The sequence below is a fragment of the Ursus arctos genome, unplaced genomic scaffold, assembly GCF_023065955.2.
Source record: "Ursus arctos isolate Adak ecotype North America unplaced genomic scaffold, UrsArc2.0 scaffold_10, whole genome shotgun sequence".
Taxonomy (NCBI): Eukaryota; Metazoa; Chordata; class Mammalia; order Carnivora; family Ursidae; genus Ursus; species Ursus arctos.
The window spans coordinates 205,137-345,795 of NW_026622764.1; the positions used below are offsets into that span (position 1 = coordinate 205,137).

General features: G+C 55.5%; 2 protein-coding genes across 4 annotated transcripts; both read left to right on the top strand.

Annotated features, from left to right (window-relative positions):
* The first annotated feature begins 12,085 nt into the window (after window positions 1-12,085).
* On the top strand, window positions 12,086-119,589 carry RASA3 (RAS p21 protein activator 3). 3 transcript variants are annotated; one of them, XM_026488713.4, is made up of 24 exons: window positions 12,086-12,270; window positions 54,918-55,035; window positions 67,396-67,499; window positions 74,442-74,536; window positions 81,244-81,320; window positions 89,097-89,177; window positions 89,548-89,620; window positions 92,108-92,184; window positions 93,958-94,062; window positions 95,622-95,778; window positions 96,576-96,724; window positions 97,504-97,618; window positions 98,416-98,490; window positions 99,276-99,399; window positions 100,467-100,573; window positions 101,333-101,410; window positions 103,180-103,257; window positions 104,230-104,303; window positions 105,075-105,181; window positions 105,697-105,779; window positions 111,627-111,835; window positions 113,090-113,193; window positions 117,442-117,625; window positions 118,134-119,589. In XM_026488713.4, the coding sequence occupies exons 1-24, from the start codon at window positions 12,216-12,218 to the stop codon at window positions 118,207-118,209; spliced, it is 2,505 nt and encodes an 834-aa protein (XP_026344498.1). In that variant the 5' UTR covers window positions 12,086-12,215; the 3' UTR covers window positions 118,210-119,589. The 3 variants fall into 3 exon arrangements, with proteins under 3 accessions (XP_026344498.1, XP_057162894.1, XP_044236126.1); XM_044380191.3 differs by lacking the exon at window positions 12,086-12,270 and adding an exon at window positions 52,787-53,292; XM_057306911.1 differs by lacking the exon at window positions 54,918-55,035.
* LOC130542692 (uncharacterized) lies at window positions 74,556-78,583 on the top strand. Its single transcript, XM_057306917.1, has 2 exons — window positions 74,556-78,184; window positions 78,372-78,583. The coding sequence occupies exon 1, from the start codon at window positions 76,224-76,226 to the stop codon at window positions 77,292-77,294; it is 1,071 nt and encodes a 356-aa protein (XP_057162900.1). The 5' UTR covers window positions 74,556-76,223; the 3' UTR covers window positions 77,295-78,184; window positions 78,372-78,583.
* Window positions 119,590-140,659: the final 21,070 nt, after the last annotated feature.

Consider the following 140,659-nt stretch of genomic DNA (forward strand, 5'->3'; position numbering starts at 1 on the left):
CAGCGTTATATTAATTTCAGGTGTACAATGCATTGATTTGACGATTGTCCCTTATGCAACGCTCACGTGGTAATTGTGGTCACCGTACAATCATTTAATATTAGCGACTGCTTTCCCGATGCTGTTTTTCCGTCTCCTTGGCTTATTTATTTTATACCCGCAAGTTTGTACCCCTAACGCCCTTCACCTGTTTCGCCCAAACCCCACCCCTCTCCTGGCGACCACAGGCCTGTTCTCTGTATTTATGAGTGTGTCTCTGTTTTGTTTGCTTGGTTTCTCAGATTCCACAAAGAGGTGAGATCATAGGACATTTGTCTCCATCTGACTTATTTCCCTTTGCCAACACTTGTTATTTCTTGTCTTTTTGATATTAGCCATTCCAACAGGTGAGCAGGTGTCAGGGGATACACCATTGTGGTTTTGATTTGTACCTCCCTTATGATGTTCTCAGTTCTTCTTATTTTTAAAGATTTTATTTATTTATTTGAGAGAGAGAGAGCACATGTGAGCACACAGGCAGGGGGAGCAGAGGCAGAGGCAGAAGCAGGTTCCTTGTCGAGCAGGGAGCCTGACGTGGGGCTCGATCCCAGGACCCTGAGATCATGACCTGAGCCAGAGTCAGATGCTTAACCAACTGAGCCACTCAGGCACCCTGATGTTTTTATTTCTTAAGGAGAAAATATGAGACAAAGTAAAGACAGTGGCCCTATAAATTTTGTTATATCTGCATTATTTCACAGTTATTGGTTACTTTCTGCTACCTGAGAAATTGCCCCATGTGATATCGACCTCCTGTGACCTCTGTGTGTGATCGTAGTCTTGGGTCTCAGTATCTTCTGCGAAGGGGTAGAGGACCATGATGACGGGGCCTCTGAGCATGACCCCAGCCTGTGGGCAGCAGAGCAGAGGACGTGGGCCCTCAGCCCCTGGCTCTGCCTCAGCCCGTGAAGAAAACTGGGTCGGTCACAGCAGCCTTCAGAGGCCACGGTGGAAACCGTGAGTCCTACCTCAGGACGATGTGGCTAAGAGACACAGTTGAGTAGGTGCACTGAGAATATTATGACAAAAACTAAGTAAGGTGAAGAGATGAGAATGCATGGGGCAGGGAGGCAGTTATTTGAGGTAAAGTAGAGAAGTCTCTCCAGGATCGCTTGAGCAAAATCTCAGAGGGAGAAGCAAGAGCAACATGCGGCTCTGGAGCAACACTCCAGCAGAGAGAACAGCAGGTGCAAAGGTCCTGAGGCAGGCAAGTCCTTGGGAGAAGGCACGGAGGCCATGGACCAGGAGCCCTGAGAAGTGGCAAACAGCATGGCAGGAAGTGAGGCCAGAGGACAGACAGAGCAGGGACACACAGGCCTTGTTTGCATGTAGGGTTTGAGATTTTGGACAGCAGGCCAGTCCAGGGTGAGAGCAGAGGAGTGACACAGCATGGATTGAGTTTCCAGAGGACTGCTCTCACTGTGAAGTGAGAAACAGATGTTTGTTCCTGCGCTGGGTGGGTTGTGGTGACCATGCTCTAATTCATCCCAAATTTCTAGCCTGGTGAACAAAAATGGAGTTTCAAAAACGCTACCTCAATGAGCCCAAGACCTCTCCTACGACTCCGCGTCCTCACTTCAAGGGTGACTGTAGACGGCAGCCGGGTCAGGTAGCACCCAGGAGTTAGTGAATTCATCACCATAGATGTATATTCTGCATCCCCTCAACTGGGGGGCCAGGATTTAGCAGAGCTTACGGGAGATAGTCCAGCTGGGAATCCTATGGCTTCCTGCCACCAAACGTGGCATTTCAGCCCAGGAGCCTGGTCTGTCCTGTCGGGCCCACCGGCTCCCTTTCCCCCTCGCTGCACAGGCTTCCAGAGGCTGCTGGCTCGAGCAATCAGGGGGGTGAGGGAGGCAAAACAGTGAAGGCCAGGAGGGGGGCTGCAGGCCAGTGGTCTCCCTTGAGGACACAGCACTTGGCAGTCCAGAGGCCCTGCTAATCGTGTCTGCTCTTAGTTAAACATGAGACGCGCAGGGAGAGCACGGTGCCGGGGGTGGAAAGGTGTCCTCACCGACCTTGCCCCTTCACGTGCGCAGAGGAGAGGGTCATGTCTCAGCGCCCACCCAGTTAGGAAATGCATGGGATACTCAGGAGCTTCCATGCGGATGGTGCAGAGCCCTCGCTGCTCTTGCTCTGACTGGGTGGAAATGCTCACTCAGCGACGTGAGTGTAGGAACATAAGGACGGTTTTCACGCAAGAGGAGTGGGATTGTGATTGCATTCCTTTAAATTTCCCTTAATTTTTTTTTTTAGCAATGAAAATTGGTGATGGGTGAAAAACACTTTGAAATAATGTAATTAAACATATTTTGTAAGGTAAGGACCCGTTGCGTCCAGCATCATATGCATGCATTTCCCATCAGATTTTCTCTTTCTTTAGGGGCAGCCTTGGAGGAATGACTGAAGGGCTGATGTCCCCCCGCCCCCTAAATAACACGTCTGGGATAAGTTCCTAAGTGCACGTGGAGAAGCACACCAAGGAGTCCACACCAGCAGGCCAGTCTGAAAGCAAAGACCCCCTCCTCCCCAGAGCTGGGTGCTGGGCCTCCACAGCTGCCCCCCTGGCCCAGCACCCCACCCCGTGCCAAGCACCAGCTGCCTGACCAAGAAGACCAGCATCCGGCTGGCCGCAGGTCCTGGGACCTGCTCCCCACCCACCACGTCCACATCTCAGAAAGAGGTGATCAGCCCTGGATGGGAGAGGGCTCTGCTTCCGGCCCCGGAGTCTCGCCGTCCAGCTGCATGCAGACAGCCCTGACCTGTGGTGTGGGGTGAGAGGCGGGACTTTGGGGTAACAGCACTGGACCTAGAATGGGAAGAGAGGGCACCCCTCCCACTCAGACGCTAGCTGGTCCCAGACCCTGGACTCTCCAGTGACCTCCTTCACTGTCCTCACAATCAAGCACAAAGGTGGGATGGGACAGCGGAGGGAACTGTCTCAAACTGAGTCTCACCGCCAGCCACTGCTGAGAAGCACCTGACGTCTGACTGGAAATGAAAGGGGGTAGTGTGTGGTGCCTGCCAATTTCCAAGTGTAAATTCTGCAAGGGGGGGGGGGGAAGAGCTGTAAATGGCACGTCATTAGGTGGCATTTCCACCATATAAGAGGCATCGGCAGCCTCAAGAGCACGGGTTTATGTAATTTCGTAAGCTGTGTAACCTTATATAATTTGATTTTTAATAATGGTTTTGTTCAATAGTCAGCTGGCAAAACTCCTGAAAATTTGTTGGTCGGATCTTGTGAGCTGGTACTTCCAGCACTCCAGCGGCTCAGTCTCTGAGAATCCGGAAATCAATTAGAAATTAAATAAACTGGATTGTCTAAGTGACTCTAGAATAGAAGATTTTAGAAGACCTTACATCTGGTCAGGATAGGTACTATCTCATAAAATTTGTGTGAGTACATCAGGTCATGACCTAACGTGTGTTTACTGATGTGGGTCTTTTACTAGAAGTTTGAGCAATTCTGGGAATCGGAAACTCCCGCTGCGTTTCTGCACAACGTTGGTTTGAGAGCGACGGGGGCTACCCCGCCCATCAGTACAGCGACAGTCTGACTTCGGAGAGCGCTGGGCGACGAGCTTCGAGCTTCGAGCTTCGGGGGACGTCTGCCTGCCCTGCAGGTGAGGGTCTGAGGGAAGAGGGAGGGGTCCCCCCCATGTGCGCTGGGTCACCTGAGGTCAAACCCGATGGCAGTGTTTTCACTCTTGACACCGAGGGCGAGGGCACCGTTTCCTCAGGTGCGGGGGGATAAACATGAGGTCACGCCCTTCCTGTGGGGAGCCCGAGATCCGCGCCCCACAGGAGAGGATGTTGGCCCACGTGGGGCTGTAGCAAGAGCAGGAGGGGACAGTCGACTTGGTTTCTGCTGCCACATTGTCCTTCCGTCAGTTTTTTCTTTTTATTTCGAGGTAACTGTAGATTCACATGCAGTCCAAGGAATAATTCCAAGATCCCGTGTGCTCTGCGCCGTTTCCTCCACGGGCAGCAGCTTGCAGGACTGTGGTCACTGCGTCCGAGATCCCTGCCGGAAGACTGCTTCGATCCGCTCCCCACTGCTCAGACGGCCTGTTCCGCGTGCACTGGTGTGTGTGCTCACATCGGTGCGACTCTGCCACGCGTGGACTCCTGGGGCCACGCATGCTGCCGAGACGCAGACCGTTTCCGGGCACGGGGTCCCTCTTGCCCTTCCCTGACCCCTGGCAGCCCCTACGGGCTCTCCCCTGCACCGTTCGTCACTCCACGATGCTGTGTAAACGGCGTCCTGGGGCCGTGACATAGACCGTCCTCCCTCACACCCGCAGTCCGTTCTCCTCTGCTGCTGAGTGGGGTTTGGACCACCACCCCCGCCCCTGGGGTGGAAGCACAGCTTGGGGGCTGTTTCTGGGCTGTGGCTGCAGTGAGCCCTGCTGGCTTTGTGTGCGTGATGTCTGGGAGGCTGCTTTCTCTCCACAGAGGAACATGGGCCGGCTGCCACCTTGGGTCACCAGAGGCCACCCTCAGCACTGGCTCCAAGCACAGCCCAGAGGAGGACAGAAGGGGTGGAGGCCCGCAGGGGCAGCTGACTTCCAGAGACCCCAGCGCAAGAGCAGTGCGGGGGCGGGGGTGGGTGGGTGACATCACCAGGTGCTCAGGGCATTTGCAGCATCAGCGGGCTGGAGAGGAAAGAGCCACACCCTTGCTCTGGGGTGGGGGTGACCACGAAAAAGCCACCAGGAAGCAGGGTGGGGATGGGGGGTGGCTGGCGGAGTCTGGTCTGATTGCTGTCCCATTCCCCACGTACCGCTGGTCCAGGGCCCTGGGGGCTGGGGCCGCCTGTCCCCACTTTACAAAGACACTCAGAAATAATCTGGGGGGAACAGTTAAGTTCACATCAAAGTGTTTGGAAGGAATTGAAAATAAGTGGTAGGTCACAGCCCATGCGTGTGGTCTAGTTGTGTCAGTCCCTCACTTTTCATGCTGGAGGGTAAGTGAAATGTGCCAACCCCCACAGATACTGTGTTCGCTCCCGAGCCCCCAGCTTTGTCTTTCTTCCTCTCTGTGGTCACTGGCCCCCGCGACACGCACTACGGCAGATTTCCTTCTCAGCAGCTGCCATCATCCACTCCCTCTGGTGCCACCCACACCCCGAGGCTGCGGAGGGGGGGCCATGCCTTGGGGGGGCCCTCTCGCAGGGGCTTTTCAGTGTCCCAGACCGCCACATCTTCCCAGGAGGCTCTCCATTCTCCCCGCGGTGCTGCTCTGCTGTCCATGCTTCGAGACGGCGCCTACTCCTAGGACTTCCTCTTGTTTCTCTCGTCTGCCCATCCACACTGAGCAGAGTGCCGGCAGAGGAAAGTTATTTGGGGTAGCTACACGGGTAGTTCGAGGGCCCTGAGGTGAGGGGTGTGTGTTGTGTTTTTCTGGTATTCCCACAGGGCCTAGCAGGTTCCAGATACATGCTGGGTGCTCACTAAAGTTTGCTAAATAAATGAATTGCTAAACAGAGTTCTGCATTCCGACGAATTATAGGGTCACTGAGTGAAATTGTATATAAATACTAATAAAACCTTGAAGGGAGCAAAGAGAAACAAAAATACTTTTGTTATAATCATGCGCACACAAATACATTTTTGCCCTTTTATTTTTTAAAAGATTTTATGTATGTATGTATGTTATTTATTTATTTTAGAGAGAATCTGAAGCAGACTCTGCAGTGAGCACCGAGCCCAATGCAGGGCTTGTTCTCACCACCGCAAGATCATAACCCAAGCCGAAACCAAGAGTCGGTTCCCCCCCGACTGAGACGCCCAGGTGCCCCCATTTTTGCCCTTTTAAAGTCTTTACTATTTGTTGGGACCGGCTCTTACCAGGCACTGACACAATCAGTTTGCCCGGCTGTGCTGGTGTTGGGGGTTAGGGTTGAGACTCGTGCTGGGTCTCCAGTGCCTGTTCCCTGGAGGATGCATCTGTGGGTTGGATGAAAGGTTTTCTAGAGCCCTGGGCTTTTTCCCCTTGGGAGTTTGTGCTGTGATTCTGCTGAGTACCTAGAGTCAGAGTAGTCTTGGCAGCAAACCCTCATCCCAAATGGTGTGAATCAGGTACCCTTTTCCTTTGAACTTTTTCTGGGATAGGGTTAGGTTAGGGTTAGGGTTTGGGATTGATGGAGATTTTTTTTTTCTTACAGAGGGAGGGAGAGAGAAAGAGAGGCAGAAGGAGAGGGAGAGAGAGAATCGTAAGCAGGTTCCACACCTAGCCCAACTCAGGGCTCAATCGCACAACCCGGGCCAAAATCAGGAGTCAGACGGATGCTTAACCCACTGCGCCACCCAGGCGCCCCTTGTTGGAGATTTTAAAAGGAAAAAATACATATACTCCTGCCATAGCTAAGAAGTTAAGATTTGGAGTCTAATTAATTGCTGATTTCAGGGCTGTCTTCAAAAAATACCTTGATATTTGGCTAATTCTGGTCAAAAATAGCAAGTTAGATTTTATTATGTTAAAAACAGTTATTTTGAGCAAATAGTCTTCATAATAAGCAATCAAGACATCACACAAATCTATTCAATGGGTAAATCCATTAGACATCCGAGGTTATATTTTACTATTACTCAAATTGACAGGTGGTCGATATTAACAATGATTAATATTACATTGATATTAATCAAATGGCATCCCATATAAACTTTATTTTTTAAGGTTTTATTTTAATTCCACTTAATTAACATACAGTGTTCTATTAGTTTCAGGTGTACAATGTAGTGATTCAATGCTTGCGTACATCACCTGGTGTTCTTCCCAACTAGTGCCCTCTTCCGTCCCCTCCCTCACCACCTCCCCTCTGGGACCTCAGTGCCTTCTCTGTAGATCGGAGTCCGTTTCTGGGTTTGTCTCTCTCTCTCTCTCTTTTTTTTTCCCTTTTCTCATTTGTTTTGTGTCTTATATTCCACACGTGAGTGAAATCATATGGTATTTATGTTTCTCTGATTGTCTTATTTTGCGAAGCATAAAATACTCTAGTTCCATCCCTGTTGTTGCAAATGGCATGATTTCATTATTTTTTATGGATGAATAACATTCCATTATATATGGACACCACTTCTTTATCCATTCATCTATTGATGGACACTTGGGCTGTTTCCACATCTTGGCTAAGTAAATAATGCTGCTACAAACACTGGGGTACATGTATGCCCTTGAAGTAGTAATTTGTATTCTGTGGGTAAATACCCAGTAGTGCAATTGTTGGACCCTAGGGTAGTTCTAATTTAACTTTTTGAGGAAGCTCCGCACTGTGTTCCACAGTGGCTACAGTAGCTTGCTTTCCCATTCCTTTCTCCACATCCTTGACAATGCCTGCTGTTTCTTGTGTTGTTGACTTAACCATACACACTTCGTTAAGGGTTTTACTGGTAAGGGTAGTGTAGGCTTGGACTATGGCGATTCCTCAATCCTATTGGCTTTACCCACTAAGAAGTGAGAAGTTCATTTCTCACTTTCGTATTTTTCACTTTCACGGCTGCAGATCCCAGCGGGCCTCCAGTAGTGACTCAGGGATCCGGGCTGCTGCTGTCTTATCTCTGAGTTCCAAAATGAGGCCTCTTCAATTGCCACAGATGGAGGAGAGACTGGAAAATATCCCAGCGTCTTTTCTCAGCTTCCAGGCAGATGTGATGTCCCTTCCTTCCATTTCCAGGCACACAGGTCCTCAACCTCTCGGAGCACTGGGCCTACTTTCTACCAGGCGCACAACATCCGGGCTTTAAGCATCCAGACAGAATCTTAGTGTAGGTGTGTTCACTGTCTGTGTGGCCCAACCAACTAACATTTGAGAAATAGTATTCAAAGGTGTATTACGACTTACTTCTCTAGATTCTCTAAGTGCCTTCTCTCATAGACACTCAGGCCACCGGGGAGCTGCACTCCATGAGTCCTGAGAGCCTGAGTAAATCTTATCAGAGAATTATGAATTCGCATTATGTGCCTAAGTTTTTCACGAGGCAATAGGAGAAACCAGTGTGTTTATTCGACAAATGTCAGTGGAGCTTTCACTGTGTACCAGCTGCTGCAGTGAGCATATCAGCGGAAGTTAGTCATTTGAGATTAAAAACATCCTTCCCTAACGTGCTGAGGATCCCTATGAAAAAAATTCCATGTTGCCTAGTTGGCCAAAATAGTTTTTTTTCTGAAAAACGAATATACTTCTGTTTATTAAATTATAGAACTTGCATAAAATCACATATTTCCATTTTCTTTTCACCTTGGCTACCAGAAAACTCGGAGCTGGGCTTCCCATTTGTCGTGTAGCTGCTCCCAGTGTAGACATCTGACACAACAGCTTCTCCCTTCAATACCTCTTTTGTACCCTTTAAAAATTGTTCTGTTGTATACTGGCCATTTATTTTATGCCATTTCAAATCCTTTGAAAGTATTTTGATCAAATGTGAATAATAAATTATTTAATTATGCTGTCTTAGCAATTCATAAATATCTACTTGTTGATAGTTTGATACTTTTTAAGAAGCATTTTTGGAGGGAGTGCAGAAGAGGGTTCTATCAAAGACAGAAAACGTAACTGTGAGTTATAAACAAAAGAGATTATACTTTCAACAAAGCCCTCATCTTTTCTTTTAATCCACCAACATTTTCCACTTTCTTTTTTTTTTTTTAAGTAGACTCCATACCCAATGTGGCGCCCGAACTCACGACCCCGAGATCAAGAGTCACACACTCCACCGACTAAGCCAGCCAGGTGCCCCTATTATCCTGATCCTTACCGTCAAAGCTCTAAGGGAACAGATTGTAATTTAGAAAACTAATGATCAATTCCTTTGTGCAGAACAGTTTTGAGGAGACACGGTATTGCACAGTTCTGTGCACAGTTCCGTGGAGGCTGAGTTCTGTTAAGGGAGGAATCCTAGAAGTATGCTGTGCCGGTCTCTGTGCTGATGCTGTGAGATGCTATGCATCTCAGAGGGAAACAAAGGTCCATACTCGTGGACATCTTGCCTCACTGATGTGAGGAACCTCTGAACCTTCACAGATTTATTTCCCATCCTCTGAGCACATGTGTCTTAGAGTGCGCATGTCTCACTAAAGCCTCCGATGAACTGCCAACTTCTTGCTCATCCAGTAGGACTAAAATGACATCAATGTAGTGAACCAAATTAACATTCTTTTTTTTTTAAGATTTTTTTATTGATTGATTTGACAGAGAGAGAGTGAGCACAAGCAGGCAGAATGGGAGCAGAGGGAGAGGGAGAAGCAGGTGCCCGCTAAGCAGACAGCCCAATGTGAGGCTCGATCCCAGGACCCTGAGATCACAACCTGAGCCAAAGGCAGATGCTTCACCGACGGAGCCACCCAGGCGTCCACCAAATTAACATTCTGAAGCCTGTCCAGATGGTCCAGGTCTGGACTGTATTATAACAGAGGGGCAGGTTGTAAGTGTGTTAGTCTACACCATGTGATGTAAATTACTCCTGATTCTCCTTCTTATTGCACGCGGCGAAGCGTGGACATGTTAGCTCCGTAGCCACACGCCATGGCCAGAGGCCAGGTGGCGGGCACAGCAGCTGTGGCTGGGCTTGTCCATGTCACCCTCTGGAACCTGTCTGGTGTCAGAGGGGGGACTGGCAAATTAAATGATCCATGAGGTCTTTAAGGGCGGTCTTGGTCTCTTTCCCCGGGATGTGTTATTGTTTTTATTTTCCATCCTGGCACCCCACTTGGGCTTCCCTGCTGGGATGACTCTTCACCCCACACCAAGGAACCAACTTGGGTTTTCTGACAACAGTCACACATGTCTATGCCAATTTTACCTTCAGTGCCAGAAGAAGTAAATGGTAACCAGGGGAGCCCACTGCGAGACCTGCAGGGACCTGGGCTCCACGTATTCCCTGGACCTCACAAATCCTATTCTACATGTTGGGTCCCTGGATACCACGTCGATTCAGACTTGAAGCCCGGTAGCGTATGAAATGTCTAGGTAAATGGCCATAGGTGCCTTTGGTGGGGGGGAGGTGTCCTAGGGGAAACCTGACCATACATATGTGTGGCCAAATCCTCTCCCCCACTCAGTGGGTTTGGGGGATGAGAACAGGCTCATATCTGGAAACTGGGCAAAGGATTGTGATGTTTTATTGGGGCAAATTTCTTCAGCCTCCTGATACCTATCTTTGCTTTCCTTTGGCTGTATGAATGGAGCAATACTCTTACTGGCTGGCTAACTGCCCCCTCTGGACAGCATGTTTGGCTGACTATCTTTGCAGCTCTCCACAGTTCAGAGTATCCAGGCTGTCACTCCAGTCTTGCTGCTTAATATAATAGCACCTGGCTTGCTGCTGATGCTTAAACATCACTGCTTGGCCTCTGTTATGTCACAATCTGATCATTGTCACTGCCATCAGCGAGCCCAGCGCTCTCGGTAACAGCATCTGTACCCTCAGCCCAGTCCTATGATGGCCAGCGACCAAGGAGACTCTGGCCTCTACATTCCTCAATACTTTTGTAAATCAAGTGTCCTCTGAGCTTTCTAGGAAACCTAGTCAGCAACTAGGTTTCCTGGTTGTGGGAGTGTATTTACTCTCCTGTGCCACTTCTCTGAATATTTTGATGCTTTTCTCTGCTGTCTGCCACAACTACTTGGCATTTCCACTTAGGGTGGGATATCACTTTTTATGAGCTTCCGAAGGCCATGCTAGTGGCATGGGGATACTTGCCAACACGCCAAATCCTGTATCCTGACTGAATGATCCCGTATCAGTAAACTCGAACCTGATCTACCTTTTGTTCTGCCTGCCCAAATACAACATCTGGTTCCGTGTTTATTCACCCAACCCTTTGGGCACATGTTCCCTTGGTTGTGAGGCTCCTTTGCAGAGAGGACCTTCTTCCTTTGTCTTATCTGGCACTTCTCCAGCGGGGTGATGGTGACATGGTGGAGGAGTGGAGCTAGAGGCTGACCACTGGCATACTGTTGTCTTGCAGAGGTCTCTGCAGTCATCATTAAACACAGAGAGAGCATTGTCTTTAACAGGGAGACATGAGACACCTCTTCAGGTCCAGAAGATTTAGGGAAATCTGGGATTCAAGATTTTGAGTGCATTAAACTAGATGACCCTTTCCCAAGCCTCAGGGTCTCTCTTCTTCCCCAGTGTCCCTGCCCTGCCCTACTCCATTCCCCTGCCCGGTGCCCCCCATACCTCCCATCTGGCTTCCTTCTATCCTGGGCCCCTCGCCCCACCAGGTCCCCTAACCCAGAACCCCACCGGGTTCCCCTCAATCCTCGCCCCCCCCTTTCTCCATTCCCCCTTCTGGTTCCCTGGCCTCCTCCACCTCCTCGCTCCTCACCTCCTCATGGCTCCCCGCCCATTTCCCCCCACCCCCACCACCCCGTCCGGTCTCCTCTATCGGTTCCCTCCTCCGCCCCGTTCCCCCATGCCCTACCCCGTTCTCCCCATCCCTCCCTCTCCCCGTCCGGTCTTCCCCATCCCAACACCCCCTCCCCCGGTTCCCCCATCCCTCGACCCCCCCCAGCCAGCTCCCCACCATCCCTTAGCCCTGTCCCTCCCATCCCTCGCACCGCCCCCCCCCGTCCGTTCCTCTCCATCCCCTCGCCTCCACCCCCCCCCCACCTGATTCCTCTCCATCCCCTCGCTCGGTTCCCCCATCTCTCGCCCCCTCCCACCGGTTCCCCCACCGTCCCTCCCGGCTCCCCATATCCCTCGCGCCCCCCAGCCGGTTCCCCATCCTCCCTCCGAGTCCCCCCTCCCCCCCCCCCCCCCGCGCCTCCCTGCGAGGTTGCCCCCCATTCCGCGCCGCCCCCACCGCCGGGTCCCTTCCGAGCCCTCCCCTGAGACCGATTCCGCCCTCTCCGAGCCTCGGCCAATGCGGAACTGGAGCTGTTTTGCGGGCGGAGCCGTCTCGCTCCCGCCTCCTAGACCTCAGCCAATGGGCAGTTGGGGTCGCGCTGCGGGCGGAACCGTCATGCCCCGCCTCTCTGCGGCCACGACCAATAGGGAGCTGGGCAGGCCCGTGGGCGGAGCCGGGCGGCGCTGGCGCCGCGGACCCGGCGCGCACGGAGTCTGGCGCAGAGCGCTGGGACTGCGCCGCCGCTCGGGCTCCGGCTGCTCCGCGGGGCTCGGCGCGCGAATTCTGGCGAGGCCCGCGGGCTCCCGGGCGGGCGACCCAGCATGGCGGTGGAGGAAGAGGGGCTCCGGGTCTTCCAGAGCGTGAAGATCAAGATCGGTGAGCGCCGTGCGTCCCCTCCCCCCGAGGACGGGCCGGGCTGCGGCGGGCGCGGCGACCCTGGGGGACGCAGCTCCCGGAGGCGCGGTCCGGGGGGTGGGGGCCCGTGCGGTGCAGGACGCGGGTCCCGTCCCCGCCGGGAGCGCGCGCCGGTGGGAGCCTGGGTGCGTGCATTCCCGGGGACGGATCCGCAGACCTCAGGTTCCGCATCTCCCCTCAGCTGCTGCGCCCAGAAACTTCCTTCCATCCGTTCGTTCCCCCGGGGCGTGGGCCCGGGTCTGGTTGCGGGCTGGTGAGGGTGCGCGCGTCCGTGTGGGCGGATGTGTGTGCGTGTGTTCGTGGGTGTGTGTGTGTGCGTGCACAGTCCGAGTGTGGATGTGTGGAGTGCGCCTGGCTCGGAGCTCGCTCGGGCTGGGAGACGGGGAGCCGCCCCCAGCCCCCCCTTCCATTGAGAACTGGCTGGAGGAGCTTTGGGCCACCAGCGCCTGCCATTCAGGCCGTGTCACCGGGGAGGATTCTGCCCTTCTCACTGGGTCCAAGAGCTGGGGGAGGGAAATGAAATACAGACTCTGGAGTGGGCTGGGAGGCTATATCTGGACTTCCTGGGGTTATCTGGAGAGATTTGCTTTTTCCCAGTGCGGTTTTGTCTCGGGAGGGTGATGTGCAAGTTTTTTTTTCCTTCCTAAACACAAGATCCTTGCCTGGAGTGACTGTTATGCATTCATGCCATAAATGTGCCAGATGAGAGGCCAGCTTAGGGTGGAGAGTGTTGCCTGTCCTCAGGGTCCTTCTTGCGTCCACATTCCCTTCTATTCCCATGTGAAAAGGGGCCACTGGGAACGGAGCCAGACACCCAGTGACTGACTGTCAGTTGTTGACATTTGATGCTGCCCAAGGAATTCCAGCTACCCCAAATCAGCGTGTTGTTTCCTGTCTGCTTTATTTTGGTTTGTGGATCATCTCTGAGACACTGTTGATATTTGGCTGAGGAGCATTGCAGATTGGATGGAGCAGCTCTTCAGGCTTGAGGAGTCTGCCTGCAGACGATTCCTCTTGTTTACTTGGTTGGAATCTGCTGTCACTCTCACACTGAGAGATTCAATACTGCATGCCTCTACTAGGGTCCTTCAGCCAAGAGCCCTCCCTCAGCACCTGGGTGTGGGATGCTTCTTTAATCAAGGGAGCAGGAGGGGGGCCTTGGGGCGGGGGTCTGGTTGTGCAGAAGTGTGTCCTCTTTCCAGGTACGGCCGGCAGGAATGGGTCTGAGGACCTTGTGGTCAGGCCAGTCACACCCAGTCTCATACTTGACTCCAGCAGTGTTCTGGAACAGTGGTAGGTTGAGCAGAGAGGGTTGATTTCTTTCTAGAATGGCGCAGTGCATGAAGCAGGGGAGTGAGGAGACCCCTGGAGATGCAGGAGAGCAACCCCGCTGGCCTGCCAATGCACATCTGTGGGTGGGTTCTGGATCCCAACAAGGAGGGGCCTGGTGTGGAAGGAAGAGGGTTTGAAGACATTGCTTGGTTAGGCCTTCTGTGTTTTGTGTTCCACTTTCAACAAGGGAGAGAAACACCCAGCTCAGTTTTGGAATAGTGCATCTGACACATCTGCCATCTCTAACCCCGTGTGGGAGTGGATACTGTTGGAAGCCTCGGAGCCCCTTCCCCATGTTTGAGGGATGTAGCAGTGAGGACAGCACCGCTGTCCAACTCCCTGGATGTTGTTCCAGCTCCAGGAAGCTCTTGTCTCTCTCTTCTCTCTGAGGGTCTTCATCCACAGCGCACAGTGCAGGTCTGCAAGAGAGGGATATCTGTCTCTCACCTTTGTAGCTGGGGGTGGTCAGGGAGCAAGGGCCTACACAGCACAGGCAGGGCACCCTTGTGCTTGAGTACAGGCTGTGCTTATGAGTTCGAGCCTGGGCTACAGGCCCTCAAGGTGAACTGGGTGGGCTGGTTTGGGGCTTAGTCTCACCTAACTTGAGGGACAGCCTGTTAATGGAATGGGAGCAGGATGGTTCTGAGCATGGAAGGTGCTGTGCTGAGGTCTTGATTTCTTTCCTTAGTTGTCTGTCGCGGCCAGTCTTGGCTCTGACTTGCCTGAATGCCCTGGTCGTAAAGGCACAAGATGATGAGGAACACCGTCGTTGACCTGGAAGGGGGCAGACACGCATGAATCATACACACACATGGTCACATGCACACTCGCCTCTCCTTGTTAGGGGACACACTGGCCAAGCCATCCATTCATCTCTGAGCCTTGTCTCCAGGCTAGCTGGCTGCATGCCCGTGTGCTCTTGGCTGGCTAGATGACCCAGAGCAAGTGTCCTCCCCTTCCATAGCCTCCTTTTTCCATTTGCAAAATGCAGGCAGTAATTGTCTACTGCATCCGGTGGGGGCTTACAAGACGGTATTGTTCCGGCTTTGCATTAATACCCACCCCCTCACTACCAGAAAAGGAGAGAGAAAAATTCTCCCTGAAGTTGTACCAGTAAGCACTATCACTACTCCTGTTGCTAAGAAAAAAGGCACAACATTTTTGGGGGTGAAGAGTCTTTTAGGTGTCGGGGCCTTGGCCTTTGGTTCTTAAATAGTTTTGGATTGTGTGGTGGTACTTGTCTCATTGACAGTGGGAAGAATCTCTTCCGTGTTTTCCTCTTCCCCTTTCTCTTGCCCTTCCACCTTTTGCAAAAGCCAAGTCAGAGTGAGGCATTTTTATTTTAACTGTTTTGAGTCCTTGTCTTGAACCTTTTGCTCCCCCCCCCGAAATCTTGCAGTTATTTTGGGTAGTTCTTCTGCAGACTTCAAAATCTTAAACATTGTCTACCTTTGGTAGCCATTGTTACTGTTTTTATGCTAGTATCTCTTGTTGTCTAAGGCCAAATGCACTTCCTATGAGATGGTAACTTTGAGGAAGCATGCTTCTCTGACTTTCCATGAGTCAGGGCCTTCGCGCTGGAAGGGAAGCCGCGTGAAGACCGTGGGTGAGGAGTGTGCGGAGGACCCACAGTGAGAGCAGCTCTGGCGGTGTTATTTTGGGCACAACGCTCGATCAGGCATTGTGGTATAGCGTTGTTCTCAGTAGTATGTTCCTTGTCCCTAATAGTTACCTCTGGTTTTCAAAAGTATCATCTTATCTTGATAAATGTGTTCAATTAAGAGCAATATACAAAGGTTTTTCTCTCGAGCTAAAAAAAAAAAAAAAAAAAAATTCTAGCCTTGCACTTCAGAGTGAGAAAAGCCCTCTTGTTCTGTAAATGGTTTTCATCATCAGGCTTGAGAGCCCAGTTTGGATCTGCTTGGTGCCTTGGCGTGTATGTCCCGTGTCAGGCCACGCTCTGCCTGGTTCCCTGCCACAGGCTTTCCTTTCTTCCCTGCTTCTCCCTTCCTTCTCCTTGGAACCTCTTGTGCTCCGCTGGGCTCGGAGCACACGCTCACGTTCCCTCTCTCTAGGATTACAGCTTGTCCCCCTGCAGGGTGCTGGTGCTGTGGGCCCAGGCAGGCCTGCCCCAGCCTCGTGCCCTCCCTCCAACCAGTCACAAACACAGTCCTGCCAGAAGCAGGAGGTCCCTCCGGCAGGGAACTCAGTGAGGCCAGAGCAGGAAATGGTGCCTGAGGGTCTCTGGCCTGGACCTCCCTTGGCCAAATGGCTGCTTTGGAGGGGTGTGGTGGAGAAGGCCCAGACAACAGGGGCTGGAAGCTGAGGGTTCTGGGTCTGCTCTGTTAAAAGTGGATCTTTCACCGAATTTCCTACATGGGAAACGATAGTGTGTTCATCACACACCCTGTAAGGGTCAGATGAGGTGGTGGCCTGCTTGATAAGTTAAAATAGTTACTGTTGATAGTAGGGTCTTCAGAGGACTAAGAAGATGTGGTTTTCCCCATGAGAGAAAACATTTTGTGAATATAGTGGAGTGATATCAGTGATGACTTTTTCACTGTGTGTGTGTGTGTGTGACAGTGGACGAAGGCCCAGCCACACATGGTTCTTGGCATGAGGGGTTTTATATTCTGTTGAGCTCTCTGATGCTAAAATTAACCTGGATATTCTATTAACCGAGCTCAGCTAGCTGCCTGTGCTATTTTTAACCCCTAAGGACTAGTGTACAGATCTGGGCTGTGCCTGGGGAGCAGCCCGGCTCCAGGGCCAAGGGTGATTTTAGTTTGTGGCTCCAGGTTTTACTTGGGAAGGGGTGGGTTTGCTGTGCACGTGTGTGGCATGGAGAGAGTTTCAGACTTTCAGGGTCTAGTTTGTGTGTATTATCTCATTTTATTTTTATTTATTTATTTTTTAAAATTTTATTTATTTATTTGACAGAGAGAGAGAGAGACAGCCAGTGAGAGAGGGAACACAAGCAGGGGGAGTGGGAGAGGAAGAAGCAGGCTCCCAGCGGAGCAGGGAGCCCGATGTGGGGCTCAATCCCAGGAGTCCGGGATCACTCCCCGAGCCGAAGGCAGACGCTTAACGACTGAGCCACCCAGGCGCCCCTATTATCTCATTTTAACTTACGTTCTCACAGGTCTGTGACATTGAAGTTGAGGAAGGGAGACCCGTATAACTTAATTTACCTGCCTAAAGTCACCTAGCCTGTAAGAGCAGAGCTGGGGTTTAAACCAATGCTGATGTTCTTGTTCTCGCCACTTATCGTGGTCTGTCTTTCTGTGTGATCTTGGATTTGAATGGTGGGGGTACAGGGAAGGGGTGGAGAAGACAGAAGTGGTGAGTTCTAGGGCCAAGAGGAGACAGGACCACTGTCTCTTGGCGACGGACAGCCGGGGGCACTGGCCTTGTTGTCCTGAGACTTGCAGTCTGACTGGGGGCTGCCGCGGTGGAAGTTGGAGGGGCAAGGAATTGTGAAGATGGGGTCCTGAACAGAATACAGAGTCCAGAGATGATTGGTTAAGCAGGGTCACTGGCAACACATATGTTTTGGGAAAAGGCATCGGGCAGGTGAGCAGAGCAGGGGTTCCTGTAGGTGTAATCACTTGGCTGGAACATAGCATTTGGTAGGAACATTGAGATTCGCTTCTCTGAAAGTTATGAGGCATCTGAGCATATAAACACTCACACCCTCCTGAAGCCTCGGGGGATCAGAACATCGGGATATCACGTGTTCATCATAGATGTGCACGTGTTTAGAAAGGAGATGGATGTATTTGCTGGAAACAAGCAGAAGTGGTAGCTGCGAATGCCCGAGAATTGAGGTTTGCAAGATGCCCTTGAAGGCGAGGCTGCGAGTGCACCTCCCACTTCCTAGTGACCTTGGAGGTGGGTTCAGGCTGTCGTAGGCACAGGCAGAGCGTTCCTGGCCGCAGGAGGGACAAGAGCCCCTGGGAGCCAGCCGAAGAGAGGAGGGCGTGACTGATGGCACCTGGGATCCCAGACCCAAGACTGAGTTTCTCACTAATTCTGCAACTTTAGACAAATCTGCCAAACCCTGTCTGCCTCAGTTTCTCTGTTTGTCAAAGTGGAGAGTAAGGCCCTTTTTTGTGGAGTTAATGAGCCTGTGTGAACGAAGGCACTTGTCCTGCTCCGTCTTTCTAGGCAGTAGGTGTTACTGCCCATACAGTTTGAAGCTGTTCTGTTAGGCGTGTGACAAAGGGGAGTTCCCGCTGTAGCTAGATGCATCAGTTGAGAGAGGACTGGACTTCACCTGTGTGTTTGCACGTGGGTGAGTTCAGGAAGGGCGTTGGGAAAAAGTGGCCCTGAACCTGCCATGAGGTTTTGAGGAGCGGGGAGCCAGTGCGTGACGTAGATCTGCATGGATGCCAGTGGGGGGGCAGCATGGTGGCTGGCGTGGCTGGCAGTCCTGCGGCCTCAGGGTGAGCCTTGTGGGGACTTGCTGTCGTCTGCGGTGGTGGTTTCCCTTTGGAAGGTCTGAGGCTTGAGAGCAGAGGGGAGAGCACGATGCTTGAGGAGGATGTCCTCACCGATTGGTCTTCTGCACCCTGATGTTGGAGTGGGGCTCTGTATCTGCACAGTGAAGGAGGGGCTGTAACTGTGAGGGACTGATGTGCTGCAGCCAGCAGGTGCTAATGACTAGGGTTGATCGACCACAGTCTGCTGTTAAGTGAACACTGGTGATTGAAAGGGTGATTATACTATGGGACTTCCACAGTGTGGAGTATTATGCAACTTTCAGAGGAATGAGTTAGAGTCAGGCCAGGCTGTGTGACATGCAGGAAGTTCCAAGGGGTATGACTAGAAAGAAAAGCAAAACGCAGAAAAATCTACCTAAGATCATCCCTTAAGGAATAGTAAAACACAGATACACACGTGCAGATGTGGACAGAAAGGCGCACCAAGCCTATCAGCTGGACTCGCTGTGGTGGGCAGCGTGGAAGAGGAAAGCCAGTGAGACGGAAAAGACCTGTTTCGGAAAATCAAGGATATTACTCTTAGGCACACATGTGGAATTATGTGTATAGATAGGCACATGAAGTGTTTAAAAATCACAACTTTAAAAATGGAAAGAATGACTTTTTGGAGAGGAAGGCCCCAGAAAGGTAAAATAATTTACCCAGAGTGCTGATAGGTATGGGAGAATTGGGAGAGAGGCTGCCGTTGGAGTCCAGAAACAGCGAGTCAGACGCTGGAGCAAAGGGAGGAGGAGCATAGGGCAGGGGCCGGCTTGTGAGTGGTCCTCGAGGCGGCTCCGATGTGTGGAGAAACCAACACGGATGAAAGGGAGTTTAAAGTCACGTCATCCACAGCAGATAGCCCAGGACTTGTCTTTAAGTGTGAGGAGTATTCGGAATTCACAGTAAACACATTCAAGCTTTGGTGTAAGTGCAGGTCCCATGACTATCCTTAGAAATCAGGAGATGGGTGTCCCTGATTCTTGGCTTCCCGGCCTGCTCTGCAGGCTGCAACGCCAGAAGTGGTTCTCACACAAGGTTTGTTGGTCAAACTCAAGGGCCACTGGGGCCTCTATCTGGAAGCTTTTGGTTTGAGTATCTGTTTTGTCTTTGCTGGAAGTGGTGGATCATCAAGCTGATTCTGGGATCAAAGAGAGTGATTCCTTGTCTGATGACTATCTGAAAGAGTGAGCTGTGTTCCTGCACACAGGGCTGGACTCCCTGGGGCTGCAGCTGTGTCTGTTCTGAAATTTAACATTGCTGGTTTCAGTTTTTTTTTTTTTTTTGAGAGAGAGAGAGAGAGAGCGAGCAAGCCTGAGTGCGCACACCAGCACTTGTGGGCAGGGAGGGGCAGAGCGAGAGGTAGGGAGAGAAACAGGCTCCATGCCCAGTGAGGAGCCTGACCTGGGACGTGATCTCACGACCCTGAGATCATGACCTAAGCTGAAATCAGGAGTCAGACGCTTAACTGACTGAGACACCAAGGTGCCCCTGGTTTCAGTTTTCCAGTAAGCTTAAACCCCTCTCTGGGGACAGTTGCTTCCTGATACAGCTGGTAAATTCTGCATCTCACATCTGAGCCACACGTGGTGCATCTCACACGTCAGAGCCACACGTGGTGCATCTCACACGTCGGAGCCACACGTGGTGCATCTCGCACGTCGGAGCCACACGTGGTGCATCTCGCACGTCGGAGCCACACGTGGTGCCTCTCGCTTCGGAGCCACACGTGGTACATCTCGCGTCTGAGCCACATTGTGAGGGGCACCACACTCCTCTGAGGGCTAGAAGGAGGCTGGAGGCTGTGCTCAAGTTACACAGTAAAACAGAACTTTTTCTGGAAACAGAACAGTACCCTTCACTCCTAAGTCTGTCGAGGAATGACTCTCATGGCTGTTTTTTCCTCTTCACATTGTTTCTGTTCCTCTTATCTGAATAATTTCCAAAATGTGAAGCATTATTCTGTCTTGGCCCTTAATTGCCAGTGGGATAAAACCCAAAGGTAAACAAAGTGGCCAAATCTTTCTTAGCCTCGGGGGTGACTCAGCCTGGAGACCTGTGGCCGGCGGTGCTTTCTTGTTGGGCTGGCCAGCCCCCAGCACACGCTCTGCAGCACGTTCTGCTCAGGTGCCTAGGGTGGCTCCTTCGCACCGCGAGCAGGACCCAGTCACAAGGCTTGTCCTCAGAGCCATCTTCCTCCTTTCTCAGTCTCCAGGGCTGGCAGGCTCCTGGATGGAGCTCTGGCTTCTGGATTCTTCAGGACATTTAACGGAGTTGAGATGCTAGTTATCTGTGTACTTCTTTCTGGAGCTTTGTTTTTGGACTGCACGGTTTTCTAAGTTACAACATGGGTCCAGTTGGTGCGATCTTCGTGTGGGCCAGTTGTCTCGTGCACTGACTCAGGGCTGGTTTCTCCTTTCTCATCGTGTGCATTCTAAGAGCCCACATGTGGTTGAGGACTGTTACATGTGCCTCTAGACCTCTGTGGCTTTGTTGTGTGTTTCTTTTCTTCTGAGGAAGAAGATTCGTTTTCTTTTTTTAGCTCTTGTGGTTTCTGTTTTTGGTCCTGAATCCACTTCTGGGAGGTACAAGAACAGAAGGTTTGTTTGATTTTGTCCATTTTCATTCCACCAGATCAGTCGCTGCTTAGGGAGCCATGAGCACGCTGAGCAAAGCAGTGTGCCTTCCTGTCCGATCTTCTCACGATTCTGTGCACAAGACAGACATTTAACTGGCCCCCACCTCTGAGGCTCAGAGAAGCTGGTGACTTTTCTAAAATCACACTAGCAAGAGAGCCTGTGGCTGCCCAAGTCGGCTTGTGATGGACACAGCGCTTTGTGGTCAGGGAGGAACTGCCTTCTCGGGTGTGTTATCAAATTACTTCCTCAGACAGGAGATAGCTGCCTTCCCACCCATGCCTTTTGCCTCCTTAGGGAACCCTTAAATGAGCATTTATGGGACTTACTCAGCAGGGTGACCCGTTTGGATGAATGTGTGGATAGCCAGGGGCTTAGAGCCTGCTGACCCACTTCCCAGCTGAGTAAGGTCTTAAGCTGCCTGGTGCAGCTAAGACCTGCTTCAAAAGGAGGGCTGTCCTGGTGGGGCAGCCCTGCTTCTCCCTGACTCCCACCCTCGGGCTTCTGTCCGATCATCCCCTTCTCCCGGTCGGCTGGACCCACTCTTCCCCACTCCCCACCCTCCCCGCCCCCGGTGCTGACCTTACCTTGTGCAGGGAAAGCTCTCCGGGCAAGACAGGCAGTGAAGGCGTGGCCTTGCGGCAGGTGGAAGATGGGTTGAGTAGGGCAGTTAAACTCGGACACTTTGGAGGGTAGATCAGCCTCAGGCCCCTGAGCCTCTGGGCACCTGCTTATTTTGGTCCAGCTAAACTGGGGCTTTCCAAGGCTGGGGTCAGACTGAGATCCAGGAACACAAGTTGGTTCCGGAAAACCCATCAGTGTGAAGATCCTAGGGGACCTGGCCAAGCCCATTACTTGTTTTGAGGTCTGGGGTGCGTGCTGTGACCTGGCTGGTTTTCCCATGGCCTTTGGGATGAGGGCCCAGCCGGGGAATTCCAGACCACTCGGGGCTGAGGCTGGCGATCTCTGCCTGCTCAGGAGGCCCTGCTGGCCTGTCCTGAGGCTGACTGCCATGAATAGTTTGTTTTTGTTTTTTTTAAGATTTTATTTATTTGACACAGAGAGAGAGAGAAAGAGCACGGGCAGGGGAAGTGGCAGGCAGAGGCAGAGGGAGAAGCAGACTCCCCGCTGAGCGGATAGCCCGATGCGGGGCTTGATGTCGGGACCCTGGGATCATGACCTGAGCCAAAGGCAGGCGTTTAACCAACTGAGCCACCCAGTCTCCCCCCATGAATAGTTTTTAACTTAGGATCAAATAATTGGATATTTTATTACTTTATGGGGTGAGTTTCAAGGGCAGTAAACTCTGCCTATACGATGTATACACAGAAAGTACTTAGCAGCACCACGCGGTATGTCCGGGAGTTGGTCAGGCTTGCAGAGGAGCCAGGTGTTCTTGAACTTTCCTCACAGCTGCATCCCACGAGGCAGAGGGTTTACTTGAGGGAGGCAGTCGTCCGTCTGTACTTTCTTACGAGGCCGCCTCTTGTTGGAACATGGTTTTGTGTGTGCACACACACGTGCACAGAATTCACACACACATACACACACACGGGCACACTAGGTACATGCATACACACAGACGCACACATGCACACACGTGGGCACACCACTAGACACGCACACATGCACAGAACACACACACGGGCACATTCCGCTCACACACGTGCATTCATGGGCCCTAGAGCCTGTCTCGGGGTAGAGGCACATGATGGTGTGTGCCAAGTGTGGGGGTAGGGTGGAGACATAAGGGAGGCTCGCACCCCTGGTGACAACTCTTTCCCGCCAGCTGAGATCCATGGCACCAGCGAACTGGCCACGCGTGGCGGAGTAGAGTGTGTGGCGTTCAAGAAGCGGTCCTGTTCCTCAAACAAATCCATCTTTGTTCTTCTGTTCACTGTGGTGGGGGCTGCAGATAGACTGCAGGGAGTCACATGGCCCCTGTGAGCTGATCCCCAGGGGGTCTGTGGGTGTGCTTTGGGGGCACCTGCAGTCTGAGAGCCTGCCCTGGGGTCTCAGTACTTGGACACCTACCTTTCTGCTTTCTATGACTTGAGAATTTTTTCTGCAGTTGTTTTTGAGTTTTTAATTTTTTGTATTTGAATCAGAAGCCTTTCACTTTTCAGGCCCACAACCTGGGCCCTGCAGCTTTTTCCCCGATTTGTTTCTGAACTGTTTGTCGGCCGGCTGCCCTTGGGTGGGAGTTCCCCGTCCTTGGGCAGCTCCGGGGCCTCTGGGCTGGGCTGTGCAGCGCAGGAGGGTACAGTGGAATGAGCATGAGGGATGTCACTTCGGGAAACGGGAGAAGGGGCCACTGCCAGCACTGGCACCTGAGGCGCAGCTGGTGAGCATCTGGTGGCGCCAAGAAGGCAGTCCTTGGGCAGCTCTGTAGGTTTTGACGAGAAGCTCCTTCCGCGTGTTAACTTGCGGCAGGCGCCTACACGGGCTCTTGTGTCCCTCCAGGTTCATGGGGGCAAACGCTGGAAATAAGCAGCTTGCTTGGGAGAGCCCCCCGAATGGCAGCCAGGGCACGCACCTTTCTGGAAGAGGCGAGGCCTCGCCTGGGGTGATGATTTCCCATTTCCCTCTGAGCTGGGTCCACTGCAGATGGTGACTCCTTGAGAAATCATGGGAGGCGATGGTCAGAAGACCTTGCTTGGCTTCCTGAGCCCCCAGCTGGCTCCGTCCATCTGGAATCCACGGCATTCCTTTCTCTGTTCATCATTTCCTGCTCTGCACAGCTTGCGACAAGTACTTGGAGAAAGAGTTTCTCAGCATTTGGACCCAAGAATGTGTTTATGCATGTCCTGACTGGAAATAAAGGGTCACATGAGAGAAAAAACCACTTGTCATTATGTTTTTGCTCAGTATCTTGATTTTCTCTTTGTTGTTGTTTCATAAAGTGTTTTCCAGTGATCCCTTCAGGGAACCCCTTTCCTGTCTTCCTGGACCAGCAGAGCCTTGAGTTAAGGCAGCGGAGGCGGGGGTCAGGAGGGAGCAGGAAGGGGCAGGCAGAGTGTCTGGTCCCGGGAGTTAGACTCTTACTTCTCGTTCACCCGGTCGGTCGTTATTCACTGTGATTAGTAACAATTTAATTTGGTGTCTCTCCTTTTGGAATGCGCCCCTGCCCTCCCTGCTCTTTCCCCAGCTTGTGTCAGCTTCCCTGTGGGCAGCTGTACGGGAATCGCTGGTTTTGTGAACGTAAGGGTGTTGACTTTCAAAAGTAGGATGTGTCTATTGGTTTTCAGCGGAGAGGGTCAGCGGACAGGCCAGCTTGAGCGCACGAGTTGTTGCGTCCCGCTTCAGAATTCTCCGTTGCCGTGGCCTCCACGGGCTGATGGCGTTGTTTTCAAATAAAATATTTCAGACCTGTTTGGGAGATGTCCCGTGCGTCGAATCCGGGAGGTACGCGGGTGTGGGAGTACGTGTCGAGTCTCCGTGTTGGGTTGGCGATAGGCCGGGAGGGGTGGCATCCACAGTAGGTGTAAGACAGATGACTTTTTGGGTCACCACAAGCAGTGGAAGAACTTTGAGTTTGACTTGATGTGTTAATCACAAATGCTAGTTGGGAAAAAGTGGGTTTTCAGAAGATTTCCTCCTGCTGTAAAGTGCTCGCAGGTTGCTTAGGCCGTGGTTCTGAGTCACGGGGTTGACGTGGACCGAAGTCAGCCCAAGGGGGGCCTGATGTGTCCGCTTGTTTCTCGCTAGCTGGGTGCCACCATCAGATGCTTCCCAGGGGGCTGTGGAGCCATAGAAGCTGAGTATTTCATGGCACAGAAAGAAAATACAGCCTTGCTTTCCAAGTTTTTACGACTGAACGGACTGAAGGATAAATAAGACAGTGTCTCGTATTTATGGGAATAATAATGGGAATTTTCAGGTCTTGGGGAAGCGAGCTCTCCTTTGTGCTGAGAAGACGGGGACGGGTCTGACCTGCTGCTCCTGCCCTCCCGGAAGCAGATGCCTCCGTGTGCACGCGCACTTCCCAAACCTGCAGAATTCAGTTTTAATTATGCAGAGTGGTCCCCATCATATAAGAAGAGCACTTACTTTTATCTTTAAAAATAAATCAAAAATCAACTCTGTGTTTTACCTGTTCTAAGGCCTTCTCTGTTCCAAAGTGCGATCTCCCCCACGTGTAACAGCTCTGGAGATTTCCTTCCCTTCCTTGGCAGCAGGTGACAGCGGTCTGTCTTACAACAGAGGCTTCTCTTAGGCTCTTGAGATTGGGGGGGAGGTGGGGTCTTGCTGGGACAGCAGGAGCAGGGAGAGCTAGGGACCGGGTCTAGAGATTGACTGGGTGGCCGGACAGGACACTGTTTTGTACATTTGTATTTACGTGTGAGCATTTTGGAGTTGCACACCTTCAGCTAAAAATCTTCCGCTAAAATGGGGCCAGCAGGACGGGGGAGGATGGTATGGTGCCTCTGAGGCCACAGGCAGCAGGCCGCGCACAAACACGGGGTTTGGTCCCGCGTGTCTTCTTCCTCTCCAGACCCGTCTGTAGTTCGCAGGGTCCTTAGTGGGAGGGCAAGAATGAGAGTAGGAAAGCAGTCATTCACAGAATGCTTCAGAAACGCAGCTCCCGACTGGGGACATGTGGGAGCAGCAAGGCTCGCCCCTTTCTGGGGGGTCCTCCTGATCCTGGCGTTTCCCAAGAGTCTCAGCCTCTTGGCCGTGAATGGCAGCACAGTGGGAAGGCCCCAGCGCTGTCTCTCTGGGACCCCAGCCCCCAGCTTCCTGGGTTTTTGCTCAGCCCTACTCAGAGTCCTCGATCCTGAAAGGAGTGGAAAGCCAGAAGAGAGAGGGGCCCTGTGAGTTTTTCTCAGACTGTTCTTGGGCCGCTCGGGAACCTTGCTCCTTCCTTGAGAGAGCAGGACCGGCCCTGCGGATGGATATGCACCACCGTCTTCACGCCCAGCTCTGTGAGACCCATCCTAGGCTCACGCACATCTGGTCCCAGCCCCTGCTGGTCTCCTGGGAGTGAGTGTGTCCAGATACTCAACTTTCCTTTAATGAATGCCGTGGTTTTAATCCAGGACAGTTTTGCGCCCCAGGGGACATTTGGCCATGTTTGGAGATGTTTTTGTTTGTCCCCACAGCTCAGCACCTGACAGCACAGGGCACTCACCTCGAGAATGCCCTACTGGGTGGGGAGAGGTTAGGGCGCCTTGAACACCATGGGTGTGTGACTGACTAGCTCTCTTGCTTCTCTCTAGGAATGTGGCCTTGAAGTGCGGTCAGTCACATTTGGGGGCAGGGAGTAGACATCTCATGTTTGCCTCATGGAAAGACCCCTGTAGTGTGGACCCAACTGATATGGGCTGAGGGTCTAGGGTGTGAAAAAGAAGGGCAGCACCCTGGGGCTGAGCTGGTGACATTCCTGGCTCTGCACCTTACCTGCTGTGTGAACTTTGGAAGTCGCTTAACCTCTCTGTGTCTGTACACTGAGGGTAACAGTAGGCTTCTTAGGGCTGTTAAGTGGGTTGACTGGCATGGTGACGATGTGCTGGGCCTGCCTGCGCCTCACCTAAGCGTGCCTGTCCCTATCTCCTCCGGCTCTGCCTCACTCTGAGGAGGAACTGGAGGCCTCACAGGGCTGGGATGGGCAACCACGGTATTTTCCTCACCTGTTGAAAGCAGGACGGCTGGCCAGACTCCTCGAGAAGACGTGGCTGTGTGGAAGGGCCGGGCTGGAAGGGCTGGAGTTGGTGGCGGGCACCTGGGGTCTGGCCCCCATGCTCCTGGCCGGGTGGGCTCACCTGCATTACCTGTCCCCCAGGCCTTGGGCCCCACTTGTCCCATCAGGCTGGGGGGGACCCAGGGACGTCTCCAGCTGCACCGCAGGCTGCTTCCGGGCCTGTCTGTTCCCTTCATGGAGCGTGTCCCTGTTTCTTCCTTCAGCATGCTGCCTCTGACTTACAGGTAAAATATTAACCCAGAAGCATAATCTCACGTTTAAATTAGTTTCGGAGGGACAGTTGCTCCCGTAGCAATGTGGTTAGGAGGCTGTGTTTTCCCTTGGGATGCAGCCGAAGGAGGAGACAGGAGGTGTTCCCGAGTTCTCGGCTGGTTGTGAAGCATTTAGTGCAAACAGTTCATCCAAGGCTGCGTGTGTTTTGGACGAAGCTGTAAAAACAGCAGGCCACGCCGTCCCACTAGGTGCTAGGGTGACAATTCAAGGTTTTTGGCATGTTGTTTTGAATTCTGTAGCTTTTTTGTGGATCATTTCATGGTTTTATCTCTGTGGCACAGACGCCGATGGTGGGAAGTGGTATTAATGAATCAGTTAGCTATTTTGGAAACTACAGGAAGTCATCTTGATATGAACCTGCACTTGGAGCGTGCAGCCCCCCTCCCCCGAGAAACAAGTGTTGTTTTGTGCGCTGAGCAGGCTCCCATGATCACGGTGGGGGTCTGACGGCTCCAGCCCCACTGTCATTCTCCTGACGTGGGTGCTCGTCACTGAGCCCTTACGCTCACATGCTGACCTTGCCCAGGAGGACACCCAGGAAAACTGTGACTTCTCTTGCCGTTAGACAAGAGGCAAATGCTGGGTTGCCAGACACAGTTGCAGGTTACCCACCAGCAAGGGAGGCCCTCATGGGCTGGAGGTGTTTTTAGGTGGTGAGGCCTTACTCTGAGCCTCCTGAGGCATGACCTCTGCGTGCTGACCCGCGCACTGCGGTGCTTCCTGCACACAGACACTGGCGGAGCGGGAGGAGCCCACCACTTGAGCTGACCGCTGCCCGCCCTGGGATTAACTGGGAGCTCTGGATCATTTCGTTGGCGGTTTGTAGAGCCTGCCTTCTCCTTGCATATGGAAATGGGCTGCCGAGGGGTCAACACCACACAAGTTTGGAGCGAGTGTTTACGTACTCCTGGGTTTATACTCAAAACCTGCCCACGTTTTATTAACGGAGAAGAGTAAACAAAGATTACTAAAGAATGAAGAAAAACAAGTTGCTTTTATAAGTAAAATTAAATGCATGATAATGTTCCACTCATTGTGGCTTGTGCAGTTGAAAGACCAGCCAAAAATAGGTGTTATTTTTTCAAAGGTAGAATGAGGGTCCTGGCCTGTTTTGCACCATGTGGCCCCCTGGGCCCTGTGTGATCAGCGGGTACCCTGCGTGGGCAAGGCGCAGACGACCCAGTGTCCTTCATAGGCTGGTTTGGACTTGATCTAAGAAAGGAAACCCAGGAAACCCGGCAGGGGGAGCTGGCACAGTGACGGGAGGAAGTCCATTTTCAGCTCCGCAGATGAGTTTGCGGTTTGGGTTTCTGATAGCGCCGCGCAGGCTCCCGCACACGTCTGCCTTGTACACGCTCGATAACGGTTTGTGGAGTGAATCGTGCAAATCTCTGATAGAAACTTGTTTCACAATCTTGACACACAGGTGACAAAGTTCAGCAGTCTGGTTTCCGCGTTAGTGTGCTTCTCTTCTTCAGCGGTCTGTCTGAAGCAGCTTGGCGCTCCGGGTGGGCCTAGCAGGGACCCCTTTCGATTCAGATGTTACCACTCTGCAGCCACAGGCCACACGCTGAGGGACCTCGTGATCTGCCCAGAGGGTGCATGGGGCTGTGGGGGGGCCTGGGCCGTACCTGTTGGGTTAGGGTGTCAGATGTGCCGGATAGGCCCCTGCCGAGAGGGGACCTCTGCACCCCAGGTGCCACACGTGAGCCCCTCCTTGAGCAAACTCTGCCCAGGACAGCAGAGCAGGAAAAGCAGCTGCCTTTGGGGCCAACTGCTCACCTGCTCATTTGGGCTGTCCCAGGACCACCCCAAGCCCCTGAGTCAGCAAAGGGCTCCCAGTGACCTTTTCCCTGTCCTCCCAGTCCCCCTGTCCTCCCGGTCCCCCTATTCCCTGTCCTCCCGGTCCCCCTGCCCCCTGTCCTCCCAGCCCCCTGTCTTCCTTGTCCCCCTGTCCTCCCGGCCCCCCTGCCCCCTGTCTTCCCAGCCCCCTGTCTTCCTTGTCCCCCTGTCCTCCTGGTCCCCCGCCCCCTGACCTTCCAGCCCCTCTATCCGCCCAGCCCCCCTGCCCCCTGTCCTCCCGGCCCCCTGTCTTCCTTGTCCCCCTGTCCTCCCGGCCCCCCTGCCCCCTGACCTTCCAGCCCTCCTGCCCTGGCCATGTGCATGTCCCATTGCCGCCCCCCCCCCCCCCCCAGGAGATGGTCTCCTTCCCTCTGAGGTTCCTTTCTGAAATACTTTGCAGTGACTGCTGAGGCTGTGGCTGAGCTGGTTCCGCTCGGCTGCCTTTCAGGAAGAGGAGGCTGCTGGGCCCCCCGGAGGTGGGAGAGGAGGGGGCATGCCTGTCACACCCTCCTCAAATTCTTCACCAGGACTCTCCAAGTGGGGTCCTCGTGCCAGCAGCATCACCCGGGGACTGGTTTGGGCCCTACCCCAGACTTACAGAACCAGGGACTCTGGGGCGGGGCCTGGAGACCCTTGTTTGCAGGGGTTCCCGTGCAGCCCGAAGCTGAGGGCCCCTGGTCCTTACAGCTGAGCTGAGAATCCAGCAGGGCCTCCACGCGGCCCTCTGTGGAAGGTGCTTGGGCTCTGGGGGCAGAGGCCCTGACTTTCCCTGGTGGAGGTCCTGCCAGGACCACGTTCCGACTACCCGGAGCCTCTGGGAACAGCAGCTCAGGGAAGGAGCTTCTCAGGAGCCCCTCCAGGTGCTGTGCTAACACCCATTCGCATAGACGGACTGTTTTGTTCCCCTTATTTGCTTTTGCTGTCACCAGATTGGTCTGATGACACAGCGGCATGTCCCACGCAGACTGCACGGTGTGCCCAGGCTGAGGTGCCCGTGGGGTGCGTGGGGCCAGAGTTGACAGAAGAGGACGGGGCGGTGCCACGGACCCAACCCCACGACGGGGCTTACTTGATTTTTGCTTTTGTTTCTTCCACGAACCCCCGCATCCCATTCTTTGGAATTAAAGGCCAGGGTGAAGTGTGCCTCCTCCCACAACAGTGGGAACAGAAGGTATTGGAAGTTGGTCATGTTCTATTTTGAATTACTGCTGCTGTACGTTGTTACTGCAGCCACAACTTGGGATCTGACGCGCCCCTGGAAGTGCTGGTCTTGTTCAAATTACAACCAGGGGGAGCCCTAATCACTGACCTTGGAGAGAGGTTTTACACACTCTGCTATTATATTGAGGTTTTTTTGAACAGCTTGTGTGGTTAGAGGCTATTTTGGAAAGAAAGCTTGTCACGAATGTCGTCGAAAATACCGAGCCTCTCCATGGGAGTTGTTGAGAGGCGGGCTTTTGTGCGGGGGCGGGACGTGATGCTTCCGTCCCGAAGTCACCGGCTCACTCGTGGCATCAACAGTTTGCCGATCTGCACCGCTGTTTTCTTTTTTCCCCGTGGCAGCCCTGAGCGGTGATGGTGCCCGCTCGGCATCTTTGCCAGGGCCTCACGGTGGACGCGTTGGCGCAGTGTGCATCCAGGGTCAGTCCCACTGGCCAATCAGGCTTTTAGGGTGATTCACTGTCCCCACGTAAGCATGAACCAGGGTTCAGCTTGTCCGTTTTCGGAGGAGTGTCCCTGTGCCGTGAGGCTCTCTTCAGGCTCCCTCAGAGGCCTGGGCTCCGTGGCCCGTGGTGGGTCACCGGCTGTTCTGAATGCGGCTGATACTGCCACCCTCGCTGTCTGGCACGCCGGCTCCTGGTGAGGACTCTAACTCAGCTGTGCAGGACGTACTGTGGTACCCGACACCAGAGGAGAGTGCCCCCCTTTCGTGTCTGCCGTTTCTGCTCCCAGGGTCTCTGGTCTCCTAGGGTTTCCAGCAGCTGTGTGCTTCTGTCTTTTGGATGCCATGTATGTGTTTACAAAAGTAAACATTTTCACTGGAGAAAATTTGGGGGATATAGAAAAGCAAAGTTAGGACATGAAAACTTGTAATTCTACGTCAGGTGCCTTTTTATGGATAACACCCCAGACACTTCCATTCTGGGGGCGAGACTGGACTGTCACTATTGTGCGTGAGTGGCTAAGACACAGGTATGTTTATGGGTACTGCCTGGGTGGTCCCGGTGCCGATATCCCATGTAGCCTACAGCAGGTGCGTGGGGCCCACCGCCGTCTCTGCTGTAGAAGCTAGAAAGAGATGGTCCACTGTGTTCACAGACTTGAGGGCCTGGCTTTAGTTTCCCAGGTAGGTGTACAAGACCTTGGTGCAGCGTTACGAGGACAAGTTGAAGTCAGATGTCCCGGGTTCAGTGTTAGCTTTGACGTTTCCTAGTTTTGTGTCTTGGGAGAAGGTTGACGGAAATGTCGGTTGGTTTTATCATTGTCGTCTTGGGCTGTCGTTGGTTTGGGATTATGTGAACATGAGTTCCCATGCAGGAGGCAAGAGGAGGCTGTGAACGGGCTCCTGGTGCTTGGGTGCGGTTCTGGTGTGGATGGGGAGGAACCAAGGGGAGCACTGGGATCGAGCTGGGGGCATGAAGTAAGGGAAGAAAAAGGTGCTCAGTGCCTTAGAGCACCTGCTGTTTACATAACGCCTTTCTCAAGATGACAGCATGGCGCCCGAGGTTTGGCTTGACGTGGAGCCAGCCTAGCGTCCTGTGACTGAGATGACGCTCTGAGAACCCGTTTGTCAGCCTGGCTCTGTGCTGCCTCTTGTCTGACCTGAGGAATCGATGGTTCTCAGAAGTTTCCCTTGGGAAACTTGCGTTTTGATCGCGTTGAAAGTTGTAAGCGGATTGAGGTGGACACGGCATCTGACTCCCGCGCTGCTCTCCCGTCTTCGTGCCGCCGCGCGCCCTTCGCAGCCCGGCGACCTCCCGTCCTCACTTCTGCTGGGAATGGGGGGTTCACTCTAAGTCCCTGGCTGCTGCTGATTCCATGATCCCGTGGTACTGCTCTGTGATAAACTGTATTCACTGCAGTGATTTCGTGGAACCAGATTGTCAGGGAAAGACCATGACTTACTGTGGGGACACTCGGGGATGGTAATAAAGGTCAAGAGCAGTGGCTGTTGTTGTGGTTGGGGAACTGACACCCCTCTGTGGATTGCAGCCCCCAGAGTGCAGTGACGTCCCGACAGACCAGCGTCTCAGGGGCTCCTATGACCGGTCCCTCTCGCTCCTGTGCTGTAGCAGCAAGAAGGCTCCACCGGGGGGACAGTGACCGGTCCCTGGTCCCATGTTAACTGCTGAAACTCTGTGCTGGCAGTGAGCAGGAGTGAAAGCTTCAGCGTGGTCAGCAGGGGCGCATAGTCTGTGGGCACGCCAGGAACCATGCTAGGCATGCTCAGGCACGGTTATCCCCCTGTTGTTGATGGGGAAATTGAGGCTTAGCAAGAGGCTCGTGTCCAGTCTGGGGTGACAGCGCAGGGGAGGTGGTTTGGCTGGGCACGGGGCCATCACTGTACCCGCTCAGCTCTATTCTGGGAAGAGCACTGGTAGCGTGAGACCCTCTGGAGGCACTGAGGTTCACGATCCCCTGCAGGGCCCTGCTCTCCTCTCATCCGGGCGGCTTGGAGCTTCTCGGGTGGGTTGGGATGGGGGGGGGGGGCAGGACGTACTGTCATGGGAGTGGAGTCCCCAAGGGGCAGTTGCTGCCACAGGAACCTCCTGGAGAGGCTCCGGGCCGCCTGCCCGGCCACAGTAGATGTCCAGGTCGGGGGTGGCCGGGCCCCGGCCCCGCGGGGAGACTTGTACACTTGGCCAGAATATGAGACGCAGCCATTCCTAGAGCAGTTGATGAGGGTAGAGAGTGAAACCCATGGAATTACAGCACCAAAAGGCAGAACACAAGATGTCACATCTGTGACCGCCAGCGTGAGAAAGACGGAAAGCACACAGGGCCCAGGCTTGTGTGGGACACTTCCTCCTTTCCCTGTGATTAGATGTTCCGGGCAGTCAGTTTACTATTTTAACACACAGCCTGTGGCCTGCTCTGTTTCTAATTCAGGCCGCTCTCTGCCCCTTGTGCCTCCACCTGCCCTGACTGGGCTTTCTGCCTTCTGACCTCATGGCCTTTGTCCTGTTCCCTCTTTGCTCTCCTCCCCACCACCCCGCCAAGTCTCCCCGACCCTGGGCCCTGGGGTCTGCCTCCTTCCTCAGTGTTCTGGTAGGGTCAGGCCTTCAGAAGGTCTTGGTGGCTCAAAGTACTTTTCATTTCTTAGACATAATGGGAGATATTAAGATTGGGGGGGTTTTCTAGGAATTAAACTTATTTGATTCATGGGAAATTGTGAATTGGCCCTTCGTTGAATAATAGGCAGACTGCCTAGGCCAGCCAAAGCCTCGGATTCTAGGAGCTAAAAATAGGAGTGGTGGGTAAAGGGCCGGCTGGCAGAGAGTAGAGGCTCAAGATGGGACTGGCGAGCTGGCGCTCACGGTGACCGCGGAGCCCTGCGCTGCAGGCAGCTGGCAGAGGAAGTGGGGCCAGCCCGGGTTTGGCTAGAGAGCTTTCTTTTTTTTTCTTTTTTTTTTTTAAAGATTTGATTTTATTTATTCGACAGAGATAGAGACAGCCAGTGAGAGAGGGAAACAAGCAGGGGGAGTGGAAGAGGAAGCAGCAGGCTCATAGTGGAGGAGCCTGATGTGGGGCTCAATCCCAGATCAAGGGGATCACGCCCTGAGCCAAAGGCAGACGCTTAACCGCTGTGCCACCCAGGCGCCCCGCTAGAGAGCTTTCTGTACAGTTTCACGTTTTAATCAAGCAACCACATGTGGTAAGAGGGATGGTTGGAGTTTAAATTATAATAAATTAAGGACTAAATGTGGACATTTCAGTATTGGTTTATTAGCTGAAGCCAGACTTCAAACCAGAAAAAATCATTCAAGTCAGAGGGCAAGATGCCTGCTTTGTATACAAGTCAGCATGGGGAAACCTGAGTATAACTTGGAGATTGGGGCACCAGGGTGGCTCAGGCGTTCGAGTCTGCCTCTTGGTTGTGGCTCAGGTCATGATCTCAGGGTGGTGAGATCGAGTCCCGCGTCAGGCTCCGTGCTCAGCAGGGAGTCTGCTGGAGATTCTCTCCCTCCACCCCTCTGTCTCCCTCTCTCTCTCTCTCAAAAAAAAATGTGTGTGTATGTGTATATATATATATATATATATGAACTCTTTAAAAGAACAACGTGGAGACTAGCAAAAGTGCTAGGGTTGGTAACTAAGGTGTTTACTGCATGTGTGTCATCTTCGTTTGTATAGCTGACTTTTTAAAATGTGAGGCAGGATATTCTTAGGTTTCTAATAGAAAGTATCACAGAGGTCACAGAAGGAGATCAGAACATGTCTAGGGGCCTAACTGATGACAGTGACGGCATTTTCGTTCCCCGAGGAAAGGTGGCATGTTCAGTAAGTAGAGTTGGCTTAATCGGCTGTCTTGAAAAAAGTGATGCCCTAACTCCCGCCGTACAAAATAGATTCCGAATGGATTGATGGTGACAACGTGTGAAAATAGAACAGAAATATCAGGGACGGTCTGCAGACTGTTGTGCATAACCTCTGGAATGTTCCTGAGTGATCAGTAAACTAAAGGCTGAAGAGGAAAAGACGGCGATTTGGTTATTTAAGAGAGCACGGTTTGAGTGTGGCAGGAGACACCAGGTCACAGCACACTGGGCTCACACTCATGACCTACCTGCTCGCAGCCCGCCCCGTGTGCTCCCACGGGACAAGCCAGCTGCCAGAGCGGTGGGACCTGTCCCTGGAAACCCCACGTGCACAGCTGCGTGTCGCGTGCTAGCGGTGCTTGGTGTGCACCTTCACCCCTGTGGGCAGCCCTGCTCTCATCCCCACCGGAGAGGCAGAGGCCATAGTGTGGGACGGTTGGGCACACGGGGCCACCCCGCGGAAGCGAGTTGTTTTCAGACAGCAGCTGGGGGGACCCGTCCCTCTTGGTGCCTCCTGTGGACGCTATGCCATTCCCGAAAAGGAAGGAGATAAACCCACAGGTAGTATCAAATTTATCATATGGCGAAGAGAAAAAGCTGGTTGCTTTCGTGAACAGTTCAGAACTACCCCCTCCCGTGCGTATACCCCTTATACAGTTGTGAGATCTCAGAGAAAGCTCTGGAAGCCTTTGAACCAAATGGTCAGCGTGTGAAGGGAAGGAAAGATGATTTACCGTTTCTGTGTATGCTTTCGTAGCACGGTGACAATGGACCTGCGTTTCCTTTGTAAGTAGAAATGTTTAAAGATAGATAAAGAATACAGTTTCCTTTTAAAACTCTTAACTTTAAGCCTAGAGCTTTACTAAAAGGAATTCTGCATATTATTCAGTTATTATGAATTAGGTGCCTGCTGTATACCCAGAAATGGGATAGATGATTTTGTAGCATGTGTGACCATTTGGACCCAGCTGGTTCAGAAGTTAAACAGAAAATAACTAACAGAATAATTAAAGTGATTAATCCAGCAGATGCCTACGGCAAATCCGCCAGTCCCCAGGGACTCAGACTGGGCAGTGGGAAGCAGCAGCCTACATGCGGTTTGTGAATGAGTTTCTAACGTAAGGTGAATAGAGTGGGCATTTAATCACAAAGCTCCGAATTATGTTTCATTTTACATTTAAACTTTATCAGAAATTGCCTTTGTTATTACACATAATAAATTGACTTGGTTACTGTTTAATATAAATTGAAGGAATTATTGGCTATTAAATTTATAAGCATTTCTATTTAACTATAAACATGCTCTATAGAAATTTTGAAAAACCTAGTTCTGAATTTTCAAGAATAAGAAAAAAGTGACTCATTCCCCCAGTGAGAGGCTTGGCACAGTCAACATTTGGGTAACATTCCGGTTCTTGTGTTCAGCCGTTTCTTCTCCGGTTTTATTTTCCATATGGAGATGTCGCGTGTGCACATATTTAAATACATATCTGTACACGTACATATTCCACATATCCTTTAAAAATTTCACTCCAAATATTTCTATGTGTTTCTGGAAGTTCCTCATAAAAATCACTGGTTGCTGCGCGGCCTTCTGCTCAGCCTTACCCACTCCTCCCCCCGGCCCTCTGCGCTGCTCAGGACACGTGTGGCTTCCTGCCTGCCTCCCCCATGCACAGGCGGTTCTGGGGGCGGTGATCTGACCTGCCCTCTGCAGCCTTGTGCCCTGGCCCAATGAGGTCGAAGGCACTTTATCTGTTGGCGTCTCCCGTGGTTGAATGTTAAGTGTTTCCTTGTTTTCTTGCCAACATAAATATTGTTATAATAAACACTGATCATTTATAAATCTTTGTTTTATGGATTATAGTTGACCCTTAAACAACATAGGTTTGAACTGCATGGGTCCGCTTACGTGTGGATTTTTTTCAATAAATATAGCGTATACTGTAGATGTATTTTCTCTCCCTTAGGATTCTTTTTTTCTCTTCCCTTATGACTCTTTTAATAACATTTTCTTTTCTCCAGCTTACTTTACTATAAGAACACAGTTTATAATATAAATATGTACACAATATGTATTAATCAACTGTCTGGGTTATTGGTAAGGCTGGTCAACAGTAGACTATTAGTCGTTTGTTTTTTTTTTTAAGTTGAAGTATAACTAACATATAATGCCGTCTTGGTTTCAGGTGTGCAGCACAGTGATTCGGTAATTCTGTACATCCCTCAGTGCTCAGTACCCTAAGTGTAGTCACCATCTGTCAGTGTACAAGGTGACTTCAGTATTATCGACTGCATTCCCTATGCTGTCGTTTTCGTCCCCTTGACTTATTTATTTTATACTTGGAAGTTTGTACCCCTTAATGCCCGTCACCTGTTTCACCCATCCCCCACCCCTCTCCCCTCTGGCAACCACCAGTCTGTTCTCTGCATTGACGAGTCTGTTTTTTGTTTGTTCGTTTTGCTTTTCAGATCCCACATATAAGTGAAATTGTATGCTATTTATCTTTCTCTGATGTGTTTCACTTAGCCCGGTACTGGTACCCTCTGGGTCCATCCATGTTGTCGCAAATGGCAAGATCTCTTTCTTTTTTTGTGGCTGAGTAATATATATGATAATAATATAAATAATGTGATATAATTATATAATATAAACATTATAATATGTAATTATAATGTAAAAATGATGAAAGTAATATAATGTCATAATAAACATAGGGGTGCATGTATCTTTTCAAGTTAGTGTTTTCATTTTCTTTGGATAAATACCCAGTAGTGGCATTATTGGATCTTACGGTAGTTCTATATTTGACTTTCTGAGGACCCTCCGTACTGTTTTCCACAGTGGCTGCAGCAGCTTGCATTCCCACCAACAGTGCATGAAGGCTCCCCTTTTTCTACACGCTCTCTAACACCTGTTGTTTCTCCTGGTTCTGATTCTAGCCATTCTGACAGGTGTGAGGTGATAGGTATCTCATTGTGGTTTTGATTTGCATTTCCCCGATGATGAGGAATGTTGAGCCTCTTTTCCTGTGTCTGTTGGCCATCTGGATGTCTTCTTTGGAGAAATGTCTGTTCAGGCCCTCTGCCCATTATTTAATTGGATTATTTGGGTTTTTTTGGTGTTGAGTTATACAAGTTTTTAAAATATATTTTGGATAGTAATCCTTCATCAGTTATGTCCTTTGCAAATATCTTCTCCCATTTAGTAGGTTGCCTTCTGATTTTGTTGGAGATTTTCCTTTGCTGTGCAGAAGATTTTTATTTTGGTACAGTGCCAGTCGTTTATTTTTGTTTTTGTTTCTCTTGCCCGAGGAGGCATATCCATAAATAATGTGGCTAAGGCTGAGGTCCATGATATTACTGCCTATGTTTTCTTTTAGGAATTTTATGGTTTCAGGTCTCACATTTAGGTCCTTAATCCATTTTGAGTTTATTTTTGTGTATGATGTAAGAAAGTGGTTTAGTTTCATTCTTCTGCATGGTGCTGTCCAGTTTTCTCAACACCATTAACTGAGGTGACTGTCTTTTCCCGTGGCATATTCTTGCCTCCTTTGTTCTAGATTAATTGAAAATATAAGTGTGGGTGTACTGCTGTGTTCTGTTGTGTTAGTCTGTGTGTCTGTTTTTGTGCTAGCCCTGTACTGTTTTACTATAGCTTTATCGTAGATCTTGAAATCTGGGATTGTGATACCTCTGGCTTTGTTCTTCTTTTTCAAGATTGCTTTGGCTATTTGGGGTCTTTTGTGAATACAAATTTTAGGATTATTTCTTCTAGTTCTTGAAAAATGCTGTTGGTATTTTGATAGTGATTGCATTAAAGCTGTAGATTGCTTTTGGTACTGTGGACATTTTTAACAGTATTGGTTCTTCCAATCCATGAGCATGAGATGTCTTCCCGTTTGTTTGTGTCATCTGCAATTTCTCTCACGAATGTTTCATAGTTTTGAAGTACAGGTCTTTCACCTCCTTGATTAAATTTATTTATAGGCATTTTATTATTTTTGGTGCAGTTGGAAATGGGATTGTTGTCTTCATCTCTCTTGCTGCTGCTCCGTTATTACTGGAAAATAATGCAGCAGATTTCTGCATATTAATTTTGTATCTTGCAACTTTACTGAATTCATTTATTAATTCTTTTTTTATTATGTTCATTATCATTTATTAGTTCTAATAGATTTTTGGTGGAGTCTCTGGGGTTTTCTATATATAGTATCATATAGAATCTGCAAATACTGAAAGTTTTACTTTTTTCTTACCAATTTGGATGCCTTTTATTTCTTTTTCTTGTCTGATTGCTGAGGCTGGGACTTCCAGTACTGTGATGAATAAACATGGTGAGAGTGGATATCCCTGTCTTGTTTCTGACCTTAGGAGAAAAGCTGTCAGTTTTTACCCATTGAGGATAATGTTAGCAGTGAGTTTGTCGTGTATGGCCTTCATTATGCTGAGGTATGTTCCCTCAAAACCTACTTTGTTGAGGGTTTTTTTTTTCTTCCGTGAATGGATGTTGTATTTTGTCAGATGCTTTTTCTGTATCTGTTGAGGTGATCAGATGGTTTTTATCCTTTCTCTTATTTTTTTTTTAAAGATTATTTCTTTATTTGAGAGAGAGACAGAGATAGCAAGAGAGAGTATAAGAAGGGAGGAGAGGGAGAAGCACACTCCCCACTTAGCAGGGAGCCTGAGGTGGGGCTCAATCCCAGGACCCTGAGATCATGACCTGAGCGGAAGGCAGAGGCTTCACGAACTGAGCCACCCAGGTGCCCCTATCCTTTCTCTTATTGATGTGATGTATCTCGTTGATTGATCTGCAAATGGGGAACCACCCTTGCATTCCTGGGATAGATCCCACTTAATCGCGGTGAATGATTCTTTTAATGTACTGTTGGATTCAGTTTGCTGGTATTTTGTAGAGGATTTTGCATCTATCTTCATGAAGGATATTGGCCTGTAGTTTCCTTTTTTGGTGGAGTCTTTATCTGGTTTTGGTATCAGGGTAATGCTGGCTTTATAGAATGAGTTTGGAAGTTTTCCTATGTTTTGGAATAGTTTGAGAAAAGTAGTGAAGTTTTGGGGGAATCAAAAATAATACGTGGATTTTTTTGACTGTGCAGGGTGTTCTCACTGTAACCACTGTGTTGTTGAAGGGTCAAGTGTATTTTTCTTAGGAGACCTAGATATTGATTTATTCATGGTTTTTCAAAAAAAAATTTTTTTTTTAGAGAGAAATTGTGTGCATGTGGGGGGTGGGGAGCAGAGGGAGAGGGAGAGAGAGAATCTTAAACAGGCACCGCACCTAGTGCAGAGCCCAACACGGGGCTCGATCTCACGTCCCTGAGATCATGACCTGAGCTGAAGTCATGAGTCTGATGGTTCGTCGACGGAGGCCCCAGGCGCCTTCAGCTGCTGTTGTAAATAAACCTGTCACTCGCTTGCTGTGCAGCCTCACTGCCCGGGGTGTCGGGACTCGGGCAGGAGGCACAGGTGCGTCAGATGGTTGGTGGCCCGCTGGGGACACGGCCAGGAACCCCTGGGGACAGGGGCTCAGGACCTTGAGTGGTGGCTGTTCTTGTACTCCCCCTCCCCACCCAGGCGAGGCTGGTCATCTTTCCCTTCCGAAAATTAGGGCCTCTTGTTCATCTGTGGGCTGGGAAGGCCTGCAGGGGGGCCACCTGCTGTTGGGGGGCCGGAAAGTTCTCTGCATGGGGTCCTTGGCTTTGGGCAGCAGGGAAGGACCAGAGCTTGCCCGTGCAGTGGCTCTGAGTGGGAGACGCTACCAGTGACCAGGATGTGTTTCTCTGTGAGCTCCCGGTTTGCTGATGTTTGGTGGTGTTAGGCCTGAAGAGGAAGGTACGTCATCTCTCCTGGGCAGTCTGCCACAGTGATAAATGAGGAAGGGAAAACCAAAGTCTTAAGTTCAAGTTTCTTCCTCTTCTAGAATGGCCATTAGGACTCAAGTCCAGTGGCCAGCGCACACGTTTGTTTTGTGGTTCTCCATGGCGGGCAGCGGAGTAGAGCTGTCTTTGTGGCTGGTGACTGACCAAGGCAGACGCTCGCACTGGTGGCGCTGGGGGCAGGGCCATTGGCTGAGACCCCAGGGACCAGGCTCAGGCACAGAGCCCGTTTCCGCTAGTTGGAGGTTCAGGTGATGACAGCCCAGCGGTGCTGCACTTTGATGCTGGCAGCGGCTCTGTCCGCGTGTGGTGGGTGACTGGTGGTGGGCCCTGGGGCCCTGCAGCTCCCTTTGGCGGACGGGCATCTCTGGAATAGATATAACGTGCTTCTGGGGTTCCCGGTGCATATGGCACATGTCCCGCGAAGAATCCCAAGGAACCCTGAAGTCTTAAGCTGGTGGACTGCCTCTCATTTTGCCAGATGCCCCCGTGATGTTGGCGGCAAGCGGACTCACTGATCGCTCCCTGTGCCAGGTGTGCTAGTCTAAGGAGGACAGGCCTTGCCCTTGCTCTGGTGATGAGGACACTGAGGAGCTGAGGAGCTGCAGGGTGGGCTCTGACTCTGGTCTTCTGCTCTGGGCTGGACTGGTGACTTCTTGAGGACCCAGAGCAACACAAACCTTCCATGTGAAGCCGGTCCACAGACTGCGCTTTTGCTGTTCGCTTCCTCCACCCTTCCCAGACCCTGAAAGGGGAGAGGGTCTGAGTTTCAAGCTCAGAACGGACAGAAGTCAGTGAACTGCTCGGTGCTCCGAGGGCAGCAGGTGTGAGGGCCACTGACCTGCCAGCTCATCGTGGTTGCTACGTGTGGGCTCAGTCACCTCCCAGACCAAGTGAGCCCTGGTCCCAGTAAGGCTCTGCCCCAAGAATGGTTTAGGTAAGAGCCCGACTCTGGGAGACCCACACCCAGGTGTGAAGGTCCCCCCACGTCTGCCCAGTCAGGGTGGTGGGGTGAGCCCAGTGCAGACCACTGTTGAGAAAACCCTGCAGTAAGACCCTACCCCGTGTGACTGGCGGGGATTCGCGCCCGGGGCCCTGGGGCTCTGCCTTGAGGGAGCAGAACTTGTGGGACAACGGACCTTTTCAGGCGAAGCCCCCGGAACAGAATCTCCGCCCGTGTGCCCACAGGCCGTGTCAGAGTGGGTCTGTGTGTCAGGAACACACACGGCTGGCTAAGATGCCGCCACAGCGTGGTGAGGAGCGGTTCGACTCCTGCTTCTGCCTCTCACACCCCATGACTCTGGGCCCCCGTTCCACTTGGAGACGCAGTCGTGCACCGAAAGTGGTGCCCGCGGCTGCTGAGGTCTGTGGGGGGCGTTGTGACCCATGCGGTCCCCCCCTCACTCCTGAACACAGCCCTTGGAGTTTGAGGGTGAGGTGGCCGGGCTGCATGGAAGTCCCACACCAGGGAGGGGGTTGGCTGATCTGAACGGGGAGATAAAGTCAGAGTTGAGTCTCCTACAAGTTCATTTATTCACTATTTCAGCAAAGTTTAAAAAACATCCTGTGTGTGTCAATATGGTCTCATTCCTCATGGCCCGTGGCTCGTCCAGGGCAGCCGGCTTGTAAACTGGGCAGTGTTTCCTGCCTAATTAGACCAATAGCAATATTAAAAATAACTTGGGAGTTTTGAACACGTCGAGCTCAGTAGAGATCTGTGGCTTCTCTGTGAGGTGCTGCAGCCCGCTGGGTTTGAAACAGCCTTGCTCAGGCCCCAGGGAGGGGGCACCACAGCCTGGGATGTGTCTAGGGAGTGACTCAGGCGGGGACAGCAGTCCAAATGTGCTGGGTGGGTCTGGGATCCAGTGGGCGTTTCTGTTTTCTTGCAGCTGGAGACATGGCAGAGCTTTTCCCCTCTCCTGTGCACGAATCAGCAAACAGAACAGCCCATGGCCCTTTAGAAATAATTTTAAAGCCTTTATTACGTCATTCTTTAAATCCCTGCATAGGTCCTGCTTCCCCATCCCGTGCACCTTCTAGCTGCCTCTCTCCTTGCCGGCCTGTCATGAAGAAGTCTGTCTTCCGGAAATTCCACGGGTGACACGTCTGAGGTCATCTTGGCGGGCCCAGGACTTTTGACCTCTGGGTGGTTCCCAGTTAGCCACGAGGATGTTCTTTTGTTCAGCACGGGAATGGCTTTGTGAAGCTAACAGGGAGTGAGTGACAGCGCCCGTGAGGCAGCCTAGGCTTTGCTTGCAGCAAGGAGAGGACCTGTGCACGAAAGCACAGCATGCACGTAGGGTAGGAAAGGGAGCGCCAGCCCCGACCGGGCGGTGGAGGAGTGCAGCCGTGCTGTCCGGCTCTGAGGGGTGGACAGGATGTGGATGCACCGGTGCGGAGGGTCCGCACGGCCCGCACGTGAGGAGACATGGGCACTGGCCAGCGCCAGCTTCGGCTCGGCCAAGTGCATCGTTGAAGGTCATCCTGCACATGCAAATCGGCATCGGCTTGTGGGGATCCCTGAATGCCCGGCTGAGCAGGAGTTCTCTTTTGGGTGGGTAATGGGGTGCTTCTGAGGGGCGAGGAGGGAGAGACAATCGTGGTCGTCAGCCACACGCTAGCTGTAGAGGATGAAAGTGCGTGGAAAGTTTCGGAAAGGGTAGTTCCTTCTGGAGAGCGTGCTGAGGCTTCTGGGTCAGGCCACCCCGCCACGGCAGGGGTGGCTGTGCCTGGAGGGGCCCGTGTGTAGGTCGCTGGTGCCGCGTCCGTTCGCAGAGGGTCTCCTGAGGCCACGGGGAGGCACCCCTGCCGTAGGCAGTCCAGAGCCAGAGTGTCGATGGCGGGCTGTCATCCCGTGCAGCCAGGCGGGCTTCGGACAGTGAGTGAAAGCCCGGAGTTGCCCCAGGGCTGGTTAGAACCCGGGTTCTGTGTTCAGGCGCCGGCAGGGGCGGCCCGGGGGTCTGCCATTCTGACACTGCTGCTGGTGTGGGGAGCACGTCTGAGAACCACTGGTGAGATGGGCACGGAGCTGCCGGTCCTGGTGACTGGCCACCCTGTTCACAGAGGGGGGACTGAGGCCCGAAGAGGGGGGCAGTGCTGTCCGTGCTGCTTCTCCTGATTCTCTGCGGTGCGGGAGCAGACGGGTGTGTGCGTGTGGGTCTCCGGATGACTGGGCACTAACTCGGTATTTGAAAATCTGGTAAATAAGCGGAATCATCAAGCATTTACCCTAACTTTCTGTGTGAACTTTACTAACAGGTCACCAAATGGTAGACAAAGGGCAAACTTCTCTTTATAAAATCACTTCAGTTTATAAATTAAAATGAAAGGTAAAATTAGGATCCATTTTGCAACCTCTCATGGGTTAAGGGATCTGGCTCCATTTTTATGAGCTACAGAAGAGGCAGGACTGAGCGACAGGATAAAATTTGGAAGAACGCTGAGCCCTGGTGGAGGGGTCATTGAGCTGGGACGACTGGAAGAACATTCTGGAGTGCTGGGACCGTTCCACGTGTTGGTCTGATTCCGCGCTGTGCACATACATGGAGTCCGCGGGGTTGTGTTCACCGAGTGTGTGTTACACCGCACCAAGAACATCTCTATTTATACCCTTTCTTGCTCCGTCTGGGAAAGGACATCGGGTGGACAGTATCCTCTGTGTGATAACCACAGTCGCATGGAGCAGCCGCTGCCTTGGTCACAACACTGGGAACCGTCTGGACTTTGCCTTTTAAAATTGTGATAAGATGGGCATAACACAGAACTCACCACTTAGCCATTTTTAAATGTACACGTCAGTGGCATTTACCACCACCTCTCTTTAGTTTCACCCTTCGTAATCCCGCGGAGGGACACCGCGTGATCTTCAGGTAAACCGCCTAGGGCAGCGATGGCACTGCGTCCTGCTGCCCCCGCCCCACCCACATGTAGGTGCACGACTGCGTTGTCTCCACCTGCTTGCTGCGTGGACATTCACATGTGCGTTTCTGTGTTCAGTTCTTGTGTGTGTGCGGCCCACAGTGGGGTTGCTGGGGCATGTCCTAGCTGTTTCCACGGTGGCTGCACCACTCCGCACTCCCCCAGCCGCGTACAAGTACCGCACTTTCTCCACATCCTCACCAACATTTGTTATTTCCTTTTTAAAAACAATTCTGGCTGTGTTCATGGCAGAGTGGTATCTAAGTACGGGTTTGACTTGCATTTCCGTAATGACATGTGACGTCCAGTGTCTTCTCACGTCCATGTGGACAGTTTGGATATCTTTGGAAAAATGCCTTTCAGGTTCTTTGCCCATTTTTAAAGGGGTCATTTGTCTTTAGTTGTTAAGTTGTAGGAGCTCTTTATATATTTTAGATCCCAGAATACTCATCGGATATGTGACTTGCAGGAATCTTCTCTTGCTCTGTTGATAACCGTCTCCCACAGTCTGCATTGCCACCGATCTTTGCTCTCAAGGCCTTGAGATGCATCACCTGTTTCCCTGTTTCTCTTTATGTCGCAGCTGGAGGAAAGGGGTCAGTCAGCCTGGTGGTCGTGGCACCTTGCTCAGGAGTTCTTCCAACCCAGAGCACCCCCCCACCACCACCTCTCACCCCTACCTGGGGTGTTGGCACTGTCCTGGTGACTGGCCCATCTTATCATCAGCTGCCTTCTGTTGCCACCATCTGTCTTCTCTGTGCCCTCGCTTCTGGCAGCTGAGCAAGGGAAAGAGGAAGGGATTTTATGGGTTTATTGGGGGGAGCAGCCCCTCTGCCTTCTGCACATGGAGGTTAGCCCTGCTGGCATTTCAGTAATGCTGCCTTCCTTACAAAGGAGCAGAAACAGATGTGTCACACACGTGCATCTCATAGGCGTGATACAGCACTGTTAACATTACACGCACTAACATGGATATTACCTGTGTGTGAGGTCAGCCCCGTGCTAAGCTGTCATAATTGCCTTCACTCCTGGGGAGACCGTCAGACCACAAAATGCAAAGTGCTTGAGAAACAGCCTGGGGTGTATTTAACCAACCGAAAAGATAGTAAGTTACATAGGAAAGGGTCAGGCTTTCATCAGAAAGGCCTCTCAGAGTCTCTTTACCCCAGAATAACATGAAGTTTCGCTTTCGCCATGGACCTGGGATTTCCACCATCTGTCTATTTCCCTTCGGGCCAGATGCAAGTGAACAAAGGAATACCTTCGTTTAAAAGTCTTTCCAGAACTTTGTGTTTTGCACTGGAGGTATGAATGCCAGGCTCTGATTTTATAAGGAAGAAAATGGTTTTTCTAATCTTTTGTTAATATCTAAGAAATTTTCTTTCTCAGGCTTAAGCCAGGACTCTTTCAGAGAATGGAGTGGGGAAAAGAAAGAAAAACAAAGATAGTACCAAAGTGTTCAGAGCAGAAACAGCAGCCTGAAATCCTATGTTGGTTGCTTCCGAAAAATAAACCTAGATCTTGCAGAAGACTCTCTTTCCAGTGCGGGCTGGGAGGGGCCGTCTTTGGCCAAGTCGGGGTCTTATTTTATGTATCAAGGCATTGCTGCCCCTGGAAGAGGTTGCAGGTTGGAATGGAAATTTGGGCTGTTTAATGTATTTAAAGAGCTCTAAGAAATGTAGCAGTGCCTTAAACAGGTCAAGCTGACCTGAATGCTTCTTTTGTGTTTTGTCAAATGATGAGGACCCTTGGGCAGGCAGAGATGTGTCCTCCTCGCAGCCCAGAGCAGTGCCTGGAGGAGGCGCTCAGGTCAAATGGGAAGGGACCAGGCGAAGGGCGATGTGGAGGGGGCCGCAGTGTCTGGTCACAGCACGTGGCTGCGTGACCGTGATGTAAATGACGGCTTGCGGAGTTAGCATATTTCGAATCAACTTATAGAGACAATAGGTAAGATATTTATAGGTACAGAACAGGGTGAAATGTTGAATACTTGACATTGTAAAAAAATCATCCTTCATAACAGGGATCAACAGCTGATTTCAAATTGATCAGCAGAGAAACATCAGTGATACGCTTATTTAAATTGATGATGCTTGCTTGGGAACTAAGAGACAGAAATTAGTGAATGTGACTGTTTCTGGAGAGAGGGTCTGTGGTTGGGCCTGGGGCTGCACGAAGACTGTCATGTTTGATCTTGGATTCCCACAGCTGCCTTGCAGGTACTTCTGAACGATAACAGCAAAAAAGCATATATATAAACAAAGTATTTTAATGGACACCTGTACACACAGAATGTTTCCACCTCTCTCCACTGCCACTGAGGCTGTGAGCTGGAGTAGACCAGCCTCTGGAACCTCACGCTGTCTCCAGGAAAGGAGCTGGTTTTTCTCTCGGGCCGGCTCGGCAGGCTGGAAGCACACAGATGGACTTGGTTTGTGCGTGGTTCCAGCTGACCGCAGAAGCGCCCATGCCGTCACACGCCTGCTCGTCACACGCCCATGCCGTCACACACCTGGCTCTCTGGTGTCTTCAAAGCCAGTGCTCGGACCCAGACAGCGTAAACCCAGAATCACTCATGCTGGGGTGAAGGGCTGGGGGAGTTCGCTCTCCTGGCCAGAAATGGGACGTGGAAACCAAAGTGGTGCACCCCCGCCGCTGTGTGGGAAGTGGCAGAAATCTACGCCCGGAATATTTACTGTCTTAAAAACCTGTTGCCACAATCACCTCCCTCCCATTTTGCCATCGTAAAACAGAAAAATGAAAGAACAGGCATTTCTCTGATTCCCAGCGAATGTTTAATTGAAAAGACAGGCAGTAGTAGGTCAGTGGAACCTCATTCACTGCCGCTGGGACTGTAAAGTGTCACAGCCACCATGGGAAACGGTTTGGAGCCTCCTCAGACAGTTAAACCCAGAGTTACCACATCCCCCAGCACCTCCACTCCTGGGCGTGCTCATGTCCGCACGGAAACTGGTACTCAAACAGCCACAGCAGCGCTATGCACAGCAGCCCGAAGTTGGAAACAACCCAAGTGTCTGTCAGCTGAAGAATGGCTGAACAGATCGTGCAACACCCATACAGCGGAGTATTACTCAGCCGTGAGAAGGAACAGGTCTGCACTGTGAATGAACCTTGAACGCCATGCTGAATGAAAGAAGTCAGACGCAAAAGATCACATGTGATACGATTCTATTTATATGAATGTCCAGAAGAGCCGAAACTATAGAGATGGAAAGTAGGTTAGTGGTTGCCAGGGCCTGGGGGAGGCAGAAGGGATGTGACAGTTAATAGGTCCACGTTTATTTATTTCAGGGACATGAAAATGTTCTAACGCTGATTGTGGGGATAGTTGCACAACCTAGTGAATGTACTAAAAAACATTGAATTGTACACTTTAAATAGGTGAATTTTATGATACGCTGATCCTATTGCAATAAAGCTGTTAAGAGAAAAAACAGAAATCAAGACACACACGTGTACACACACACATACACAGACATATACACATACAAGCAAGTTAAGTGTATAAACACCTCAATGGGAGGAAACGGCGGGCTTTGGGCATGGCCCTGTGGCCCTGGTGTCCTCTGACAGACATTCGCCAGGTGATCTCTCTCAGGTGATCTCCCCTGTGTTCTCTCAGGTGATCTCCCGGATGTTCTCTCGGGTGATCTCCTGGGTGTTCTCTCGGGTGATCTCCCAGGTGTTCTCTCAGGTAATCTCTCAGGTATTCTCTCAGGGGATCTCCCAGGTGTTCTCTCGGGTGATCTCTCAGGGGATCCCCGGGGTGTTCTCTCAGGTGATCTCCCAGATGTTCTCTCGGGTGATCTCCTGGGTGTTCTCCCAGGTATTCTTCCCTCTTCCTCTTTCTTATTTGGGTCACATGATAACTCCTCTGGAGGTGGGAGTGCCAGGTGAAAACTGTTCCCAGGCTGAGGTTTCCTGTGGCACTGAGGGCATCCTGAAGACTATGTGCTCTCTTTTGTGTGGCCCCTACTTATTGGTACCTCCTGTTTACTGTACAGATGCACAGGGATAATGTTCTAGGAGGGCCCAGGCCCAGCCTGGGGACAGCTCAGATCCTCATCTTCACCATTGTTCAGGGGCCCTTACTCTTCCAGAAGTTTCCATAGTACCTCACTTTAGTTTCCTGCATTTAAAAAAAAAAAAAAAACTCAGCCTATTCCTGCCATTTGTGTCCCTGTTACATTCTTCAGCCTCCTCAGCTACCTCCTCACCCTTGTCCCTTCACTGTAACCTGCTAGAGATTCCTAATGCAACTAGTAGAAACAAAGCATAGAAGAGCAAAAGACTTTGGGGAGCAGAGCTGTGCTGGAAGGTGTGGAGGAAGCACAGACCCTATAGTCTCATTTTTTACCTGCCACAGGCAGTCTTCCGGCCAGAAATTCCCATTAATCAGGGGGAGCCCAGATGCCACTTGCGCTTTGGGGGTGGTGAAGAACTCCAGGGCAGGTGCACCTTGATGATAGACTGGCGTCCTTAAGAGTGGGGCCCCAGAAGACCACATGAGGGGTCAGGGAGGGCAGGCACACCCATGCATGTGGCTGGAGGGGCCCAAAATGTACAAGGCCAGGCAGTTGCCCCCTGAGAGGGGCTGCCCCCACCAGACCCACAACCATTTCAACAAGGGGAAGTAGCCAGCATGGCTGGATTTTCAGAGTTTTCAAAGGGATTAGAAAGAAATGTGAAACCACTTTATTTTTAAGTCACTAACTCATCCGCTAACTCCAAATCTAGAACTGTGTGGGGGGCAGTCTGTGTCTCATTGCCGCCTTAGACCAAGGGCCCCGGGCGGAGACCCGAGGGCAGGACCCAGCAGAGGCTGTTCTCCTGGCCTCGGTGGGGCCACAGCCTGAGGTCACAGCACCTGAGGGGCCATAGATCTGTGTCTTGTTGACAGTGTTGGCTCGTGATGGGGGATTGTCTTCCACTCTCAGGCTCAGAACAGTACAGCTTCCGGACAAATGGAACTCCAGGGCAGGGGCACCTTTCCCTAGTGGGTAAATGCAAAGTAACTGTAGGACCAGCAGGGGTGCCCCTGCCCAGGATCATGGGTGTAAACCCAGTGAGAGTATAGCCCTTCTCTGATGTGGCTCTGGCAGCAACCCAGTGGACCCCAGCATGCTCACTCGGGGGCATTAACTGTCTTTGTTCGAGTCTGCTGGTCTGTTAAGGAATGTTAAAAATAACAGCTGGATCCTGAAGTTGTAAAAGCAGCCAGCACAGTTCATCACGGTGGACCCGCTCAACTCGCCTTTACCGCTAGAGTGACCGCTCGGGAAGGGTTTGGTCACAACCACTGGTGGCTCTGCCTGGTCCAGCCTTCAAAGGGCGCTGCAGACCGGGCTGTTCCTTCATCTGGGCTGCCCTGTGTGCTTGTCTATCACATTTATTTTACTCTTCTCCAATCTGGGATACATGCATGTGAAATTAGATCAGAACGTACCTGGTGGGAACAGCAGAGTATCTCCTGTAGCTGCCGCATGGTGCCCACAGCACACGGCTCCCAGGCCCTCGGGACTGTGACAGATTCGATAGTGTGATGGCTGCACGGTGTCAGACATTCTCTCACTGGACTAATCCCGTGATTCAGATTATCTCCACTGCACCTGGATGGAGCTCCTGAACCTGAGGACGTGTGTGTGTCCTGGTATAGTTTTCCTCACAGCTTTTCGGCTTGGGAACAACTTGTGTCTCACAGCTTTGGGGCCAGGGATTTGGGGCCCACGGGTTGGGATGGATTTGGCTGGATGAAGCTCCTGTACCGTGAGGCCTTCATGGGGCTCGAGGTCTGCTGGTGGATGGGCTGGGCTGCAGGTCCCCGATGTGTGCCTCCTGGGTTGTGGGCCCACGAAGGTATTGGAAGGGCATCTGTGCTCGGGCTGTGAGACAGTGTTAGGAGCGGAAATGCCGGTCCGAGTCCATGGTGTGTGGAGTTCTAGCCTTGAGCCAGGTGGGGCCTCCTTGTTCACACCACCTTCTCTGCTGAGATGCTTCACAGCGGTTGTGATTTGTGCCCCGCTTCTCGTGGTGGACGGGACGAGACGTTGCCACATGAAGTGTGTTTGTGCACCCCTTATAGAATGAACACGACGCGCGCCCAGCCCGCCTTTCCTGCCTCCTGTGTGAGGCTAGCAGAGGGTTGCTCCAGAACAGTGTTTCTTGTGGAGGACTGGTGCGCTTCCCTTCCAAGTAAATTCTGAGAAGTGTGCCTTCTGCTATATTTCCATTCGTGCCACAGCTCCCAGGGAACTCGGAGCTTAACTGATCACTGAGTCACACATGTTAGGGCTGGATAGATATAATTTTCTTCTTTTCATTATATTTTGAACTTTTAATTTCCATGTGAACAGCCTTATTTTTTGAGAGAGAGAGAGTGTGTGTGCATGCAAGAAGCAGAGGGAGAGAGAGAATCCTCAAGCCGACTCCCTGCTAAGCACGGAGCTTGACCCGGGGCTCGATCCCACAACCCTGAGATCATGACCTGAGCTGAAACCAAGAGGCCTGGATGCTTAACCGACTGAGCCACCCAGGCGCCCCGTAAACAGCCTTATTTTATGCTTGTCTTCTCCCTACCCCATTACCTGTATTACAGATTTCTTGGAGGAAATCTGAAATGTGTATTAAGTGGTTCTTCCTGCATCATGATGCCCTGGAGGCAGAGGAGGCAGGTGTCTGATGACGGTGGCGTCCAGGCAGCTCAGCATGGAGTTTTCAGACTGAATCAGTGTGCGGTGGGGGAGGCTGCTTATAACTTGATTTAGAAATCCAGTTTTGTCTGTTTTTATGGAGTTTTGTTCTATTTAACGTCAAGTGATAAAATAGCAAGGTATTCAAAAATATATGTTCAGGGAAATAGAATATTTTCATCCTGAAATTGATCTTTTTGGGGAGATAGGCTCTTATGTTGTTATAACAAGCTATGCTGGCTACCAGACTCTGGGCCGTTTAAGTATTCTGAACCAGAATGACCGAAAGACCTGCGTAAATTCTCCCACAGTGTTCCCCTTCCACACGTGGAGGCCACTGGGCGGGGAGGGCCCACTAGGCCGTGTGGATGTGGTGGATCTGAGCACATGGAGGAGGAACCCCGGAGGCTCACAGCTAGAAGGAAGGTGCTTAGTAGAGCCTCCCTCTACATGCTTCCCTCTGATGCTCCTCCCTTCCTTCCCCCACCCTTCTCTTCCTGGGGATGTTGAGGGCACTCCAGCCTCTGTGCTGGGTGCTGGAGGGCAGCAAACAAGATCAGACCCCTCAGAGGTGATGCAGCTGCGTGCTGTCGCCAGCGTCATTCTTAGGGCACTGGGGTCCATGACCTCCAACGCCCCCTTTCGGGGTAGGGATGGCCTTGCTCCTCGGCACCCTTGAGGCCCTCCAGACTGGACAGAGGCTTCTTTATCAGGCTGAACCCCACCCCCCATCCCCCCAGCAGCAGCGAGGCATGGGCGTCCACACATGGGTCTTCCCTCTCTCTGGTTGAGCGGGAGGCTGAGGGTTCGGTTTTTCTGGCACAAGGATTGTTAGCAATGGTGGCTCGGGAACAAAGACGCTTGTAGAACACAACCTCTGTCGTCCTTACCCAAGGCTTCGTTCCTGGATGTCGGAACCAGAGTTGCTCATTCAGTGTCTTTTGTTTACTGTTTCTTAAGACCTTTTACTTCTGTTAGGTGTTTGGGGAAGGAATCAAGTTCCAAATGTGCTGTCTTCATCAAATCTGGTTCGTTCATAGCATACGTTCCAGACGTGGTCAGTAGGAGAAGGAGTCATATGAAAATGATCCTAATTTGGTTCTTAGAATGAAACCAAGGTTTGCTTTTCTTTTGCTTGGTGGTCACTTATTCATCCATTCACTCAGCAAATAATTCAGCACCTGCCGTATACTGGGACAGCTTTACTTTCCTGTGTAAATGTCTCCACGTGCTGAGAAGAGGGACATGTTTTTCCTTAGGGACAGAAAAGCACCGTAATACGCAGCCGGGCAGGGAAATGGCCTCCAGCCTTTGGGATAAGGAGTCAGTGTGGAAGGAGTGGTCATCTCTGCTGAATATGGTCGGGGTGGGACCCCCAAGAGCTGAGATGCCCACCCCCGTTCTGCAGCGGGGCTCCCAGCGGAGACTCGGGGAAACTCCTCATTCCCAGCCTGTTCGGTCCCGATAGGCCCCCAGCTTAAGGACCCTGGGCAGAGGACATGGCTGGGGTGTCTTTCCCTTCTCTCCGCACGGTACCCACCATGAGGAATGGCAGCTACTATTGCTTGTGTTCTGAGGTTCGTTGGAGAAGAAACAGGAACGAAGTCCCAGTTCTGTATTTTCCACCAGCGATCATCTCTCATGAGACTTTCAGACAAGTTTCTTTTCTCCTTTGAAGAAACACAGGAACTTGGAGCTAAATATCTCATTTGTTGCAAAAAAAATTCCAAAGGGAAGCATGGTAACCCTGATTCCCATCATAAAGTTGTCCTCCGAGAAGTCCACAACGTCGGGCTGGTTTTACGGTTAAAGATTTGTGAATGCTGCGAGAGTGACCAGTTCCCAAACCAGAACCGGAAGACAGAAGGGTTCGTTTTGGGGCTGGCGTGTGTGAGGTGACTGCTTTGTTGGGTCAGCTCAGCAGGAGGAGCCCTGCGTCCGCTCCTCTTGCCCCTCCGTACCTGCCCCGTCTCTCTGGAGATACCCGCGAACCTCGTTGTGCCCTTTGATGCCTGCGGATGGACACACACCCTGCATGCGTGTGCATATGGCCTTTCCCGGCTGCCGGAAGTCTTCAGAAAGTCTGTTTTCTGACATTTGACAACCAACTTGAAGCTTGGCTCAGATTCATGGCCGCTTACCAGATCGGCCATGTTTTCACGGCTGGACTCCCGTAGACATGGTGTGTTCTGGAGGATTGTACTGTTGTGGTTCTGCAAGAAAACATTCATTGTTATTTCCTTCTTCACCCGCTAGGAGCCTTTGATGATTCCCAAAAGAAACACCTCTGCAATCTTTTAAGTTAAAAGCTTCTTGGAGCTGGAGGAGCCTTGGAGAGCTACTGTGTTCTCGTGCTCTTACAGTGGGGGAAACTGAGGCTTGGAGAGTCAGGTCTCATGTTCTGGCTGTGCGCAGGAAGGGACCACGTGCGCTGATCACAGCCGCTGCTTCTGGAAATCCCGAAGGAGCACTCTGCTCAGAAATAAGCTGCATTGGCACAGAAAACCCCCACCCCGTTGCATGGGGGCCTGTAACGACATTAAATGAAAAGTCAAGAAAGCTCCAAACAAACTGAGTTCGTCTCTGCCCTCTTGGAGGCTCCGGCGTGCCCGATGGCAAACTGGCATCTTTTAAATGAGCTTGTTTCCCCCAAGTGAGTTAACGGCTGTTTTTGTTGGGAGGTTTTGGTGCTGAGTTCTGAGGAGCTCGTGCTCTGGTTCAGGGTTGGTTTCTGTTGCTTTTTTCAGTTTTGACAAGAATGAGGCAGTTTGGTCCTTTATGGTGCTACAGGTGTTAGCGGCTGTGCCTGAGTGGTCGTTGGCACGGTGCTGGACTCTCGGAACTGCCCAGTCTTCCATGCACGGGCTCGGCTGCCTGCGGCTGTCCCAGAAGATGCAGAGACAGGAAAGGCCTCTGAGAGGCAAGAGTGTGTCCAAGGCTTTTCTTCCTTGGAGGGGACGTCGCCTGGGCGTCCAGTCGCAAGCTCCCTGTGAGCGGGGCTGTGGCCCTGCTGTTCATGCCTGTGAGCTTCCAGTAGAGGACGCTAGATTGCGGTGTTGATAATGATCTCTCGATAGACCCAGGGTCCCAGGAGGAGTTGAGGAGTCGCTGCGTTTTCTGCAGGGCCGGCTGGGCATGCTGCTGCCTGCAGGTTTCCCCTTCGTGTGGGGGAGGGGCCATGGGAGGGAGACACTTGACCTACAGCGGGTCTCCCCTCGGGACTTACTTCTAACTGGCTAAGCGCTCTGTATTTTAAACAGCTGGAAGGGTGCCCGGGTGGCTCAGTCGGTGAAGCATCTGCCTTTGGCTCAGGTCATGATCCCAGGGTCCTGGGATCGAGCCCGGCTTCAGGCTCTCTGCTTAGTGGGGAGCCTGCTTCTTCCCCTCCGCCCTTGCTGTGTGCTCACTCTCTGTCCCTCTCTCAAATAAATAAATAAAATCTTTAAAAAAAATAAACAGCTGGAGTTCATAGTTTCGTCAATAAAAAAGAGTCCTCCTCCTTAATTATTGCCCCAGCTTTGATCTAATACTGTCAGATCAAATTCAGAATAAAACAAGCCAGGGGATGAATGGGTTAGCGGACTGTGGTCCGTCCGTACTACGAAATATCACGTAGCCTTGACAAGGAAGGGAGTCCTGACATTTGCTACGACACACGTGAACCTTGAGGCCATTGTGCTGAGTGAGATAAGGCCGTCACAGAAGGACAAATACTGAACGATCCCACTTCGGTGAATGACCTAGAGTAGCAGGATTCACAGACGCAAAGTGGAAGGGTGGGTGCTGGGGAGGGGAACGAGGACGTGTTTAGTGGGTGCAGAGTTTCAGTTTTGCACGATGAAAAAGTTATAGAGGTTCGTTGCACAACAGTGTAAATATGCCTAACACTACTGAGCTCTGCACTTAAAGGTGGTTAAGATGATACATTTTAAATTGTATGTACCTTACCATAATTTGCACATTTAAAACAAGGGGGCTGGTGTGAATAAAACAAACAATCCTAACTGTAGGCTAATGGATCCCCACTTCTATCAGTTTGTTTCGGAGGGTGGAGGGTACGTGTATTACCTCTCATTCTAACACCACACAGGTATTCTCTTTGGTATTTTGACTTGTGGTAGCAGGAAAGACATTATAAAGAGCTAGTAATGAGTGTACAAAAGAGAAAGCAGTGCATTGCTATGAAATAAATTCATTATTTGGAAATGTGCCTGTGATTAGCAAGGGAATGAACTAATTCTATGCTAAGTTGATGGTATATTTACATTTGCTTTTTAGGTGAAGCCAAAAATCTTCCCACTTACCCTGGGCCAAACAAGATGCGAGATTGCTACTGCACTGTGAACCTGGACCGGGAGGAGGTTTTCAGGACCAAAATTGTGGAGAAGTCACTCTGGTAACGTCTGCTGTTCCTTTACTCGATCCGTTTTCCTCTGTGTGGAGAGCACCCCGAACACGGGTGCCGTTTGCCGCTGTCCGCGCTGCTCCGTGTGAGTGAGGCACTGGGACATCCACACGAGCTCCTGCTTTCAGGGCAGTGCTGCTGCCGTCTTGGTGGCAGACGATGGTCTTCCCAGATGCTCGTGCCGCCCAGGACCGAGCGGCCTGCAGGTGCCTGGGGGAGCTGTTGCCCGGTACTGGGCGCCTGTGGGCACCGTCTAGTCAGAGATGAGCTGCAGGTGTGTACCCAACACAGCACCAGTCAGACATTTTGAGAGGTGAATATTTGGGAAGCTTTTTTTTTTTTTTTTTTACCACCTTCCTTTAAATTTTCCTAGAGAGACATATCTGAGATGGGTGTGGAGGTAATACTCACTGAGGAAAGGGGGCCTGGACCGCGTTCACGGATAGCGTTAGAGAAGGTCCGGTCAGAAGGAGCAGCACCTAACAGGTCCTCAGACTGAGGAATTTGCCACGCGGTAAGCACCTCGGTGCCCCTCAAAGTCAGCTGCGAAGGGCCACTCACCCCTGGAGGTCTCATCGACACTGACGTCTGCCCAGGACATGTAGGGTGGGCCGTAATCTTCATTTCTGACAAGCTCCCGGGATGCTGCTCCTGGACCACACCCCAGGGACAGGAGGTGAGGGCACCCTGAAAGTTGCAGCAGTTTACGTGGGGGGCGGGGAGAGAGGACCCAGAAATGCGAGTGTTAGCGAGGGGTGGGGATCGTGGTTTGCAGCCCGGGTGAAGCCAGCAAAGCTGTAGTGGGGTCCCGAGGAAGTCTCTCATCATCGAGTTGTTAGTGGAGTGGAGAAGGGTCCCCACGAAGCCTGCGACTGCCCCTTCAGGGTTAGAATTACGGGTTGTGTGCACCCGTGCAGACAGCTGTTTGAGTTGGAGAACATTTTTAGCTGAAGAATTATCTCCTTGCATATTGGTCCTTCTACAAGGGAAGAAACAGCACGTTCTGACCACTGACTGAACTTAGTGTTTACAAACCTGTTAGGGATCTCCTGCCCCTGAAATGGGGAGACACCTTTCGATCTCCGTCTGCTCCGGGCCCCCAGCACCGGGAGGCGCTCCTGAGGCCGAGTGGCCACAGTTGTGTGTGTGCCGGGCGTGCTAAGGAGTCTCAGAAATAATTTGTTGAAGAAAAGCAAAAAGCCTGAGACGTTTGTCAGGAGTCAGGTCTGGCTTTGGGGCTGGTGGTGAAGGTGCTGCCAGGGAGGGTGATGTTACTGAACCTTCTGGGTGACTTCCGTTATCCTGGCGCCAGACAAACCCTTTCTGTGTTCACGTGGTTGGTGTCAAGGCCTGGAGGTCATAAACCTGGAAAGTAACTGTGGTCTCGGGGAGGCTGGGCCCTCCCCAGACGTGCTGAGCCAAGACCTCTGGGAAGGGAGTCTATTTGGGAACCTCTGTTTTAGGCAAGGTTGAGAATGGGGGTCATGGTCTTCAAAACATTTTAGACAAGTTTAGAAATGGAAATCGTGGCAGTTCCTGGCTTTGGTGGTACTAGAAAATGGGAGGCTCAGAGCTAAATAAAGATAATGATGTCATAATACTGTCCTCTCGGAAAATCAGCCATCTGAGATACAGCCAGAATCAGGTGGTAGCCCCCAAGATGGTGTCCCAAGGAGCCAGTTAACTCTAGTCGGTGCCCTGAGGTAATGGTTTGGACTTGGAAACTTCATGCTCTCCTTACAGACAGTTTTAATTACCTTGGCTATTTTTGTTTACTTATTTATTTATTAGTTCAATGGATATTTATTTATTTTTTAAAGATTTATTTATTTATTTGAGAGAGAGAGAGAGCGAGCGCACGTACGTGTGGGTGAGGGAGGGGCAGAAGGGGAGAATCTGGAGCAGACTCCCCACTGAGCTTGGAGCCTGGTGCGATCCCAGGACCCTGAGATCCTGACCTGAGCTGAAACCAAGAGTCAGACGCTTAACTGACTGAGCCACCCAGGCGCCCCTCAATGAATATTTATTGAATGCTTCTCTGATGTACCAGACAAGGAGAGGGTGCTGCCAACAGAAAGTTAACCCTGACAGCAAAGAAAGACGCTAACACAAAATAATTCCAGCAGCTTAAAAAATATGGGTGCACTTGGACATTTAGTATCGAGGCAAAAACAGTATTCACACTGGTGGACCTTGAGAGCTGGTAGCCCCAGAGTTCTGCTCCATAGTGTAAGGGTGAAAAGGCAAGTCAACGCACCCATAAAAGAAGTTAGCAAAAGCTCTCTTGTGAGTTTGCAGGCCTGAATCCGTACCGTGTCTGTGATCCGAAAACCTCAGTCCGCGCACATGCGTTACCGTAGTCCTGGACTCGTAGTTTGTAACGTCCACTGAGGTGACGAAATGCCAGTCAAAACAAATCCAAACGTACCCTTCAGTCCAGGCCTCAAAGACTCTTCCTCTGTGATTGCTGAGGAGAAAATACTCAAAGAACATAAGGAGATAAAGTGTCGTGTGCCTTTGCCAAGAAAAACAACAGACTAAGAATCAGACCTGCCGAGTTTGCAGAGCGTCAGCCAACAAAGTTTAGTGAATTTGAAGTAATAAGAGACAAGACTAAAAACATGAATGGGATGAGAAATGCTAAAGAATGATGAACCCAGTTTGCAAAAGAACCAAATAGAATTTCCAGAAAGGAAGAACACAAGAATTATGAAAACATCACTGGACGAATAAATAGCTGACCAGGTGTGGCCGAAGGGAGAAGTGGTGAATGCGAAGCAAGCTCGGAATACACCTCAGGTCGGCAAAGAACTGGGAAAGATGAGAGAGGTTTAGGGACAGGACGGCATGGTGTCCACACACGTCTCGTCAGGACCCGTGAGGTGAGAGGCAAGAAGGGTGGGAGCCCTTCTGGGGCTCTGGGGCCCACCCACCTGAGGATAGCTGGAAGAAGGCAATATTTGAAGATTCTGGCTCGAGTGGCCTTGGCTGGAGCCCAGAAGCAGAAGACCCATCTGGAGGCCTGTGCCGATGTTGAGGCCAGAGGAGGAAGGCCCAGGCTCCAACGGCATCTGCCAGTGAGAAGGAAGTGGGCACACTGGGAGCCAAGATGGCCACCAGTGTGGGCAGGGGTCGGTCATCACCTCCGAGGAAGTCCCCTCCTCGCCTGTGCCATGGCCGAGGAGTCTTGCCTCTCCCCAGCATGCTTCCACCGGCCTCAGCGTTTCCTCTCAGATTGGATGCTCCATTTGGCTGAGTCACTGTGGGAAATAAAGAGCTTCCACGTGGTCTCTGAACTCAAAAGAGCCAGAGGGCTTGGCGGCCTGGCCGGGCTTCTGGGGCAGGGTAGGTCTTGAGCTCAGCTGCTGCTTGTACCATCTTCAGACTCAGCCAGACGTGTAGATGGAATGTGTCAGAGAGAAGGGGACACACGTCTCCTTCCCTTCTTCTCCCCAGCGGAGGGTTGTGCCTGGGGTCCCTGGGATGGCGACTGTGCTGCACAGGTGTCCCCAGCACTCACTCGTGTCTACCCTTCGCTAGTGATTCCTCAGGAGGTATCGTAGGGAAAGGCCCTGGTTTGTTCTTTTCTTTCCTTTTGATGTGGGAGAGCAGGTGCTGGGGGGAGGCTCTGCTTCAGATCAGCTTGGAAGAGCTCGTTGGGTCAGACGCTGGGAGCACAAGCCCTTTCCTCCTGGCCTTGTCCCTTCTCCACAAAAGTGACTTTGGGCAAAGTTTATGTCTTGCTAGGAAAACTACTTTCCTGATGTTGAGGGTGAGCTTTGTTCACACGTAACTTTTGTGGCTATAATCGTGTCACCACTTAAACGGCAGCTCATCGTCTGCTTGCTGAAACTCGAGGCTCCAGGGCGTTGGGCGGCCAGGTCGGGGCTCACAGGCAGCTGGACGGCCTGGGTCATCTGCAGAGAGCACCTGCGGACCCCACCCATGAGAGTCTACCTCCTGCTTCCAAAACAGGGATGGGGAGGGTTACACCGTGGACGAAATCACCATTTTATCCAGTAAAAGAAGCGTATCCGTGTTACGTGCACAAAAGAAGTTAAAAGCAAGACCTCTGAGGTGCTGGGTTAACCTGCTCATGAGCAAGAATATTCCACAAAGTCCTAGTGTTTTCGTTTCCTTTTGTTAATGTATGTGATTATTGCGAGGATGACATTGCCTACTTTCCCACAAAGTCCCCACAACATGTACAAACAGCTTCGGGGTGGGGGAGGAGCTGCCCCACACTTCCTGATCTGACCCTCACGTGGCCGCTCTGACTGGGGGGGACCATGCTGAGCCCGCTCCCCACGGTCGCTCCGGGACCCCCGCCCACGGGCAGTCACCGTCTGCCTCCTCTCACCTGGTTTCGTGTGTGTTGGGGGGGAAGGGGCCACCACCTGGTGCTGGCCTGCAGCCCTGACTTGTCTCCCTCAGAGGCCGGGCTCTGGCGGCTGCTCGCGGCTTCTCACCGTCTAGCGGGCACGGTGCTCCCAACGCGCAGGCCGTGCTTGTGTCCGTTGAGTGTGAACGGCAGGTCACAAAGCTGTGTTCACAGTGAGATTCCCTTTTATTCCAAAAATGGTCTGGAATCTGTGGACATAATGTCGGTGTGGTTGTTTTGGGGGGGGGTAGTAGATTATAGGCGATGTTTTTGTTTTTGCTTTTTTACATAAGATTAGAAGTTAGGCAGTAAAATAACTGCTTTCTGGAGCAAAGTGAGGAGGGGTTAGCTCGTCACCATGTTTATCGACACGGGCGTAATTACAGCCCCTCACATCCTGTCGTTCCTGCTGAGCCCGTTCCCGAAGGAGAGGTCGTTCCCGGGCAGGATGGGTGCGCACTTCCAATCTGGAATTAAAGGGGTGTGTGGGTCTGAGACGTGGCAGCGCCTTTCTGCTCGTACTGAAAAATGTCAGTTGCTCAGAAACCGGCCCTGCGGTGCGCCAGGCACGACTCCAGCAGGGACGACCCCGAGGCTCACAGTCTTGCGGGGGAGAAGCTGTCTGGGTTAGACTCTGGAAGGGACGGTGAGGGTCTGTGGTTCGGGAACACAGACTCCATTTTCTTGGAGGTTTTTAATAAAAACCAAGTCGTTGACGAACACTGACTTTGATTTATGAGGCTGTACACATAACAGTTTCTCCTAACATTTACTTTTAGTTCTGATTTCTCCAAGTTTAAGTTTAAAAAAAAGTCTTTTGGACATAAATGCAGGCTTTACACAGTCCTTGCCAGTGGGAGTAGGTGAATTCATGCCCCACAATCTTGAGGTGCTCCAGGGGGATCCATCCCCCCCACTATTCTGGGGTTCTCCGGGCGGGGATTCATCCCCCCATTCTGGGGTGCTCCGGGGGGATCCATCCCCCCACTGTTCTGGGGTGTTCCAGGCGGGGATCCATCCCCCCCACTGTTCTGGGGTTCTCCGGGCGGGGATCCATCCCCCCCACTGTTCTGGGGTTCTCCGGGCGGGGATCCATCCCCGCCACTGTTCTGGGGTTCTCCAGGTGGGGATCCATCCGCCCCACTGTTCTGGGGTGCTGCAGGCGGGGATCCATCCCCCCACTGTTCTGGGGTGCTCCAGGCGGGGATCCATCCCCCCCACTGTTCTGGGGTGCTCCAGGCAGGGATCCATCCCCGCCACTATTCTGGGGTGCTGCAGGCGGGGATCCATCACCCCACTGTTCTGGGGTGTTCCAGGCGGGGATCCATCCCCCCCACTGTTCTGGGGTGCTCCGGGGGGATCCATCCCCCCACTGTTCTGGGGTGTTCCAGGCGGGGATCCATCCCCCCGTTCTGGGGTGCTCTGGGTGGGGATCATCTCTCCATGGTCCTGCTCTAGGAGGAATCCCCAGTTTGGGTCCTGGTGCTTGGGGAAGAGTGTGAGCAGCTCTGGGTGTGTTTCCTGCCTGGTCCTGTGCCTGCCTGATGCTGACCTGGGGCTCCTCTGGCCCTGCCTGCCAGGCTGCCACCCTCGAATGTCTGTCCCTTGATCTGCGGCAGCCACCATGGACCCTTTAGTGCTTCACGCCCGCATCCCAGCATGGAGCCCCACGAGTGCAGGCAGCGATGGGCCCAGGTGACACTTCAGCCCAGCACAGGGACAGACACTGATCTGACTTCCGACTCTCTGCTTCCTGGGGGAGGCTTAGCTACGTCCCTCCTGTCCCTGCTGCAAGTGCACAGAATGCCACACGACATGACACGTGTCCCTTGTGGGACCAGAGCAGCTTTCATCGGGTGCTGCGCCTCCCTGGAGGCTGCTGTGAGTGGGTCGGGTGGTGACGTGAGTCAGGTCGGGGTTCAGCACAGAGGCTGAGCACGTGTCCTCCCGTGAAGACGCAGCGGGGGCTGGGGAGGCAGGCCACGCAGGGGTTCAAAGGAGGTCTGAAGGGAGTGAGAAGAAGCCAGGAGGGTTTCCTCCTGCCTCTGAGAGCGTGTGGAGGGGACTGGCAGTGGAGGCTTGTGCCTCCGAGGCTCCTTTCCGGAACCGTGTGTCACAGGCCTTCCTGGTGCCCGTGCCCGCTGCAGATGTAGACGCGGACGCTGCCGGCTCGGCGGTCCCTGTCGGAGCCTGCGCTCCACTTCCTCGGTGTTTCTGGTTCTTCTCCTGTGGACGTTTGAACGGTATTTGGTTTAGTGAAATTTTAATCCAGCTTTTAGTTAACGACTGAGGCACATTTTATTAGCTGAACTCTGAGCTGTTTGGAGATAGGCTGGTGCCCTTTCTGGAAAACCCACCCTGCCTGCCTGGCTCCTGGTCCATGTCGGGCTGTGGGGGAGGCCCTGAGTTCCCTCTGGGAGCCTGGATGCTCGGTCCCCAGTGTGGCCTTCTCTGTGGCATACGACCATCGTAAGAATGGTCCTCTACAGAAAGACTCGGAGTGGGGTTCCTTATTCTTGGGCAGCCTTTCCATCTTCCCCAAATCTGGAGCAGCTCAGGCAGCCCCGCCCCTCCGCTCCCCTGCCCAGATGTTGGGAAATGGACTCTGGCGTTTGCGACATAGCATGAAACCAGAGAAAACGAGGCGCACAGCTGTTTTCCCGTGAGCAAGCATCGTGGCCGCAGGGCTAGCAGCCTTGGTGTGGGTGGGGCGCTGCCAGCCTCGCGCAGATGCTGGGAAATGACTCATGGAGAAGTCCGCGGTTTCTCCGTGGGTTCCCGATGAGGCCTGTCTGAACCTCTGTTCTGCACATCTGGGCTCTGGGAGGAGTGGGAGGAAGGCAGGCGGTTTCCCCTTGTCGAGCTACTTACAGATCAGCTCCGTTTTCGGCAGGAGGATGTCATCTTCTCTCTTTGTGAGAGTTCACTGGATTTTGTGAAACTGCATTTGAGCTCCTCCCCGTAATTACGGAGGAAAGAGCTTGTCACTCCGGCCAGCCTCGGAGGCGGGTGCCGTGGTACACACTCACCCCTTTCTGTCAGATGCAGTATTTAAGGCAAGCCAAGTCCTTTGGGCTGCTTTTTTCTTTATTTGGAAAGAGGGCTCTGGAGCCCTAAGGCTGCAAGTGGGGCCGACTGTGTGGGGCATGAGTCATGCATCTGACTGCTGCTGACCCTGGCTGGGGACAAAGCGGGGTCTGTGTGGAGAGATAGCCCAGGTTAAGCTGCTAATGGGGAGGAAGGGGAGGCTGGGGGCTGGGGCCCCCTTTGAGTTCACCAGAAAGAAGACATTGTCTTGCCCGGCACATGGAGAAGGGCGGGGATGGGAGAACGCTTCGGTTTCCCTTCTCTCTGGGAACATGCTTCTGACTCTGCAGCCTGCGAAGAGCAAGTGCAGACTTTCCTGTTGACCCAGGACGGGGGTGGGGTTGTCCAGATGACCGTGTTGGTGTGTCCTGGGGTGGGGGACACTCGGGAGGGGTACCCGCTCCGCTTGCAGCCCATGTCCACCCTCCTGCCCCGGCAGACGTCACCGCTGCGCGGGCCGCCTCAGCTCCGGAGGGCAAGAGCCCTGCTGCTCTCTGCCGGGGCACATTTTGGAGAAGGCAGGACCACATGCCTGTCCTTGCCCATTGATAATAGAGAGCATTAACCACTTTGTGGTGTTTCCAGTTAAAAAGGTGTTTCTTACATGCCGCGTATCAGTTATTTATCTTCTCATCTGTGACACAAGTTGGAAAATTATCAGTGGATTAACGTCCTGAGCATGAGCTGACATGGATATAGTGCGGGCCGGAGGCATTTCGGCAACAGCGTTCACACACGGTTGGTTGACACAGAGCCACACCGGTGATTTAAACTTTCCCCGTGAAAGCGTGAGGTTCATTTTGCCGTCAGATGAGCCAAGTTTGTACATGTTGGTAAGACTCCGTGTTGGTGGGCGCGTGGACTGAATCCGTCCTCGCTTTCTGGAGGGCCGCTCCGCGTGACGCCCCGGAGCCTTCCGACAGCGAGTACCCTTCCACCAAGCACGTGCGCCGTGGGAGCTCCTGAGACCACGGGACAGCCGTGCACCAGGCCACTCTGCTCCGGGCGGTAGGCTGGACAGTGCCCGTCGGGCTCGGGTCGGGCGAGAGTCCCGCAGATGTGCTCCCTCAGTCCTCAGGGCTGTTTGGCGACAAACGTATTACGTACTTAGTTGGAAAGCGGTCTATGGCGTGATATAAAGGAAAGGGTGAACTGTGCATCAGGATAGACAATGTAATCCTACTTTTATTGTAAAAATATGTGTTTCCATCGTATCTATTTCTGTTCTATGTTCATAGATCTTCAGAGAAAAAATCTAGGATATACCCTATAATGTTAATTCTGGTTTTCACTTTCTGACATCTTCATGTATTTTTAAAATTTTGGTTTTTAAAAAATGGCTTTATTGAGATATAATTCACATACCACATAACTGCCCTCCTTAAATGTACAATTCTGTGGCTTTCAGTATATTTGGACTTGTATCCATCAATTTTGGAGTATTTTTGTGTCCCTTCACAACCCGTTTCTTGCGGCCTTGGCCCACTTTCTGTCCTACAGATTTGCCCGTTTGGGGCATTTCATGAACAGTGTGTGGCCTTTTGTGGCTTCTCTCCCTAGCGTCATGATTTCAGGGTCGTCTGCGGGTAGCAGGTGTCCGAGCTTCGCTGCTCTCGGTGCCTCATGATGTTCCGCGGTGTGGACGGACCACACTTGGTTCACCCGTTCCCCTGCCGGTGGACGTTTGGGTTGTTTCTGCTGTTTGGCTGTTGTGAGCACTGCCATAAACTCGCATGCACAAGTGTTTGTGTGGGTGTGTTTTCCCACTGCTCTGGGCTGCACGTCTGGGAGTGGGCTTTGTCGCGCCCTTTCGAGGAGCTGCCACGGTTCCGGTGTGCCTTCCTGCAGGCTCCAACTTCTCCACAGCCTCATGCTTGTTATCATTATTTCTAGTTAAAAGTTATAGGAAGCATTCTTATCCGTGAATATTCCTTTTTTCAAAGCAAACAATTGAGAGCATAAAGGAGTAAAGAAGCACAGGGAAATTCTAAGAACATACATGTGAGTCTAATGAATCCACATACCGTGGAAAGAGTGTCTTCCGGGGTACCTTGGTGAGTTTGTGTAGTCAGTGGGGAGCTGGTGCCTGCAGACGGGACCCGTCAGGACTCCGCCAGCCCCTCAGGAGCACGTGCTTACCACCAAGGCTGGGCGTCCTGCTGCCTTGAGTCACGTGGAACGTGGCTGCCTGCAGTCTGGCTCTCTCCTCGGGGTGCAGGCGCCCCCTTCGTGTTCCCGTGGCCTCTGAGGTGAAGCCTTGCCCGAGTGGCAGGCCTGAGGGTCTGGGATGGGGTTCTGTCTCGCTGAAGAGAATCCGTGTGCTGCCCGTGTGTAACACACGATTAATCTGGAGACTGTGATGACCTCGCAGCTGGTGTCAGTCTTGTGGGTGTGGAATGAAAGGTCTCCTCGTGGCCGGCCCATCACCCTGGAGAGGGTTCTCTGGGGTGAGTGAATTACGGTTGGTTCATGTGGAGTGTAGACGACTGGAGTCCCACCAGCAGGATGGGGTCCCGGGCAGTGGGTGGGACTGTTGGTGAGAGAAGAGAGCACAGTCTGGGTTCACGGGGGCTTTCCCCAGAGATACCTGCCACTGGACAGACAGAAATGTGTGGGCGTACGACTTCATGCGAGGCCTGGGGAGGCAGTTCTGATGTCTGCATGATGGCAGCTTCGTGGCACGGCGCTCTCCCCACCTTCTGACCCTCAGGACAACAGGGTCCCCCCTGCTCTAGTCTTGAGCCAGTGAGTAAAATGCACTCAGCCTCTCTGGTATTTCCGACGGCAGCTCCTGGGTTGAGCGCACTCTGCGTTGCCGTAGGCAGCTCTCTGGCACCTAGAATGCTTTTCCCTTTGTGGCTGCTTTCCTGGCTGTTGTCTGTCTCACATGGCCTGGTTCTTTGAGACCCCAGACCCCTGCCTGTCTCATGTGCTTCTGGATTATTCACTCTGGTGCTCCAATAGCCTTGGCCCTGCTGGAACACCGGCTTCCACCTTGGGTCCTCAAGGGGACACCGTTGCCTCATCTTCCCACTCTGCACACTCCAGGCCGCGGCAGCGCTGTCTGGAGAGAAGGGCTCAGGTGGGTTCTCAGCACTGCTGTCCCACAAACGTGGCTCCTCTGTGGCGGTTCATGTCTTCTCTGTCCCCACCCGCCCGAGCTGGCTCTCAGCTGCTGGCTGGAGGAGACGGGGATCCCAGCCCCTCTGTGCCCCCCCGTCTGCAGATCGGCCTGCACTGGCCACGTACCGTGGACACATTGCTGCTTGAGGGGGCTGATGACTGCTCTGCCTTTTCCATATTTCAAAGGCCCGACCACCTTCCTCAGCCACTGCTGGGCTGGGCTGCACGCAGCCCCGAACGTCGGCTCCCTCTCCCCGCCTGGCCACTCGAGCCTAGGGTGGGACTCAGGCAGCCTGTCGAGCGGGTGGAGGCCTGCCTGTGCCTTCTGCCCCCAGGGGCTGGTGCATCTCCAGCCTGGTGTGCTGGCACGGAGCCCAGCACCTGTCTGCATCTGTTTTTCTCCTGGGGGGGTGTCTCCTTCTGGCCCCAGGAGGGGTCCGTTTGCTCCGTCTTCCCAGGGCTCCCTGGGCCTCCCTGGGCTGACCACGAGCTACAGAGTGAGTGGAAATGTGTCTGTGCTTCAGCAGCTGGGTAATTTTGACGGACACATCACGTGCCTGTGTCGAGGGAGAGTGTACTGTTTGCTGATGGGGCAGGTGGTGGGAAGCAGACACGTGGGGCGACCCCACATCATGCCACGAAAACCACCGTTCGAGGGAGCTGTGGCATCAGTCAGACTGAGAGGCACTGACAAGGAACAGCGCTAATGCTGGCATGAGCGGCCCTTTCTGACGCTGAGTGCGGCGTGCTGTCTGATTTCAGAGACGCTCCGATGTGGTGGGGGGATCGTCCCAGGACTGATAAAGTAAACGGGCTGGAGCTGGGAGCCGCCCCGCCCTCCTCCCCCTGTTCTGGGGACGCATCCATGTCCCACACGGTGAGGTTCCGCCACGGGGCACCGCGCTGTCCGCCTTCTGTGTGGTCGTTCCAGCTTGAGCAGGAGTGCACGTCCCTCCTCTGACCGACAGCATACCCTGTTAGCTTTCCTGACTGCGTTTCCTGCTTTGGGCCTTGACCGCGTAGCTTGTGTGCAAACGGAATCCCATCAGACTCCAAGGCAGCGGTGGGTGTGCATGCCGCACGGTGAGCTGCCGACCATCTTGTAACCAGCTGAAGCCACTTTGGTGCCCAGCCGTTTCCAGCGTGTGTCCACCGTCTGCGGACTCAGCCCGGCCTAGCCGAGCAGTTGGGGGGCTGTTTAATGACCTCGACTGGGGTTTGCAGTTCATGTGGGGTCTCTGTGCACAGGGGCTCATGTGCAGGGTCCGTGTGGAGGGTCAGCCGGGGTGCAGGGGTCCTCTCCCCGGTGTTGGGTGTGGATTTCACCCCGACTTCTGGGGACAGAGGAGCATGGTCTGAAACTGGCACGCTGAGTTTGACGCGCATGAAGGGAGGCCTGCCAGCCGCTGCCCCGCACGTTCCAAGCGTTGTCGAGGTCCTGGGGCGTTGGTGCCAGCCCGGACACACACACTGGACCTCCTTCCCACCACACACTGGACCTCCTTCCCACCGCCCGGAGCTCTCCGCCGGCACCGCGGGCTGCTCATTCAGGGTGATGGGCCTTGGGACCGACAGCGGGGACCACGATTGTACCCCAGTGAGCAAACAACAGTTCCACATCTCACGTGTAAAACGCAATGTGGCGTGTTGCTGATACACATAAGAGCGCGATGCCATATGTGTGCCTGAGGCTGGTGCTCTGTGCGCCACCGCCGCACTGCCCAGCTCACCTAATGGAACCCATTCTGCTTGCTTCCCAGCCCCTTCTATGGAGAAGACTTCTACTGTGAGATCCCTCGGAGCTTTCGGCACCTGTCCTTTTACATTTTCGATAGAGACGTTTTCCGGAGGGACTCCATCATAGGTAGGTACTGAAATGAGTGTTTTCTTCATTCTCTCTGCCTCTTTTGGGCGGGGCCTCCTTCTGTCAGCCGCTAGCGTCTCCTCCGGGCCATCTGCTCTGAGCCAGCAGTGCCTGCCAGCATTCTTGGCCTGCGCTCAGCAGCTCTGGGAGGTGGCAGTGGGTACCTGGCTGGCCTGGTGGTGGCGTCCCCCGTGCCCTGGACGGGCCTCCCGAGTCCCCCGTGCCCTGGATGCTTCCACGGGCTCCTCCGAGGAGCCAGTGAGCAGAGGACACACCCCTCGAAATCCCCAGATTGTACCTGTCCCTGACTCTGAGAGTCCTTCATGGGGATTGGAATGATATTGGGGTGCTCTCAGAGGCACTGGGCACTCTCAGGCATTGGGGTGCTCTCAGGTATTGGGGTGCTCTCAGGCACTGGGGTGCTCTCAGAGGCACTAGCATTTCGGTAGAGTGCTCCTGGGGAGGGAGGAGAGGTGTGGAACAGCAGAGCCGCGTGAATCAGGAGTGTCCTGTGTGTGGGCCCCACTGTGCACCCATGCAGACCGCCACCTGCATGGGGTTCCTACAGCGTGCTCCCAGCACCAGAAGGCTTTTAAACATGCCTCCGTTTTCTGACATGGGACCAGTCCTGCAGTGATGAGCTCGTGCTCAGCCTCTCTCCTCTGCTGCTGAGGAGCGTGTGACACCCCAGATACCCAGCTCCCATCCATGCTGGTGGACCCACATCCTCAGGGGCTGAACCTGGAACCCTGTAGTTCTGTGCAGTTCCTGGGGTGATTCTTGCAGTTAGAGGAAAACATGTACTGAGTGCATTTAATAGGTGCAGGGGCTTGTTCTGGATGCTCTACGATAGGACTCCCTTAACCTTCACAGTCCTGAGCTGCAGGTCATGTTCAGCTGAGGGAGCTGGTACAGACAGGCCAGGTGACTGTGTTGGGTTAGCCCAGCTTTCACACCTGCAGCCAGGGTCTCAAGCCTTCACCTTGCTTTAGATCACGCATTGCAGACTTCACTTAGAGGCAGTTGTTGGTTGAATGTGGAGGCTGATGGGGAGGGAGAAGTCCAGGATGACTCCTGGTTATGGGTTTGCACCACCAGGTGAATGATGGGTGTCGGGACATACACAGGGCTGGAAAATGGTGGGTGTGGTCCTGGCAGAGGGTGAGGTGGGGGGAGATGGGGATGACGTGGTGAAGAATGAGTTACTCGGGCCAGGACGAGATACCATCTCCTGCCATGAGCAGAAACCCAGCATCACCATGTAGCACCCTCTCCCCATCATGTACCACCAACCATCCACCCTCCTCCACCATCAGACCACCACCATCCACTGTCCTCCACCATCAGACCACCATCCACCCTCTTTCACCATCAGACTCCAATTCACCCTCCTTCACCATCAGACCACCACCATCCACCCTCCTCCACCATCAGACCACCACCATCCACTGTCCTCCACCATCAGACCACCATCCACCCTCCTTCACCATCAGACTCCTATTCACTCTCCTTCACATCAGACCACTCACCATCCACCTTCCTCCACCATCAGACCACCACCATCCACTCTCCTCCACCATCAGACCACCACCATCCACTCTCCTCCACCATCAGACCACCACCGTCCACTCTCCTCCACCATCAGACCACCACCATCCACCCTTGTCCACTATCAGACCTCCATCCACTCTCCTCCACCATCAGACCACCACCATCCACTCTCCTCCACCATCAGACTACCATCCACTCTCCTCCACCATCAGACCACCACCGTCCACTCTCCTCTACCATCAGACCACCATCCACCCTCCTCCACCATCAGACTACTATTCACCCTCCTTCACCATCAGACCACCACCATCACCACTCACCATCCACCTTCCTCCACCATCAGACCACCATCCCCCCTGCTCCACCATCAGACTACCATCCACCCTCCTCCACTACTAGGCTACTATCTACCTTCCTCCACCATCACCACCTACTCTCCACCATCATCTACCATCCATCATCCATCATATGTTTTCCACGTCCCCCACTCATCATGTAATATTTGCCATTCTCCAGCCCTCATCCTGTCCCTTCATTCACCATTTCTGTTCTACCACCCACCATCTTCCACTACTGTCATCTACCACTTCTAGCCCCAAATATGTCCCACCACCCAAAATCCACTTGGTGTAAACCCATAAAGCTGCACTCGTTCAGGACTCCCCATCCCCATTTATATCTGTCCTAGCCCTGGGCACATTTCTCATTTTGGGGAATGGAACTGTGTGACTGGGGTTTCTTCCACCTGAACAGGGCAGCTCTGCATGGCTCAGGACAACAGGGAGGCAGATACCAGCCTCAGGCCGGGGAGGCCCTTCTTCTGCAAAGCCTGTTGGTCAGAAGGGAGCATTCTACCTGTTGCACCAAAAGTTCCTTTTACCTTGTGCCTCCTGTGGTGGAGCCACCTTGAGCATGCTGCCCGCCCTGCATTCCTAGTGCAGCAAAGAAGGGTGGTGCTGCTGTTGACCCCTGGGTAGAGGTTTGGGCTATTTCCAGTTTTTCGTGGTTGTGAATAAAGCTGCCAGCAACACTCTTCTGCATTCTTTATATTGACACATGTTTTCATTTCTCTCAAAGAGACCGGAGAGGCGGATTGCTGGGGTGTCTGTAGGTATTGAAAGATGGCGGAATTTGCCATCGCAGAATATACACTTTGGCATAAGGTTTAATTTGAGCTGAAGGCAGTTGAGAATAAGCAGACACGAGAAAAGATCTCCAGCCTGCCCAAAAAGCAGGACATGAATTTGTGCAGAAGTTAATCACTGAGACAACCCTAGGGCCTATTAGGCTGGAAGTGACGCTGGAGGGGTCTACATAACCCACCTTTGTCTGCCACTGGCCCCTTCCTGCAGTTTGTGCCCTGGAAGCCCAATGGCCTTTCCTTGGTCTGTCTCTTCTCTGAAGCTCTGTTGTTGTTGTTTTAGGTTAAGATCCTACAGAACTTTGAGTTCTTGCTGCTGAGTTTCCCCCGGGTGTATTTGAGATGTGTTAATAAAGTTCCCTTTGTTGTTCTCTTGTTAATCTTTCTTCTGTTTCAGAGCCCGAGAAAACCTACAAGAGTGGGGTGAGGAAGGTTTTCCCTCCCCTACTGTGTGTGTTTACCTCTGTTAGAGACCTCCAAGCCATTCTCCCATATGACTGCGCCATCTTGGGTTTTCCCAGCCGCGCGCGAGTCCCAGGTGCCGCACAGCCTCCCAGCACTCAGAATTGTCGGTTTTTATTTTTAATCCATTTATGCCATCCTGATATGTGTGTAGCAGTATCTCATTGTGGTTTTTATTGCATTTTCCGATGAAAAATGAGGCGTAAATTCTTTTACAGTTTGTATTCTTGGCGTCATAGCTAAGAAATCTTTGCCTGCTCCAGGGTCATGGAGATTTTCTTCTTCTTCTTCTTCTTCCTTTTTTTTTTTTTCCAAGAAAGCTTATGGTTTTAGCTCCTACATTTAGATTTATTTCAGGTGAATTGTACATCTGACACAGAGTTCATTTTTCTCCTTGTAAATGTCCAGTTGTGCTAGCATTGTTTATTGAAAAACTATCCTTTCTCCATTGAATTACCTGGGTGTCTTCTTGAAAATCACCCAGCTTTATGTCTATGGGCCTATTTCTAGCTTCTCTAGGCTGCTCCATTGATCTGTACCCCTTTCCCTGCTCCGATACCCACGGTCTTGGCGCCTGTGGCCTTAGCCAGTCTCAAGTCCGCAGTGTGAGCACGCCACCTCTGTTCTTTTTCAAACTTATTTTGCTATTCTAGGCCCTTTGAATTGTCGCTTACATTTTTTTTTTCAAAGATTTTATTTATTTATGTGACAGAGAGACAGCCAGCGAGAGAGGGAACACAGCAGGGGAGTGGGAGAGGAAGAAGCAGGCTCATAGCGGAGGAGCCCGACGTGGGACTCGATCCCAGAACGCCGGGATCACGCCCTGAGCCGAAGGCAGACACTCAACGACTACGCTACCCAGGCGCCCCTGTCACTTACATTTTTTAATCAGCTTCTCATTTTCCAAAACCACTGAGATTGCCCAGGTGTATAGATTAATTTGGGGGAGAATTAAAATCTTAACAAAATGGGGGGCGCCTGGGTGGCACAGCGGTTAAGCATCTGCCTTCGGCTCAGGGTGTGATCCCGGCGTTATGGGATCGAGCCCCACATCAGGCTCCTCCGCTACGAGCCTGCTTCTTCGTCTCCCACTCCCCTTGCTTGTGTTCCCTCTCTCGCTGGCTGTCTCTATCTCTGTCAAATAAATAAATAAAATCTTTAAAAAAAATAAAAAAAAAATAAAATTTTAACAAAATGGAGTCTTTAGACCCTCCGGTAGGACACGTGCTTGGTCTTCCTAAATCTCTCTCATCAGTGTTTGTGATATGTTTCCAGCATATGCATCGTGTGTGTGTGTGTGTGTGTGTGTTTAAATTTACTCCTATGTATTTTATGTTTTTGATGGAGTAGACAAAGATTTTTTAGGTAGCACACCAGAGGCACAAGCCATCAAAACATCATTCTGTGAATGGTACTGTTGGGCTTTTTTTAAATTTCAGTCCTTATTCTCATTGCTTATATGCACAAATACAACTGATTTTTACGTATGGACTTTGTATTCTGTGGTCCTGGAACTGCCACACCTGTTCTAGCTTTTCTTGTAGATTTTCCTACAGATTCTGTGAATAAGACTTTCTTTCTTTCTTTCCAGTGTGTGTGTTCTTGTGTCCTTCCCTTGCCTCCAGGCCTAGCTAGGACACCATGTTGAACTGCAGTCGTTAAGAGCAAGAGTCTCTCCCACTGGCTTGTCTCAGGAAGCGTCTGTCTGTCCCTCCTTACGTCTGACCTTAGCCGGCTTTCCTGCAGGTTTCACCCCAGTCCTCTGTACCTGGTTCCCCACATCACCTGCCCTCTGTTATGCTACTTGGCACATTCTCTCTTCTGAAGGCATGGGTTTTTTAAAGTGTGAAGGCAGGCAGCCCACCTCTGCCCAGATGAGACAGTGAGGCCCAGAGCAGTTTAGTGGCCTTTTGATGTCACTCACTCAGATAGATTGGGACACATGCGAGTAGATACTATAGTTCGCAGGTCAGCTATTCTCTCTGAACAGCATTTAGAAACACTAATATATATGGTTAAAAAGAACACATTTGTATACTAAGTAATGATGGATAAGTTGTGGGATTCATATAAGCATTAGATATGCAATTCCTCCCTATTTCAGCTAAAGCTTATAAAAACATTGCCATGACTTCATATTTTGAATCTCAAATGTAATCCTCTTATCCAGCTGAGTTAATCACAGTCTGAAGATTTCTTTTTCTTTTTTTCAATGAAATATATTGCCCAATTCAATTCTTAGAATTTTTTTTTTCATGTGGTTTTATTCCCTTGAGACTTTAAAACCACATTCCACTGGGGCAAAAAGGATGGAGTTTGCAGGAGCTGCCAGGAGAGGAAGGACAGTCTTCTCTCATGCTGGGGGTGTGCGGGGGAGGTGAAAGGCAGTGGGGAGGCCGGGTGTTGGGGCCGGGGAGGACAGGTAGGGAAGGAGCAGGAGTCCTGAGGGACCCGTCCTGCCCTGTAACTTGGTGCTGCTGGAGGAAATCCCATATGGCCTGTAATTTGGGCTTCTCTCTGCACTTCTCTGAGTGTCCTCTGCGGACTTTTGCCTGCTCTGTGTCTCTGCACCTGCCTCTCTTGCTCTCTGCCTCCTGCCTTCCTGCCCACCTGCCAACTGCGAGCAGTGGCGTTACTGTGTCCTGCCGTCTGTGGCTGCACACGATCTGGCTCCAGACGGCTCTCGGAGGTGAGAGCTGAGCCAGACAGGTCCAGGAGGGCAGTGGCATGGACGCCGGGGGCGCTGACACGTGTATCCACTTCAGGGGGGACACAAGTACTGGCCTTGCCGCCGAGCCCTGGTGGGGTGATCCCAGGGTCTTTCCCAAGGCTGTTTTGTGGCTGGGAGGGGTGAGGTCCCTTCCCTTTGCGAACATGAAGTGATGTGAATGATGGCACAACTGGCAGGGAGATGGGCGCTGACGGCAGTCGTCCCGACTCCCCAGACCCCAGCCCTCTGCCTGTAGAATGGCTTTTCTGTACGTGTGCTGCCTTCCAGACCCCACCTGTGCCCCATGGGTAGGTCTCACCGCAGGGCAGGGCAGAGGTCGGCCGGCCGAGCTCTCAGGACGGGGTTGAAAGCTGTCAGGGAGGAAATCTTTCTCTCTACCCACTGAGGTTCTCTGGCAGGGCCTGTGACACTGGAAGAGAGGAACAGTTTCTTAGCGCCTGCGGCTTACGTCAGACGGGGGCCCCTCCCTGACGAGGACCATGAAGAGCTGGCTGGACTTGGGTAGGGGGGCAGCCCACACGCAGAGAAGCGACCCGACGAGGGGAGAGGATTAGGCTCCCAGGGGGAGAAGGTTGTGGGGAGGCAGGCACCTGGGGGTGAGTGAAGTCAGGTTTGTTCGTGTAGGACCGTCGTGGGGCACCTGTCTGACTTCTTCGCCGGAACACCTCCCGGGAGAGGGTCCATGACAGCCGTCACTCCTCACGAGTGTCTGTGTGCGGGCAGCTCTGGGAGGGCCTCGTTCCGCACCTGCTGGTTCTCATCTGCCTCCAGCTCAAGGAGGCCTATTTCGGGATGGCCTGTGCTGAGCTCCCAAGGACTCGACAGAAGGCAGCCTTTTCTCCTCCGAAAACCTCGTGTGGAGGAGCAGAACGGGCGGCGGCCCCAGCCAGGTCTCGGGAGAGGCCTTCCGGATGAAACGTTGCCGTTTAGCGCTCCACCCCGTTATCTGTTCTGGATTCTACTGCTGGAAAAAACTGGCCCTGGCCCTAGAGGGATCAGTTGTTCTGGGGGATTTCTTCCCTCTCGTGACTGCTTTTCCTCTGTGTCTGTGCTGTAGGGAAGGTGGCCATTCAGAAGGAGGACTTGCCGAAGTATCACAACAGGGACACTTGGTTCCTGCTGCAGCACGTGGACGCCGACTCAGAGGTGCAGGTGAGGCCTTGGTGGGCCCCGTGTGAGCGGAGGGGACTTTGGTCCTAACGGAGTGGCGGTTAGCAGGTCATCTTGTGGCGAACATAGGCTAGTGGGCTTTGTTTTTTCTTTTGGTTATTGTCACATAGCTTTCAAAGTATAAAATTCGGCACCTGGTGGCTCAGTCGGTGAAGCGTCTGCCTTCGGCTCAGGTCAGTCTCAGGGTCCTGAGATCGAGTCCCACATTGGGCTCCCTGCTCAGCGTGGAGTCTGCTTGTCCCTCTGCCCCTCCCCCTGCTCGTGCTCGCTCTGTCTGTCAAATAAATAAGTAAAAAATCTTGAAAGTATAAAATTCGAAAGGACAATAATTACACATAATTGAAGTAAAGAGAAAATACGGGCAGGCAGAAGTAAAGCTTGGACGGGAGTGATACGTGGAGCCTCACACTGTAGGTCTGGTTGCCAGGGGGGCCTGCGTGCGTTCCAGCTCCTGCACACAGCAAACAGGGTTTGGAGAGAAGTGACCAGTCACTGAGTTTCCCATCGTCTGAAGCTTCCCCGGGGCTCCACAGCCTCACCTGGGCCATGTGTCACCTGGGACTGACCCCCCATCCAGTGGAAAGGGCTTCCCCCTGCAGGAGAGACTGTGGGGCCAAGTTCCCACCCTCCCGTCCCCGTGATGGGGGCACTGCCCATGCCAGGCATCCGGGACGACACCCGTTGGGAGGGCGACCCTTGTGTAGTTCTAGCCAAGCTCCTCACCCCACACTGGCATCTGGAGTCCACAGTGGGGCACCCTGTCAGCACAGTGCCCCAACGTCAAGACACATGAGCGTTTTCATGCGTGGTCCCGTGAGTTGTCAGGGCACGGCCAGGGTGTGTGACCCAGCATAGCATCTGGCAGGCCAGGCTCAGAGCGCCGGCAGTGGTCCCCAGCAAGCCAGTTTCCTCCTCTGTGAATACCGGACAGTGCTTGATGCAGCAGGATCCCCGACATAGGTGGCCAGTGAGGCCTTCCCCCGCCCCGCCCGGCGCCCCTGCCCCCAGACACCTATCTAGCTGCTTGCCCTCCGCTTCCTTATAGACCCGCAGGCTCAGGGGAGCTCTGAGGGGGAAGGCAGAGCTCGTGGGGCTTCTGGGATCCATCCACAGACTTGGAGAAAGAAGCAGTGGGAGGGAAGGGTTGAGGAGCTGAGCCAAAGAGAGATACTGTCCTGTGCCTCACACTTGATTCCGGCCAAGGGGCCCACATGTGCTGCAGAAATCAGCAGACACGGCAACTCCTGCAGGGGCCGTGTGCGCCGTGACAGGAGGCATTCCTGCTATGGCCATACCACCCTGAACGTGCCGGATCTCGTCTGATCTCGGAAGCTAAGCAGGGTCGGGCCTGCTTAGTACTTGGATGGGAGACAGGAGGCATTCCTGCCTTTTGTTCTGGTGATTTCCCCGGTCCCTTCTGCTCTGCAGGGGACAGCCTGCAGGCTGTGATGAGAATGCGCCTGCGAGCAGCCCGCCAGTGTCTTTACCACTCTCTTCACATTGTCACCTCTGATCAAAGTTTGATGTCATTGTCCAGTGTAGCTTGTGTAAACTTAACTCTTTTTTTAAGATTTTATTGATTTATTTGACAGAGACACAGCCAGCGAGAGAGGGAACACAGGCAGGGGGAGTGGGAGAGGAAGAAGCAGGCTCCCAGCAGAGAAGCCTGATGTGGGGCTCGATCCCAGAACGCCCGGATCACGCCCTGAGCCCAAGGCAGACGCTTAACAACTGCACCACCCAGGCGCCCTTAAACTTAACTTTCAATTTTGAAATGGCTTCAGATTCATGGGAAGTCAGAAAAAATAGTACACAGGGAATAATGATGAGCAAATTGTGTACTCTCCTATTTATAGAGACAGAACACAGTGAAGAAGGGCCGTGTTCCTTCACCTTGTTTTTCCTCGTGGCAGTATCCTGCTCACCGGTCATGGCCGGGACACGGACATTCCTGCGATCCACGGACCCCATTCAGATCTCATCAGTTTCACGTATTTGCCCATGTACCAGTGTGTGTACGTGCACACATGCGCCCCTGTGCATATCACACATGCACTTGTGTATCACACGCGTGTACCAGTACACGTGCATCACACATGTGCACCTGTGTATCACGTGTGCACTGGTGCACTGTATCACACGTGCATGTGTCACACGTGTGCACGAGTATGTGCCCCTGTGCATATCACACATGCATTCGTGTATCACACGCGTGCACCAGTACACGTGCATCACACATGTGCACCTGTGTATCACACGTGTGCACTGGTGCACTGTATCACACGTGCATGTGTCACACGTGTGCACGAGTATGTGCCCCTGTGCATATCACACATGCATTTGTGTATCACACGCGTGCACCAGTACACGTACATCACACATGTGCACCTGTGTATCACGTGTGCACTGGTGCACTGTATCACACGTGCATGTGTCACACGTGTGCACGAGTATGTGCCCCTGTGCATATCACACATGCATTTGTGTATCACATGCATGCACCAGTGCACGTGCATTACACAGGTGCACCTGTGTATCACATGCGTGCACTGGTGCACTGTATCACACATGTGCATGTGTCACACGTGTGCACAAGTATGCGCCCCTGTGCATATCACACGTGTGCATTCGTGTATCACACGTGTGCACCAGTACACATGCATCACACAGGTGCACATGTGTGTCACATGTGTGCATGTGTGTATCCTGTGCATTTTGTCACATGTGTAGGCTTGTGTAACCTCCACCACAGTCAAGATCCAGAATCACTCCGTCACCACAGAACTTATGTTAATTGTGGTTAATCGTACACCGTGGACTATTTGGGCAGCGTCCTACTGATGTGTTTTGCGTGCCTGTGGGTGAGGTCCTTGTCCTTCTGAGCCTGATTCTTGCTGTCTTTGAGATGGGCTGCTGCCTCTAGCGGGGTCAGCTTCCTAGGAATCTGAGTCATGGATCCCGAACAGAGCGGGTGTTGCCAGGACTGCGAGGACAGGAGGAAGGACGGTGTGTGCGGATCACTGGCTGAGCTCCCGTGCTTTGGTTCCTTCTCAGAGTGCCCACTGAGGAAGTGGTCACCCTGCACAGACCAGGGCTGGACGGGACAGGGAGGGTATGCTCTGCCGCTGTGACCACAGACCGTGGCTAGGACCCTCTCTGCAGGCCAGGATCTGATGCTTTCCTGAGAAAATTGTATGGGAGCCCTGGTGCTTTTCTTATTTTTCAAGCAGTTTTTGCAGAAAAGTGAGCAGAAAATAGAAGGAACTCCCATGTCCTTGCCCCACCTGGCCCCTGTGGTTAGTATCCCGTGGTGCAGAGCCGACGTGGCTCCCAGAGGCTGTGCGCACCGCTGGGTGGACAGAGGGTGGTGTCGGGGAGCCCCGGTGGCAGAGTCCCACGGGATGGCCTCATGGGATCACCAGTGACGGCCCCTCTCTCGTTCCATTATTAGTGACTTGTGTTCTCTCGTTTCTTAGTGAGCCTGACTAGAGGTTTAATCAATTTTATTGATTTCTGCTCTGATTCTGTTATTTATTTTTTTCTGCTTACTTTGGATTTAATTTGGTCTTCTCCAGATTCCTTACATTACTGAGGTTCGATCTGTGCTCTCGAATGGGTGTGGTCGCTGCTGTAAGTTTCCCCATAAGCACTGCTTTCACGGCATCCCACATGTTGTGATAAGTTTTATTTTCATTTTCATTTATCTCTCAGTTTCTCTTGAGACTTTTTCTTTGGCCTGTTTGTTATTTGGAAGTATGCTGGTTAATCTTCAAATACTTAGGGATTATTAAGCTGTCTTTCTGCTCCTGACTTCCAGTTTCCTTTCCACTCTTCTGAGAGCAGACGTTGTGTGATTTGTGGCCCAGGACGGCCGTGCTGGCGCGTCCTCCCGGCACAGACCCGCTGTTCTCTGCAGCTGGATGGGGCGTTCACAGGCAGCCGCTGGAGCCGGGGGTTGGGGCGCTGCTCATCTCCCAGTTGCTGTTTAGAGTTCTTACCATTCACCTTAAATAAAATTGGGAAAAACTATCAAGTGAGCATTTTTTAATGCACCACCCTAAGACGTTTTTCTTCTCAGAGAAGCAGGGATGCTTGGCTGAGTCTTAGCGCATGGTCAGGGCCTGCCCTGCCCCAGCCTGGGCTCTGGGTGCCGCCCCCAGGGCCCCACCCCCACCTCCTGCCCTCGGCTCAGCACGTGGGGCCTGGGGCCGGAGGTCAAAACAAGCCCAGTGTCGGGTTCCACGAGGGCAGAGTGGAGTTCAGTGGGTGTCAGATTCTGTGCAGAGGCTGAGCTGGAAAACCCGCATTTCCTGCCTGCCCTGCGGTGGAGGGTGTGGCCCCGTCCCCCCGGGTGTCGGTGTCTGTGGCTGGGTTGTTTGTGAGGGAGCTGGCGTGTCACCACAGGGCAGGGGCACGCCCAAACCCTCCGCTGCACGAGGACAGATGGGAACTTCTGAGCCGCACACGTGTTGGTTAACCGCGGGGGTGGGGGCGTCCTTTCAGTGCTGGGCATTGCTTGTGTTGCCTCCTGCCATCCTCTCCCAAGTCTCCGGAATACGGTGGCCACAGGCCTTAGCTGACAGCATCTGCCCCTTGGTTAGGAAGTGCTCGCCCTCGAGAGGAAGCGCGGTAGCCACGGGGTCTGCTGCTGCGGACATGTTCGTCCTCTTCGGGGAAAAACAGGAAACGGACCGCGGGTCGTCCGCCGTGGGGGTCCGTCTCAGCCCAGACACATTCTGTCACTTCTCAGAGCCCATCGAAAATTAAGTAGTGATGTGTCCCCGGAACGGCCATGGCCAGTGTTAAAACTCACCAGAGAGAGTTGGAGCCCAGCGCACTTGGGAACGCAGCTGGAAACACGAGCCTCACAGGAGCCCGTTCTGTGACAAGCCCGTACGCTGTTCTCCGATCTTGAGCTCTCGCCCTGCTTTTGGGTTTGGAGGGCGGGCTGTCGGTTGCCCCGAGCCTCCACATCCTCTCCATGGCAGAAGGACGGCAGTGCCTGCCCCGTGTGATGCTTCAGGAAGCCCAGAGCCTGGCCTGGCTCAGTGAAAGGGAGCTGCGGGAAGCCAGCTCGCCAGGGACGCTGCTGGCAATGTGGGTGTGTGTCTGCCGCACCTGCAGAGCCGGCTGGCGCTGAGGCCCCCTCTCGCGGGCTGGGCGGGTGCAGTGGGTGATGCTGCCTCCTGGAGCCTGCTGTCGGCACAGCTGTCAGATGAGGGGCCCTTCCAGGGCACAAGCTCCCTGGTCTCTGTGGGAAGGGCCTGTTGCTTCCCTTGGGAAGCTGGCTGCTCCCGGCAAGCGTGTCCCTCCGTAAGCACCCCTGCCGCGTGCGGCAGGAACCGCGCAGAGCCCTTTGCGCATAGTGGGTCTGTGCTCTGGATGCTGGGTGTTGCCCAGGGTCATGCAGGTGTGATCCTGGTCTGGTCCTACCATCAAGGACATATTGCTGTGCCCTCCCTGAGGCCACTGGTCCTACAGGTGAGGGAACGGCCAGAAAGGGCAGCGCCTGGCCTTGCCCGCTGCAGGAAAGGGGTGGGCTCCCTGGGGCCTCAGTGCCCGTCTCCCGCATACACATCAGGTCTCCCGTGTCAGAGTTGTGGGCAAGCCAGAGGCCCTGGGAGGCTGGCCTCAAGCAGAGCGCTGTGCAGGTGTCCAGAAGCCACAGGAAAACCAGTACAGTGGCTGCCACATTCGGAGGAGTGAAATCAGGAGGCCCCTGGGGGCGCCTCTGAGTGGTCCTGCCCACACTCCCCTGGCCCGTCCGTCTGTCCGTCCGTCCGGAGCCCTGGATTCTTCCAGGACAAGGCAGCCTTCAGGGGACTCTCCCCAAGCTGCAGAGTCTAGAAGTTTTAGTTGGAAAGGACCTTGGAGACGGTCCAGTTCAGCCTCCTTTTCTAATTAAAAAGAGTGTTAATTTTGAGGCTCCTTGGAGGCTCAGTCGGTGGAGTGTCTGACTCTTGATCTCAGCTCAGGTCTTGATCTCGGGGTCGTGAGTTCAAGCCCCGCATTGGGCTCCATGCTGGGCTGAGCCTACTTAAAAAGAGAGTTAGTCTTCCCGCTGTAGTGTGTTCTCATATAAACGTGCCAGTGCGTCACACCTGCCGCTGTTGGATGTTCTTCAGGGAGCAGGCTCCTCTTCTTTGAAGCCCCTCTCTGCCCCCCCAACCCCTGACCCCTGATGGTAACCTGGTTGGGTCCTCCAGCTGATGTGACGTTTGCGCCGAGGCAGACGCCGACGCAGGCAGAAACACAGCACTGGTCGTGTTCTCGAAATTTCAGCCGTCTCTGCTCCCCTCTCCTTAGAAGCATCCATGAGCATTAACTTCCTGCCTGGGGCGCAGGACTGAGACCCCCTGGCTGGCATCCAGGCCTCACACACACAGAAGCACTGAGACCGTGGGGCAGAGTTGCCCACGCCTGCATGAGGGCTCAGGTGTCGGATGAAGGGACACCGCCTAAAGCAAGCAAGCAGACGTGTACCTTTTCTTGTGCTGTTTGACCTCTTTCTTCTGAAACAGCGGTCTGGGGGAGCCATGCCCTCTCCTGGTCCCTGGGACCTGAGGGGGGGTGGGGGAAGCACTGTGATGCCACGTGGGGTCAGGCTTCACGTGGGTGAGCAGAGAGGATGGGAGCGCTCCCCTGCGTGTGGCCGTCCCCTGGTGACCCTCTGTTCTCGTGCCTTTCAGGGCAAAGTCCACCTGGAGCTGAGGCTGAGTGAGGTCATCACCGACACGGGCGTCGTCTGCCACAAGCTGGCCACGCGGTAAGACACAGACGGCTGGTCTTCCCGGGAGTAGTAACCCTGAGCGCAGGGAGTGGGGCGGTGGTTGTGTTTCAGACACGCGAATCATAATTCCCAGAGTCGGTGATTCCGCACGACGACACGGTTTCTAGAGGTTCTGGCACATTCTTCTTCATATCGTCATTAAAGCCCAGGTTCACCCCAGAGGTAGCACAGTTGGCTTTTGCAGGTAGCCACGTCAGGGAGACGTTTAGACAGACATGCTGTCTGGGCCCGGGCGATACGTATGAGGGAACTGTGTGGTGGTGTGTGCGAGGCCGGTCGGCAGACCTACGGCCTGCACTCAGACCACCCACCCGAATCCAGAGCTCCTTGTACCTGTCACACTCGGTGAGTGTGAACGTCTGTGCACACGTCTGAACGTGGTCTCCATACCGTGTGGCGCAGTCTCAACATTTAGGGTCACGGATCCCATAGATCTTCTGGAGGAGGCTGAGGACTGTCAGACGCCTGGACACATGCACAAGCTCGCACATGGGTGCAGGGTCCTTGCCCTCTGACCCCAGCGAGGCCTCAGGGTGCGCACACCCCACTGGACCCCGTTCTCTCGCTGCCTGCCCTGTGGGCCCCACATGTGTCTTTACCAACAATACTTGTAGCTGTTGGGGACCCTGTGGGCGGCTGTCTGGTGCACACTGGTCCCTCCCGCTCTGGCCTGCTGTTTGGAGAATCGGGTCGTTCCTGAGTGAAGGGCGGTCAGGAGGGACTCCTGAGAAGAGGAGCGAAGGTGTGCAGGAACAAGTCCTCTGGCATTTAGGGACCCATGAGAGAGACCAGACGCTCCAGCTTTCTTCATCTTCGGAGAGACGCTTTCCCAAATTCATCTCTTCACCGTCTCTGGCAAGCAGGGCTTCAGTGGATCCGGTGATGCCCTTTTCTTGGGCTCAGACTCCAAGCTCCGCTGTAGGTTGTGCTCCCTCTGTCCCGTCGCAGAGCCAGGGGGAGGGGGCGTGCAAGGAGTGTCCGCCACTGTCCGCCACCCCCGGAGGGCCCTGCCCCGCTGCCCACAGTGCTGTTGGAATTCATTGTCTGTTGGCTGAAGATGGCCTCGGCCTGTTCAGGCTGCGGGGCTGTGGCAGGAGGACACGTGTAGGAACGTGCATAGGACGCGGTAGAGCGTGGGTGCTGCGTAGGACACAGGGAGCTTTGTCCTTCGTTCCCTCAGTGCTCCCATTCTTCTCAAAATAGTTGCTGCGCTCTCAGACCCTGTAGCAGTGAGGAGGGGTTGCCCGTGTTCTTGTTTATTTATAGGTCTGTCCCTTGTTCCAGAACAACCTCAGGCTTTTGAAAGGCAGCCTTACGTGGAATAAGGAGTGTGCTTTAGCGGTGGGGAGACAGAGTGGGCCAGGCTGGGCAGAGAACTAAGGCGGGTGTATGCAGGAGAGGGGGGCCAGGATCCCTGTCCTGAGAGCCACCCCGTCCAGCCACAGATCTGCATGATGGAGGGCGGATGTGAACCATTTGTCCGGGAGTAGCAGTGGTCCTGATGAGAGGACCACAAGTGTGGTGCCCAGAGCAAGAGACTGATAGATCACAGCTACCCACCCTGGCATCCCCACCTATCCCCACCTGTCTCCACCTGCCCCCAGAGCCCCCACCGTCCCTGCCGTCCCCACCCACCCCCAGAGTCCCCGCCGTTCACACTGTCCCCACCCACCTCCAGAGTCCCTGCCGTTCACACTGTCCCCACCCACCTCCAGAGTCCCTGCCGTTCACACTGTCCCCACCCACCTCCAGAGTCCCCACCTTACATGCCGTCACCACCCACCCCCAGAGTCCCTGCCGTCCACACTGTCCCCCCCCCCCCCGACCATGCCATCCCCACCCATCCCCACCTGTCTCCACCCGCCCCTAGAGTCCCCGCCAACCATGGAAGATCCTTAGACACTTCCCTGTGGAAGTCTCCTTAGTTAAAGCACCAGGGATTTGCTTGGTTCCTGCATCTTTGTGGTGGAATCCCTCTTGCTTCTTCCTAGTGCATACTAGTACACACGCTAGCACACACACACTAGCACACACACTACTATGCACACTCGTCACACACTAGTAACATGCTAGCACACACTAGTACACATGCTAGCATGCATGCTAGCACACATGTTAGCACATGCTGGCATGCATGACTTCACACCAATATACACACTAGTATATACTTGTACATATTACTGATACGTTAGCACACCTAGTACACACCAGCATATACTAGTACCTGTACCAGCACACACGTACATGCCTAGTACACGCTAATACACACACTACTACATACTAGTACACACTAGCACAGTCTAGTATGCACGCTAGCACACACTCGTACGCACGCTAGCACACACTCGTACACGCTAGCACAGTGCTAGTATGCATGCTATTACACACTCGTACGCACGGCTAGCACACTCGTACGCACGCTAGCACACACTCTCACGCACGCTGGCACACTCGTACACGCTAGCACAGTGCTAGTATGCATGCGAGCACACGTACGCACGCTAGCACACACTCGTACACACGCTAGCACACACTAGTACGCACGCTAGCACACACTCATACGCACACTAGCGTAAACGCTAGCACAGTGCTACTGTGCACACTAGGACACACTCGTACACACGCTAGCACGCACTAGTATGCATGCTAGCACACACTCCTACACATGCTAGCACACACTCGTACACGCTAGCACAGTGCTAGTATGCACGCTAGCACAGACGTACACACGCTAGCATGCACTCGTACACGCTAGCACACACTAGTACGCACACTAGCACACACTTGTACACACGCTAGCACACACTCATACGCACGCTAGCACACACTCGTACACGCTAGCACAGTGCTAGTATGCACACAACACACGCTATTACACACTCGTACACGCTAGCACGCACTCGTACGCACGCTAGCACACACTCGTACACGCTAGCACAGTGCTAGTATGCACACAACACACGCTATTACACACTCATACACGCGAGCACAGTGCTAGTATGCACGCAACACACGCTATTACACTCATACGCACGCTAGCACACACTCGTACACGCCAGCACAGTGCTAGTATACACACTGGTGACAGCTGCGCACCCATTGGCACACACTGTCACACACGCAAGTACACTTCGCTCAGGATCCCAGGGCAGACGGGTCCGCCATTGCGATGCAGTGAGGAAGAAAGAGTGGGGGTGCCACAGAGTCCCACAGGGCTCGTGTCCTCCAGTCAAGGGAGTCAGAAGTGTCTGACAGGCTTTTCTATCTTCACCCTGCCTCCCCGTCCATTTTTCTTCACTAAAAAATATCTTTCACATACCATAAAATTCAACGTTTTAAAGTGTACACTTGAGTACCTTCACAAGGTTGTGCAACCATCACCACTAAGCACTGTCCAGTCCCAGAACACTTCATCACCCTGAAAAGGAAATCCTGCGCCCCGTCGTACCCCATCGCCCCCCCCGGCCCCTGGCAAGCACCGGTCTACTTCTGTGGATTTGCCTGTTCTGCACGTTTTGTCTACATGGAATCACATGACATGTGGCTCCTCGTGACTGGCGTCTCACCGAGCGTGGCGTCTTCGAGGTTCGTCCACGCCGCGGCGGGTGTCGGAGAGCCCATCCTGTTAAAGGCTGAATAACGTCCATTTGTGGGTACGCCACGTTTCCTTATCCATCATCCACTGATAGACGTGGGGTGGGTCCCACGTTTTGGCCATTGTGAGCACTGCTGCTGTGAACGTTCTCGTACGCATGTCTGTACAGGCTTGCTTTCGTTTCACTTGGGTACGTAACGCAGGAGGAGAGTAGTGTGTCTATCTCAGCTCTGTTTAAGTTTTCAAGAAAACGCCCGAGTGTTTCCCACGGTGGCGGCCCCATTCACAGGGCCGGCAGCGTGTGACGGCTCCTGTTCCTCCACGTCCTCACTCACCCCGGATCCTTGCCGTGTGTTTCTGCAGCCTCCTGGTGGGTGCGAAGCGGCATTGATTCACATTTCCCTAACTGGTGTTGACCGTGCTTTCCTGTCCTTGTTGGCTGGCTCTGTATCTTCTCTGAAGAAATGTCTGTTCAAGTCCTTTATTGATTTTTTAATTGGGTTGTTAGTACTTTATTATTAATTTATAAGAATTTTCCATATATTCTGGATACGAGACTGTTGTCAAGTGTATAACTTGAAAACATTTTCTGTTATTCTGTTGTCTTCACTTTCTTGATTACGTCTTTTGTAATACAAGAGTCTTAAAACCCTAATCTACTTCACCTGTTGTTTCCTGTGTGTTAGGTAGATTTCTAAGAAATCTTTTCCTAATCTGAGATCGTGAAGATCGACAGCTGTGTTTTCCTTCTAACATTTCTACAGTTTTAGTTCTCACCTTTAGGACCTCAGTACATTTGGAATTAATTTTTTTACGTGTGGTGTTAGGTAGGGGTCAGCATGGATTCCTTTCCTTTTAACTGTCCGGTTGTCTCGGCACCATTTGTGGAGAAGTCCATTCTCTCCCAGCGAATTGTCCCTGGACTCTAATAAATGGGTGGACTGATGCGTGGGCTCGGTTCCGTTCCATTGCCCTGTGTGCCCGTCCCCGTGCTGGTACCACACGGTCTCGGCCAACTTCAGATTTGGGGTAGGTTCTGAAATCAGGAAGTGTGAGTCTTCTATCTTGGTCCTCCTTTTGTGACTCTTCGGCTATCCTGAGCTCTTTTCACTTCCATATGAGTTTTAGGATCAACATGTTAATTTCTGCAAAAACAGCAGCCGCATTTTGACAGCCACTGTACTGAAGCTGTAGAACAGTTTGGGGGATTAGCAGTACGAGCCCTTCCAGCCCCTGCCAGTCTGTCCACTCGGTCAGCTCTTCTGTAATCTTTTTAAAAAATGGCTTTGTTTCTGTAAAATCATTAGAAATGTCGCCTTCCATTCCTGATTTTAGTAACCTGAGTCTTCTGTCTCTCGGTCAGCCTGACCACAGGTGCGTTGAGTCTGCGGACCTTCCCAGAGGCCCCACTTGTTCTGTCTTGTTTGTTCTCTGTTTCATTATCTGTACGGTTCCCTTCTTTCTGCCTGTGTGGGCTTCTCGCTCGTCTTGTTCTGGTTTCTTAAGGTGGAAGTTGAGGTTATTGATTTGTGATCTTTTCTCCTTCTTTGACGTGGATGTTTTCGGCTACAAGTTTTCCTCTAATGTGGCAGTCGTGCTTGTATTTTACCACTCTCTTTCTTAGAGCCCAGTCTGTTGTGTGCACTTGGGACTTCCAGGATGGAAGAGGACACAGTGGCCACTCCACCTGTGATGCAGAGGGCTCTGGACCCAAATCGTGGCATCCAGAGCTAGCAGAACCTCCCCCAGACACGTGACACCCTGCGCATCCTGACTTTCTCTGCACATCATCTCCTTGTGTCACGTTGGGGTAGTGGCATCTATGCTGGCGTTTGTCCAGAATCATACGTGGTTATTTGTACGGGTCCTCCCCTCATGCCCTGGCCTCTCAAAAGTTAGCACGGGCTTGGGCCAGCCTCACAGTGTGAAACCCATCATCTCTGAGGATCTGAGATGTGGCACAGTTACCGTCTAACCCTTCTTCTTGATCAACAAGTGAGTGTAATAAAAACGTGTTTGCATGGAGCTGGGGTCATTGCTCAGGGAGAGGGCGTGGGCCCCCCTGCACATCTGAGCAAGCTGTTTGCCCACCATCCCAGAGCTGCTGCCCTCTGGGGTCCTCTATCTCCCCAACTCTCTTGTCCTTCAGACCACAGCCACTGTCTCCCAGAGGCTTCCAGGCACCCAACAGGTCGACCCCCAACTTGTGTTTCTCCATTGTTCCTAGTTTCTTTTCTCCTCTGCGTTGCCGCATGTGACAATTTCATGGTACATGTTTACTGTCGTGCTGTTCGCTGCTGTGCCGGCCGAGCACACCTGAGCTTCCCCACATTCCTGGAAATGTGTCTGCCACGGATAAGATCTCAACAAATATTTGTTTCATGATGATATAATGAACGAATAAATATTTCTTTAATAATGAGTTAATAAAGGGAAGAAGATAACCAAAGACCGAGTCAATAATCTAGGAGAGAAACCCAGAAATATTTCATAAAGTAGAGTAAGAATAAAGAGTTGAAAATATCAGGGAAGGCTAACATCGTGGGGCCCAGCATGGCAGCACCTCGAAGGGCTGTAAGCACCATGAAGGAGAAATGAAGGAAACAAACCCCTCAACCAGAAAGAAATATTCTGGTTGGTGTTAGAAGCTAACTCCCTGAGGGGGCAAAAGATCGCTTGGCTTAGGAAGGAGTGAGAGAACCCGGTTGTTGCGGACTCCCCAGTGGCCAGGAGAAACTGAGCATTCAGGTATTCGGGGAAAGGGATCGCACATCTCTATAGCCAAACTGATGTTCCTCGTTGAGAGTGGGACTGTCCTGCCACGATGGAACCCTGGGACCCGGACCCCCTGTCCCACCACAGACAACTAGGGAGCTGGGTGCTAGGGGAGTGGAACATTTTGGATGTTGGGCAACTGGCATTTTAACTCTGTGACCCCAAGTAAGGGAAGCAGACAGAGGAGCTGCTGTGGTCCTGGTCGTGTCCTGCAGGTGTGTGGGTGGCGAGGGGCAGGAGGTGTCCCAGGGGGAGCCTGGAGGTGGATGGGGAGACAGAGATTGCAGCTGGGGGTCTGAGTTCGCTGCAGGTGTGTTCTGGAGAGGAGAGGTCTTCCCAGCGCTCCGCAAGCCTGTGTGAATATAGCCAGCGCCACGGGTTTGGGCAGAGCATGGGGCTGTGGTTGAGGGGGCTCGTGTGGGGCTGGGAGGCATTTGACTCTCCGCCAGCCCAGTGGCGATCGTTGCTCCCGCTGTGGGCTCAGCGCAGACTCTGGGAGGGCCACACCTATGCAGTGGGGCCAAACCGTCCCTGGACAGAGGCGGCTGGCACCCCCCCCCCCGACAAAGCGTCAGATGAGAATTGCCCTGATCGGTCTGCACCGAGAGACCCTTCACCACCGATCAGCTCTGTTCTTCAGAAGGCAACTCATCTGGACACCAGCAACCTGAAATTCGTAACATCCGCACACACTCAAAATCGGCGTGCCAGGGACAGGATGATGTGAGCCACAACCTGGAGAAGGAGCAGTCCGCAGGAGCATACCCAGGGATGACAGAGACGCCAGGGTTACTGCAACGGTGGTCCCAGAACTTGTCCAACCAGCTGTGCTCCAGAAGTGAAAGCAAACCGGGAGCCAGGACGGTCGTACCAGGACCTGTAGGAGGGATCGGGCTTGAGGAAAGCCTGACACTGGGGTGTCTTCTGCTGCCGGGAGGCATGCGTGACATGGAGGTCGTGCACAGGCTAGATCTGCAAGCCCTCTCCGTTGTTGGGGCCCCCGTTTTTCCTCCTGTGACATGGCTTTGCCATAGCACCTACGTTGTCAGCCTGTTGGAGAGGTACATTCATGAGTCCCGGAAAGCTCTTGAACTGCGGTTGGCTCCCAGGAAGTGAAGGCGCCTCCTCAGCTAAGACAGCTTTGTCCTGAATGCAGCACTCGAGTCTCCTGCCCGCAGATGTCCTCTGATTGCTAATCGGTGCGCCCATCACTGTCGATTAGACAGGAGCTTCTGGGCAGTGGGTGACCAGCACCACCCAGAACTCATGGCTCTTGGCCCAGGCTGTTGAGACAGCTGCCCTCTGTGACCTCAGAGCAGTCTTGCGACACTGCCTGGGGACCCCTCACCTCCCGCTCCTGACACCCCCGCCTCTCTCCTCAGCATCCTCGAGTGCCAAGGCCTCCCCATCGTGAATGGGCAGTGTGACCCTTACGCGACTGTGACGCTAGCAGGACCATACAGGCAAGTACCCTGCCCGCACCTGCCCGCAGCCTCCGGGCCTCGACGGTGAGTATTGGCCAGCCGTGACGATGCTGAGGATCCCAGAAAAATGCAGGGTAGGCTGTGCGGTGGGAAGTGTCGCTCTGACTTACTCCCGTTCCCTCTGTTGCCCTAAAATGGCTCTGTAAAAAAAATCCCTGTGTTCGCCACATTGGGCATTTTTGGCTCAGGAAAGGTTCCTGATTTGCATACCATCTGGGATGGAGACAAACAGAAATATTTATAAGTAAAGGCCGTAAGTTACTCGTGCATTTGATCGCTCGGCCTTCAGGCGGAAGGGTTTGTTGTCAGCAGCGTTGGTTTGAATCTTAACCCTCCTCCTTGATCACAGATCGGAAGCAAAGAAGACCAAAGTGAAGAAGAAGACCAACAACCCCCAGTTTGATGAAGTGTTTTATTTTGAGGTTGGTGTTTTAGTGGCATGAATGTCACGTTGAGACCCTTTGGGGAAAATATGGCTCCGGGGGGCCTCGGGCACCGGCTCCCCCTGTAAGTTCTGGAATGACCTCCCCGCACCCGATGCCCCCCTCCCACCCTGCCGCATCGGTTGAGTTCCCAGGAACTTTCCTCCTGCCCCTGGAAAGAAAGGCCATTTGTTGCTTCCTTGGTTTTGAGTTGAATGCTAATAAGTTATATTCCCAAATTATCAGGATTTGGGTGTGTTTTTTTTATTGTTCGATTGGTTTGGGTTTTTTTTGGTTTTTGCTTGCTTCACTCAGTCTTCCCTGAGCAGTGGAGGAAGGCTTGTTTCACCAGAAATAGTGAGGGGTTTTGAAGCAAAAGAGGAAATGCATTTGAACACAGAGATCCCCCTGACTGCCTCTCAGCATTGTGAACCCCTGAAATTGGTGAGGTGGGAGGCACGAGGGCTGAAGACCGTCGAACAGAACAGTGGGCAGACGCAGCTGCTTGGTTTAAACCTGACCCGTAGGTGGTATGTTCAGGCCGATGTTCTTCCCACCTGTGAAGTTTTCTCGAAGGCCTCCTGTGCACCAGGTCTGGGTTGCAAGGATGAATAAAGCTCTAGTCCTGTCTTCCTGAGTTTGCCACCAAGCAGAGAAGCGTGGCAGGACGGGACTATGCACTTGGCCAAGTGACTGCTACGTCAGTGGCCTTGAGGACCAGCAAGCCAGCAGGCACCAGTCCTGCCTGGTGGAATAGCACAAGTGCTCCCAGAATGGTGACGCCTGAGCAGAGTCTGGGAAGGGCATCGTGAGGCTGAAGCGGAGTGCGCGTCTAGATGTAGGCTGAGGTTGGTGTGAGAAGGGGCAGTTTTGGAAAATGAACCAAGGAGCTCACATGCAGAGAACCTGGACGTCTTCTGACTGGGGTTTCTAGAAGGCCAGAGGTCAGCAGTCAGGGTTCATGGGCAGCTGAGGGAGGGGGTGTGTGTCGGAGTGCAGAGGGCATAGCATCATCTCCCGCCCAGAAGGACATGCTTAGTTCATAGCCGGGTGCGGACACTGGTTTCCAAGAAATGTGAGGTCAGGCGGGAAGCTGGTATGGTCAGCCTCCTCTCAAGGGGGATTCATGCCGGGGTCCAGAGGCAGGGAGGGAATCGGGAGCAGAGAGTAAAGAACCGTTTTAATACGCATTCTGCACTGCAAGCAGCACCCGCCTTTCCTGTCCCTGCTGCTGGAATAGCTGAGGTCAGCACTTCCCGAGCCTGTGTGGAATACAGCACACTGTCAAGCACGGGCTTTTCACCGTCACGTGGACTACCTGGACAGCGACACCCACTTTCTATGTCATATAGTAATATTTCACTCTGTAAAAACGTGGGTCGCAACTCACTAGATTAATTTCACAAGCCCCAGAAAGAGCTGAACACAGAACTACGTCCTGCAGGATCCCAGGGAAGGTCCAGACATGGGCCCTCAGTGCTGCTGGTTAGGGCCCACCTGACACTTGCCTCTCTCACAGCCTTAGACCACAGGACCTTGGAACAAGCTTCTGTTTGAAGTTTATGGTCTTAGACTCAAAGGGCTGAGCCCTGCTTGACACCTAAAACCCCCTTGTCAGGTTCTCTGCACCACTTTCTGCCTCGACCACCGCAGTTCTGACTTAGCCTGAGTCCAAGCCCTTGGCATTGGAGTCCCAGTGGTTGGCTTCAGGCTAGCAGACAGCCTCCTACAGGAGTTCAACAGGAAGTAGTCTCCAAACCATTTCCTCCAGGGTAATGGCTAGAAGTTATTTAAAGTTCTATTAAAGCCATCTCCCTTTGCTCAGTAGGCACATTCGGTACCACGCAGAAGCCCTGGCCCACCATGCTAGAAGCCAGACAGTGAGTTGCATTAGGTGGTGGAGGCTCTGGGGGACTTCCTGGAGGAGGTGGCATTTCAGAGTCACCTTCAGGCTTCCCAGCATGGGCCTGGGTGAGGAAAAGGCCCAGTGGTGAACGGGGCAGGGCGTGCAGGTTGTAGAAAGACTCCCGTGTGCTGGGCGAGGGGAGCTAGTGGGTGCTCTGAGGGGCCTTCAGAAGCCTCGGCTGAAGGTGGATGAGGCTGGGGCCAAGCCGGGCGGTGGCTGGGCGGGAGCCCTGCTTGCGCGGTAGAAGCACGGGCTGCCAACATGCCGTAAGGGCGGAGGTGCTGAGAGGAGCAAGCAGGGAGGAGGGCGGGAGGGGAGGCAGCTGGAGCTTTGGGGCTGAGGAGGGAGGGAGCCGAGCCAGGTGCTTGGAGTGGGGAGGCAGCGGTGTTGGGAGGTTGATGAGGCCGAGCCCTACCCACCATCCCCCTGGAGAAGGGGCTCCAGACGTGCCTGCAAGCTGGGACCCCACCTCTGCTCCGGGGGCTCCCAGCTTTTCCCTGGGCCCGGGGATGGCCAGCATGTGGGGTGCTCAGCAGCCAGGGGTGTGGCGCCCACAGGCTTCCTCCTGTCTGCACCTCCAGGTGACCAGACCCTGCAGCTACAGCCGAAAGTCCCACTTTGACTTCGAGGAGGAGGACGTGGACAAACTTGAAATCCGGTGAGTGAGAACCAGGGTTTCAAGGCTCCTGCTCAGCCGCTCAGTCTGGACTCACCTCTTCTGTTTGTTTTTGTTTTGTTTCTAAACATAAGGGAAGCGAAAGAAGGGGATTTGCAGTTTTCTGGTAATTTCAATACTAGGGCATGGGGAGGTGCTTTGAAGTGAGAGCCGCGAACTTGCCAGAGATTCAGGGGCTGGCTGAGAGGACGCTTACTTATGCAAGGGACAGAGGTGGTGTCAGAGTTCACTTCGCGGTACCTTCTGAGAAGGGAGGTCAGTGGCTTTATGCTGCTCAGTGTGTGTGAGGCTCCGTCCACCCATTGGCCTGGCCCCTAGCACCTGGTCCTGCTACTTTGGGGTCCTTGCGGTAAAGCCCTCAGCGTGCACAGGTCTGTAGGAGAGCACGCCGGAGGGCCAGCCACGTCAGTCCCAGGAGCCTCGCGGGGGCCTCACGCCCGCCAGCCGCGCCTCTCCCAGCACAAGGGGCCGGGACAGACCCCAAGCGGGGGCATCCTCTCCCGTCGTCCTGGGCGGGGGCTGACCCTGAGGAATCCTGCAGATCTGATCTGCTTTGCAGTCTGGTTTCCTGGGCTCAAGGGCTCCTGGGGTACCTGAGGCTTGACTGGGACACTGTACGTGTTCTGTCGGGGGACAGAGCTGGGCGGGTGTGGGGCATGGGCCGAGGCCCTTCCCTTTCCCCAGTGTGGGACCCTAGGGCCCTTTCTTTGTTCCTCTTGTGGCTTCAAGCACTGAGGGAGGCCGGCCTCCACACACACAGGCCTTATGTGTTTCGAGTTTAAATCTTCCATTTCAAAGAACCAGCGTCAAGGGGACCCCCGGTTGAGTGTCTGGAAGTCCCAGTGGCGGTCAGAGGCCATGCTGGAGGTTTGGCTGTGCACCAGCTGCCCCTCAGACACACGACTCCCCTTTCTTGCTCAGAAATAGAAGTGTTTATACGAGACTGGGCTCTAAATTCGAGAGCGAAGTCCCAGCTGTTGTATTTTAAGCAGACAAACCAAAAATGCTTTTAAGTATTGCTCTTATTAAAAAGAAGAGAAGACAGCCTGGCAGCTTTTGGTCCTATTGCTAAGGTGTTGCTTGGTGAATTAAAGTTTCCACTCTCTTTATTCTAAAAGTGCCACGGGGCCACTGTTCCCCCCGCCGTGTCCCTGACGCACCCGTGTTCCCGTAGTACACCCGTACCTTCCACGGTGCCTGCAGCTCCTGCTTGGACCTCAGGGGCCACAGAGGGCTGACGTGGTCTTCTAGAATTTTCCCCTGACCGCCAAGTGTGGTGAGCACTGGTCTTAGACTTTCAGCTCGTAGCGTGAGCTCTGGTCGAGGTGTTTACTGTGTGGTGCATGGATGTTTGCTTGTTAGCACAGGGAGCGCCATTCCTCCGTCCATGCTCCCATCTGTCACACACGCACCGTCGCCACGGCCCCAAATCAGAGGGAACAGTGAGAGTTCCACCCAAGTGCGCTCTCTTCCCATGCTGTTGAGGAGACAGAAGTCCCCTCACCCTGACACGGGGCCTCCAGCTCCTCTCCCTGCCCCTGAGGCCCGGGTAAACACCCGTCTTCATGCCAGAGGCATGTCCGGCGTTGACCTCACATTTCAGACGTCCTCCATCGGTGTTGCTCCTGACCGAGACTGATCCGTGGGGCTCCATCCCGCCCCAGACACTCCTGGGGAAGCCGAGGAGCCGGCTGTCCACCTGCCCTCCCTAGGCCGTCCCTCACGGAGATCTGTGTCCCGTTGGCTGTTTTTCAGAGTTGACCTCTGGAATGCCAGCAACTTGAAATTTGGAGATGAGTTTCTGGGAGAGCTAAGGGTTCCGCTGAATGTGCTCCGCCAGTCCAGCTCCTACGAAGCCTGGTAAGGTGGCTGTGCTCCTGGCGCCATGCCCTCCTGGTGGGCGGACGGACGGAGCTGCTGCTGAGCAGCCAGAATGAGGAGGCACAGGTCGGCTCCCGCTAGCCACCTGCGGTGGTTTCACACGTGGTCCCAGTTCGCTCTGGCGAGGCGATGGGGTTGCAGGTGGGAAATAGCACAAGGAGGTGCATGGCTGCCATTTTGGTGGGCGGAGGGGAGATGGCGAGAATGGTGGCTGAGGGCCTTGACAGAGATGGGGCAGGGCCACGAGAGCCTCGCCGCTTTGAGATCGGGCCTGAGCAGGGAGCGCAGGCCGCTGGCACTCCTGGGAGCCCTGCCACACCAGGCCTGTCCCGTGGCCCGTCATCCCTGGTGTCACCACTGAGGAAGGAAGCAAAGGCGTTTTTCCAGGCAAATCTCCTTGAGCTCTGCCTCCAGCCTTACCCACGCCTTTGTTTTATTTCCGGATCATTTCGTAAATCACTTTGTAGCATGGCACAGACACAAGCATCTCCTTTAACAGGCGCGAGATGGGGACGTGGTGTGGTCACAGGCCCTGTGCCGCATACCAGAGCCCTGCACGTCTACAGATCCACGATGGGGGTGGGTTTTTGTGTGTTGGGCCTACTGTCAGTTCACTATCCCCGGGACACTGGAATTTGTCTTTAATTCTGTGAGGACGTTGTCAGCATAGCCCCCAGCTGGGTTCTGTTCCTGCTGGGAGCACTCCTAGCCCTGTAACCAAGATGGGACATTCTCATGGCAGCCCAGTGGACGTCCACCCAGGACCTCAGGTGGCCAGGTGCCTCAGCCAGAGCAAGCTGCCCGCATCCCATCTCAGGCTGCATGGCCCGTCAGCTCCGAGCACACAGGGTTCCTGCGTGGCCACACGGGGTGGGACCTAAGAATGTCCAGTGAGAAAGCACCGAGAGTGGCCACGTACTCTGGTCTGTCTGGCTACCAGCACACGTCACCAATCCCTCTTGCTGCCGGGAGCTCCACCACACATTTATCAGAATTAACGCAGCTTTGCTCTTACTGCGAGCCGTTGTCCGGTAGTCCTCTCCACGGATACGTGATTTTACTGCGGGGTTTCCCTTAACTACTTTCTCATCTCCCCCTTCTCATCCTCTTACTCCTTCCATCCTTCCTGCTTTCCCGCCTCAACTTCTATGTCTATGGCTCTGTATAATCAGCCCTAGTGGAAACATAATGTGGGGGGGGCCCCAGGGCACAGATCCTGCAGGGGGTCTCCCATTGAAAAGGCTTCTGGCACCTGGACCCTGTGTGTTGTGGGGGTGCCGCAGGGAATGACTGACCATGCCCCGACACTGGGACCCTGCAGGGGCGTCTCCCCTGAGAAACACCCCCCATCCACACACCCTGCAGCGGGGGTCAGGTGGGGAACACCCCGGGGTGCAGGGAATTGCTCTGGGGGCCTGCCTCAGACCCCGGCACAGCCCATGACGGGCGACCAGCTGCTGCAGGCACGTGCTGGAGGGAACCAGACCCTGGAAGGTGCTGCCGCCTTACCCCGTCCTTTCCATGTGTCCTGTGCCCAGGTACTTCCTTCAGCCCCGAGACAACGGCAGCAAGAGCCTGAAGCCGGGGGACTTGGGGTCCCTGCGGCTGAACGTGGTGTACACCGAGGACCACGTCTTCTCCTCCGACTACTACAGCCCGCTGCGGGACCTGCTGTTGAGGTCTGCGGACGTGGAGGTACCTGTGTGCGCAGTGCACCTGACGCGCTCTCGGCCACCTGCAAACACCTGCGAGCGAGCCAGACCTCCACGACCAGCTCTGCCCCCAGCCCGCAGAGCCCGGCTCTCCACCGGACTCCAGCCCCCAGCTCCACCCCTCCGCCCCCGCCCACCTCCAGGCTCCTGACCCCAGCTCTAGTCCCTGGCCCTCCAGGCCCCACCCCCAGTCCCCTGCCTCGGTCTGGCTCCCCCCCTGCCCCGCCCCCCACCCCACCTGCCCACCTCCGTCCCCTACAAGGCACCGAGCCTGCCCACCTCTGGCCCTGCATCTGGGCTGCCAGCTCCTCGTGGGTGACTGTCCCCTGCATATCGTCCCCCAAGCCCACTCTGTGCCCAGAAATATCTACATCTCCCTTTGCTGGGAGAGTGAGAGCCCCCACCCCACCCTCCACACCCCAGCTTCAGTTAGAGCCCTGTGGCAACCCAGCAAGGCCCTCAGTTTCTGACTTGTTTGACTGTGACCCTGAGGTCCCCGTCCCCAGTGCTAGATTTGGAGTTGGGTGGGAGGGCCCTCCGAGAATGTACCTGCAGAACGTGTGCAAATTGGAGGGTTTGATGGGGGTTTCAGGAAATAGATGGTTTGTTGCTTACCTTGGTGGGAGAGGCACCACAGGACAGGGTGGGAGTCTGGGCCCCCGGTGTGGTGACCTGGCACCACCAACCCACTGACCATGCCAGGTGGGAAGTGGGGGTCTGCAGCCCACCCCAGACTTGGGGGGCTCACACTGGGGTTCCATGGTGCCTCCCTTCCCACAGCCAGTGTCGGCATCCGCGGCGCACGTCCTGGGTGAGGTCTGCAGGGAGAAGCAGGAGGCAGCCGTCCCGCTCGTGCGGTTCTTCCTGCATTACGGCAGGGTGGTGCCCTTCATCAGCGCCATTGCCAACGCCGAGGTCCAGAGGACCCAGTGAGTGAGCCCCAGCCTCTGCCCACGACCCCACCTCCCCAGGGGCTGCAGCCTGTGTTAGTGACCGCCCAGCGGTGAGGGGCTGGGCTGGGGCAGGTCTGGGGGACCCCAGCGTAGCAGAAGTCTCCCTCGGCACCGATCGGAGTGCAGATCTGGGACAGGGCTCAGTTTTTCTTTCAGAGACACACCGTTTCTTAAAAATGCACCTTTTCTCTCGGAAATCCCGAGGGGTGAGTGCAAGAAAGGGGTTGCCTTGGGGGCGGGCCCAGTTCTTGTGGTCTGAGGGTGGCAGCTTCAGTATTAGGCCCACAGCAGATGCTGCCCCAGGACCTGTGCCCACTTTGTGGGGGTGGGTTGTGCTAAGAAGAGTCTGACCCTGGAGCTCTTGGTTCCGAAAGGTCCAGAACGCACCCTAGTTGAGAGAAGGCAGGAAGCCCATCCTGTTACGTTTGCTTCCCTGCTGGACTTCCGGTGCTGACCTCGGGTTTGGTCCTTAGAAGCATTAACTTGGCGCAGAGCCAGGCCTCACAAAGGGGCAGGGCCGTGGGTGTGTGGGCGTTCTGCTGAAGTGTCCGGACAGCTGTGCACAGTAGGGCTGGGGGTTCAGGATGCCCAGTCGGGGAGCACCCGGCTTGGTCTCGTTGTCCTCCTGGAACATCTGGAAGCAGACTGCGCAGGGGAGCGTATCTGCGTCCAGGGGGCGTCTGCTCAAGCGGGGGCTCTGCTTCCGTCGACACTTGGCTGTCTGAGACGGAATCGCCTCGCACACTGTTTTACAGGGACCCCAACACCATTTTTCGAGGAAACTCATTGACATCCAAGTGCATTGACGAGACGATGAAGCTGGCCGGGATGCACTATCTGCACGTGACCCTGAAGCCCACCATAGAGGAGGTGTGTGGGGCCCCGCCCTGCGGCCCCCCAGGAGACGGCGCACCGGGCCCCCTGCAGGCCCGGTGCGGCAGTGCACGACACTGCCGTGGGTGGCAGGCAGCTGTGCAGGGCGTGCGGCCCCCGGGGGGGCCCTGACTGCAGGGTGCCGTGCCACCTCCTTCCCGGCCTCACCACAGGGACCTTCCATGTGTTCCAGAATCTTCCTCCTTTGCTCAAACTGAAAAATGCTTATTTTAGAAAATGCTTCATTCTGCTAAAGACAGAGGACACGCAGAGGAAAACTGGCTCTTCGGAGAACACCCCTTTCTTTCAGACGTGGGTCCCCCTGAGTCAGTGAGGCGCCGTTCTCTCTAGAGCACGCGCGGCCCTTCTGTTTCGGCCCACGCGCCGGCAGGCACAGCCGAACGCACCACGCGCTTCCTCCCCCAATGGCTCTGAGTTCCTTGCCTGACCTCTAATGGGACCCCTGAGCATGTAGCATTTCCCCCAGAACAACTTCGTCAAATGTGGGAACATGAGCAAGTTTAAACTTGCGTTCTGGTTTGGTCAGTACGCAGAGACCTGCCAGCACTTGGAAGTAACCACATTGTTAAACTTTATGAAACCCGATCCCACGTGCACGGACCGGGAGCAGTCTTCAAGAAAGTCCCGTTCCTCACCGACCGAGGCTGTGTCTGTGGCCACACAGGGGATGGCCGTGGTTCCTGACGTCCCTCCAGAGCCCGATGCCCCGACCTCCACCTGCCTGTGATCCTGGAGTTTGTGTCCCTCACTCCTTGTCTTAAACGCACTTTCAGATATGCCAGAGCCACAAATCCTGTGAAATCGACCCCGTGAAGCTAAAAGATGGGGAGAACCTGGAAAACAACATGGTAAGGAATTCTGATTTGTCCGGAGCCAGTCGCCCATCTGCAGGATTTGGGCACATGGCTACCTTGGGTGTTCTGCGTCTCTCTAGGATTTGGGGTGGGGATCCTACTGGGACGTGCTCTGCAGTGTCCACCGGAGCCTGCGGTGGGAAGACCAGCCCTTTCCGCTGCTGGGAAGTGGCACCACCACTCGGCTCTCGACCCGTTTCTGCAGACTTGTGCCACTCCTGGCCTGGCACGCTCAGCTCCTGTGTCTTCCCTTCTCCTGGGGAGACCGGGAGCCTCCCCACCCCGGACTGGATCATGGCCTGGCTTCTTCCCAGCCTGGTCTGTCCTCCTGCTGCAACAGACATGGGTCCCAAACCCAGGCCGCGTCCACTGTGTCCTCCCGGAGTACGGTGGTTTTTTAAAACAGCCAAACTCCCTGATTGGACAGGTCACCGTCATGTTTTAATCTTTCATAGGATTTATTCATGTTAAGCCTTTTTCACACCTTTGAAGAAAAGAGACAGGTTCTCACTGTCAGGGAGGTACATTCCAGGAATTTCATCCCTGCACCCGTTAATGAGGTCAGCGTGGTGGAGAGCTCCAGGGGTTTGCCCTGGTGACCTCTGCTGCCACTGAAGAGGTCCCTCTGCACGTCAAGGGAAGTGCCTCTGCGGCTGCCATGGCTGTCCACAGCTGCTCCGTCCCCGGTGTGGTCGGACTGCTCCGGTGGCCGGCAGGGCGACCTGGGGAGAGAGCGATCCAAGCGGGCGGTGGGGTGACCCACCCACACCCCGTTGCAGGAGAACCTACGGCAGTATGTGGACCGTATCTTCACCGTCATCACCAAGTCGGGAGTGAGCTGCCCCACCGTCATGTGTGACATCTTCTTCTCTCTTCGCGAGGCGGCTGCCAAACGCTTCCAGGGTGAGTCTTTGCTGCAGAAAACGTCCATGGCCCCTGGCTGGGTGGTCCCTGTCCCCACTGCCAGGCGCCTCAAAGCAGAGAAGGGACGTTTCCAAGTCCGTGCAGACGTGGTTCTGGCTATCGCCACTGGGTCCATGCCCGTGCCCACACGGCATGCCTCTCCTGCCCGGCAGGGCTCTGGGTCCTGCCGGCAGCTGCCCCCGGTGAGCCCAGGCCCAGGTGGGAAGGCCAGGTGGCCGAGTTTTGTCACAGTGGTGTATTTGGGATGGAGCATTAACTTCTGTGAGTTTGGGGCTCTCCAGTCCAGTCAGGGCTCTCCAGTTCTTTGCGGTTCTGACGGGAAAGTTGAGGCAATACTCAGCGCCCACGTCATGCAAGTCTGCCTTGCTGCATTTTCAAGAAAGACAGGATGAGCTCTTTGTGGACTTAGGGATCCCGGGGATGAATCATCTTTTCAGTTGTGCCAGTGGCAGATCTGCCCACGGGCAAAACAAAGGTGTCCTGCCCCCGGCGGCAGGTGTCAGGTTAACTGAGGACCAGGATGCAGGCTGAGGAGGGGCAGTGCGGTGCCTGGCTCCCCGCGCTGTCTGGCTCCCTGCGCTGTCCAGCAAGCCCCATCCACGGCCCTGCCCCATCCTTCCCCGAGGAGCCCGTGTGTCAGCCCAGATGTGTCCTGCTGCCTCCGGGAACCTTTGAGCCCCCAGAGCAGTCCCTGGGGCCCTGACAGGAGGCCCGTCCCACCCACCCACGGGGGCCCCTCTCAGCTTGTCTGGCAGTGGACAGGACCTCCTGCTTTCAGAGCACATGGGCTCCTTCCAGCACCGAAGAGCACCTGGTGTCTGGGAGGGGCCGTTCACGAGTGCACCCAGCCCTCAGACGCTCTTTGGGTTAGTCTCCCAGCCCAGCTGGCGAGCCAGGTCCTGTCTGTTACAGCCCCCCTCCCAGAAGGGGCTGAACTGTCGGTGGTGGCGAAGGGGAGCGCGAGCAGGGGCGGCGCACTGAGGGCAGGCCCCCGGCTCCCCGCTCTCACCGGAAGGCCGTTGACCGGCTCTCTGTCCTGGCCACAGATGACCTGGACGTGAGGTACACGGCTGTGAGCAGCTTCATTTTCCTGAGGTTTTTCGCTCCTGCCATCCTGTCCCCCAACCTCTTCCAGCTCACGCCTCACCACACAGTAAGTGACCCCATGAACTGGAAGACCCCCTTCCCGGGCCTGCAGGCGCGTGCGCGGCGACCTTGCTGGAGGAGGGAGGGAGGCCGGGCGGTGAAACCCTTTACCCACAAGGAGGGTTAGCACCTTTGCTGTGTCTGTTAAACACAGGTGGGCGCTGTGACCAGGATTTCCCACTCCCCACCTTAGGAAAAATGGAACCCTTAAGATCTTGTGTACATTCAGCCACATATTCAATCAACAAATGCTTACTGAGCCCCTCGGGGCCAGGCTCTGAGGGACGCACCAGCAGAGACTGAGCTTGGCAGGAAGTCCAGGGATTCAAGGGGCCCATTCCCATCTTCCTGGTTTTAGATTAAACCTCCAGGCCGTGTGAAGGGCAAGCAGGACACCCGGGTAGGGCTGCTGGGGGACTCAGAACTGGGCAGGGAAGCTGCTCATTTGAAGATGCCCCTCGTGCGTGTCGGGCCGGGGGCTTGTTTGCAGCTACTCTCCTCACCCTGCCCTGCGGGCCCCCTGGTGCCCTGGGGAAGCCCTGGGGTCCAGGCCCGAGAGCGTGCGTGTTGAGCAGCTCCCAGAGCTCGCGCAACAGAGGAGCCTAGAGGGACGTCTCCCCGTCCCACGTTCACCTGCAGGCAGCACACCGGTGCTGGGGTGGTTTTTAGGTGATGTCACCCGTTTGTCGGCCGTGTAATTCTGGGTTCAGTCACAACATTTCCATAAAACTGAAACAAAACTTGCATTTTTCTTCCCATCTGATAGGACCCACAGACGTCTAGGACGCTGACACTTATCTCCAAGACTATTCAGACTCTTGGCAGCTTGTCCAAGTCAAAGTCTGTAAGTCATTTATTTTAATCATCTCTTTTTAACACACAAGAGAGTGTGGGTTCAACACAGTGATAAGGATGAGGAACAATAAAACCCACATGGCAACCCCACCTACCTCTTAGTAGAGAGAATGTTCTAGCAGCTTGCAAGCTCCTCTTTGCCTGCTGAGCTATGAAACTTTGCTTTGTGAGACTGTTTGGTTTGGGGGCAAATTCTCCTCAGAGACTGAGTTTGTCTTTGTGAATCCCGTACTCAACACAGGTTCACTGTGGGGTGATGATTTACGGTAATACCTCACAAGCCGGTAGCATGCAGGAGAATGTCCCTTAATAAGCAGTAAAGAAATAGCATCCCCCCAACCAGCGGGAGACTCATCCCACTGTGTTCCAGGCAAGGGGAGCGGGGAGGAGTAAAGTCCAAATCCTGCGTCTTCCCTGGAGAGAAGGGTTAGTGATGCCATGGGCCCCCGCCAAAAGTAAAAGTCCCCGTTGCTAGAGCAACTGTCGCTAGGGAGCGCCGAGGTCTTGACAGGCAAGAGGGTGACCTGGGGCACCGTGGAGTTGTCCCGCCCCCCCCCCAAGGCCCAGCAGTCGCCCGGCCAGACCAGAGCCTCTCCTGTGTTTGGGCCGACACGTGCCCAGCAGGGCAGGGCCCTCGGCCAGAGGGCTCCTCAGCAACATGGGGGGCGTGCGTGCTCCCCTCACGGCTCGCTGTGTTGCAGTCAAGCATCAGCATTTTACAACTTCATCTGTGTCATAAACGAGTGGGTTTGAAATCCCGTCAGACCGACCTTTGGCAGGGGGCAATCACAGTAGCATGGGGTGCGTTACCAGCTCCTAAAGGGTCCGCTCACGCATCCACTCCCATGGGGGGTTCAGAGACCGCGGGGGCCCAGATGTGAGCATCTGAGGACGTCCATGCCTGAGGCAGACTTCCTGCCTGGGATGGACCGTGTGTTCCTCCAGGGGCAGCCTGCGGCACGCCGCGTCCTTCCCAGGCCCCGAGGGTCTGCCCCAGGCCCCACGGCCCCTAGGACGCGGGTCATGACACACAGGTTTGAGGACATTGGGCACTACGTGTAGCGGTGGTGACGTGGGGACAGCTGGGCACGTTCCCTGGGATGGAAGGCCACGGCTGGCTGCACAGGGTTGGGGCCGATCTGGCGGAGTGAGGCCTCCCCTTCCGCCTGGACCTGCAGAAGCCCCCAGCCCAGCCCTGCCCATTCCGTTCTCTGTGGGTCCAGTTGCTGGCGACAAGCAGCCCCCGTGGGGGAAACGCTTGGCTGTCTGTGGATCGCAGTGAAGTAAAGGCTATGTGGCAGCCGGCAGCAAGCTGGTCGCTCTTCTGTCCACCGACGCCGGTTTCTGTCGGCTGCAGGCTCGGATGAGCGAGTCCGGGCTGGATGCAAGGTCTGCACAAACCCCCTCATCCCACGTCCAGAAACAGTCCAGTGGCCTAAGCCTGAAGACGGTGCTCGCTCGAGGCAGGCCATCAGGAGGGTCGTTCTGAACCCTCCGTGCATTCCTGAGCTGTGCTCTGACGTCCACACCCCGGGGGCCCCTCGCCAGCCCCCCAGGTCACAGAAGCAGCGCCTCATCAGGGTGCCTGGAACCCAGCGCCTGGGCGGACCCCAGGGGCAGCAGTTACACCTGGCATCTCCGTCTTGCTCAGTGACCGTCACTGAGGCTGGTCACGATGCGTGCAGTCTTGTAGATGGTTCGTCTGGGGCCGTGAGCCGGGAGACCTGTACTCTCGTTAAAGGGCCTGTTTCATTTTAGGCCAGCTTCAAGGAATCCTACATGGCTGCATTTTATGAATTCTTCAATGAGCAGAAATACGCTGATGCAGTAAAAAACGTGAGTATGGACATCAATAAAATGGTCAGACGGCCCCCGTGTCCCGTGCTGTTCCGAAGAAACCACTGTTGTTTTAGAAAATTGAGTTAAAATTCACAGAACGTAGAACTGATCGTTAACCGTTGTAAACAGTTCAGAGCGTCATTCCCTTCGCAGCCCGTGACCACCGTCCACGGTCCCGGGATCTCTGCACCCCGGCGCGCTGTGAGCCCCTTCCACCCCCTCCTGTTCAGAACTGACACAACGGAGCTCTTCTCCTGAAGTGGTGGCATGCTGTCCCTCTGTAGAGTACTGCCTGTTTATTCTGCAGATCTCTTGCCTTGTCCTTGCTGGCCATCTACTCCTGGGGCCCCCACAAACGCCCGAGTCACAGAGCGGGGCAGCCCAGACCCGGAGTCAGGGACACGGGACATGGAGAGGATCTTTTCTGGATCCTTAAGCTTTATTTTTTTCTCTTGTGTTTAGAAACAGTTGACATACTTACCTCTCAGAAATCGTAAAACCAGGACCCAGAAGGGGAGGAAGGGAGAGGAGCTGGGGGCGCACGTCGGTTGATGGAGGGAATCCAGACAGGTCGTGGAAGTCGAGTTAGGAGGGCGGGTGTCCTGGGAGGAGAGCCGTGCTGCTTCTCACTCCAGGAGAGAGGCACTCTTGGGTCACCTGTTGACATGCAAGTGGGCCTCCAGGTGTCACCGGAACCCTACTAGCCAGGAGAAGCAGCAGCCGAGGGTGTAGGGAGACCTTCCGGGGGTGGGGGGGGCTGGGGGGAGGCTGGGGTCCGGGCTGGAAGCTTCCCGGCTGCAGTAGAGACACGCTCAGGACCCCCTGGCTCTCACAGAAGGACCCACACTCCCCAGGTTCCTCTCTCCTCTGGCGTCACAAAGAGACACAGCATTCTGCTGTTTCTGCGTGAGAAAGAACAATCGAGTGTGCCATTTCCCCCTTAACCGTCTGCTGTCTTTCCCACTTTAGTTTTTAGATCTGATCTCATCTTCCGGGAGAAGAGACCCCAAGAGCATAGAGCAGCCCATCCTGCTTAAGGAAGGGTAAGGCCTGAGTCTGCTTCTCGGCCAGTGGGAGAGATGCAGGGGTGTGCTCCTGGCCGTCCCTGCCATGGACTGGGACGTCTCTGCCCACAGGCTGCTGGCCTCCCAACTCACAGGCAGCCAGACCCTTTAGGGGCTGTCCAGGCCTGGGACAAGCATGGCCTTCGTCCATGTCTCAGATCCAACAAGACTGCACACAGGGCATGTCTGAGACATGGTGGTGTTGTCTTTCCTTGCCCTGTGCCTCTGGCCTGCGGGTTGTGTGAGTGGAGAAACACCTGTCCGTGGGAGAGAGGGGAAGGGGAGGCTGAACTACCCCTTGGTTGGCTCGCTCATGCCTGAGTTCAAGACCTTCCTTCCTTCTGTCAGTGCCCCACCCCTGAAACGTCTCCTGCTCCAATCCCTCTTTGTTTTCTGGAGCACACCTGCCACGGCTCCGCGGGCCTGCCCCCATTCTTACGGGCGTCTCCTGTTGGTATTCCCAGGGTGGGAGATGGGGAGGGGGTGGCTGCTTTGTCGGAGGTCTGATGAACCCAGTGTCGTTGCCAACTTGTGACTTAAAGCTACCCCAGCACAGGGGCTAAACTTTTCAAAAGTAGAGACCTTTGCCTTTTGGTTTTTAACCCTATCACTTGGAAATGAAATAAGATGTTGAAAACGTGTGGGCCATATTGGGCAGGACAGATGGGACTTTGGGCTGTGGTGTGGGGAAGGTGCTGGATACGCCCCGAGCCCCGACATTCACCCACGAACATATCCTGTTCACAACAGGTTCATGATTAAGAGGGCACAAGGACGGAAACGTTTTGGGATGAAGAATTTTAAGAAAAGATGGTTCCGCCTGACCAACCATGAGTTTACCTACCAGAAAAGCAAAGGTAACAAGGAAAATTGGCTTTTTACTTGATTCACACACTTTATTCTGAGGGGCCAGAGCCTTGATTGGGGCCCTGATGGGGTCACCGCCTGCTTTTCTGGAGTGAAGCGAAGAGCGTAGAGTAAGCGTCCCGTGGAGCGAGCAGTTTCACCACAGGAGCGTGTGGGAGACATCCTTCGGCCAGCCTGGGTGGGGTGGGGAGCAGGTGGGCCTGTGCCCCTGGGCTCCAGGCGTGGGAGTCGGGGTCCTGTGTTGGCCGTGTCCTCCCAGATCTGAGATGGCTTAGATCTCGGTGATGTCGTGCAGGGAGGTAAACTGTGGGGACAGGGCCTCGAGACGGCATGGGGCTGGAGGCGTCAGGGTCACCGGGAGCCAGTACCAGGTCCTGCTGGGAGCGCGGCGTGAGGCCTGGCTGCTCCCCGGCATCCCCTGCCAGTGGCCTGTGTGTGGCTCACCCATCCCCCGCTCAGGCAGGGAGCCTCTTGCCCGCCCCTCACAGACCCCTCCCTGCGGCAGGAGACCAGCCTCTGTGCAGCATTCCCATCGAGAACATTCTGGCCGTGGAGGGACTGGAGGAGGAGTCCTTCAAGATGAAGAACGTGAGTGTTTCGGGGGCTTCTCCTTCTTCTGCTCTCGGGCCGCCAGCAGCGCCCCGCCACCCCGGCTCCTCCGCCGAGCCCGTCACCTGGGTGCTCGCGAGCCGGCTGGAGGCGGAGAATCTGCCAGAAGGTGCGTTCTGGCAGCTCCAGGGACCGGGGGCCCAGCTCTGGGGGCCCTGTGGGGTTTCTCTGAAACTTGATTTTGGTCTGGTTGTGAACGTGCAGGGAAGTTGCAAGCACAGGACAGGACCCCCGTGCTCCCTCGCCCAGAGTTGCGGGCTGTCTGCCTGTGTCCCATTTGCTGAACGTGTTCCTTCATTTGACCTCTTCGTCTCTCTCCACGCACGTGCTTTTCTGAACCACATAAATACTTGAGTGTGTTCCCTGAAAACAAGGACGTTCTGGTACGGAGCCCGGACGGCGGCCGAAGGCGGGACCCCCAGCGCTGGTGCGGCTTTGCTGCTGATAACCGTCCGTGCTGAGACCCCACCGGCTGTGCTGACAGCGGTCTTTGCAGCTGTTGTGTGTCCCCGGCCGAGCGCCACACGGTACCTTCTCTGCCGCGTTCCTCATCTGGAACGTTCCTCGGCCTTTCCCTGTGTTTGCAGCCTTGGTGTTTTTGAAGCACACAGGCCAGATTTTGTGGGCGTCCCTCAATTCGGGTGGGAGGTTCAGGTGCCCATTTTGCCAGGAATCCCATGGAGGTGAGTGCGTCCCCCAGGCGCGTCTTGTCAGGACGGCTCACGGTGACCGTGGGAGACACACTGAGCTGTGTCCACCTCGGGCTCCTCCGTAGGCTCTCGTCCGTCCCCAGTGGCTCTCTGCCTCCCTCGTCCCTTCACTACTTTCTCTTGGCTTTCTGCCATGGAGAGCTCCGCCCCACGGAGGTTCTTCACTTGTCTGTCAGGGCCGCGTTTATTCAGGGCTGGGGCCTCTCGCTGCCCAGTGTGGCCACGGGACGTGGCGGAGTTTCTGACTGCATCATCACTCCGGCCACCGGCACAGCCCGTGGGCACGCTCGCAGCCGAGCACGGGCGGGGTTTCCGAGGGAGCCGCCGGTGTCGTCATCAGCTGTGATTTTTAGAGGAGGCTGTGGAGGGACAGACTTCCTGTGTGTTCCCACAGAAGGTCCTGCGGGAGGGCCTGCACGTCAGGTCTGCTTACCGCCTGATGAACACAGACCTCGTGGGGACCATCCGTGTGGCCAGGAAGGTTTTCTTGTCACCACACGCCTTGAAGCTCAGTAGGGGAGGAAGTGCCCCTGCCCACTGCCGTGGCCGCCGTGGCTGCTGGGTCAACTCTTGTCACCTCCTGTGCGGTCTCCAGGCTCTGGGGGAGCGTGCGCTCACACTGGCCACCTGGAGGCCTTGTTCTCGGGAGGCTCGGGGTCTGTGTAGGAAGGGTCCCTGCAGCCTCGCTGGCCTGGGTGGCGTCCAGCGTCCCTGGGGACACCGTCCCTGCTGAGCTCAGGTGGTGAGGTGCCTGAGGGTACCGACGGCCCCCCGTACCCCCACAGCCCTCAGCATGGACCCTATGTCTGCATTCTGCTGTCTCATTCTTTTCTCCATCTGGTCCCATTTCTGGTTCTCTGTTCCTAATTTTCTAAATTCTTGTTTCTTTAGATATATTTTATCTAAGTCATTTGCAGTCTCTTTTAGAGCAAGGTGAGAGGTAAATAACAAATAATTATTCAAACGTAAAAGGCTACAAATCATTCCCCCTCTTCAGCTTTACAGAAACCCTGACCTAGCGGGTTTGACAGGCAGCGTGGCCTCTGCCCTGTCAGCTTCCCTAGGGAGAGAGTGCTGCTTCTCTCTTGATCCAGACCCAGTCTCAGCCAGCAGCCCTGGCTTGGGGCATTTCTCTGCAGCTCTTCCTCCTGTCCACACTTCTGGCTGAGGGCTGGTGTGGACAGAAAGACGGCCCATTGGCCAGTTCTCCCCGATGATGCTGATGGCGGGACTGCCCCTCCTGTGGGAGTACCCCCCGACCTCGGCACGCGGGGGGCGCGCCGTCCAGCCTCCGTGCCCTCGCCTGCAGATGACAGCCGTACTCTGGAGTCCGGGGTCGATGCCAGCAAACTGCGTGAAGCACACTGCCCGGGCCTCTGCCAGTGTTGATTCACTGCCCTCACAACGTGTCAATGTGGTATCGCATTCTTCAGGGGAGGTCCCGCAGCGGTCCTAACCAAGGGTGGTAACTTGGAACCCTTTGCTTAAAAAGTCCCGACTCCTTAAGATGAGAGAGAGATGTTCTCAAGGTGTTGACGATTTTAAAGTTTGTTCTCTTTAAGATTCAGAAAGTGGCTGTCCGCGGAAAGAGCTGGCTTAGCTGGCGCTGTCCGTGCGCTCAGCAGGGACACCTTCCAGACCCTGGAGTCCTTGTTCTCTGAGGTCACGGGCAGCTGTTTGAGCACCAGCTCTGGGGTTGGCACCGTGTCCTGGGATAGCTTCCTCCCCGTAAACATCCTGAGGGGGAGTTACAACTCCGGCCCAGTCCCCAGAGGAACAGAGAGGCTCACAGAGGTGGAAGGAGCTTGCAGGAGCCCACGCCACTCGTGTGGGGGTGGGAACTCAGACCCGAGCTTCTATCCTGACAGCCTGCATGCGTGGTCCATCCCCAGTGGCCCCAGCCCTCCTTTCCCTGTGTCCCGGTCACTTGCTTCACTGTTCGTGTCTTCCTGAGCGTTCTCAGCCGCCCGTGCCCGCCAGCAGCATGGGCTTCAGGGAAATTGGATGTTGTGGCAGCTCTGCATTGCTTGAGAACCTCTTCAGACGCCAGGAGCCATCCACAGTAACCGTTGGCCCTGAGAAGATGCACACCGTCTCACCCCGCAGGCTCTCCTACAGACGCTGCGTTCAGGGTTTATAGGAAGGTCCCCAAGTCAGGGTCTGCCTCCCAGGAGCTGACAAGGGCTCTGACCTGTCTTCGTCTGCCGTGTCTGCCTGTCTTGCTCATTGGCACAGCTCAGTGGTCTAGTATTCAGTAGGTGCCTGAGGCCACACTGGGTGTGTGGGGGACACAGTGGGTCTGTTTCGGCTGTGATGGGGCTGATGTTGGCCCGGGGTTGCTGAGGAGGAGGACTGATGAGCTCACGTCTCTGTCTGGGTCTGAGATGGACTCCACAGCCCTCGTGGGTGGCGCTGGCTGGGAGGGTGGGGAAGGCCATCCCATGGTGGGACGGCCCAGCCCACAGACAGCAGTTCCCACTCACCCTGCACTGTCCTTTCACCCGGACCCTTGGAGGTGGTTCTTGGGCAAGCAGGTGGCCCCGAGGCAGATGGTGGTGTTTTCCCTGGGCCCGAGGGGCGTTAAGGCCATTGCACCTGCTCCAGGAGGAATGCCCGTCTCCTCTGTGTCGGCACCCAGTAGCATGGGGTCCGTTCCCAGGCCCGTGATGCAGCCTCTGCAGGAGCGTGCCTGGGAGCACCGTGTCCTCAGCCCGTGGCACTCCCAGACGTTCAGCAGGGCGCAGGTGTGGAAAACACCCTACAAACGGCATTTTCATTCCATCTGGCCCTTCATTTAGGGTTAGAATCACCTGATCTTAGCATATCAGCCAGTTTTCTCTTGCTGCCTTCTGTCAGAGCCAGTTACGTTTGGGGCTAAGTCCATTTGGGAGAGAGCCCGCGTCGCGCCGAGTCCTGTTAGAGGGGCCAGTTTGTGAGGACAGTCAAGACAAAACTCTGTCTAGGGGTTCACTCCATTGGGGATCGCAGTCATACGCAGGTTCGCGCAGTCTGAGGCCCGTGCAACAGTGCATGTGTGCAAGTTGGGCCGGGGCTCGGGTCTCTGTGAGGAAGGCCCAGCTATTTGCTCAGGAACTCGGACATACAGCTTCTCTCCCCAGATCCACAACTCCTGTTCCCTCTCTCCGTGCACACCCTCTCCCCTTGGAAAAGCCCACTACCATCTTTGACATTCTGATTCCTGGCCCTCTTACAAGTCCCGCCTGAGAGCCCTCCAGGGCCCAGGCCTGCCCACCTCCCCCACTTACCCCACCTTCTGTGTACAGCCTGACTTGCTCCTGGGAGCACCCGGCCCTCCCCGCTGCCCCGGGACCCCTGCGCCTCCCGTCCCCACTGCCCCGGGACCTCTGCACCAACTGGTCCTTCTGCCCAAGACTCTCCATTTTTTGCTTCTCCCACTCAGCTTCATTATCTCTTAGTCATCTTTCTGACGTCAGCTGGGTCATTTGTTTAGAAAGTTCTTGCCTGACTTCTCCTCCAAGGTATGCAGCCCTTACGCTTTGTGGTTGTCCTTATCCTCCTTGCTGGCTGGAAGTTCATGACGATGGAAACTCTGTTTGGGCCACACTGTGTCCCCAGAACCCAGGGCAGTGCCTGGTGGTTGAATGCATAACAAGAAAGGCGGTGGAGGCTCTGAGAAGCCTGAGAGGAAGTCACCCTGACCTAGAAGGAGGAGGGGCAGCCTCCTGGTCAGGTGGGGCGGGTGGAGTTTTTCAGATGGACACAGCAGCACATACGAAGGTCCTGAGGTAGGTGTGGAGTGAGGACAGGAACATGGGCAGGCTAGGCTCTGATGCACCTTGCACAGAAGCCTGCCCCAGCTTAGGAAAAACAGGCGACCCAGAGAAATCAGCTGTATTTCTGTCATGGGCGCAGTGAACTGCAGGAGGGAGACAAACAGTGCCACTCCTTTATTTTCAAATGGAGCCCCTGGAGACCCGAGGAAGCAGAGTGCCTTGGCCAGGCTGACCAGGGGTGACCGGCTGAGTCACTTCAGTCTCCTGAGCCCCAGGGGAAGGCTGTGGCTTGTGGCTCTGTCAGATTCAAGGACAGCTGAAAGCCCTTTGTGCGTGCCGCAGCCCCCGGGGTCTGTCCGGTCCCCCCCTCCACCCCGTCTGCAGCCCCCGGGGCCTGTCCAGTTCCCCCCCCATCCCTTCTGCAGCCCCCGGGGCCTTTCTGGTTCCCCCCCATCCCGTCTGCAGCCTCCGGGCCTGTCCAGTCCCGCCCCCACCCCATCTGCAGCCCCCGGGGGTCCCCCCCCACCCCGTCTGCAGCCCCCGGGGCCTTTCCGGTTCCCCCCCCATCCCGTCTGCAGCCCCCGGGGCCTTTCTGGTTCCCCCCCAACCCCATCTGCAGCCCCCGGGGTCCCCCTCCCACCCCGTCTGCAGCCCCCGGGGCCTTTCCGGTCCCCCCCACCCCGTCTGCAGCCCCCGGGGCCTGTCCGGTCCCCCCCCCCCCCCGAACCCTGTCTGCAGCCCCAGGGTCTGTCCGGTCCCCCCCCCACCCCGTCTGCAGCCCCTGGGCCTGTCCGGTCCCCCCCTCCACCCTGTCTGCAGCCCCCAGGGCCTGTGCGGTCCCCCCCACCCTGTCTGCAGCCCCTGGGCCTGTCCGGTCCCCCCCCCACCCCGTCTGCAGCCCCCGGGGCCTGTCCGGTTCCCCCCCCCCAACCCCGTCTGCAGCCCCCGGGCCTGTCCGGTTCCCCCCCCACCCCGTCTGCAGCCCCTGGGCCTGTCCGGTTCCCCCCGCCCCCCGACCCTGTCTGCAGCCCCTGGGCCTGTCCGGTCCCCCTCTCCACCCTGTCTGCAGCCCCTGGGCCTGTCCGGTCCCCCCCTCCACCCTGTCTGCAGCCCCTGGGCCTGTCCGGTCCCCCCCCACCCCGTCTGCAGCCCCTGGGCCTGTCCGGTCCCCCCCCACCCCGTCTGCAGCCCCGGGCCTGTCCGGTCCCCCCCACCCCGTCTGCAGCCCCTGGGCCTGTCCGGTCCCCCCCCCCACCCCGTCTGCAGCCCCGGGCCTGTCCGCATCCATACAGATGGACCTCGAGCCCCAGTCTCGCTGTCTTGCTGTGAAGCCTCTCTGAGCCTGTTCACTGTCTCCTCAGATGTTCCAGGTCATCCAGCCCGAGCGAGCGCTGTACATCCAGGCCAACAACTGTGTGGAGGCCAAGGCCTGGATCGACGTCCTCACCAAGGTCAGCCAGTGCAACAAGAAGCGCCTCACTGTCTACCACCCGTCTGCCTACCTGAACGGCCACTGGCTATGCTGCAGGGCCTCCTCGGACACGGCCCCGGGCTGCTCCCCCTGCACCGGGTATGCCTGTGCCTCTCCAGCCCCCAGGACCCTTCCAGCCCATGCAGGCAGAGAGCGGGTCCCACAGGACCAGCCAAGAGGACAGAAATCACACCCCAGCCAGCAGGAAGCGAGAGCAGAGTGTATTGAATATTTGTATATGGAGGGGAGAAGGAGAGAGGGGGAGAGAGAGGGGGAGAAGGGGAGAAGCTGGAAATGGAGCAAAGAAAAAAAACGAAACAATGGGCCTTTTTTTTCATGGGGTCCCTTCAGTTTCCCTGTCTCACATCCACCCCATGTGGCCAAGCACAGTTGTCCGGCTTGTGCACTGTACCAGGGAGTTTGGCCAAGGGGTTGCATTGGGGCTTGGCAAGCTGCATGTGCACAGCCGAGTCTCCCAGACTGTTCTCTCGATTGTTAAGGAGCCTTCGTGCAAGAGAGCCCGGGGCTCATCCTCGTGGGTCCTCCTGTCTCTGCCAGGGGTCCTAGTGGTCCTTGGGGGTGGGTGGCAGTGAAGGAAGGTGCTCCATGCGGAGGGAAGACTCCAGGGGCAGGGTGCTGTCGTGTTTCTTCTAGAAGAGCCTGGAAGCAGTCCACCATCTTGCTCACACCCCCTTTGGTTTCTGCAGCTATCGTCTGCACACCATCTCCCTTACCTCCCTGCCCCACCGTGAGCTGGGCTTCCTGAGGGTCACAAGAGGCTCCTCTCTGCCCCTTTTGGAAGGAGGCCTGGGTGCCCTCAGGGTGCCCCATGTGACCTGTGAGAACTGTGACGACCGCTGTCCGGTGTGGCTGTGGGTGGGAGGAATACCCCCAAAGCTCACAGAGGTGGGTCCGGCCCAGGAGAGGCTGAGCACCGGGTCTAGGGGCTGGGACCCTGCTACAGCCATGGGCAGGGGCTGGAGCCAACGCAGGCTGGGGGAGGAGCAGGGACCTGGCCGTCCCCCCCGGGGCAGCAGACCGACCCTTCAGGGCACACGGCCCCTGTGCCTCGGGAGGGGGGCTCCTCCTAGTCCAGATCATTTCTTGTCCTGGCAAAACAAGCATGGCTCGTTTGCCTGCTGTCTCAGCAGGTCTGTAGGCCTCCGGTCCTCCGAGCCTGTGGACGGGCACTTCTCGTGCTCGCGAGCTAGTCCACAGACCACACAAGAGCGCCACAGCCCCGTCGGGGATAAGTTCACTTCTCAGGATCACCCCGTTATCTAATGATCTTTAAAAAGAGGAGATGATTGACACCATCGTTCTTTCTGCTCTGATCTCGCTGTGTTCGGGCAGCGGCCTCCCAGCAAACATCCAGCTGGACATCGATGGGGACCGAGAGACCGAGCGCATCTACTCCCTCTTTAACTCGTACATGAGCAAACTGGAGAAAATGCAAGGTGAGCTCGGCACGGCCTGGCGTGTCGTCGCAGGAGGGGGCAGGTGGCTCTGGAGACACCTGGCTGGGCTCCCAGGGACACCCAGAGCTTTCTGCAGGGATGACCGGCCCTGGGAGCCCCTGTGGTCTGCGTGCGTGTTCTCATTTGTGGGCTGAAGGGGGAAGCGCTCTCTGCAGGTTAGGCAGGTGCGAGGATCTGCTTTAATAACCGATTCTGTAGGTAACTTTGAGATGGGATTTAGTTGCAGCCTGTGAGCTGCCAAGTTCTCGAGAAGGTCCTACGTTTAATACCCTCCCAGACCCCAGACTGAGGGTTCATCCTCTGTGTCTTCCAGACGGATGCATGCGTGTGTGTGTGTGGGACACGTGTGGGTGTGTGGACACCCGTGGGAGCGTTCACGTGGCGGTATGTGTGTGCGCGTGCCCAGAAGCTGCAGACGCGATATCTGTGCAGCCGACCGTCCTCGGCGTTAGTTGCCTTTTATGTTCTGCAGACGTCAGGTGACGTGGAGATGATTGTCCGGGGTTTACAGCTCAGGAGAGGCGAGCGTAACAAGAGCCCACTGGGAGGCACATGAGGGCCTGTAAGTCCCACTCTGAATGTGAAGTAAAGCTGCGTGGAAACTTTCCCTTTTCCTGGTCTAACCCAGCAGTGTCAGCGGTGGGCCTCGGCCTGGAACGTACTTTCGTCCTACTCTGGTGAGCATGCTGTGGTGAGCTCTCCGTCTGTGAGCTCAGCCACGCGTGGCCTCTGGTCCCCTCGTGCAGCCTCGGGTGACTCCTCGAGCGTCTGCCAGGCCCCAGGCACGTGCACGGTCACACATGGATGCACGCACATGCAAGACAACCGTGTTTACACGCTTGAACAGACGCTCCGTGAGGACCTGCACACACGGTGCACACCCACACCCACCCCGGTGGGACCTCCCCCAGCAAGCGTGCCACACACAGCCCTTGGCTCCAAGGTTCTAGGCGGCCATGCAGCAGTGGCCCTGGGGCTATACCAGGCCTCAAGGTAGCAGCCCCTTCCCCGCACACTGAGAGGAGTGACCAGAACAGAGGAAGGTCAAGGAGTCTTAGGTTGAAGCCACCATGTGAGATCCAGGTTCATGAAGGAGGCTAACCCTTGCATGATCAACCTCCTTCCAGCGACCTCTCTCCACACATTGTCTCCCTCTTGCTTCCAACCTGGGGTCACCTCAGCATCGCACCATTGCCGGCCCCCATGCCTCTGCCCTAATGCCACCCTCTGCCCCCTTCGTCTGGCTAATACCTGTTTGTCTTGTAAGTCTCCTCCTCTGGGGAGCTTTTTCTAACCCTGTGTATGTCTCTGTCATTGCCATGATTGGCATCTCTGATCTGTTTCCCCTCAGTATACTTGACCCTTTGAGAGCAGAAAGAGGTCCTATTTACCCCAGTGCCTGACATGAAAGAAGAACTGAATACCTGTTTTCTGGATGAATGGATGGACAGGCAGTGGATGACAGATGGGTGGATGATGGATGATGGATCGATAGATGGTGGGTGGATGTTGTATAGATGATGGGTGATGGGTGGGTGGGTGATGGATGGATGATGGGTGAATCAAGGATGGATGGTGATGGTGTATGCATGGTTGGATGGACGGATGATGGGTGGATTATGGGTTTAATGGATGGATGATGGATGGGTAGGTAATGGATAATGGTTGGATGGATGGATGGATGGATGGATGGATGGTTGGATGGATGGATGGATGGATGGATGGATGGAGGATGCGTGGATGAAAGAGCCTCCCTCCCAGTGTAGGAGTCATCTGGACAAATGTTCATAGTGTCATCATGATTGGAGATCTTGAGATCTTACGGTGCACCTGGCTTGGGCACTGTAGCCCTGAATCACTTCTCAGACTATCTTCGGGCCTCTGCCTGGAGTCTCAGTGCTTCTTTGAGGCAGAGAGTTTGTCGGCGGCGATCTAATCATCTTGAGACACTCCCTTCATATTAGTCCGAATATTCTCGTGAGCACTGGGACCATGGGGCTTATTTCTACCTGACACAGGCAGTCCTTTCCCCTTGGGCATGGCAGCCTTTTGGCCTCGGAGGAGGCAGTGGTACAGTTGCCTGTGCAAGAGGAGAGATTTGGTCTCCTCCCCCCATCATGTGGCGTGGACTCCGCTGGCCACCCTCCCTTGGGCTCACCCTGGTTCTTTATTGCTCCCCCTGAAATCTGCCGACAGTGGAACCCAGTCCCTCAGGCAGGGAAGGGTTAGTGCGGGGCTTGGCGGGGGCTTGAGCCACGGGGCTGAGATTAATGCAGATGCACTTTTCAAGTGGCAGCAGGGTCCCCGCTCTGTGGTGTGTCCTGGGTTAGCAACTTGCTTCCTCTGCAAAGTAGGCACGAGTGCCCGTTTATCAGGGTGCTGGGAAGGTTGGGGCTCACAGGGCATCGAGCCGTGTCTCCCACACAACCAGCCACCCACAGTCTGGCCCCAGGTCACTCCCAGCACTCGCCCACTCAGGCCGCGCTTCTTGGTGCCCTGCATGGGATCCATCCACGATTCCCAGGCCTCGATCCAGACATAGCTTTGGCGTCTGCTGTGAGACCACTGGGCAAGCCCTGATGTCCTCTTCCATGAAATGGCCTAACCGCCTGGATTAATCCGGGATCCAATCACACGGCCCCCATAAGGCAGTTGGGGGGCCGAGCAGGGCCTGGCCCTGGCTGCAATATGCTTATCCGAGCCACCTCCACTGCCCTCCTCGCTCCGCTCAGGGCCTGCAGTCCTCTGAAGCCGCAGACCCTTGTGTGATGAAGACGTCCGCCTTCTCCCCCAGCACCACACTGGCAGTGAGAGTCTGTTTGTTTCTGCCATTCGCAATGATCACAGACACGTGCTTGTTCAGGGGCGATCCCTCTTCACCTGTCCACGCTGGCTGTCTTTATAACAGCACAGCTCACGGGCACTGCCAGGCCCCCGGGCAGGAGCCTCTCAGGGACACCGGTGCCCCCACTTCCCAGAAGGGCTCGCTGAGGCTGGGACATAAGTAACCTACTCCAGGCCCAGTAGTTCCCACAAGTGGCGGCCTTGGGGAGGGAGTCCAGGCGGTCCGGCACCGGGGACCATAACCCTGCGTTTTATGTGAAAAGAGAAAGGCTGAACTCCAGTCAGCGCGCTACCCACCGGGTCTCCCCGCCTTTCCCTCCTCTGCTCGTTCGGCCCTCGTGTTGACGTTGCTTACCCTTCTCCTGTCAGATCCTCTTTTTCTTTGAAACTTTCAATCTTCCCAGGTTTTCCTTTGTACAGACTTGTGATTTTTCAGTAAGAATTAAGAGAGTTCTCCTGGGTTGGAAATAAAGACAGTGAAGTGGACCCCAGAGCTGCTGTGATCATGAAGCAACAGTGCCGATGGGTGAGGAGCCCTAGATGCTGGCTCACCCGGGCAGGTGCTGTCCAGGTGGCACGCCTTCTCCCCCGGGCAGGTGCTGTCCAGGTGGCATGTCTTCTCGCCCGGGCAGGTGCTGTCCAGGTGGCACGCCTTCTCACCCGGGCAGGTGCTGTCCAGGTGGCACGCCTTCTCGCCCGGGCAGGTGCTGTCCAGGTGGCATGTCTTCTCACCCGGTCTCTCTGTGGCCCTGGAATGGAGGGCCCAGCTCAGGTGTTTGGGGAACAGGTCGCGGGGGCCCAGGCTCAGCTCAGGTGTTTGGGCGCTCCTCTTGGATGCCTGGAGGCCACAGCGTGCTCTTCAACTAGAGTGAGGTGGTCCAACGAGAAAGTCACGTGTCTGGCAGGTGGGGGTGACAGAGGTCCTAGGACGCTGCCCGTGCAGACTAGCTAAGAGGTGACACCCATGAGGACGGCTTCTGTTGCACCTTGTGCCCCATGTTCGAGCCACAGGGTGTGCACGTAAATGCTAGGTGAGTGACGCCCTGGCCCCTCTTTCTAAGATGGGGCTTTCCTTGAGGTCGTTTCCCCAGGGCGAGCCTGGGTGACCCCAGAGGCCCTCGAGTCCCCCCAGCCCAGTGTCCAGGAACAAACATGTGCCGGTTGTGGTCTGGTGAGCAGTGGGGTGTGGACAGACGCAGGTTGCCCAGGAGACAGGCTGGTCAGACGGGGCGGTGGACCCTGGCTTCTCCGGGGCTCAGCATGGCCCGGCTCTTGGGACCGGCTTCTGCTTTTTTGTGCGCTTGCGTGGGAACGGTCGCCCTGCCCTGGGCAGGCTGCCCGTGGAGTTCCTGCCCTGACCTCCAGCCCCTCCCAACGCCGCAGAGGCCTGTGGCAGCAGGTCTGTGTACGACGGACCGGAGCAGGAGGAGTACTCGACATTCATCATCGACGACCCCCAGGAGACCTACAAGACACTAAAGCAGGTCATCGCTGGGGTCGGGGCCCTGGAACAGGAGCACGCCCAGTACAAAAGGGACAAGTTCAAGAAGACCAAGTACGGGAGCCAGTGAGTATGGCATCGGGATGGCAGGGGAGCTCTTGGCAAAGGTGGAAGGGAAGGGACTGCAAGGAGCTTTCTGGGGCAGAGCATAGCCGTAACGCCCCTAAGGCCGCCTGCATGCACCCATGAGGACTGGGGCAGCCTCCCCGTACTCCCCAGGGTCTGCTGGACAGTGTCCCAGGGGCAGCCCTTCCCTAACCTCCTGCCTCCACACCCTCCTAGACCTTCCAGACCCTCCTGCCTCCCAGTCCCTCCTGTCTCCAGATCCGTTGCTTCCAAAATCAGGCTTTAATGGGCCAGAAATCCCACCCCTGTGCCTGTTTCTAGGCCACAGGTACACTTCCGTAGGTGATTCCGGCTAAGTCTTTTTTTCTTTGCTTGTCTGTATTTTTCACAATGATTACGATGACCACGTATCACATTTAAAGAGAGGAAAAAAGAGTGTGGAAACGTGCTCATGGGCACTGGCGACCGGAGCGCTGCCTCACTTTCCCCTCCCCCACCTCCTTTGCAGGGAGCACCCCATTGGCGACAAGAGCTTCCAGAGTTACATCAGGCAGCAGTCCGAGACCTCCACCCATTCCATCTGAAGCAGGATGTTCTGTCCCAGGACGGTGCCCTGTGCTGCTCGGGAAAGCCGCAGTCTTCGGGAAGGAGGGAACAGAGACAGGACAGTAGAGCAAGGGATCCACGCTTCTGCAGCTCCCCTCTGAGCAGCGCCGGGCTCGCCTCCGAGACGCTCCAGGGGCCGTGGCGGGGTTGCTGGTGCGCTGACCTCACACAGGTGGCAGGCGACCTAGCTGGCCTCTCTGGAAGGAGGCGCCAGGGACGTCGTGCCCCCTGCAGACTTAGCGCTTGTGTGTCCTGTGCACTTTCGCCTTGGCTGGGCTCTGTGTGCCCGTGCCCGTGGAGCCCTCCGGCCCTCTCCTTTCACACACACTGCTTCAGCAAAACTAGGATGCTGTGCGCGTTGTCTCCTGCGAGGCTGCCTGCTGGCGGCCGTGGGCTCCGGCCCTCCGGTTCCGGCCGTTGACGTTGGCGGTAATCCTGGCTGAAGGTCCGTGTGTGGCTTCATTGTGCGGTCCTGCACGAAGACCCCAATGCGAGGATGCTCCTGGTGTTTGGGGGGACGGGGTCCTTCTGCAGAGAGTACTTGGGGGGGTTCCAGTCTGCTCTCCCAGACGTCGGTGTCCCTCTCCCGTGGGCTGCGGGCGCTGCCGGAGCCAGCGACGGGCCATGCTGAGCGTCCACCCCAGCCCCCTTCAAGCAAAAGTGGCTGGTTTGCTGTTAGTGGAACTTAAAGTAGAATCCACAGCAGCCACCCTTTCTGGAAGTTTGGGGAAGGTTCCAAAAATGGAAACATGCATTATTTCCAAGCTGTTTTTCTTAGTGTTTTTAAAGAACCGTTTCTAGTGTGCTCTTTGATACCAAGTACCTCAGTACATCTAGACCTGTACTCCTCACAGGGGAGGGTGCCCAGCAGGGCCACAAAGGGAGTGAGCTGCTTCTCCCAGAAGCCGGTGGAAGGCCCTCCAGACACCAAGGGACGCGGACTCCTGAGCCTTGCAGACCCCCAGCCCCCAGGAGCAGCGCTTTGCTGGGTCTCTGTGAAGCCCCCAGAAGATGCCAGGCAGTGGTGGGTGCTTTTCTGTTGGGGTGGGGGGTCCTGACGTGGGGCAGTGAGCCTTCGAGCTTGGAGAGCACTGTTCAAACACACAGACCTTCTGCCATCTCTGCTTTTATTTGCAAATACTGTCCTTCAGACTCTGAACAATGGCAGATAGTAATGTTACTTGTCACAAAAGCGGTGGAGGAAAATCTTGCAAAAAATAAACTTTGGGACACACAGCTATTAGGCTGCACTGAACTGCAATTTTTAACATGGATTTGTAACTTAATGTTTCTGTTTATAAGATGCTAATGATTTGCAATGTATTTTACTGGCCAATTAAAACAGACGTTTTATTCTTTCTGAGGACTGGTTTGATACTGGTGCACGTGGGAGATGGGGTGCGTGGCAGAGTGGGGCGTGTGGGAGGCTGGGTGACAGATCTGTGGCGGCGAGGTTCAGCTGTGGGCCTTTGGAGCAAGCCGGAAACCAGTGCGCTGGGATGGAAAGACGAGGGGTCGGGTGCTCTGAGTCCGTCCGAGTGTGTCCTGCTGGGCACCTGCATTGAGGATGGAGACCGGCGTCAGTCCAGGAAGGGTAGGGCGGGCTCCAGCACGTGCTGCCATCTCCGAGAGTCTGTGGGCTCGAGCTCCAGGACCAGACACGGGCAGGCATCCGAGGGGGAGCAGCAGGAGAGGCTTGGGGAGGGCCCTGTCCCACCTGGACTGGTGGAGGGAGGGGGCTGCATGCACGGTGGGGGGCCTGGGGGAGACCGCCCCCAGATCAAGGGCACGTCGTGTCCCTATTCCTTCTTTCCATGTGGTTTTCATTCCGTTGCTGTTTTAATTCCAGCCTAACTCAGCTGTTAGGAAAGAACCAAGTGGTCTGGCTCTGGGGCACCAGGTCGGACTTGGGGGGTTGGGGGTCAGCCCCTCCCTGGGGGCATGGACTTGGGGAGGGGAGTGCCATCGCTGCTTCCCTCCGGCCCCTCCAAGCAGTGGGATGGCACCAGGCTGGGTGGGGGGCTGCCAGGACAGAGGCCCATGAGGGGCCCATGAGGCCGCCAGGACAGAGGCCACCAACACCGGTCAGCCAGGACATGAGCGTCCACAGCAGGGCCCCTGGGCGGCTCCGAGGAGGGACCCAGGGAAGTTCTGCCCCCGTGGGAGGACAGAAAGGAGAGCACCTCAGGGAACGTGGAACCAGAAGCCCCTCTCCCAGGACCCCTCTGACAGGTCACAGTGGCTTATAGGGCCCTCAGTCTGTGTCCACCTCTTCCTCCAGACAGACTAAGCGTCCCACCATCCTGGCCTCGGTCCTGTGGCCTCTCCCAGACTCTGCCCTCGGGGACCTGGCACCACGTCAGCAGCTGCGCCAGCCCCTGGGCTGGGTGACCAGAGCCCTCCTGTGAGCGGGGATGCTGTGAAGTGTTTCGGAAGGGCTAGAAGTGCACGTGGAATCAGGGAGGCCCCTTTGCTTCGCTCTGAGTATTTATTCTGCTCAGGGAAAACACCTACTACGATTTATTTATTTGACAGAGCAAGACAGCACAAGCAGGGGGAATCAGCAAAGGCAGAGGGAGAGGCAGGCTCCCCACCAAGCATGGAGCCTGATGCAGGGCTCCATCCCAGGACCCCGGGATCATGACCTGAGCCGCAGGCAGACGCTTAACCATCTGAGCCACCCAGGCGCCCCGGCTGGTGTCCTTCTAAGACCAGGATGCAGCCAACAGACACAGGAAAAGGTGCTCCACATCACTCACTATCAGGAAAATACACGTCAAAACCATGATGAGCTCCCACCTCACACCAGTCAGAACGGCTAAAATCAGCAAGACAGGAAACAACAGGTGTTGGCGAGGATGTGGAGACAGGGGAGCCCTCTTCCACTGTTGGTGGGAATGCAAGCTGGTGCAGCCGCTCTGGAAAACAGTAGGGAGGGTCCTCAAAAAGCTGGAAATAGAGCTCCCCTACGGCCCAGCCATTGCACTACTGGTATTGACCCCACAGGTACCAAACAGTAATTTACAGGACGCGTGCCCCGCGTGCCCCGCGTGTACTGCAGCGCTATCTCTACGGGAGCAGCCCGAGTCCCACCGACAGAGGAACCATAAAGGGGACGTGATGGCCACAGACAACGGACTAGTGCTCAGCCGTCAGAAAGACGGGATTGCGTCACTTGCGAGAACACGCTTGGACCTCGCGCGAACCATGCCAAGTGAACGAAATCAGACTGATGAGGACAAGTGACCGTGTGATTCCACGGATACGTGGAGCCCAAACGACGGCGGCAAGCCCAACGAATAAAGAAAAGGAATCAGAGCCCTAAATGCAGAGAACAAAGTGGGCGGGCGAAGGGCAGGGCTGCAGGGGAGCGGGAGGTCCAGCCTCCGGGTGAAACGGAGCTGCCAGGGAGGGCGCGGCCTGGTGACCGAGGCGGCTGCGCGGGGGGGTGGTGAGCCCAGCATCACGCACAGACGAGCTGCGACGCCGTGTGGCCCTCCGGCAGCCGACGGACTGCTGTGTCAGCTACACTCAAAGGGAAGAGGAACAGAAGAAACAGAAGGTTGGGACAGGGACACGCAGAGGGACGACCGCGCGAGGACATGGGGAGGCACGCGCTGGCGGAGCCGCGTCTCGGCCCTTCCGCCTCCCGACTGCGAGGGACCAGCGTCGGAGCTGCACGGGGCGCCTCGTTAGGGCCGCGCCGGCCAGCTGTCGCACAGCTCACGCCTGCCCGTCCACCCGGACACGGCACGGAGTCCCCTCCCCTTGGGCCTCCCCGCCACGATGAGCGCCCCTGGCACCACCACTGCCACTGCCTTTGCCTGAGTTTGGTCCGCGCTGACGTCGTCCTTAAAAGGAAAAGAAAGGTGCGCGACTGTGAGGAACCCTCCAAAGGCTTGAGGCCGACCCCACACCGGAAGTCTGGGGGGAGGGCTGGCGAAGGCCTCAGAAGGAGGGCAATGGCGGGAAGGGCTGCGCTGGGCTGACTTCTGACCTCTGACTGTGCGGTGATGTCACAGGGGCCACTTGGCAACAGGGGCCCCCGGCCACACTGGGCTGCTCATCGGACAGAGGCTGGAAGACATGCTGTCCATCTGAGGGTGCCCTTGGGAGCTCGCGTCCCTCTGCTTTTCCAAAGCCTGACAGAGGGGAGGAGGATGGAGAAGGACACGGCCGCCCACAGGAGGCACCGGCCGGGCCCCGGGGCCCCTCCCTCGGGGGTAGCCCTCGGACACCTCAGGGCAGCCAGCGAGATGGCCGAGCTCCAGAGGAACAGGAGCGTGGGCGGCCTGCATCAGAAGGGGGACCCTCCGAGCTGCATCAAGAAGCCGTCCAAGGAGCTGGGTAGGCCCCAGCGGCGTCCCTCCCTCCAGCCCGGCCCCATTGCCCCTGCTGAGAATCCTGAAGGCCCGGCAGCGCATGCTAGACCCGGGGTCTGCCGGTGGCCAGACTGGGGGCTGGGACCCACTGAGCGGGCCACGGGAAGCTGTGCTGAGGTCGGGAGTGGGGCGAGGCGGGCTGTGCATCCAGAGGGCCGCGGCCACGTGGAACGTCTCTGGTCGGTCCCGCTCAGGGAACGTGCCAGGCAGGGCCAGCAGTGAGCCCGTGGGGGTCGTGGACACAGGCTACGGGCCAGCTAACTTACACGCGGCTCTGCTTGCCGCCCAGGCTTCCCTGAGCGTGCTGCCGTGGGGGCGGGGGCGGAACACCTAGTCCTCCTGTGGGCTGCGCCTTGAGGCTCACCCCCCGGGCTCCCCAGCTGGTAGGCGTCTCAGGGTCCCCTCCCCGGAGGGCCGGACCCCGAGTTGGCTGAGTGATGAAGGTGACTGGTTCAGTCATTTGCCGGGCCCTCCGCGGTTCTGGTTCTCCTGGGAAGGTCACCCATCGAGCGGCCCTTTACGAGGGTGTTGGGACGCCATGGAAATGAAACACAGTAAGCGGGAAATGGGGTTTGCTGTTTGAGCCCGAGGGCCGAGTTTTTGCTCTCTTAGTGTGAACATCCGAAGACGTGCTGTCTCAGGAGGAAGAGGCAGAGGAGGTGCTGACCGGCTGGCAGCAAGGTGGCCACTGCGAGGCTCTCACCACCTCGGTCCAGGGAGACCTCTGAGCAGGACGAGCCCTCTGCAGGCTCGCTGAAGAAGACCCAAGTTTCCCAAAGAAGAAATCAACCTAAGTCTACACAGGCAATATTGCCAACTGACATGGGGCTGTCTGATACACCCCCGTGGGACCAGCCACAAGAGAGGACGGTCTCGGCCCCCACCATTTCTGGGTACCCCCACCAGCACCGCTGGATCTCCCCAAGCAGGACGAACGGCAGAGAGACGTCCCCGTGGCGCCCTGCCCTTCCTCGCATGACCAGCAGCCCGAACGGGATGCAGCAGAGGGGCTCGGCCTCCCTGGAGCCCGCAGGGCAGAAAGCAGCAGGCTCACCAGCTGTGCATGGGGCAGGCCGCTCCAGGCCCCACTGTCCACATGGTAAAATAGGACCAGAAGAGGGGGCCCTGCCGGGAGCCCCACACGGGCCTCTGCACACCTGCCTGGAACAGGGGCAGGCAGGACACAGAAGCCAGGCCAGTGAACCCAATGGATGGGACGAGGGGGCGGCCAGAGGGCACCTGCAGCCTTGCTGTCCAAGTGGGCCTCAGCACAGGCCTGGTGTCGGAGGGAACAGCAGGAACCCATCAGCCGTGTGCCAGAACCTTGGGTGGCCACACACTGAGCCTACCCCCAACCCTGGCCGCCTGCACAGGACCCCCCGTGGGACATGCCCAGGCTCACGCAGCTGTCTGTGTCCACAGTACCCGCCCCGGACTCCAGCACTCAGGCCCGACTTGCCACCCCTCCTGCGTGAGGGCAACCTGGACTGGCACCCAGCTCTCCGTCCCTTGCTCATGCATGCTCAAGGAGGGGGATCCAGAGAGGAATGGGGGGCTTCCTCCGAGGGCAGGGGGCCCTGCTGAAGCCTTCAGCCGTGTCCCCAAGGTGCAAGGCGGTGTTGTCAGGCCTCCAAGCTCCCCCATCACAGAATCGAGGCCCGTCCTGAAGAGGGTCTTGGTAACGGTCGCACCCCCTCCCCAGCCAGCTCCACACTGCCGTTTACACGATTTCTGATACTTGACTAGCTGTCCAGAGGATGTGGCCATGGCCTGACCCCAAGCCTGCACCTGCAGGCCCGCCACCACCCGCTGGGCCCCCAGGGGCTGTCTCACCGCCAAAGAGTGATCTGTAAGCAGTTTGAAGATACTCACATCTCGGCTGAGGAAGCGAGGCCGCAAAGGGAAGCCTCTGGAGAGCCCGCTGGTCTGTCCTCCGACCTCACTCAGCTCAGAAGCAGCACACGTCTGCCTCTAGCCCTCTGCCTGCCTGCCGGACACGCATCGGCTGAGCCCTCCTCACCCGCTGCCCCCATATGCTCAGAGCCCTGATACGCGCAAGAGCTGCCTCAGGAAAAGGGAAGGGGCGAGACCGGCAGACGTTTAAGTATTACTATCCTTCCTTTATGACAGAAGATGCACTGGGGGTTCTAACTCGGAGAAAAAAAGTCACGTCTCTCTTTGTACGGATTCCTTCCTTCTTGCTACATATTATAGAAGAAGCAGGTTCAGGACCAGCCCGGGTCTCGTACAACACGCACACACACGCACACACGTGCCCACGGGCAAGGGCCTGCTGAAGATTTTCCAGAAGAGATCAATTGTAAAATCCCTGCTCGAAAACCGCTGCTTCTGAACCAGGTCCTGTTCTCTGAGGTAGAGACTGGGCTGCGCGCCTCCCTGAGGGATGTCTTGAGAGACACCAAGTCCCGGAATATTCTCTGGTGACCCGAGGGCTGCACCCTGCACCCCGCACCCAACTTCCTCAGACCCCTGCCCGTGGCCTTTAGGGCTTCGTCTCTGGGGTGGCCAGCATCCGCCTCGGCGTCCCCGAGCCTGTGTGTGTGCGGCCGACGAGAGAAGGATGGAGGACCCCTAGTTCTTACCCACAGGGAACGCGGATGAGTCAGAAGTGTCCCAACGACACGGCCAAGGCCACGTGCACTGAGCACCCGGGAGGCGGGCTGAGATGAATCTCCCGCCAAGGCAGGTTGCCTGACACGGGGCAGGGGCTCCCCCGAGACCAGGCCCAGGGCAGGGATGGTGTGGGAGAGCTCGAGGACCAGCCACGCTGTTGGTCTCTGCAGAGAAGTGTGCAGGCTGCCTCCCAGAGCCCGGCCATCACCTCCCTGGTCCACAGGTGCCCCCAGCCCTGAGACCTGTGAGCCTTCGGGATGCTGGAAGGGAATCCTCTCTGCTGTACCCTCTCTGCTCAGAGGCCTCACCGGGCCTCCCGTCAAAGGGTGATCGAAGGCTTTGTCATTTCCCCCCCAGCTGCCCTGTGTTTGCCTCTTGGGCCCTGGGTGTGTCGGGCTGGAGGATGGGGACCAAGCTGCCGGCAGGGAGGGAAGCAGCTACAGGGAACCAGCCACCACTACCGCTCTGGGCTCAGATGCGGCCCATGGAAATGGGACCGTCCTCTCAGACTCAACACCTGCAGGAAGGCCTGTCCGTCCCTGTAGGGCCAGGCTGTGGGCCCATCTCTCCCTGAGGGGCTGGGCTGTGGTCCTCTCAGGCCTCATAGGGCCAGGCCGGGGCCCAGGGAGGCTGACGACAAATGCTGCTCCTTCGTCCCCAGAGTCCGAGGACCAGGGAAAGGACCTACGAAGTGACACTGAAGATGTCAGCTGGTAAGTGGTCTTTGTCCAGCAGAGGTGGTTTCCAGAGACATGGGGATGACATGGGCCACCCTCCCCCCTGCTCCTGCTTCCCCGGGCAGCCCCTGCAGCTGGCCATGGCCCGAGTCTTGGCGCTGGCTCCTGTCTTGGCAAACGTTCACACCCGACTCTCCAGACTGCTGGGCGTGCCAGAGGTCTCATCTGTTGGGGAAGGTCTGGGTGTGCAGCACCCTTGGCGGACAGGGCCCTGGCACCACCAGCATCGCCATAGCACCATCCCCGAGCAGCACTGCCTCGTCCTCCACGCCACCCATCCTGCCACCCCCAAGCAGGAGGAAGGGCCTCCACACCCTGTCCCACCCCGCTCCATGGGGGCACGTCGCAGAACTCTCCCCACACCGAGGGGAGAAAGGGCCAGCCCAAAGCCTCATCTCCCTGACAACAGCCCAATCCATTGCCCCCACTCCTCCTACAGTCAGGCAGACCCAGAGGAAGATAAGCAGGAAAAGAACCAGGACGCCCTCGGAAAGTTGGACCCGGACAGTGGAAAGACAGAGCCACAGGTAAAGAGGAGCCGCCCAGAGGCCAGCGGCAAGAGAGGGAGGGCTGGCCGGGCACACACGTCTGCCGTCCTCGGGTCCTACTGCTATTTACCTGTTTGGTGTTTTCCCTAGGAGCAGGACCCAGAGTCCATCAAGCTGGATGACCCTCCAGGAAAAGAGGCAAGAGCCTTTGACTTGCATAGCAGGGAGGCCTGTCAGGCACGTCCTGTGGGACCGCAAGCAGGCCGTGGACACATGGTCCCGGGGCCCTCTTGGCAGGGCCATGCTGTAGGCTGGACAACCCAAGAGCCTTTGGGTCAGGCTCTTTGCTCCTGACTGACACTGGGCATCCTAACCCCAAGCTTCCCAAACACTGCAGTTGCCAAAAGCATGTAGGACCTGACAGGAGGTGGCCCAGAGAAATGCCCCCTGCCCCATGCCCTGGTGCACTGGCCAGAGACCCATCAGAGCTGTGGTAGGAATTCCCACCGGGCACTTTCTGAGGGAAGGAGGCTGTCATTTTCTTCCTAATCCAGGTGGGAGGGAATGGAGAAGGAGCTGGACTTATTTACCAGGCCCTACAACAGATAGTCCCTGGTGGGATCCAGGGGTTCATCCCCAAATACCTCTGGCATTCTGGGCCAGCCCAGGTGCCTGATTAGAGACCCTGGGGCAGCAGCACCTTGAGCTGCTGGAGGCTCTCATGCCTCAGTGGGAGTCCTCACCAGCGCGGGCCAGAGTGGGTCCCAGGTGGTTTGTGGGCAGTGTGCAGGTGTGGGCCAGCTCTGGGCATTGCCTCGTGACCCACAGCCCTGGTTCTCAAAGGGTGAAGCCAGGGGAGACCCTAGGATCTCAGGGACCAGAGGGGGTGAGTAGGGAGAGGTGGGAGGCCGTAGTCTTCCCTCCTCTCTGCCAGAGCTGGTCACGAACACCTTGCCATCCACACTGCCAGCAGCTCTCCGCCCAGCTCCTCAGGAGGCCCCACTGAGCACAGCCATGCTCTGGTGGTCCCAGCCCTAGTCATGCAGACCCAGCCGCCCCAGGGCCTGGAGCCCACTGCCCCTCCCAGGAAGCCTCCTCTCCCCTCCAGCTCACCCCAGCATGCCATCCAGACCTCTTTGGTTTCCATTCACAGAAATCACCTGTGTTTGTGGAGATTGACCTGGGAGACCATGCCGAGGAGGTAAAAGCCCTCAGATGACAGAGCCAGACCACCTGCCAGGAATGCTGGCGGCTCAGGGCTCACGAGGCTTGTCCAGGGAACCTGTCCCACAAGGATATATTGCAGGCTGAGGCAGAGGTGGGCCAGCAGTGCCAGGAGGACTCTGGGATGCTGAGGACTGGCCTGGGAATCTGAAAGCCACCGTTGCCTCCTTCTTATCCTCCAACCTGCATGCATTCTGGCATCATCAGAGACTCTAGGGCCAGAGTCAACCCTCAGGGTGCCCATGGGCCCTGAGAACCTCTTCTGGGATCATACTGGGGTGGTACAAAGGGCATAGGCTTGGGAGTCAGAGACTTGGTCTTCACATTTGGCTCTGCCAGTAAATACTCAAGTCACCATACCTCTCAGTGCCTCTCTTGTTTCATCTGTACGATGGGGATCTTAGTAGTACCCGCATTCCAGGGTTGTTCTGTAAAGCACTCAGAATGGTGCCTGTACCCAGAAAGCCTCATATCAGGTATGATCACCACGACCATCACCACCACCACCACCATCACCATCAACACCATCACCACCACCATCACCACCATCACCACCACCATCACCATCACCACCATCACCACCACCATCACCACCATCACCACCACCATCACCACCACCATCACCACCATCACCACCATCACCACCACCACCGTCACCACTGTCACCACCATCACCACCATCACCATCATCACTACCATCACCATCACCACCATCACCACCATCACCATCACCCCACCGTTACCACTGTCACCACCACAGTCACTGTCACCACTGTCACCACCATCACTACCATCACCATCACCACTGTTACCACCATCACCACCATCATCGCCATCACTACCACCACTGCCATCACCATCACCACCACCATCACCATCACCACCATCACCACCACCATCACCACCATCACCACCACCATCACCACCATCACCACCATCACCACCATCACCACCATCATCACCATCACCACCATCACCACCACCATCACCACCATCACCATCACCACCACCACCATCACTACCATCACCACCATCACATCACCACCACCATCACCACCATCACCATCACCACCATCACTACCATCATCACCATCACCATCATCATCACCACCATCACCATCACCACCACCATTACCACTGTCATCACCACCACCACCATCACCACCATTACCACTGTTACCACCATCACCACTGTCACCATCACCACCACCACCACCACCACCACCACCACCATTACCACTGTCACCACCATCACCGTCACCATCACCACCACCACCATCACTACCATCACCACCATCACATCACTACCATCACCACCATCACATCACCACCATCACCATAACTACCACCATCACAGTCACCATCACTATCACCACCATCACCACCATCATCACCATCACACTATCACCACCACCATTACCACTGTCATCACCATCACCACCGTCATCACCATCATCACCATCACCACCACCATCACCATCACCATCACTACCATCACCATCACCACCATCACCACCGTCATCACCATCATCACCATCACCACCGTTACCACTGTCACCACCACAGTCACTGTCACCACTGTCACCACCATCACTACCATCACCATCACCACTGTTACCACCATCACCATCACCACCATCATCGCCATCACTACCACCACTGCCATCACCATCACTACCACCATCACCATCATCACCATCATTACCATCACTATCACCATCACCCATCACCATCACCTCATCACCATCATCATCATCATGACCATCATCATTCTCACAGCATCATCGTTTTCTGTAAAATGAAGGTGTTGACCAATGGCCTGTCTGGACCATCCAACACAAATGTCCTAGGATGTCCTCCATTTCTCAGCTGTAGTGGGCAGCTGTCTCTGGAAGTGTTTTGAAGTTCAATCTTGGAAATTTAAGCCCCTGCCTGGGGAGTGTTCTTTTCTAGATTGCACCTCCTCTCTCTTTGCCCTCAGAGCGTGTGGTACAGTGAAGAACGCTGGCTCCTCACGAGGCTACCTCAGGGGACCACAGGTTTTAAGGGCTCAAGGAGGGTCATCCAGTGGCAGAGTTGGGATTACAGTCCAGAGGTCACAGTGGCCCACATCAAGGGCACATTTCCTTGTCAGGGTCTCCTAATTGGAAGCTTCCTTCCTTCCTTCCCTCCTTCCTTCCTTCCTTCCTTCCTTCCTTCCTTCCTTCCTTCCTTCCTTTCTTTTAGAGAAAGAGACACACACAGAATGAGAGAGAGCAAGGCAGGGGGAGGGGCAGAGGGAGGGAGAGAGAGAGAATCTTAAGCAGGCTCTACTCTCAGCACGTGAGCCCAACGCAGGGCTTGATCTCACAATGCAGAGATCTTGACCTGAGCTGAAATCAAGAGTCAAACACTTAACTAACTGAGACACCCGGTGCTCCCCCCACATTTTGGGGAAATTTTCACTCGAAGTGCCCAATGCATGGAAAGAGGCTCAGTGCCAGCACAGTCTCCATGCCCCCATCTGATCCTTGGGCAGGTCCAACAGGTCTGGCCTTGGTGGCTATGGTTGATGGGTTGATTTTCTCTGCTTGTTCCCTAAACTGCTCCTGCCACTTCCCACAGGTGGTCACAGGTGCCATGAGAGAAGAGAAGCGGTCCCAGATGGACATGGGGGATTTGTCAGAAGACGAGTGAGTGACGCTTGTGGGTCTATACACAGGGATGTGGGGGTTCTCTACCACGGTGTCTGGTGGGCCCACTGTGCCTCATGCAGAATGGGCAGAACGGCATGCATGCCGTCCTCTCCCATGTGGGCAGAGACCCAAGCATCCATGAGCCTGATGGGGCTGAGAGGCAAGTGGTGGGACTCAGGGACAACCCTTCCTTGAGTCCCCCTCGCCCCACAGCCAGACCCTTTCTCCCCACCCCATCAGCTGACAAATTGGCCAGACCTCGAGGTGGGTGAAGTGGGAGGAGGCAGAGAAGGTGAGAGGGAAGGGCTGCCGTGTGTGGTTCCAGCTTCTCAGTTTGGGGTTTCGCCGGGAGGGAGGACCCATTACCGGCCAGCATCTCTGCAGAGTGGGCCAGGCCCCAGAGCTGGGGTGGGAGGCACATTGCCCTGACTACCTACACCCTCCTAGGGTGGAGACTGGGGAGGGCCAGCCAAGTCCCACGAAGTCCTGGGGCCATACGGGGTGCTGGGAGCAGGTGGCTATGTCACCCAAGGGCCCATGGATCTACTTTATTCTAAGTAATATAGAGAAGCACAAAGAAGAAAATAGCAATTCATTAAATTTCCCACTTCTCAGAATTAACTATATTAATATCTTGGTTTATTTGCTCAAACATTTTTTAAAAGAAGACTATTGCTAACAGAGATATTTAGATAGTAAATTACTTTATAAAACTGACATGTGGTCCTTTTAAATAACTGAAATGCACAAACCCCTAAGTCCCCCAGGCCCCCTCTTAGCAGCAGTGAGGCCCGTGCAGGGGCGTGTGAGCTCGCAGGCTGGACCTGGACGCACACAGCGCCCTCCGGAGTGGAGGTGGGGGGTCTCCACAGGAGGCATTCTCCACACCGTCCACTTTGAGCGTCCACAGCTTGGGGGCCTTTGCTTGCTCGGTGGTGTTATTACTACCACTACCTTCCCCTGATTTGCAAGTACTGGGAGGAAGTGTCACCCCGTCTTAGCTCACGCGGCCCCGTGCTCCTGCCCGTCTCTACTTACGTAGGGGGTCTCGCGGGCTTTTGCTAAGATGCCAGGATTGCCCTCTCACACTTCCAAATCGAGGCTGAAAATGGGTGGGTCTTTCCTAAGCAGACCTTTATTTTTCTTATTGTTTCTTAATGAATGTGTCGTGGATTCTGCCACACTGGACGCAGCGTGGTGGCTTTGTTTTCTGCCCCAAGGGCCGGACGATCCCGAGTCCACCCACTTGGCCCACGGCCTCAGCCGCCTGCCTGATGGCTCTGCTGCCCCAGAAATCCTGCGAGCCGGGGCCGGCGCACGGAACCAAGCCTTGGCTGCTGCAGGCTGCTGGGCCAGTGGGAATGGGGACGGTGGATGGCCCGCTGTGTGGGCCTGGCCTTCACGCCTGCTGGGCAGTATCGGGGTCACCTTGCCTGTCCTGCTGTCCTGCTCACCTGCCAGCTCCGTTTTCCACAGAGCTGAGGCTTTTCTGTCCAAGCTCCCCCTCAGGCCTATTCAGATGGTGGGGTTGGGCACCCATGGCCTAGCTGTTGCTTGCTGCCTGGTGGGATGCTTTGACCTTGAGCTGTGGGGTCCCTGCAAAGGTAAAGGGGACAGCTGACTCATCCCAGAGGCAGCTTCAGTTGGAAGTGGAGACCCCAGAGACCACCCACGAGGGAAAAGCATAGGCTGTGGTGTTCTGGAAATGGGCAGGGCTGGGTGTGGGGACAGCTGGAGACAGCTTGGCTTGGGGGACAAGGGGACTGGTTTGTCCAGCCGGTCTGGGAGGTCTCTCATGTTCAAGGGGCCCCTTCTGGTTAGGCCTCCCAGTGCAGAGGACGAAGACACTGGGTGGGCTGGAGAAGCCCGGGCAGCTGGCGGGAAGGCAAGCCCAGCTCTGCACAGGAGTCTGATTGCGTGTGAGGGCCCTGTCACCCTCTGACCGGCAAACCCTGGGCCCCCTGGGCTGGATGGGGGACCGTCTCTGGGGTGGAGAGGTGCTGCCTACGGCCCTGGGCTCTGAGCTCGGGTAGGGGATGCCTGTCTCTCACCTGCTCTGCCCTCCTCTCGGCCTGTAGGACCAGGACCAGCTGGGTGTGCTGCATCCCATACTCCACCAGAAGGAAGGTGAAGGAGAGCGTGTAGCAGCCTGGACAAGGTAGTGTGCACTGGGACTTGGCTGGAGGCCACGGGGGCATCTGGAGGGGACAGGAAGCTGATCTCCTGACCTCCCAGCCTCCTCAGTCCTGCAGAGACCTAGGAGGGAGGGACGGGGGTGCAGACAAGCAGCCGTGAGAAACACCACTCAAACCATTTCAGGACACTGATGACCACCCAGGTGTGAACCACTGACCCCCCGGCTAAGCAATGATGCCATCTTTTAAAAAGACACAATAAAGTGTGAGCGGAAGGTGTTCTCCCTCTCTGGTTCCTCTTGAGGGATCCCTATCTCTTCCTTCCATGCCTCTCGCTCCCTGAAATGTAACTGGGGGAAGGGAGGTGGACTCAGGGATGGAAGGCTGAGACTCCCAGGCTGTAGTCACCCCGCCCTACCCTCCCGATCCTGTGAACGCCCAGAAACAAAGTCGGGTCTCTGTGGGGCCCTGGAGAGGGCTCTACTCAGTGACGGCCCACAAACTTGGCCCCAGAGGCACCTGGTGGGGGGCGTCCCAGCCCCGGTGAGAGGAGCCCCGAGGGAAGCTGGGCATGTGGGAGGGGCCCTGGGAGGGGAGCGTGGCCAGGAGTGCACCACCCTTGCAGCTGCGTGCAGGAGGTCCCAGCACCAGGTGGCTCACAAGGGCCCTGCCTCAGACGTCCAGGCTCTGGGATGGTGCCAGCAGGTGCAGGTGTGGGAGCTGAGGGCCACACACGGAGGCTTGACAAGGGGATCGGAGTGTCTTTGTTCAAACAGTCGAGTCTCGGCAAACTGCCACAGGCCAACCTGTGGTCCCACCGAAGACTGAGAACACAGCCCACGCACGCACTCACTCTCCTACACTCACACGCACACGTGCACACTAGCATGTGTACATGCACACTCACACACGCACACGTGTGTACACGCACACAGCGCCCATGTGCACGGATGCACACATCCGCACACGCGTGCACACGCACGCACATGGACACACGTGCACAGGCACGTACACATGCGTGCACATATACACTTGCACACATAACACGTGTGTGGGCCGTCGTACACACACGCACGCACATAGGGCGCACACAAGCACGCAGGACTGCGTGGGCCCAGAGGTCCGAGGAGTCAGACAGGTGAAACCCTCAAACGCCCACCGTCCCTCTGCTGCAGCGCTGTCCATCTGAGAACAGGGAGGCTCAGGCGCAGCAGGAAACTGTGCTGAGACCCAACCATGGAAACCGGCGTCCCTGGCCAGGCGTGTGGCCATGCTGTCACGTGAGTGGATCACAGTAAAGGCCGCTCTGCTGAGAGCTCGTAATATGCCAGGAGCTCAGAGGGGCTTCACATGGAGGCTGGGCCCGCTGCTCGCCCCCTGGGCAAGGAGCTGCAGAACACATGTCCTGCCCCAGCCCCTAGACAGGCAGTCCCTGTTCCTGCCCAACTCCTAACTGCGGCCACCAACTTCCAAGGCACCCAGGAAGCTTCTGGAGAGACACCTGTTCGGCCCCTTGGCCAGGACGGGAGGAGCAGACCTCCACACCTGGGTCCCGGGGCCTCACCATAGAGCAGCCCCGGCCAGAGTGGCTTTGCTGGTTCCTCTGTGCCCACGCTCAGCCTCAGGCCAGGAGTGCGACTGGGCCTGGGGGGCCCTTTGCCGTCCATTCCTCTGTCTGTCCGTTGTCCGTCCCTTGTCATTGCGTGGGGCTGCTGGCCTCTCGGGGCCTGGAAAGCAGGGAGGCCCCACATGTACACAGCATGGCTAGCTTGCTCGAGGCCTTTCACCAGTTTAGGGTATAAACTCTCCCAAATCAGATGCACGTCTGACTTTTCATTGGACCTCTGAACCTCAAGGTTCTGCCCCACATCGTCCGGGCGTGTCTGCAGGGGAGCTGGCCCAGGCCGGGCCTGGGGGGTAACCGGAGGAGTTTGGCCTGCAGGTGTGGTGGCTTTGGCTCCAGCCTCCTACCTACGCACCAAGTCCCTGAGCCATGGGCAGGGCTGGCCCTGGAAGCCAGAGGCTCTTGTGGGCGGGACACACAAGGGAAGCACCAAGCCTCCATCCTGGGCGTGTCAAGGCTTGCCAGCCCCTGCCTCGCTGTACTCCTGCCCTCGCTGAGGCTTCCGTGGAGCAGGCACCGCCCGTGGGTACGACCCTCTTTCCTGCCAGAGAAATGCACCAGTCCCGAGGCCGGTGAGGGGTGAAGCAGGCCGGGACACTGAGCAAGAGCAGACGGCCTTGAGGAGGGTAGTTCACACGCAGCAGTAGGGGCCCATTCATTTGCTGCTGTAGACACAGCATGCTTGAAAGCACAAGGGAAACCAGAGTGTTCAGCCTGAGCCCCCAAGGCAGCCAGGGTGCCTTTGAACCCTCTTCGTGCCTCCCCCTGCTCAGAGGCCCCCTGGTCCTCAGGGTCCCCCATCTCAGCCTGCCAGGAACCCTGATGCATTTTCTGTCACAAATAGGCTTGGCCTGGTCCTAGGGGGTGGCCCCCTGTCGTCCCTGGTCCCAGGCCTGACCTCGTTTCTTCATTGGCCCTGCTGGGCGCCTCCCGTCCCCCACTTAGACACCAGAAAGTGAGTGAGGCCCACAGAACCCTCCTGGGGGCAGGGACAGGACAGGCAGCGTCCAGCCCACACACGGCTGATGGAGCCGCTCCAGATACATGTGGCTCTTCCTGGGCCCCAAACAGCCCGCCGCAATGCCTCCCCCCTATTCTTTCCAATAATGTCATTCCTCCCTAACCCCAAATCCTATATCCATCTTCCTTGTGGGTAATATGGGAGCTAACAAAAGCCATTTACTTTGTCCTCTCTCTCAGATTGTCCGTGCTAGAACTTTCGCATAGTTCCCCCCATATATATGGGAACTATGTATGGAGAGAGATGGATAAATACAGCTTTCCCCCCCCACAATGTTGGCATCACATTACACCCCAGTTTCTTTGTTTACACGTTTTCATAATGTTGCGAGCGTTTTCCCCAACGTCATCCGTGTTTGTTGAACACCTACTGTGTGCCAGGCACGGTGACCGACACAAACCCCCCACCTCCTGGGGCTTCCGTCCAGTGCGGGGGACGGATAGCGGGCCTCCAGTACGTCTTAATTTATCGGCACGCATTTGCATAGACAGGAACTTCGCCACCTTGAGAAGTGACCTCCGGAGGCTGCACCCCCCAGGCACAGAGCACGTAGAGAGAAATGTGATGGGAAAGCCGTCCGCGGCCCCGGGGCGGGGGGGGGGGGGGGGGGCGTCGTGCCCGCAGCAGCGACAGCAGAGCGCCCGCACAGGGAACTGTCCTGAGCCGTTTTGCAAATTTTAAGTCGTGAATTCCACCGCAACCTACAGGGTGGGTTCGATTCTCAGCCCCATTTCGTAGCTGAGGGTGTGCGTGTGAAGGACCCTGGGCGGCTGGCTTCTGGTCCCCTCCCGCTGCCTCCGCGGACCTGGCGGTGGAAGGCGCGTCCCCTGCAGCCAGCCCGGACCCCGCCGCCGCCAGCCGCGCCCCGAGCGCAGAGCGCGTCCCCCGCCGCCGACCCCGACCCCGCCAGCCGCGCCCCGAGGGCAGAGCGCGTCCCCCGCCGCCGCCCCCGCCAGCCGCGCCCCGAGGGCAGAGCGCGTCCCCCGCCGCCGACCCCGCCCCCGCCCCCGCCAGCCGCGCCCCGAGCGCAGAGCGCGTCCCCCGCCGCCGCCCCCGACCCCGCCAGCCGCGCCCCGAGCGCAGACCGCGTCCCCCGCCGCCGCCCCCCGACCCCGACCCCGCCAGCCGCGCCCCGAGCGCAGACCGCGTCCCCCGACCCCGACCCCGCCAGCCGCGCTCCGAGCGCAGAGCGCGTCCCCCGCCGCCGCCCCCGACCCCGCCAGCCGCGCCCCGAGGGCAGAGCGCGTCCCCCGCCGCCGCCCCCGCCAGCCGCGCCCCGAGGGCAGAGCGCGTCCCCCGCCGCCGACCCCGCCCCCGACCCCGCCAGCCGCGCCCCGAGCGCAGACCGCGTCCCCCGCCGCCGCCCCCGACCCCGACCCCGCCAGCCGCGCCCCGAGCGCAGACCGCGTCCCCCGACCCCGACCCCGCCAGCCGCGCTCCGAGCGCAGAGCGCGTCCCCCGCCGCCGCCCCCGACCCCGCCAGCCGCGCCCCGAGGGCAGAGCGCGTCCCCCGCCGCCGCCCCCGCCAGCCGCGCCCCGAGGGCAGAGCGCGTCCCCCGCCGCCGACCCCGCCCCCGACCCCGCCAGCCGCGCCCCGAGCGCAGACCGCGTCCCCCGCCGCCGCCCCCGACCCCGACCCGCCAGCCGCGCCCCGAGCGCAGACCGCGTCCCCCGCCGCCGCCCCCGACCCCGACCCCGCCAGCCGCGCCCCGAGCGCAGAGCGAGTCCCCCGCCGCCGCCCCCGACCCCGACCCCGCCAGCCGCGCCCCGAGCGCAGACCGCGTCCCCCGACCCCGACCCCGCCAGCCGCGCTCCGAGCGCAGAGCGAGTCCCCCGCCGCCGCCCCCGACCCCGCCAGCCGCGCCCCGAGCGCAGAGCGCGTCCCCCGACCCCGACCCCGCCAGCCGCGCTCCGAGCGCAGACCGCGTCCCCTGCCGCCGCCCCCGACCCCGACCCCGCCAGCCGCGCCCCGAGCGCAGACCGCGTCCCCCGCCGCCGCCCCCGACCCCGACCCCGCCAGCCGCGCCCCGAGCGCAGACCGCGTCCCCCGCCGCCGCCCCCGCCAGCCGCGCCCCGAGCGCAGAGCGAGTCCCCCGCCGCCGCCCCCGACCCCGACCCCACCCCCGCCAGCCGCGCCCCGAGCGCCAGGCGCTGGCCCAGAGCGCCTCCTGGTGGCGGGCCTGGTGCGGCTCCTCACCGCCCTTGTTCTTCGGCGGGGGCGTCACCACCACTGTCCAGGAGGAGGCGATGGCGAGTCGCTTCCTCAGTATCGTAGAACTTCCACTTCGGTTATTCACCGAAGGGAAGGCTGGAACGTGAACGTGCCGCTGGCCCTCAGTTCGCGGGCGGGACTGGGGGCTTGACCCAGGCCCTGTGTGCACCGTGCACCTCCGCTCCTCCAATTCTGGGCTCGGGACTTACACCCGCAGCTCCGAGGTCAAGTTCCCCCGCGCTGGCCCTCCCTGCCCTCTGACCTCATGACCGACGACCCCACGAGCTCTGTAGAACAGACAGGCAGACACACCTCCTTGGCATCTGTATTTAGAGCATCCCGGGTGCCTCCCAGGGCTGGACAAGTCTTGGTTCATGTGGAAACTCACCCCCGAATAGATCCTTCCCACTATGACCTCCACAAAACAGAGGGTGAAACCCCATCAACTGTGGTCATCCTGAGGCCCTTGGCGAACCCTGCTGTCACCAGATGCCCTGGTCCCCAGCGATGTGGGGGAGGACAGGAGCTGAGTAAGGACGGCCTGGCATTGTGCAGAGGTCTGGGGGCTCCTGAGGCCTTGGGAGGTGAGAAGCTTACCAGGGATGGAGGACCACCAGTGGAAGGGGCAGTGAGTGCCATCTGGGAGCAGCCCAAGTGGGCAGAAGGCAAGGTGCTCCTGCCCGTGGCCCTCTCCTGTGCCCCAGAATGCAGACTGCCTGAGAGTCCCCCCCGCAAGCTGCCCTGGGAGAAGGCGCAAGGGAGAGGGCAGCCCTGGGGGCAGGAGAGAGGGAGAGCCCTGTGCAAGGGGATGGGGGTGCGAGCCCTAATTCGAGCCGGCTAGACTTCCTCCAGGGCTGCCCGGCACCTGCACACAAAGCAAGCTTGTATTCTGGACACGCCTTTTGGGTCACACCGGGTTTAACTCGGCCCAAGACGTGGCCACAGTGCGACAGTCTGTGGGAAGGCTATTTCTGGTTCTGACCAACACGACCTCTGCTGGGAGCAGGGGAGTGTGCCGTCTGGGCTGCGGGGTTAGACAGATTCCATTCTGACAAAGCATTGAGCCCGGGAGGGGTGGGCAGTCCCATTCTACAGATGAGAACACCGAGGTGCACAGGGTCGTTGTTCTGGCCCACGTCACCAGTCCCCCATCTCAGCGGGGACCCGACCCAGGCAGGCCCCTCAAAATGCTCTCACGGGGTCCTTCAAACACACCCCCAACACCCCGGCTGCTTCCTCTGACCCCACAGCCAGTGGATCCCTGGGAGCCAGCTTTGTCCCTCCCTGGTGGGCATGCACCCCCTTCCAGGTTCACCACCCCCCCAGGGGAGCTGCTCATTCTGTTTGCTGGCTGCTTCTCGTCCCTCTTATTCTGTCTGAACACCCCCCTCCCCCACAGGCACTCTCAGGTCACCGTCTTATTTGCTTCCAAACAGCCTCACTGCTGTCCATGAGGAGACAGGTTTCTGTCTTCAGCCAACTGGCCCTGAAGCCCGGGAGACGGCCCCTGGGTACAGAATCTTGGGAGGGAGGGAGGCGGTGTGCATTCCTGCCTGGAGTCACACCCCAAACTGTGACCTTGAAAAGCATGTTTCCCAATCGCTGCTCGGAGAGTCTGGGCAGGCTGAGAGCATAATTCCAGCCAGGAGGACCCCCACCCTGCAAATATCTGTTGTGGGGGAGTGCTCGAGCCAACCACGCACAATGCCCAGGGGGGAGCCCTTCCGGAACTTCCCGGAGCCAGGCTGTATAGCCAGCATCCAGTCAGAGCACTGCCCGCACCCTTTGTGGGCCACGAGCACCTGCTGCCGGTGATCTGGAGTGGTCCCCCCGCTTCGGGCTTCTGAGGACTGACATGGGGATGTCTACACGCTGTCCTGCTGCTGTTTCCTTCCTAATGGGGAATGGGAATGCCAATCCCAGGAAACAGGTTTGAAGGAGAGGCTCAGAAGTCCCACCCTGCTCTGTTTTCCTCAGCCTGCAATCTTGATTCTGGGCTGAGGGACGCAGTCTCCCAGCGGCCCTGCCCCTAAGCACCCGATCCCTCCGTTACAATCTGAGCTCGTCTCTGGCATGGTTTTCTTTTCTTTCTTCTTTCCAATTTTTTTTTTAATTTTATTTATTTGAGAGAGAGAGAGAGAGCACGAGCAGAGGGGAGAAGCAGAGGCAGAGGGAGAAGCAGGCTCCATGATGAGCAGGGAGCCCGATGCAGGACTCGATCCCAGGGTCCCAGGATCACGACCTAAGCCGAAGGCAGGCGCTTCACCGACTGAGCCCCCCAGGCGCCCCTCTGGCATGGATTTCTAACTGAATCATTGGGCAATGTGATTTCCCTGGCTCCTCTGATACATGCGTGTCTGCTTCAGCCGCTGAACGAAGTCACCAAATGCAAACCAACGTCCAACTCTGAGACACATGGTGGCGTCAGGGGCCGCTCACCCCCACAGCCCAGTGAGGGCCTTACCCCTCCCTGCTAAGGGTCGGGTAGTGGGCAGTGAGGCCTGGGGGTGCGGGGGCTGAGGGGGAGTCCAGAGACACAGTAGGTGTTGTCTGAGGGGGAAAGCAGATCGAGGTGGGGTGGGTACAGGGGAGCAGGGTTACCAGCCAGCCCACGACTGTGACGACCTCGCCAGGTCCAGCGCCTGCTGGCACCAGTCCCAAAGCATGAGGGGCCGCCACCTCAGCCAGCCCAAGCCCTGCGAGAGCAGCGGCCGCAGGGGACGGCTCGTGCCCACCTCTGCTCACATCCATGCTCTGCTCAAAGACTGGGCTCTGCCAGGTCTCCAGAGGTCAGTACAGAGTGGCCCTTCCCTCTGTTGAGACCTCTCCTTCCCACACACCCCTCACCCGTGTGCGAGCTGAGAGCTGGCAGTGCCAACACCACTTCCCGACGCTCTGGCACCTGTAGGCCGTCCTGCAATCCCACTCTGGCACTAATCGCCTGCAGCCAGTGTGGACCCTGCAGGCTACGGGCTCCATCCCACAAGGCTCCCCCACTGCAGAGCCGGCAGCCGTGAGGACCCCGGGCCACCCGCACTCTGCCAGGGACTGCAAAGCGGAGCTCGGTGAATTTCACTGTCCAAGAGTTTTTATCTTCATTGCGTGGGTACGGCAGACCTCATCATTGGTCACTGGAATGGCTCAACCACCGGCCTCCCCACAGGTCAGAGGTCAGAGGTCACATCCACCTGGCTAGGAGCCAGGAGTCCGAGTGTGGTCGAAAGGGGTCCTTGTGGATAGTGAACGACACTCCTCTCCCTCGGGAAGCTGCGTGGGTTTCAGGAGCTCAGGGCTGG

Excerpts from the sequence above, each read along its gene's own strand:
- LOC130542692 (XM_057306917.1), top strand. The coding sequence starts at position 76,224 with ATGTGGGGCTCGATCCCAGAACGCCCGGATCACGCCCTGAGCCCAAGG.
- RASA3 (XM_026488713.4), top strand. The coding sequence starts at position 12,216 with ATGGCGGTGGAGGAAGAGGGGCTCCGGGTCTTCCAGAGCGTGAAGATC. Across the intron at positions 95,779-96,575 it reads TGAGGTCTGCGGACGTGGAG|CCAGTGTCGGCATCCGCGGC; the intron begins GTACCTGTGTGC and ends CCCTTCCCACAG. Across the intron at positions 98,491-99,275 it reads AGAACCTGGAAAACAACATG|GAGAACCTACGGCAGTATGT; the intron begins GTAAGGAATTCT and ends ACCCCGTTGCAG.